At 32.1% G+C, this 144179-nt stretch overlaps 12 protein-coding genes across 19 annotated transcripts in view; 6 read left to right on the forward strand and 6 right to left on the reverse strand.

Annotated features, from left to right (window-relative positions):
* Positions 1 to 6172: 6172 nt before the first annotated feature.
* On the forward strand, positions 6173 to 9888 carry LOC107895416 (protein trichome birefringence-like 19). Its single transcript, XM_016820704.2, has 2 exons — positions 6173 to 6881; positions 8941 to 9888. The coding sequence occupies exons 1-2, from the start codon at positions 6375 to 6377 to the stop codon at positions 9760 to 9762; spliced, it is 1329 nt and encodes a 442-aa protein (XP_016676193.1). The 5' UTR covers positions 6173 to 6374; the 3' UTR covers positions 9763 to 9888.
* A 1950-nt stretch (positions 9889 to 11838) lies between these two features.
* Positions 11839 to 13724, forward strand: LOC107895406 (protein trichome birefringence-like 19). Its single transcript, XM_016820695.2, has 2 exons — positions 11839 to 12711; positions 12789 to 13724. The coding sequence occupies exons 1-2, from the start codon at positions 12169 to 12171 to the stop codon at positions 13596 to 13598; spliced, it is 1353 nt and encodes a 450-aa protein (XP_016676184.2). The 5' UTR covers positions 11839 to 12168; the 3' UTR covers positions 13599 to 13724.
* Positions 13725 to 13984: 260 nt separating this feature from the next.
* Positions 13985 to 17956, reverse strand: LOC107895392 (spindle pole body component 110). 2 transcript variants are annotated; one of them, XM_016820687.2, is made up of 6 exons: positions 17542 to 17956; positions 16828 to 16950; positions 15981 to 16172; positions 15769 to 15850; positions 14918 to 14982; positions 13985 to 14453 (listed from the first exon to the last, which is right to left on the reverse strand). In XM_016820687.2, exons 1-6 carry the CDS (start codon positions 17830 to 17832, stop codon positions 14151 to 14153), a joined length of 1056 nt encoding a protein of 351 aa, XP_016676176.2. In that variant the 5' UTR covers positions 17833 to 17956; the 3' UTR covers positions 13985 to 14150. The 2 variants fall into 2 exon arrangements, with proteins under 2 accessions (XP_016676176.2, XP_016676171.2); XM_016820682.2 differs by having other exon boundaries at positions 15960 to 16172; positions 17542 to 17949.
* A 6958-nt stretch (positions 17957 to 24914) lies between these two features.
* LOC107895373 (proline-rich receptor-like protein kinase PERK8) lies at positions 24915 to 29821 on the forward strand. Its single transcript, XM_016820673.2, has 9 exons — positions 24915 to 25209; positions 25296 to 26703; positions 26930 to 27340; positions 27648 to 27734; positions 27916 to 27986; positions 28172 to 28248; positions 28387 to 28534; positions 28787 to 28948; positions 29119 to 29821. The coding sequence occupies exons 2-9, from the start codon at positions 25698 to 25700 to the stop codon at positions 29491 to 29493; spliced, it is 2337 nt and encodes a 778-aa protein (XP_016676162.2). The 5' UTR covers positions 24915 to 25209; positions 25296 to 25697; the 3' UTR covers positions 29494 to 29821.
* Positions 29822 to 35870: 6049 nt separating this feature from the next.
* LOC107895357 (glutamine synthetase nodule isozyme) lies at positions 35871 to 38860 on the reverse strand. Its single transcript, XM_016820671.2, has 12 exons — positions 38720 to 38860; positions 38289 to 38328; positions 38102 to 38205; positions 37934 to 37982; positions 37440 to 37546; positions 37241 to 37328; positions 37031 to 37159; positions 36875 to 36949; positions 36745 to 36798; positions 36615 to 36652; positions 36383 to 36542; positions 35871 to 36292 (listed from the first exon to the last, which is right to left on the reverse strand). Exons 1-12 carry the CDS (start codon positions 38791 to 38793, stop codon positions 36140 to 36142), a joined length of 1071 nt encoding a protein of 356 aa, XP_016676160.1. The 5' UTR covers positions 38794 to 38860; the 3' UTR covers positions 35871 to 36139.
* A 26160-nt stretch (positions 38861 to 65020) lies between these two features.
* LOC107905291 (probable ribosome biogenesis protein RLP24) lies at positions 65021 to 65979 on the forward strand. The gene is made up of 3 exons (XM_016831920.2): positions 65021 to 65153; positions 65254 to 65390; positions 65483 to 65979. The coding sequence occupies exons 1-3, from the start codon at positions 65082 to 65084 to the stop codon at positions 65655 to 65657; spliced, it is 384 nt and encodes a 127-aa protein (XP_016687409.2). The 5' UTR covers positions 65021 to 65081; the 3' UTR covers positions 65658 to 65979.
* A 1232-nt stretch (positions 65980 to 67211) lies between these two features.
* LOC107905280 (monooxygenase 1) lies at positions 67212 to 71017 on the reverse strand. Of its 3 annotated transcripts, XM_041081386.1 has the most exons (6): positions 70748 to 71017; positions 68992 to 69138; positions 68740 to 68790; positions 68376 to 68541; positions 68063 to 68291; positions 67212 to 67853 (listed from the first exon to the last, which is right to left on the reverse strand). In XM_041081386.1, the coding sequence occupies exons 4-6, from the start codon at positions 68508 to 68510 to the stop codon at positions 67333 to 67335; spliced, it is 885 nt and encodes a 294-aa protein (XP_040937320.1). In that variant the 5' UTR covers positions 68511 to 68541; positions 68740 to 68790; positions 68992 to 69138; positions 70748 to 71017; the 3' UTR covers positions 67212 to 67332. The 3 variants fall into 3 exon arrangements, with proteins under 3 accessions (XP_040937320.1, XP_016687389.1, XP_016687399.1); XM_016831900.2 differs by having other exon boundaries at positions 68992 to 71017; XM_016831910.2 differs by having other exon boundaries at positions 67212 to 67850; positions 68992 to 71015.
* A 6532-nt stretch (positions 71018 to 77549) lies between these two features.
* LOC107895349 (condensin complex subunit 3) lies at positions 77550 to 83593 on the forward strand. Its single transcript, XM_016820664.2, has 12 exons — positions 77550 to 78010; positions 78094 to 78297; positions 78438 to 78583; positions 78682 to 78956; positions 79150 to 79247; positions 79919 to 80066; positions 80150 to 80577; positions 80990 to 81504; positions 81625 to 81685; positions 81805 to 82083; positions 82434 to 82695; positions 82990 to 83593. The coding sequence occupies exons 1-12, from the start codon at positions 77639 to 77641 to the stop codon at positions 83328 to 83330; spliced, it is 3129 nt and encodes a 1042-aa protein (XP_016676153.2). The 5' UTR covers positions 77550 to 77638; the 3' UTR covers positions 83331 to 83593.
* Positions 83594 to 84358: 765 nt separating this feature from the next.
* On the forward strand, positions 84359 to 91224 carry LOC107895326 (conserved oligomeric Golgi complex subunit 2). 3 transcript variants are annotated; one of them, XM_016820646.2, is made up of 14 exons: positions 84359 to 84795; positions 85010 to 85524; positions 85603 to 85803; positions 86553 to 86889; positions 87152 to 87313; positions 87437 to 87536; positions 87626 to 87841; positions 87921 to 88029; positions 88590 to 88790; positions 89363 to 89467; positions 89972 to 90097; positions 90185 to 90319; positions 90411 to 90556; positions 90947 to 91224. In XM_016820646.2, the coding sequence occupies exons 2-13, from the start codon at positions 85066 to 85068 to the stop codon at positions 90522 to 90524; spliced, it is 2265 nt and encodes a 754-aa protein (XP_016676135.1). In that variant the 5' UTR covers positions 84359 to 84795; positions 85010 to 85065; the 3' UTR covers positions 90525 to 90556; positions 90947 to 91224. The 3 variants fall into 3 exon arrangements, with proteins under 3 accessions (XP_016676135.1, XP_016676130.1, XP_016676141.1); XM_016820641.2 differs by having other exon boundaries at positions 84366 to 84795; positions 85007 to 85524; XM_016820652.2 differs by having other exon boundaries at positions 84366 to 84795; positions 85059 to 85524.
* A 13-nt stretch (positions 91225 to 91237) lies between these two features.
* Positions 91238 to 104486, reverse strand: LOC107895318 (tRNA threonylcarbamoyladenosine dehydratase). 3 transcript variants are annotated; one of them, XM_041081387.1, is made up of 13 exons: positions 104315 to 104463; positions 104117 to 104248; positions 103682 to 103725; positions 101945 to 102044; positions 101024 to 101171; positions 99966 to 100178; positions 99478 to 99612; positions 97731 to 97865; positions 97218 to 97433; positions 95537 to 95661; positions 94387 to 94444; positions 92518 to 92620; positions 91238 to 91446 (listed from the first exon to the last, which is right to left on the reverse strand). In XM_041081387.1, the coding sequence occupies exons 2-13, from the start codon at positions 104206 to 104208 to the stop codon at positions 91250 to 91252; spliced, it is 1566 nt and encodes a 521-aa protein (XP_040937321.1). In that variant the 5' UTR covers positions 104209 to 104248; positions 104315 to 104463; the 3' UTR covers positions 91238 to 91249. The 3 variants fall into 3 exon arrangements, with proteins under 3 accessions (XP_040937321.1, XP_040937323.1, XP_040937322.1); XM_041081388.1 differs by lacking the exon at positions 91238 to 91446 and having other exon boundaries at positions 92379 to 92620; positions 104117 to 104486; XM_041081389.1 differs by lacking the exons at positions 99478 to 99612; positions 99966 to 100178 and having other exon boundaries at positions 104117 to 104486.
* A 2374-nt stretch (positions 104487 to 106860) lies between these two features.
* LOC107895310 (U-box domain-containing protein 21) lies at positions 106861 to 108804 on the reverse strand. Its single transcript, XM_016820622.2, has one exon. It carries the CDS (start codon positions 108271 to 108273, stop codon positions 106951 to 106953), a length of 1323 nt encoding a protein of 440 aa, XP_016676111.1. The 5' UTR covers positions 108274 to 108804; the 3' UTR covers positions 106861 to 106950.
* Positions 108805 to 143425: 34621 nt separating this feature from the next.
* LOC107895301 (receptor protein kinase TMK1) overlaps positions 143426 to 144179 on the reverse strand; it is a 3621-nt gene continuing 2867 nt past the window's right edge. Inside the window, exon 2 of the mRNA XM_016820613.2 lies at positions 143426 to 144174. Coding sequence (XP_016676102.1) covers positions 143645 to 144174 — 530 coding nt within the window. The 3' untranslated portion in view covers positions 143426 to 143644. The remainder of the gene's footprint in view (positions 144175 to 144179) is intronic.

The following is a 144179-nucleotide window of genomic DNA, read 5'->3' on the forward strand; positions in this document are numbered from 1 at the left end:
TGCTGTTGGATCACAACACCAGATTTGCATTGTGACAGATTAAGATGCAAGCAGTTCTTGCGCAGATGGATCTGGAGGATGCCCTGCTAGGGATAGATAAGATGCCTTCGACATTAACAGATGAAGAGAAAAAGCGTAAGGATCAAAAAGCGTTAACAAAATTACATCTGCATTTGTCCAATGAAATTTTGTAGGATGTGATGAAAAAGAAGACCGTCGCTGCATTATGGAAGAGGTTAAAACAAATATGTATGTCGAAAACTCTAACAAGCAAGTTGCATATGAAGCAGCATCTTTATGCTCATCGTTTGGAGGAAGGTGTGTCTGTATATGAACACTTAACAGTGTTTAAAGAAATTCTCTCAAACTTGGAGGCCATGAAAGTTCAGTATGATAAGGAAGATCTAGGGTTGATTCAACTTTGTCCGTTGCCCCCGTCTTATTCAACCTTTAGAGACACGATTTTATATAGCCGCGAGTCTCTCACAGTTTATAAGGTTTATGGTTCTTTGACCTCGTATGATAAGATGAAACATCTTGTATTTAAACCCGACTCTCAAGGAGAGGGTCTCATTGTTCGTGGAAGACAAGATCGAAATGCTAATGATGATCGTAGAAGGACATAGGAACAGAATCCTCGTGGTAAATCTAAAGATAGATCAAAGTCTTCAAATAGAGGTAAAACTTGTAACTTCTACAAGAAGAAAGGGTACATTAAATCTGAGTGCTATAAGCTACAGAACAAGATTAAAAGGGAGGCTGCGAATCAAAAGGGAAAACAACTAGAAAATTTCGATGAAGCTGATATTATAGAAGACTATAGCGATGGTGAACTTCTAGTCACTTCAGTCAACAAGTCTAAAGTGAGCGAGGAGTGGATACTTGATTCAGGCTGCACCTTCCACATTAGACCCAATCGGGATTGGTTTACAACTTACGAAACAGTGTCTGAATGTTTTGTTTTGATGGGAAATAATGCTTCGTGTAAAATCGCAGGTGTTGGAACAATTAAAGTTAAGATGTTTGATGGAGTTGTCAGAACACTTAGTGACGTACAACATGTTCCAGAATTGAAAAGAAACTTAATTTTATTGAGTACTCTTTATTTAAAAGGATACAGATACACAGCTGAAAGTGGGGTTTTAAAGATTTCCAAAAGTTCCCTTGTTGTGATGAAAGAGCAGAGAAAGACAACTAAGTTATATGTTTTGCAGGGTTCTACTGTTACCGGTGAAGCAGCTATCGCTTCCTCTTCCTTGTCAGATGATGATATTACCAAACTTTGGCATATGCGCCTAGGGCATATGAGTGAGAATGTCATTGCAAAATTGAGCAAAAGAGGACTTTTTGATGGGTAAGGAATTTGCAAACTGAATTTCTATTAGCACTGTGTTTTTGGGAAGTAAAAGAGAGTTCGACTCACCAGAAGAACCCATAACACAAAGAGAACGTTAGAGTATATTCATTTTGATCTGTGGGGGCCATCCAGAGTGCCTTAGAGAGGTGGAGCTAATTATATGCTAACCTTTATTGATGATTTTTTCAGAAAAGTTTGGGCGTTCTTCTTGAAGCGGAAAAGCGATGTGTTTTCCACATTTAAGTCTTGAAAAATTATGATTGAAAAACAGACGAGAAAACAAATAAAATACCTCTGCACAGACAATGGCTTAGAGTTCTGTTCTAATGAGTTTAATAGATTGTGCAAGTCAGAAAGGATCGTGAGACACTTGACAGTTTGCCATACTCTACAGTAAAATGGCTTTGCAGATCGAATGAACAGAATGATCATGGAGAAGGTTCGATGTATGTTGTCAAATGCCAACTTACCAAGGTCGTTTTGGGCCGAAGCAGCCTCTACTACATGTTTTTTGATCAACCGATCCCCATCCGTTGCCATTGAAAAAAAGACTCTACAAGAGGTATGGTGTGATAATCCTGCTAATTATTCTGATTTAAAGATATTTGGGTGTCCTGCATATGCTCATGTTGATAATGGAAAATTGGAATCGAGATCAATTAAATGTGTTTTTCTTGGTTATAAAACTGGTGTAAAAGGATATAAGTTATGGTGTCCTCAAAATAGAAAAGTTGTGATTAGCAGATATGTTGTTTTTGATGAAACTGCTAAGTTACCTAACTTATCTCTTAAAGACTCTTCCAATAAAGAAAATCAAAAGCAGGTGGAGCATCATATTAATACAGAGTTGACTCCTCAAGCCAGTACAAAAATTGAGAATAGAATTGCTTCTTCATCACAATACTCTATTGCTAAAAACAGAACTAGAAGAGAAATTAAACCTCCAAAGAAGTATGCCGAGGCTGATCTAGTTGCTTATGCTTTAAATGTGGCTGAAGATATAGATACGAATCAAGAGCAATCTAATTATTCTGAGGCGGTTAGCTGTGAAGACTCAGAAAAGTTGATGTTTGCTATACAAGAGGAGATGAAATCACTCCACAAAAACAGAACATAGGATCTTGTGAAACTTCCTAAAGGTAAAAAAGCTTTTCGTTGTAAATTGGTGTTTAAAAAGAAATAAGGGACTCTAGGAGTTGAAGAACCCAGATATAAAGCAAGGCTTGTTGCAAAGGGTTACAGTCAAATTCCAAGAGTGGACTTCATAAATATGTTCTCCCCAATTGTTAAGCATAGTTCGATTCGAGCTTTGCTTGGTATTGTGGCCATGCATGATTTGAAGCTTGAGCAGTTAGATGTAAAAACTGCATTTTTGCATGGAGAAATTGAGGAAGATATTTACATGCAACAACTAAAGGGTTTTACAGTCTTAGAAAAAGAGGACTATCTTTGCTTGCTGAAAAAGTCCCTTTACGCTTTGAAACAGTCACCAAGACAGTGGTACAAGAGGTTTGATTCCTTTATGACTTCTCATGATTTCAAAAGAAGTAGTTTTGACAGTTGTGTTTACTTTAAGAAAAACAGTGATGGTTCTTTTATGTATCTACTTCTTTATGTTGATGACATATTGATAGCAGCAAAAGATAAAGGAGAGATAAGAAAGGTCAAAGCCCAACTAAGTGAAGAATTTGAGATGAAAGATTTAGGAGTAGCAAAAAAGATACTTGGTATGAAGATTCTCAGAGATAGAAAAGCAAATAAATTGTACCTAAGTCAGAAGGGGTACATTGAGAAAGTTCTTTGCAGGTTCAATATGCAGAGTGCTAAGCCTGTTAGTACTCCTTTAGCAGCCCATTTTAGACTTTCATCGGCTTTGTCTCCACAATCAGATGATGAGATTGAGTACATGTCACATGTTACATACTCTAGTGCAGTGGGATCTCTCATGTATGTATGGTTTGTTCACGTCCAGATTTATCGTATGTAGTCAGTGCAGTTAGCAGATACATGGCGAATCCCGGTAAAGAACACTGGAAAGTAGTTCAGTGGATTTTAAGATACTTACGAGGGACTCCTGATGTTTGCTTACAGTTTGGAAGAACTAGAGATGGAGTCATTGGGTATGTTGGTGCTAATTTTGCTGGAGACCTTGATAGAAGAAGATCTCTCACAATTTATGTCTTTACAATCGGAGGTTGTGCAATCAGTTGGAAAGCCACTTTGCAAACTACAGTCGCTTTGTCTACCACTAAAGCTGAGTACATGGCGATTACTGAGGCTTGTAAAGAAGCTATTTGGTTAAAGGGACTCTTTAGTGAACTCAATAAAGACCTTCAAATCAGCACGATATTTTGTGACAGTCAGAGTGCCATCTTTCTTACAAAAGATCAAATGTTTCATGAGAGAACAAAACACATTGATGTTCGGTATCATTTTGTTTGTGATATTATTACTCGTGGTGATATTGTTGTGAGCAAAATTAGTACTCATAAAAATCCTGTAGATATGATGACTAAGTCACTTCCTATAACCAAGTTTGAGCATTGCTTAGACTTGGTTGGTGTTCGTTGTTGACGTTAAACCCTTAAGGGGTTTTATGGAAGAGGTGGAGAACTTGTTCGTTAAGAGTTCGCGATGAAGAACTTGTCCATTGAGAATTCGTGTCAAGGTGGAGATTGTTAGAATTAAGTGACCCAAATCCTTATTTAAATAAAATACAGTGGTAAAATAAAATAAAAGAAGAATCCATATAGAATCACACTTCTTTTATTTTATTTTAGAATAAGGTTTTTTAAACCTTATTAAGTTCTATCTATTTGATATTGATTAGAATAAGGTGTTTCATGCTTACTAGAATATGGCTTCACAAGCCTATAAATAGACATAGTCTATTCCTCTTGTAATAATTCGAATTCGACATAGTGAATTTTCTTCCCCTCTGCTTATGATTTTTTTCCCGAAAGGGTTTTCACGTAAAAATTTGTGTTTCTTTATTTTATTTTATTTTTCACAGCTTGTAATAACCTTAGTTAATTGCTGAAGATGAAATGTCTCACATAGGCATTCGAATAGACACAATACTGCCTGTAAATTTCGTTTTAAGTCATTCATGTAAAAAAAACTTTTGCTTGAAATTAAATTTGATTATGTGAGAATATTTCTCTCTTGAGTTCTTAAGAACAAACAAACTAAACTTATCATGGCTTATTGTTTTGTGGCGTTTTTCTTTCTTTTCTATACCTTCGATTCTTTTTCCTTTCATAAACAACGGGTCGGGCTCTATTTGAATTTAATTCTTGTTTCCAATTATTTGTTGTATAGAAAACGGGTCACGTTCTATAGCATTAGTTCTTTTCTCGTACAAGTTGTTGAATCAATGATTCCTATCTTATTTTCTTTAGTAACAAGTACCTATTTAATTCATATATGTTAAAATTATAATAAAATATTGAAGAAATTTATTTTATAAGGCTTAATACCATACCTTAAGTTGATATATTGGTGATGAAGTTTTTTTATTTTAAACGAAGTTAATAATATGTAACGTGCATTGTTTATTTTAAAAATATTAATTTAAAATATGTGATAATAGTTTACCAAATAATTATTATGATTAGTATAAATAATTTGAGCATGCCACAAATTTAAATAGGTGGGCAAAGTCTCTTTCTAGCTAAATGCCTTGAGTACTGTTTCCCAAAACTCCCATCTCTCCTTCCCAAATGAAGCTACATGCAATGGAGGCTTCTCCTCGTAGAAACCATTTTCAGCCAAAAATTCAATTCGTAGAATCCTAAATTTTTATGTATAAATAATAAAAAATATAAAAAATTAAAACTAAAATACATAAATGTGTGTTATATCTCTACCCGATTTGAACACGTGGCATTATGAGAAGCTACCTAAAAATCACTCATGAATGGCCCTCCGCCTCTCATCACCTAGTTGGTCATTAGATGAATCGCCACCCGAATAGACCACTCGCTATATTACTATCCGCTTGAGGATCATTGTGGCATAACAACCTTATATTACCTCAATAAGAAGAATGTCCGAGCAATACAACGATTGACGATAATTAATGTGTAATTAACTTGCCACTTGGCCAACCACAAGGACATGGCTTCTTCTCCTCTCTACCTCCTTACACTTTTCTAGCTCGCCTGTTGTTTAGAAGAATCAACATCTATTACACCACCATCTTTTTAATTTTATTTCCTCCCCTAGTTCCCAGTATCACAATACTCAACAATATTAGAAGAAAATTATACATCCCCAATATGAGATTCATCAATCTACTTCTTAAACTTTAAATAAAAATTAGATATTAAAAAAAAAAGACTACATTCTCCTATGAAAATAATTTCCGATTTTGAGAGGCACCAAGTGGAATCTAGAATGGGTGAAAGTTGAACAAGCCAACAACTGTAAAGTTTTCTCCTCTCTTACCAACTATGCCCAATCAAGCAATGAATATTTTAATCCAATTTAATTGGGTGCCCTTTTGTATACAATAAGCTTGTAGCTAAAGGGTTCTTTTCACCATTTTCATCAAAAAAATTGACTAATAATTCAAAATTAAAGAATTAAAGAATAACGAAACCAAATTATTCCTTGCCTTCATTACGATTATAGTGCCTGCAACCTTTAATTTACTGCTTTTTGCAAATAAGCCCTCACAAGTTAATTTATATTCTGACTTATTGAGAATCGAGTTATTGTTTAATTCATACATGTTAAAATTATAATAAAATTTTGAAGAAATTTAATATCATATTTTAAGTTGATATATTGATGGAATTTTTTAATTTAAGCGGAATTAAAAAGATGTCACGTCGCATATTATTTATTTTTAAAATATTAATTTAAAATAAGTGATAAAAGTTTACCAAATAATAATTATTATTATGATTAGTATAAATAATTTGAGCATGCCACAAATTTAAATAGATGGGCAAAGTCTCTTTCTAGCTAAATGCCTTGACTGTTTCCCAAAACTCCCATCTCTCCTTCCCAAATGAAGCTACATGCAATGGAGGCTTCTGGTAGAAACCATTTTCAGCCAAAAATTGTCCTTATTATAATCTTTGTCACCTTAGTTGTTCTCACAGTAATCCCTGTGCTTTACCCTTTGATAGGGTATCCTTTATACGTCTCAAAAGCCTCATCTTCCAGGCCCTTGCCCACCACCGCATACGAGTCTCAACAATCCGAATCCCTGCCTTCGATAAAGATAACCGAAGGAGAGGACTGCGACATATTCTTGGGGGAATGGGTGCCGAACCACCCCGCGCCGTACTACACCAACACGACGTGCTGGGCCATACACGAGCACCAGAACTGCATGAAATATGGAAGGCCTGACACTGAGTTCATGAAATGGAAATGGAAACCTGATGGATGCGAGCTACCTGTGCTGAACCCAGCTCAGTTCCTGGAGATTGTTAGGGGCAAATCTTTGGCCTTTGTTGGTGACTCACTTGGTAGAAACCAAATGCAGTCCTTGATATGCCTCCTTTCAAGAGTAAGCCACTTAATTCTCTACTTTTCCATCTATACTTACTATCTTCATGCAATCCGTTCTTATTTTATGCCGATTTTATGGATTTATATTTAATATACTAAAAATAAAAACTGTTAATATTATTTATTTAAAAAAAAAACTAATAATGTGACATGATTTTAGTATACACTATCAATGCATGATTTTAAAATGGAGAAAAATTGCTAAAACTGATTAATATGTCTTTGTTGAAATTCTAGTGATTAATATTGATTTTAGAGCTGAAACTTTTCTATTTTAACAGTAAATTTGTGAAATAATTGTAAGTGGTCCCTCAACATTTTTGTCCAATCAATTATAGTTAGTAGCAACGTTAGTTTACCTAAGCCACATTAAGTAAATCAAAGATTAGGTAAAATTATGGGGTGGGAAATATGTGGAATCTTTTAGGAACATAGTTGTTCAATTATTAGTTGGCATAGTTAAAAGCATCCATTTTTTTTATGTAAAAGATATGACTTTGATTATGAGTGATCATTTCACATATTATTTTTAAAAATTATCTACTTATAATACATACGCGACAATAATTTATTCCGATCAATGGCACGAGCACATGAATTGTACTAAAATAATATATTTTTCTAAAAACATTGTAGATAAAGTCAAGTTCTCTAACATTATCAAGCTACTAACAAAAGCATAAATGCCAAAAGCTAAAAGCCAACAAGATAATAACTTAGAGAATTTATATGTTTTCAAGCCTTCTTTTTGTTAATTCATTATTTGGGTAATAATGCACAAATATAAAAGTAGTTGGTAAAATCTCATGTGATGGCTTGATGATTAATGGTGTTTACCATTCCATGTATGGCTTGAATTTAAATCGTGCTAATTGCGTGATTGTTCAGGCTTTACCCTATTATTGTAATTAAAAAAAAACATATAACATCAAGTAATTCTTTAACTGTTATTGCTAAATATTTTTAAAGTTAACCTTAATTTTGATTCTAAAAACAAAAACTTAATTATGTTTTTTACTATTTTGGAAATGCTTGGTTGTAAATTGAAGATATTCAGATAATTTGTTTTTTGACAAATTATGGCCACTGAATTGAAGAATTCCCAAACATAAATCATCACTCTTTTGGCCATGTAAATATGATGTTCTTATCTTTGGAAGAAAAATTAAAAAAAAAATTGCCTGTCTTTGTCTCTAATAATTATTAAGATGTTTGGCAACTATCTAGATGGACATTCCAACTAATACCCCAGGAATCTTTCTACAATTATGATGAATTCATCACTATATTTTCATTTAATTTTGATTTTTTTCTAAATTTTAAATAATTTGAAGTTTAGTAAAAACTATTCCTTCAAACATCTCACTGAGTTGGTGAGCCTTATTTTCTATTTATTTTATTAAACTTTTCTTTTTCGTATTTTTTTATTTTATAAAATTATATATATTAGATAAAAAAAATTCCATCTTTAAAGGAAACTAATGAAAAATTATTTTATTTAATATGATATTTATATGGGATTTTAAAAAAAAAATTTACATGAATACGCCAAATTGATATTCAATAATATCACTATAAAACGATTCCACAATGGACCACCAAGTAATAGAATTTTTTTTCAAAAGGAAAAAGCAAAACAAAGAAAATTAAAAGTTTTAATATTTATAAAAATAAAATTTTTAATTTTAATATTTTTAAAATTAATGTTAATTATTTTTTTTATAGTAAAGATAATTATTACAGGCGGCGTATTCCATACAGTTGATGGTAACGTGGGGCTCCTATGTCTGGTATAAGTTTGCTCATAGATCTTAGTTTAGTTTGTTTTGTCGCTAAAACATTGAATTGCATTATTTTGGTCTTATATTCTTTTCTATTCGATAATGTTTTGCTTTGATCCACACCAATAGATTGCTTTTCTTATCTTTTTTAATATTTATATATTTATTAATTTTTTTATTTTTTTATGTAGTACAACTTGAGTCATCTTGTTATTCATTGTTATTAAGATTTTATTAAGATTTTTTAAAAAAAATTTAAATTGATTATTATTTCAGATCGAATATCCCATAGATGTTTCGTATACATCAGACGAGAGATTTAAACGATGGAAATACACATCTTATAATTTCACCCTTGCTTACTTTTCGTCAACATATTTGGTGAAATCAAAAGAAAGAGATGATAATGGTCCGACGCACACCGGCCTTTTCAATCTCTATCTCGATGAGTTTGATGAACAATGGACAACCCAAATCGAAGGATTCGACTACGTAATCATCAACGGCGGCCATTGGTTTTATCGTCCGTCGGTTTTCTATGAAAATCATCAAATTGTTGGGTGTCATTATTGCCTAATTGATAACGTTAAGGACTTGACAAAGTTCTACGGGTACCGAAAAGCATTCAGGACTGCTTTTAGAGCTATTAACAGCTTGGAAAACTTCAAAGGCATAACGTTTTTAAGAACTTTTGCACCACCGCACTTTGAGAATGGATTGTGGAACGAGGGCGGAAACTGCGTAAGAACGAAACCGTTCCGAAGCAAAGAGATAGCATTGGATGGTGACAATTTGGAGTTTTACATGATTCAAATAGAGGAATTCAAACGTGCTCAAAAAGAAGGGAGAAAGAAGGGAAAGAAATATCGGTTAATGGATACGACTCATGCGTCACTTTTGAGACCGGATGGTCATCCGAGCAGATATGGGCATTGGCCTAATGAAAACGTGACATTGTACAACGATTGTGTGCATTGGTGCTTGCCTGGTCCGATTGATAATTGGAATGATTTCTTGCTTCAAATGTTGAAGATGGAAGGAATAAGATCACATCAAGAGAGGCTTATTTCAGGTGGAAAAAGAATGAGATTTAAGTAAAGAATCTGAGTTTTTATTTATTTATTTATTATTATTATTATTTATTTCTAATTCGTCTTTTATTAGTCCTTCTTTTGTTAATTGTACTTTTATATCTATCCATAATTAATGCAAGTTCCCATTGAATATGAGTGAGAAATAATAAAAATTTTCAAGGATGTTGCTAGATGTAGGATGAATAAAATTCGATTCGATCCAAAAAATTCTATAAAAAATTTAAATTTTGAATTACACAATTAGAATTATACGAAAATTCGAATAAGAAAATGTAAAACTATATTGTTTTGATAAATATTTACCTTTTCTAAAGTTAAAACAATTAAGTTAAAAAATAAAATTACGTCGTTGTTTATGTAGTTAAATAATCTTGTACTTCATCTACTAATTAAATAATTGATCCATGTAAACGCAATATTGAATATAAATAATAAGATTCGTTAACTCAACTCGACTTGACTCAAAAACTTTTAACTCGATTCAACAGAATACTCACCTCTAATTAAAAGCAATAAAATGTACTTAAGCATATAACAACGATATGAAGCAAGCAAGTAAAAACCTTAGCCACCCAAACTAAAATATAAAACAATTCCTTTAAAATTAGAAATATTGTAAATTAGTAAGATTAAATTTAAAATTTTCTAGTTGTCTTTTGTATGCACATGTATCTGAACTTCAACTTCAAATTTTTTTTTTTTAACAATCTCAGAATAATTTTTTATCATATATATACTCTTTTTAACACAATATTTAGAGTTATTTATAATCACTCCTCAACTCATAAATAGAAAGATAATACATTTTAGTATACTCGAATTCATATTTTTTTACATTGATAATAAGATTGATGACGACTAAACTAAAACTTAACCAACAAACTTAAAATATATGTTAAACAAAATATGGATGAAAGAAATAAAAGGCGTGTACATATAGACCACATCCCATGCGAAAATCTATCACCTTTCTTATCACCATTCATTGGCCCTCCTTATCCAAAATTTTTTTAATTATAGTGGAATAAAAATGTTAACAAGCTTTGCCATAATTTCGAAAGATATTCCATAACCACTCTCTATATTACCCCTTAATTGACACCCTAGGATTGTTTATATATTATAGGTACCAAAAAGTCTCTCAATTATTTTTCAACAAATTATAGCCCATATCTTCACATTTATTTATTTTTTTCACTTGTATTTTTTTTATAAATTAACTAAAATAATTGGGTTTTTTTTTTCATGATGAGTGAAAAGAATAAAAAACCTTTATAGAAAAAAACAAAAAACAAAAAAACAGAAAGATATTTAGGTCGTATATGAAGACTATGGCCTACTAAAGAAATGTTGATTGGCATTAAGGCTTACCCAAAAGAAAAAATGGTTGCTTGATATATATTTCTGAGCTGCACTCTAAAAATAATTCAAGAAAAGAAGAAGAAGAAGAATATGGGGTTGTTTAAGTATCAATTTGGATATAAAGTTTGCAAGGCTTTGGTGGGTCAAGAGTTTCTTCATCAAAGATTTATTGGATATGATTTGTTCAAAATCATGAATTATTATTTCATTTGTATTCCTCTAAATTAAATTATTTTTTGAGATAAAAGAAGTATGGGGCTACCCTTTTATATATCTATACATATATATATTTATTTATTTGTAATTAATAAATTAAATAAAGATGATTCTCTCGTATTTTTTACTCATTAATAAAGAAGATATTTTATTATTTAACAATTCACATCAATCTTCTCAAAATTTAAATTCACACACCACGTGTTTGTTTTATATATCATGTTGAATTTTATGACAGGATTTTAATTATATCTATTTTTTATAATATAATATCTAAAATTATTTATAGTCTCGCTTTAACTCATAAATAAGAGAATAATACTAATAATGTTCAAAGCTTAATCTGCTAGAAATTAATGTTTTATTAAGATACCATCTGAGATTTGTTTTATAAAGGTAAAGAATAAGGGTTGTGTCTACTTTATGGATGGTGGTTCACTTGACAGCTATGGACATCTCTTTCTTCTTACTATAAATATCAACAAATGTGATCTAAGAATGCGTAATAAATTTTTGTAATAATTTCTTTCTTAATTTATATCAACAAATGTGATCTAAGAATAAATAATAAAATTTTGTAATAATTTCTTTCTTAATTTAGTTTTTATTTATGATGTAAATGGTTTATTAAATATATTTCTAATTAAATTCATGAATTTAAGATATTAGCATGAATGTTGGTTTAAATTCAAGTCGAATCATTAGTGTAATGAATTTGATTTATATAATTAAAGCATAATTTGTTGATATTGTTTTTGATAAGAACAAAAAGGTAAAAAAGGAAGAGCATAGGGGAGTCGTTTCATTGTGATAAAGAACTTAATTATCATTCATGATGATGAAAACCCACTTTTCATCCATATTCTCAATCAAGTTTCCTCCCTACTTTTTTCCTTCAGGCTTCCCCCACACTATGAACTTCCAGCTCATTCAATTCTTCACAATGGAAAAAACTCTCGACAAAACAGTTTCCATTAAAGCTTTCCTTCTAACCCTTTCACTCATCTTCATCAGTTCAATCCCTCTAAGCCTTTTGAAAACTTCCCGTTCACGATTCTCATTGCCATTGCCATTCCCATTTCCCAGTAGCTCAGAGAAAAAATGTGATGTTTTTACTGGGAAATGGGTGCCTTATCCGCAAGGTCCTTATTACAGTAACGAAACGTGTCGGCTGATCGTCGACCAACAAAACTGCATCAAGTTTGGGAGACCAGACACAGAGTTCATGAAATGGAGGTGGAAACCACATGATTGTGAGCTGCCCCTGTTTGATGCTGCTCAGTTCTTGGAGATTGTCAGAGGGAAATCAATGGCTTTTGTTGGTGATTCTGTTGGAAGGAACCAAATGGAATCACTAGTGTGCCTCTTAGCTCATGTAAGTTGGACCGGACCGAACCATTTCGGGTTTTTTATTCTTACATAACTGAACTGCGCAACATGTGTATCTTTCAGGAAGCATATCCATTGGATATATCTCGCAACTCTTCAGCAGATGTAAACTATTTCAAGCGTTGGTTCTATGCTGATTACAATTTCACCTTAGCTGCATTTTGGTCACCGTTTTTGGTTAAATCCGGAGGTGCACACATTAATGGACATTCCATCAATGGCCTCATCAGTCTTTACCTCGATGAACCCGATGAAGCATGGACGAACGAGATCGAGAAATTCGACTACGTTATCGTATCGGTCGGACAATGGTTCTTCCGACCGCTGCTGTTCTACGAGGCTGGTCGGCTTCTTGGATGTCATATATGTAATCAAAACAACATTACAAGTTTTTCCAAGTACTATGCATACAAAATGGCATTCAGAACAGCTTTCAGAACTCTTTTGACCCTTAAAAACTACACCGGGGTGACGTTTTTACGGACGTTTTTGGCGTCGCATTTCGAGAACGGAGATTGGGATAAGGGAGGGAACTGTCCTAGAACAAAGCCATTTACAAGCAATGAAATGAAGTTACAAGAGTTCAATAAGGAGTTTTACTGGGTTCAAGTTGAGGAATTGAGAGAAGCAGAGGAAAAAGGGAAGAAAATTGGGTTAACATTTGAGTTGATGAACACAACTGAAATCATGTGGATGAGACCAGATGGACATCCAAATGGTTATGGACATTCCATGATTAAGAATGCCAGTGTGTATGATTGTGTTCATTGGTGTTTGCCTGGCCCCATTGATACATTGAATGAGTTTTTGCTTTATTTGATGAAGAAAGAGGTCCTCCTACAGTTGAAAGCAAAGTTGATGAGAAATGCCTGATCAAATTTACATTCAATATTATTATTCAAATATATATATATATAAAAGATTTGTGGATTTGAGATTATGTTTGAAATCATATCTGTAAAAGCTTATTGATTCATGATACCCGTTATTCTGACCCAACTCGTTTTTCAATTTTATTTATATTTAAAATTTCAATTTTACATAATTACTAAATAAATAAAAATGTATTTTTAAAAAAATCACAGAAGAAATAAAATATATACATAAACAAGTTTAAATTACTGATTTCACAAATTCGGACTTGTTTGAAAAAATTTAAGACCCATATTTGTATGGTGTTAATATCATTCATAGCACTAGCTCGATCCCAATTCGACCCATGAATATCTCTCTACCTGATCCAGTACAACAATTAATCATTAAGCCAATAACAGAGCAATTGAAACGATGCAATGTACAACATGTGTGTTCTATACACAATTTTCAGGTAAAAAAACAGTATTATATTACAATAACAAGAATACATCGTTTTCTGTATGTGGAAAAACATTACGATAACGATTAGAGTAATCCCGATGATGTTCTTTAAAATGAAATCCTGATGAAGACCAAGATGTGTAAAGCTAAAATGTAGAGCACGAAAGCCGATCTCAGTAGCATGAGCCTTTGTTGATTCTCACTCCGGCCACCAGTGTAATAAGGAAGCTTGGGATTATAATCAACAGAAAAATCCGAAGAGGACCCCCTATCGGAAGAACCTCTTCCGAATCGATTCCGGGCAGCAGTTGCCTCAGCATTACTACTTTCTAGCTTTGTCCACAAACCGCTCAACCTCTCTAGTTCTTTCTCTTTCAAATGTATTTCACCGATAAGACCCTCAGCTTGTGCCTAAAACATTTAAAATGTTCCTTTCTGAAAATGACATCATAATAGAAGCCTATGCCAACACCACAAAGACAATTTAAAACAATCTTCTTTTAGGACAATGACCAAAAAAAGAATGTTAACGTGATGGAGAATACACATTACACGGAAAGCAACAAAAAGCCAAAAATATTGTTCCAAAGCACCTCAGTTATGATCATTAATTGCGGAAAGAAGGGCATTAAAACAACTTTTCTTTTTTGCAATAATGAAGTTAATCTTAATGGAGAAGACATATTAAAAGGAAAGCTAAGCAAACCCAACATTTTTCAATTCCAATGCACCTCAGTTATGAGCATGAAGAGCAAGCAGCCTACTTGGGGTATATGATCAATGGCTGAAAGCTTATACTGACTCCCAGGCATAACCTTTTTTATACATATGATTCAATCTACTCTAAATTTTATATGATAAATTAAATAACTAACCTGCTTTGCAGCTAGTTGCTCGATTAGGCTGTGAAGTTGTTTATCTAATGCCTTCTCTCTTTGAGCTGCATAACAGAAATTGATTAGTGAAAACCTATGTCAGACGACACAGTTCAGAGCGTCAGATAAGAATATGTATCTGGCACGAGTATATTCAATTTTATCCAAGTTTCTTTCATTTATTTAGAGGGTCCTTGAAGGATTATATCCCAATGCCTACACCTGAATATGTGTCAGACATAGATTTCTTATGTATTTATTCAATTTATCTTCCGCTTTTCTTTTCTTTTTTCTTTTTTTTTTCTCTATTCAAACAATAAAAGAATTCACTTTTCATCATTCTAACAAGATTGCAATAATGATCTAAACTAATTCCCTTCAAACCTTGCCCGTGTAGGAACTACAAAATCCCATGGAAACTTCAAATCAAGAATTTAAACCAAGTTCAACCAGAGCTTAGAAAAAAGTAAAACTCTGGTATTGCTTCGGAATAATGGGTTCTTTACAGCTGATTACTTTCATTCTAGAAATGCATTAACAACACTAGGATACAAGCAAAACAAATTTTTTCCAACTTCATTTGTTACATATTCCACATAGTACATCTTTTCTGCTATATCCAATAAAACATGTGGTTTTAATTTAAGTGAGGAACATCAAAGTTTTATCCTTTAAGAACCAGAAAAGAAAAATTTAGAAGGAAAAAAACAACAAATTTAAAGGCATGCTGAAGCATGCAATGATTGAAAAAATATCATATGATACAACAAGGTAGAATATAGTCTCATTGAAATTTATGAGTTGTTGTGAGCTCATAAAGGAAGTACTAAAAGGTCTCTGATGTAAGGTACCTGGAGAAAGCTGCTTCGATGCTTTATTCTGAATACTTTCCCATTTATTCTCTAAATCTTTAACTGTCTCTTCCATTGAGATCTGAGAATATTACGGATCTTTCATCAGCAAAACAAAATGCCAAGCAGCAGCAACTTAACTAAAGTACTTATTTGAAAACAGGAAAATGAATTAATGCAGTGTGTAAAACCAGAAGAGAGATATAATGGACCAATTCGTTTTTCTTCTTCTCTAACTTGTCTAGTATCGCAGATTTTTTTGAAGCTTCGGCATTGGATTCATCTTCTGCACTCATTGTGGATTCAACCACAGAGTCAGCCGATTTTCTAGAATGGCTGGCATGAAAGTTAGTCTCAGCATCTTCTAGTTCAGCTCTCAGATTCTTCTCGATTTCATCCATCTCCTATAAAAGAAAATCCAAAGAAGATCTAAGATGTCATAAGAAGATAAACTGATGAAGGATTGATATATGCTAGTTAAGGGATAAGTAATCCAGGGTTTTATATTAATGGGTTTAATTGCAGCCTTATGTAGATTAGGCCATTTCAAAATATGTTTAGGTTATTTCCTTTCTAAGTACTAGATTTTAGGAATATGTTTAGGTTATTTCCTTTCTAAGTACTAGGTTTTAGGCTCATATTCTGGATTCTGTGTTATTTTTATCTTAGGTTTTAGGCTTATAACTTTCTTAATTATTTGCAAATTCATGGATATGCAAGATCTCTAAGACAATGTCTTGGGAATTTGAAATTCATCCGTTTAGACTCTATCAAATGCATGATTGTATCAAATCTTAGCTAGCTTTTAGATAATATTTAACTTCATTTCTCACAATTTCCATTAATGAATCAAATTTAAATCGATCATCTCAGAACTCATTTTTCTGAACAGCATATCTACTCGGTGCACTTGCTCTGTAAACTAAAGATACTTTAGCATGATTGTAAGGAATCCTACAATATTATTTACTTCTAAAAGGGTATTAAGTATAATTTGATGAATAATATAGCATTCATGAACGAAACATGAAAAACAAGTTTTGGGACCTTCGGCCTGACCTTTAACTTGGAACGAAGCATATCTGCTTCCTGCACCTTCTCGTGTATTTTACCATCACAATCTGATATAGCATTTTCATATGCAGTGTTTTCCTGTTGCAACGTCTCCTCTCGCAATTGGGCCTGGTCATAAGAAGTGCCAAATGATTAGTAGGAAAAGGAAAATATATCCATGGATCAAAACGAGCTGAGAAACAAAGAAGTAGCCTCAACATCAGTGCTAAAAACAATGGTATTGAGTCAAAGTCATTTTTTTCTTCACTCCTATAGTCCTATGTACATTATCCACTGACAGAGATAAGATCACAACCTAAGAAATGAAATTCTTAATGCAGCCTCTATTCTATATTATTCAATGTCACATCTCAGAAGCTATCATAAAGCTACAGCAAATGTCAGAAAAAGAAATGCTACAAAGCAGCAACAATTTTGCATAAATAAATTAATCAAAATTTCCGTAAGGAATGTATTGGACATAACAATTGGACAAAGTATGAGCGGAAGATACATGTACCTATCAAATATGAATTGTTTTTTCACGTATTTAGATACAATACAAAAAATAAAAATAAAAATAAAAATCAAAGAATCACAACTTAAGAAAATAATAAGTACCCAGAAAAGAATTCAAATGAAAAACGTATACCCAGATCAGAAAATGAAATTAAGAATAGAAAATAAAATCTCAATCCCCAAAAGGAAAAGGGAAAATACCTGCTCACGGGTAGAAGAGTGAGCGTTGAGTTGGAGAGCAAGGGCGGCATTGGAAGCGAGGGAGTGGGCGTGAAGATGAGGGAGGCGTTGGGAGATGTCAGGAGGAGGCAACCTGAGACGTAGATCTTGGATCAGACGGGTGAGAGAGGAAGCCTTTCGATCCAATTCTTGCACGTATTGTTGCTGCTCTGGGGAGAAAATTAATGGGATATTGTTGAAGTCATCGTCTTGGTTGCTGTTGCCGCCGTGGCCTCCGACTACGTCCGCCGCCCATGCTAACAATCCCGCCATATTTCTTTTGTTCTCGAAGTTTTTCAGGCTTTCTGGTTTAGGACTTGGGTTCGCATCGCAATCCTTTTGTGTTATGTTTCTCCTGTTTGCCCCAAAATATGACAATCAATATCAATATGGGTAAACTACACGTAAGATGAGTAAGCTATTAGTAACTTTAACTTTTACCCATTCAACTTCAAATAGTTACTGTTAGACTTGTCTTTCATTTTCTATTTGTATGGTATATATTAATTAAAGTTTTTTTTAATTAACTTCAATTTTTGATATGTTATTTTATTAGTTGATGAGTATTAATTTACTATATCGATCATCAAATCATCACTCGAAACTCATTAATCAAACTTTAAAAAAAATGACTTCAATAAAATTTAAAAATAGTTCAGTAACTTAAATAAATTTTTTTGAATAATTCAAAATTCAATAATTATTTTGTAATTTTTTTAAAGTTAAATAACCAAATCATAAACTTATTAATAATTTAGTGACCTCAAAATAAAATTTACCCAATATTATCTATATCTAAAAATTCAAATATATATCTATATATACAAAAATGAGAACGTAAAAGTTTAAAAGAAAAATACACTTTCCTTAAAAAAAAAATACACTTAACATTGCAATTTGAAGAGAATATTGGTTAGATAAATATAATTATAATTTTTTGAAAAAGATGCATTAGAGTTTTTCGATTAAGAAAATCCTCACCCTTTAAGGCTAAATAAAAAAATACATTAAAGTTTGCATTTATTTTTTTCAATTTTATGTGAAAATTATTAAATATAAAATACATTAAATTTTGGTAAAAAAGATCTTTTCAATTTCGAAAGTTAAAAGAGATTAATTTTTTTTAGAAAAGAAAATTCTCCACTATCATAACAGTATTTATTTGTTTCAATAATTTTACAAAATGATTTTTAAATTAAATAATTTAAACTACAATTTGAGGAAAATAAAATAGATGAGTGGTTGAGGTTGAATAGGAGTCGATGTGTAGATAAGGTTAAAATAATCTTTCAAATTTTTTACAAAAATTAAGTAATCTTTTCTAAGAAAAAATGTATTTATTAAGTAAATTAATTAATTGTTTCGGTTGTTCTTATTTCGTTCCTAACCATTAAATCAACTATAATGATGGTTCACATCATTAGTTTTAACGTCACATTATCACATCAATTAAAAAATATAAAAATGATAAAAAATTTATTAATGAATCAAATAAATTTAAATATCAGTTTATTTATATTCATTTTAATTGTTAATGTCTTTTATAGTTTTTTTCTATGGAAATATTACGATTCACTATATTAATATAATCACAATTGGCATAAGTTCAAGGCTCACAACATGTATGTGTTTATTTTTTTTTTGTTAAATAAAAAGTCTAAAATACTTTTGAATAATATAATTTACTTTAATTACAAAAAAAATATTTCTATAATTTTTCTAATTGAATCTCGTGACACTAACTCAATTAAGAATTTAAATAAACTCATCAACATTGCAAACGTTGAAGAAAATCCCTTTCTTTGCAAACGTTGCTTTCTTCATTCCCTTCAACATTGGGGTTACAATTTGCATATAAATAAACCACTATGTGCTTTGATTGGCAAAGACACATAATCATTTGATTAAATTTTAAACCGGTGAAGCTAAAAGTACCTTGCTCATTACCATGTATTGATGGTATGGGCCCATCGCTATTACTAATTGAGCATTTCACATTCTATTTAGGCCTTGCCTCACCATGCCTGTCCCTTTGTCTAATTTCTTGCCTACAAATCTAAGTCTCCCAGCATTAAAAGTCAACATCCTTCTTTGGTTATTCTCTTTTTCACGTATTCAATTTTTACATATTTAACTCATCAACATTATTATCTTCCTATAATTTCATCTAACCCCAAATCTTGATCTCCTACGTTATTTTTGGTTGAGTTTTCAAATTCCAAAAGTCCTTATCTCCCAAGTTGTCGTTGCACCTTACACACACTGATTGACTGCCAATCTTACGTCTTGTCCATTTTCTTCTTAGCCTTCAATATCTTTCTAGACTATCAGTGAATGACATCCTTATATAACACGACTATGACAATCACATTCTAATCAAACATTCTATAAGCCATCATATTCAACTCTTTAAAAGTTATCATCAATTTAAATTTTTTAAACAACCAGGCATTTTAAACCCACACAAATTGTCATCCTCAAAAATCTCCATCTTGTAATCTATCTTGATGACTTCTACAATTGAATCTCTTATCACTTTAAGGATACTTTGTTTATACATAACACCAAACAATCCGGCAAATGAATTCAAACAAATACATTATAGGGAAAATCTTATGACATAAAAAATAAATGAGTTCATGATTGAACATTTAAATATTGTCCATACACCACCAATACCTTTTTGGTAAAACTTTTGTGTAATATTCTAACAATTGAAACTTAACCATATAATAGTCATTTTCTATATCCATTAGTTGTTTTATTTGCAAAGGATCCCCCAACGTATATATCTTATTCAATAGTGCATTTAATAAAATTTTCATGCCCAATAACTTAGATGATCATTCACTTAAACCTGATTTTCCCCATAGTGTATAAACTTTTAAAAAAACTAGATAGACAGGATTCACTAAAAATTCTCAGTTGATCTCATCATCATCCATCCCCTTTGAAGATTTTTCCATGTTGCTCAATTTTCCCATTAACCTTATCTCTCAAAAAAATTTGTTCCCCCATAAACAGTATCCTTTTGGAGAGCCCTCCTACTTCCTCCACCTAGTATGGCAATGACGGAGACAACTTTGTTATCCATTTTATCCTTTATTTTTTTTATTTTTGTAATACTTCTCTTTCCCTCTTTTGAGAAATTTATTCTTTACATTTTGTTCAATGTTTTATTTTGAAAGACCAAAAAAATAACATAAAACTTTAGGATTTAAAGTTTTTACTATTTTAAGTTAAATATATATATATATAAAAAGAAAGGGAGCTTAAATGCTTGCATCTATTCCTCCTTATCATCGATGTCAAAATAAGGAACTTGGCCTTTTCACATCAATGTTCATATTAACCTATAAAATATTAAAAAAATATATATTTGCTTTGGTTGGTCACTGCTTAAAAAATTGTTAAAAGAAATCACGTGAACAAGTGGCAATGTATTACAATTTTGTTAAAAGACAAGAAGTTGCTAGCGATTAACATCAATTTATCCTTACTTGTAGGGTCAGTTTAGCAATATTTTTAAAGAGTATGTTTGAAATAAAAAAATATTTTTCAAGGTAAAAGGTATTTTTTAAAGAAAAAGTGTTTTTAAAAATAAAAAAATTTAACTTTTTTAGATACGTTTTTTTTTTAAATTTCAAAAATGTTTCTTAAAAATATTGCTAAACTAAGCTTTAATATTTGATATTATGTATAACCCTTTCTCGCTTTTAAACTAAGTCTTAATCAGCTCGAAAGCCTATATGGTTTAATGAAAAGGGGAAAATAATAGTCTAATTTAAAGAAAATAAAGTTACTTGGCTTGAAATTGAAGTTAGAAGCAGACCAACTTCCATCATTAGCTCAACAAACCTCTAAACCTTCCTGCTGAGTAAAAAGTTATGTATATAATTTAATAAAATATTTATTTTATTTAAAATGACAAATAATATAAAATAAATCTATTTAATAATACAAAGTTCTCATGATGTGATTTTGTTTATTGTAACACAGCATATTCATTATTCAACACAAACATGGGCGGTTGGAAGTGAGAATTGGGATCTTCAATTAGTCCATTTTTCTCAGCGCTGACTTATTACTATGTATCATTTTAATTATATCATAGTGTAAATAATTTCATGTTCTAAATTCCTTTCCTTTTCTCACGTTTAAATTTTGATGAGTATATTTCACTTAAGGAGGTAATTTTTTAAAAAAAAATTATAATTTTATTTTATCTAATACACATGATTCCATTAAAAGAGAAACACAAAAACTTTAAAATTAATTTTTATTTAATTTAATATATATTTATTTTATTAAAAATAATTAGAATTTTTTGGGTAATAAATAGTAACCATAAACGCGATTACAAAGTTAAAAAAAAACACTATTAACGGACATTAAGCAATAATTAAATTGCTAGCATTTTAAATAAAATTCTTCTATTTTTAAATTCTCTCATAACTGACATTTTGATTCAAAGATAAATTATAAATAAGATATCTAAAAAAAATTAAATAAAATTTTATGAATTTTAATTTTTAAAAATTTAAATATAATTGAAGGACAGATGCTGCTCTCTCAACCACACTTATGAAATTAAATTTTTTTATCATTAACCTGTCAAATAATTATCAATTATATATGTTTTAATTTATTTATGCTTTTTTACTCATGCTATACATGAGTTGGTTGTATGTTTAAATTTAAATATCTTACATTTTTTTTGTTAAAAATTGGGTACAAAATTTAAATATTCAAATTTAAATATGTTATTTTCTTTGTTAAAAATTGAATAGATAATTAAAATTGCAACCGTATTTAAAATTTTAAAAATGAAAAGATACTTTAAAATTTTAAAGTTAAAAAATTTCATAATTTTTCTAAAATATGTATTAAATTATGTGCTAGTTTTATTTGGAAAAATGTTTTTAATTAAATTTATACTTTTAACATTAATTTGGACATGAAACTTCAAATATTAAATACAAATGTGAAATATTGTAAAAATATTATCTACCAATTTCAAATATTTAAACAAATCTTCAAAAATTCTCAATATTTTTTAACTAATTTAATAACTTAATATTAATATTCAAATATATAAATTTAATTTAAAATTATATGTTTAAAAATATATTCTAGATTTTATAATTAAAAATGTAAAATTTAAATTCAATTAAAAATGCAATTTATGAAAATTGATTTAAAATTTAATTTTAACATGATGTTTTAAAATGTTTTAATATTAGAATAATAAAAGTATAATAATAATATTTTTGACAAAATAATAAACATTTAAATAAATTTGTGTAAAGAGTATTCGTTTTTTCAAATATTCTGAAATTTTAGTTAAAACATATGTTGGGTCAACATTAAAAAGCATATAAATAAATATATTAAAACATTAAAAAATTCATGTTAGTTAAAACATAAAAGTAAAGGGAATTACTCAAAAAAAAAAAAGCGAAACTGAAAATGAAAGGGATAAATAGGCAAAAGTTTATTTTTTAAAATAAAAATTTGGTTATTTAATTAATTATAGATAATAAAAATTTGGTTTTAAATTTTGAAGTTTAATTATTTAAATAGATCATTTTAAATATTTGATTATTCAAATTTATTTTTTTGCATAATATTATTTAAGATAATATAAATATATAATAAACATTTTTAAATTTATTTGAAATAATGATAATATCTAATTAACATATAAATTACTTAATTTAAGAAAATACTTCTTTTAAAAATGTGATAAATAAATTTTAAACTTTTTTATGTCAAAACCAAAATTTAAAATAGATAATATATAAATATTTAAGCTAAATCAAATGGATAAAATATCTAATTAACTACTATTTAATTTTTTTTAAAAAAAATTCTGATCATCTAATTAAATATTAAATATAATAATTATTTTTAAATACCATTTTAAATTTCAAAAAATCTAATAATATATTCATCATAAAACTAATTGAAACGCGGAAAAGGGAAAGCTAAATAAATGAGTGTTTATATCCCAACATGGCTTTGGAAGATACTCCTTTTTGTCTTTACATAGGTTTTTCCAACTCATAGGTAAAATTCATTCCAATAAGTTTCGTCTATATTTGATGTATAGATTCATTAGTTGAAAGTAAAATGATACATCATCATCAAAATGTCAAAAAAAATATTGAAAGATTTGAAAATAAATATAAAAATACTAAATTTGAAATTTAAAAATCGAAAACTTAAATTTAAATTTTATAACTAGAAAGAAAAAAATAATTATATTTAATATTTAATAAAGCTAATATTATTTATTTAATCTATTTTTTCAATATTTTTTATTTTACACAAATGATAATATATTATTTTATTATTAATTGATAGTACATGTGGCCTATACATCACTTATGAATTAAATATAATTATTAAAGTTGTAATATTTGAAATCTCCCAGCTTAAATTATAATATAACAATAATTAAAAAATTTACATTTTATTTATTTAAATACTTATTTTAAATTGTCAACATAAAATATTTAAAATTAATTAAAATAATATAATTTAGCCTTTGCGAAAGCTTTAAAAAAGATTTCGATATCCTTTTTTAAAATATAATTAAAAATATAATAATCAATTGGTTGGAAAAACCTGACCAATAACGAAGCTCAAACTTAAAAAAATCATTGTTAAGTATTATGAATAAAAAAACATAAATATTTGATTTCCACCAGTTGAAATTTTTAATCAAATTAAGCTATTAGACCCTATGCTTTGCATAACCTGTAAATTTAGTATTTTTATTTTAATTTGATTAATTTTAATCCTTATATTTTTTGAATTTTAAATTTTTTGTTCGGACCAAACAGTAGTAGTTAAATATGTTTGATTAAAATTTTCTATTAGTTTTGTATTATGCATAAAGTTGTAGATTTACTCTATTTAAATTATTTTTAATTGCTATATTTTTTAATTCCAAAATTTCAGTCTTTATGAAAATAGCAACTGTTAATAAAAATAGTAAGTTGACATACCATTACATATGCAATAATATATTTATCATATTAAATTTTAAAAATAAAAAAATTTAACTTCGTGAATTTAACAACTATCATTTGGTCAAGACTAAAACTTCAGAATAGTACAAGGACTGAAAATGATTAAATTAAAATATAAGAACTAAATTCATAATTTAGGTATACTAGAAGGACTAATATCAAAATTTAACCATTCCTTTTTGAAAAGGGCGATAATGGGGCCAAGAAAAGAATGGTGTAGATACAGGGTTTGATGATGGTTGAGGGCAGGGGCATTAAGCCTGAAAAGAAAAAAAGGAAAGAATATTAAGTAAACAGCTAAGAAAGAGACAGTGCTTGGGTAGGCTCTCATACATGTGATGAAAGACACGATTGACTCACTATTTCACTCCCTATTCCAAGTTGCCCCCACGTTTCCTCTGCACCATTTGTGGGCTCTCTTCTCTTCTTCTCTCCCCAAAACACGCTCTCTCTCTCCCCCTCCCTCTCTACACATTTCCTTTCAAAAAAAGAAGCAAGGGACAGCCTTTTCCTTTTTCTTTTCAACTTTTCTTTTGTTTTCTTGCTACTAATCAACACCTCCATCTCGGGAGCTTTTCAAGATTCCAATTTTCTTCACTTCTTGGAGAGCTAGGTAAGCATTTCTACTCTTTCCAGCTTCTTGGGTTTTTTCCCTCAGTGTTCATCCATATGGTAATCTTGCATTTTGCTTATTAACAGTTGCTTTTGTCGTTCTGTGGAAGTGAGAGCTCAGTCTACTGATGTGAATTTTTGAGATTGGCAATTTGGGTGTTGGCTTTTGGAGGATTTTAAACTCTGGGTTTTCCTCATTTCTTGTTTAAGTTTGGGTTTTTAGAGGTTGTTGGAGTACGGAATTGACTTGATTGGGTTTTATTTCTTTTGCCTGAGACTGACTTGTTGAGACATTTTCTATTGCCAATTTTTTGGAGTTTTATTTTTATTTTAGCTACGGAAGTTTGAATACACGTTTGAAGGCTTGAATTTTGGCATTTTGTGTTGTGGAAAAGATGAGTGATTAGTGGATTCTCCATAGGAGACTTGAATTTTATAAATGGATATGAAAGTGTAGGGAATATATTAGGCTTGATCATTTATAGAAATATGACTTCAGTTTTACCTTCTGTAATTCCACCAACTTCTAATGATATCCCACCGCCACCGTCGTCTCCTACCTTGTCCTCTAATTCCTCAACCACTTCGCCTTCCCCTACTTCATCTCAGCCTAATCAAACTACTGATCCCCCACCATCACCCTCAAATTCCTCAACTCCACCCCCTGAATCCTCTTCAGCTGTCCCTACAGCTCCTCCTCCATCACCACCTCTGTCTCCACCATCGGCATTGACCCCACCACCAGTTTTGCCTCCACCATCGACCCCAGCTTCACCTCCTCCGTCCCCTCCAGCTTCCCCACCTCCATCACTGCCGACATCTCCGCCACCTTCAGCTCCTGATGCTCCTCCGCCCTCCGATAATTCACCACCCTCTCCGGTTTTATCTCCACCAACACAATCCAGTGCTTCTCCTCCTCCACAAGCTGCACAGCCACCTCCTGTTGCAGCTTCACCTCCACCTGCTGTCATTTTAAGTTCACCACCACCCCCTGATAATGTTCCAACACCGCCTGCCTCAAAGTCTCCACCTTCACCATTAGCAACACCACCACCGGAAAGCTCTTCCTCGCCTCCTAGGCTTACACCTCCACCACCCAGTTCTAAGACTGCTCCCGCTCCTGCCACAACTTCTCCCTCAACACCCACATTATCATCCCCTCCTCCTTCAGTTCCATCTACCTCCTCACCACCTACAATTTCATCTCCGGAAACCCCAAATACTACTGGAAGTCCTAGTTCATTGCCCTCAATTCCAACCGAGAAACCAACTGCAAGGCCAACTAATGGTACCAATGGATCTGAAAATGCGGCATCCTCTGGTAAGAGTGGTTTAGGCACAGGAGGGTCTGTGGCAATCGGCATTGGTGTTGGGTTTATAGTGCTCAGTCTTCTTGTGATGGCTGTGTGGTTTGCAAAAAAACGAAAAAGGAAGAGTGCTGGAACGAAAATTGGGTATGCCATGCCTTCTCCATTTGCCTCTTCTCAAAATTCAGGTATATGGTTGAAACATTGCTTATCTACAAGAGTTTATGCATATTATGTGTAAACATGCCATGTTTTTGACAAGTGAAATAACCTTTTTTATCTTAAATTATCACTTGCCAAAGATTTAAATTCGAGATAGGATAAATTTTGTTTCCGGCTTGTGCAAATTATGTTTCAATTCCTTTTGGATATTACTTCAATTATGCCCTATAATGTACTTGCATTGCACCGCAGATTCAGCCTTTTTGAGGCCCCAGTCTCCACTTAAACTGGTGGTAGGAAGTGGTTCTAGTGGTGGTTTTTATTCACCGTCAGACCCTGGTGGGGTCAATAGTTCCAGGTCATGGTTTACATATGAAGAGCTAATCCAGGCAACAGATGGATTTTCGGAACGTAATCTTTTGGGTGAAGGTGGATTTGGTTGTGTATACAAAGGTATCCTTACAGATGGTAGAGAAGTGGCTGTAAAGCAGCTAAAAATTGGTGGTGGGCAGGGAGAGCGGGAGTTCAGAGCAGAAGTTGAGATCATTAGCCGAGTACATCATCGCCATTTGGTTTCACTCGTGGGGTACTGTATATCTGAGCATCAAAGATTGCTTGTCTATGATTATGTCCCGAACAATACCCTTCATTACCATCTCCATGGTAAGACATCTTCCATGCATTCTCTGGTTATGACGAAGTTGGATATAATTTTAAGTTCAAAGGTCAAAATAGTTTGCATGAATATTAATATGGTTCAAATTAAATTGATATCATGGATATTTATACCAACTCGGTGAGAGGATTCCTGTCTTTTAGCTTCTTTGGATTTGAACCACTTGAGCATCTGTACTTAAGTTGGGAAGCTCCATATTTTCCCGACTAACACTTTCATACACACAATCATCCCCTATACAGATTGGATTGAAGATAATGTTTTAGTTTTGTGCACTTTTATGGAATTTTGTAGGTAGAGGCAGGCCGGTTATGGATTGGGCTCTTCGAGTCAAGGTTGCTGCCGGAGCTGCTCGCGGGATAGCTTACCTCCATGAAGACTGTAATCTTTTGTTCTTTCTTCTTTTCTTTGTCGTACTTTGAAACCCTGACATATGCTGCAAACTATTTAATAATATGAAGAAAAAACAACAGTAGATTAAACACCTAAACCATTAATTTGCTATGCTATAAAAGTAATATGTACTTCAAATCCTATAAAATTGATATGTTCCTTTGATCAGGTCATCCTCGCATCATTCATAGGGACATCAAGTCATCAAATATTCTTCTTGACAGGAATTTTGAGGCTCAGGTATTCCCTTTTCTACAAATATAAAGTTTTACCAGCATCATTATTTTGATCTTGAATTGCTTCTTGACGGTGCTTATGAATAACATAACAGGTTTGTTAACTTGAGATTTATGCACTACTTTTAGAATTTACAAATTGTACTCTTCCTTAGGACCTGCATTGGGATTTTCTGTCTTGCAATTCAGGTTTCGGATTTTGGGCTTGCAAAATTAGCATTGGATTCAAATACCCATGTAACCACACGTGTGATGGGAACCTTTGGGTAAGTTAGCATTAGACATTGTTTGATAAATTGAAAAATTAATTACTGATTCTCAATCGTTAAAATCATACTATATTACTGGAAATTAAATACTGAATATTCAGGTTTTTTCTGATAAATGGATTTGTTCTTTTTTAGATATATGGCTCCAGAGTATGCAACAAGTGGCAAGTTAACTGAAAAATCCGATGTTTATTCCTTTGGTGTTGTTCTCTTGGAGTTAATTACCGGGCGCAAACCTGTTGATGATTCTCAGCCGTTAGGTGACGAGAGCCTGGTTGAATGGGTAAAAGGCTATTCCGCTATGTTTTCTTGTGTTTTCAAAAGTTTTTTCTTGTTTTAACATGCCTTTTGCTTTGGCTTTCTTCGTAAGTTTTAGCTTATTATACTGTTAGAATCTTCAAGAAATTTGATTTTCGTCTGAATAAAATCTGAGGTTGCAGTCTAATATTGTATGACCTTGATTGTCTGTTCATAACAGAATCTGTGGCAATGTTCCAATTTCAAACATATAATATGATTCAAACTTGTTACTCAGGCTCGACCTTTGCTTGCTGAAGCAATTGAACATCAAGACTTTGATATGTTGGTGGATCCGAGGCTGGAAAAGAACTACATGGGTCATGAAATGTTTCGAATGATTGAGGCAGCTGCTGCTTGTGTGCGACATTCAGCTGCTAAAAGGCCTAGAATGAGTCAGGTAAATAGATTTAAGTACTAAGGAACTATTTTGAGAATCATTAGAGGGTCATGTCTTATGTCAAAAAATATGTTGGATCATACTAGTACTCAAAACAAAATGGGGGAATCCGAGTAACAAAAGTAAGAAACTTGCGTGTTTATGTGTGTTCTTCCACATTTATTTCTTAGGTGGTGAGAGCTCTAGACTCACTGGACGAGTCATCGGATCTCACAAACGGAATGAAACCTGGCCAAAGTGAAGTCTACGATTCAGCACAACAATCTGCACAAATCAGAATGTTCCAAAGGCTAGCATTTGGCAGTCAAGACTACAGTTCGAGTTTCTTTAATCACTCTCAAAGCAGTTGGAGGAGTCGAGACGATGGTAGTCAAGGTAGCTGGAAGAGTCGAGATAATGGGAATCCAAGTGGCGGCTGGAGTCGAGAACAAAGGGATAGAGATTACAGGAATCCGAGCGGTGGCTGGAGTCGAGAACAAAGGGATAGAGAGTATGGGAATCCGAGCGGTCGCTGGGGCCAAGAGCAAAGGGATCGGATGTCTTGAATGCACCTCTAATGTAAAGCAAATCGGATGAGTTTCCAATGCTTTACCATTACATGAGAGAGTTTAAAGGGGGATGTCTTGACTCTAAATTTTGGATAAGATTCATTGATTATGATCATTGGATCAGATCATTTGATGTGTAATATTGTTAATTTTTAACCCTTTTTTTTCCCTCTTTTTCCTTCATTATTTTTTTAATGAAAAAAGCTTATATTTTTCCCTGTAAGAATGCATTTATTTTCTATGTTTTAGAACTATTCATATATAATTCTCCTTGTATTTATATTTATTAACAATTCAATATAAGTTTCTTTTATTGGAATGTAAATTTAATTAGCACATTATCCTTTGCTTTGTTTACTTGTAATATAAGATTTTATTATTTGGTCCATATAATCTTAAATATGATTTTTTTTACATAATTTGTGTTTCTTTTATTATTTTATTATTATATAATTGATAAAGTTTATTGTATTTTATTTTAACTATAAATGAATGCATTTTTGTAGTAAATTTTTTTAGGGTAAATTACACCATCAGTTACTCAACTTTTGGGTAGCTGACAAAACAGTCATCTAGGTTTCATTTTAGTTACTCAACTTTCGAAAAGTTACAAAACAGTCATGTTATGAAAAAGTGACAGCATAGTCACTGATTAACAGTTTTCGTTAAGGGGTTAACGGGACTGCTGACGTGGCAAGTTAACCAGCTGATGTGGCAAGTTAACTTGCCACGTTGGTGAAGTAGCTGAGGGGTCTTGGTTTAGGGCGGGTTTAGGGAAAAAAATTAAAGGGTTATGAGTTTAGTTTTAGGGTTAGAAATAGATTAGGATTTAAGGGATTTGGGAAAAAACGAAAATCAATTTGGGAAAATTTCGGTTGTGATTTGGGGTTTTTTTAGGGTTGAAATTGATTTGGGAATCAATTAAGAAGGGTTAGGGTTAAAAATCATTTTAATAACCGATTAAGAAGGAGACAATTGGTCTTTTTTGTTTGGGGAGAAAAGAAGACGAAACCAGAAACCATTCAGTGTTTTTGATTCTCAGCGACAATGGGCAATAGAAGAGAAGCTACCAATGTTGTTACATCCACTTTAACGGGTAAGTTGTCGCATTTAGTTTTAATTTTTTTGGATTTCAATGTTGTTATTTCGATTTAGGGTTATTTAGGGTTATTTCGATTTTAATTTTGATTTTGATTTCTATTTCGATTTTGGTTTCAATTTTGAAACACTCACTGATTCTGATTTTGATTTTATTTGTTATTAAAGTGTATGACATATAATGTGTATTGTATGCCATGTGCATGATGTTTATTATTTGTATCTGCCATTGTATGAATGCCAATATCAAATTGATGTTTGTTGTGTATATCTGCCATTGTTTGTATCCAAGCTGCTATATTGTATGTGGCAAAATCAAAATTTGAATGTCATTATCAAACTGATGTTTGCTCTGTATATCTGCCATTGTTTATATCCAAGCTGCTATATTGTATGTAGCAAAATCAAAATTTGTTATTTACCTTTTTTATTGTACTGGTTATTGTCTGTTATTGTTTGCCATGTGCATGACAAAAATGGTTGTGTTTGTATTAAGTTGTTTTTGTATTGGTTGTTGTCTGCTATGTGCATGACAGAAATGGTTGTGTTTGTATTAAATTATTAGATATTATTGGTTATTCTGACAGAAATGGTTAAAGTGTTTGCCTTTGTTGTCTACCTTTATTGATGAGTACTTTGTTTGGTAGGTTTAATTGATGACAATTTTAATGAGAATGAAGAAGACATGTCTGGTAGTGATGTGTCTGGTAGTGATGCATCTGAAAATGATGTGTCTAATAGGATAGATGTTAATTTAGATGGTTTAAACATGGATGGTATAGGAGTAGATGAATTGTGTGATAGTGATGATTCTGAAAGGTTAGATAGTACACATGAATCTGACTCAAATGGCCAAAATTAGCCTGAGTTCAACTTAGAGAATGACATGAGTAATCCTAGACTTAAGGTTGGAATGTTATTTAAGTCTAAGGACAGTCTAAAAGAAGCTGCCAAGTAGTATGGTAGGTTAAACAATTATTTTATTAAGTTTCCCAAAAATGATTTAAAAAGATTAAAGACAGTCTGCAGTGAAAAATGTCCTTGGTTCATATGGGCTTCTAGACTAAACCCTAATGACCCTACTGATTAGACTTGGCAAATTAGGAGTTCAAATCCTAACCATACTTGTTCTAAAGTATATAAAAATAAGAATGTAACCTCAACTTGGATAGGTGAACATTATAAAGAAAAATTCATTGTTGATCTTGATTATTCTCTGAAATCATTACAACAAGATGTCAAAAGAGATTTGTGTTGCATAGCCTCACTAACCAAATGTAGGAGGGCTAAACTTAAGGCATTGGAATTAATTGAATGAGCTCATAAGGCTCAATATGAGAAGATTTATGAGTATTTGTTGGACATAGGACACAAAATGAGGGAACAACAACAATCTATTATCTGGTTAATAGGTTGTTTCAAAGGATGTATGTCTATCTACAGACATGCAAAGATGGCTATAGGGCTAGTTGTAGGAGGATAGTAGGTTTAGATGGATGTTTCTTGAAGGGCTACTATGGTGGCTACTTGCTTGCAGCTGTTGGGATAGATGCAAATAATGGCATCTATCCTCTTGCATATGCTGTTTTCGAAAGTGAAAACCAAGCATCATGGCTTTGGTTCTTGGAGTTGCTTGCAATAGACTTGGAAATTGTGAGCTCTACCAAATATCTTTCATGTCTGAGAAACAAAAGGTAAAACTCTATTTATTTTTTTTTATGTTGTTTCTATTTAGGGATTGTCAATGAATTAAGCTGTTTTTTTTTCTAATTGCAGGGACTTTTAGAAGCAATATGTATGTTGTTTCCTAATGCAGAAATAAGACATTGTGTTAGACACCTACATGTCAATTTCAAGAAGGCTGGTTTCTGAACAAAAGAATTGAAAGATTTGCTTTGGAAAGCTGCCAGAGCAAGCACAACAAGGGATTTTGAGGATGCCATAGATGAACTGGGGAAAACCAATCAGCATGCTTATGATTGGTTGAAGGAAAAGAACCCTACTCACTGGTCAAGGCCATTCTGACATGTTGGTGAATAATCTTTCTGAATCATTTAACAAGGTAAGCCCCTATGTTTTATGTTTCTTACTAATCATTAGCAATTCACTAATCATTTATGTTGTTTACTGACAGATGATACTAGAAGCAAGAGGGAAACCTATTCTGACCATGATGGAAACAATAAGGACCAAGATTATGTTGCTTATTGTCAAGAAGAAAGAAGAAGCTGACAAATGGAAAGGAATATTGTGTCCAAAGATCAAGAAAAAGCTGGATGTAAATATAAAAGATGCCTTGAGGTAAAGTTACCATTTTTAATCTTTCTAATGCCTTTATTTTGACTTCATGTTGCCTTTATTCTGACTTTATGTTGCTGGTCACATGCTGTTTTAGTGAATGTTTTTTAATATGCATGCAATGATTGTTGGTGTGTTGACTATTTTTTAATATGCATGTAGTGAGTATTTTTTATAATATGCATATAGTGATTGTTTTTTAGGGGGGTGTGTGTATCATTGTTGGTAGGGCTGCTCAAAAAGTTGTTTTAGTGATTATTTTTTAACCAAGCATGCTTACTGTTTTTTAGGTGTGTTCCATTACATGCTGGTGGGGACAAGTATCAGGTTGAATGTGGTCCTAGCAGCCAGCATGTGGTGGACTTAGTTGAGAATTGCTGCTCCTGCGGGAATTAGGATTTCATCGGCATCCCTTGTATGCATGTATTGGCTGTCATTCATCTAAAAGATGAGTTCCCAGAGACCTATTTACAAACCTGGTACACCAAGCAAACCCAGCTTCAAATTTACTCCAACTTTATAAGTCCAATAAGGGGTCCTAAACAATGACCCTTTTTGTCAAACATCTGTCAATACTGCCTCCTACTCTAAGAAGACCACTTGGCAGACCTATTAAGGTGAGAAGGAAAGAACTTGATGAAACACAAACAACAGAAAGGTTGAGCAAGAGAGGGGTGGACATGAGGTGCAGTAAATGCAAAAGAATAGGCCACAATAAGAGGAGTTGCAAATGGGAAGTTGGCCAAAATATTCCAGTAAGTCATTTGCCTTAAGTTTTTGTATACTTCTGTTTATGAATTTGTTTGACAGATTTCTCTTGTTCTTGTAGGTCAAAAGACATAAAGTTGGTGTCCCAACTTAGCAACAAACTACCCCAAATCAGCAAGAGAGTACCCTAACTCAACAAGCTGCCCCAACTCAGTTACCTAGTGCCCCAACTCATCAACAAGCTCCCCTAAGAGAAAAGCTCACATTCAAGAGAAGACCAACCACTATTAGATGGATGCCTCCTACTCAAGGGTCATCCATGACAAACCATTGATGATCATGTGAACAAACCTTATTTTGTTAACTTTTTGAAAATGTGTAAATTTGCTTGCTACTGATCTATTAACTTAGGCAGATAAATTTTTTTATAAATTTGCCTATGATTGCTACTGTTGATAAACTTAGGCATATAGTCACTGGGATTTTTTTGTAAATTTCCTTACAATTCACATCTGTTCACTTGTGTTGAATTGTAGGAAAATTTGGCAATATTTTGCCCCTCATTCCTTTTTTAAACAGTTTGGCGTTTTGGCCTTAATATATGAGCATTGATCTATGCTATTTTTGTTATCTCTTATCTTCTAACATATGAGTATTGAAAAAACAAATGTGTGAGAATTGAGAAATACATATGTGTTTTTTCATCTGTTATCTTTTTCTGCATTTTGTGTATTGAGAAATACATGTGTTTTTCCATTTGTTATCTCCTCTTCTAACTATTGTAAGCAACAAAAATATTATAAAACAATTTGTAATCAACAAAAATATCTCATTTCAAGTCTTTCAAGTGTTTGTAAACAACAACATGAGCTGGTTAGCCATGTATACCAGCAGCCATGTATAACATATGTTAAACAACAATATACCAGCAGCCATGTATACCAACATAACCAACAATATACCAGCAACAATATTACAAAACATAAGCTGGTTTTCAATGCTAACAACAACAACATAAGCTGATTTTTAAGGTTTAAAAAACAACAACAAAGTTACAAATACAAGCACCAAAAACAAGGTTCTTCTCTCCCTCCTCCTTGCGTCCTCTAATGTCCTCACTTTTTCAGAAGACCCAACAATACAATTCGTGATTGGGGCATCAATGGTGGATCAAATCAGCTGAAAAATCGACATGGTTTTCAAAATCCAGAGCCAAATTTGTTACACCCAAAAAACCTCCTATCTGGGTTGTCATTGGACCAAGACGTGTTTAACTTTGCTGGGTTTCCACAATAGCACACTGGAATCACTTCAAGCATCTCCATTTTTCCTCTTCTCCTTCTCATTCTTCTTATTCTTCTTCTTCTCCTCCTCCTCTTCTCTTCTTCTTTTTCTTTTTCTCTAACCCAAAAATGGTGCTGGTAGGGCTGTTAAGTGAGAGTAACCGGCTAGCTGGACGGTTTTTTTACGCCAACGATGCCATCAACTGCCATGTCACTTTGTCGTGACGTCTGTGACGGAAAACAGTGAAAAAGACTGTTTTGTAATTTTTCGAAAGTTGAGTAACTAAGATGAAACTTAAGTGACTATTTTGTCAGCTACCCAAAAATTGGGTGACTGATGGAGAAATTTACCCATTTTTTTTATTTGAAATGATGAGTAAATAAATAGTTAGAGATCAAAGCAGCAAGAAAAAAGAAATATATATATTTTAACTTTACCCATTTTTGTACCATTGCATATTGTACATTCATAACAGCAAGAAATAAGATGGGTAAAGTTGGAAACAGGACATTCATAGCAGACGGGAATTTCAAAATTTTATTTACTGCAATTTAATTTCTTAGATCTAGAGTATTCTGTTGCTTTTTGACGTTTGTTTTCTTTTTTAGTACATTTTTTCATTTATTATTGTAAGGCTACTCATTAGTTATTTTATATGGTTTAATAAAATATCCCCAGTTTGATATCCAAAAAAATATGTTATTTGTTGCCATTAAAGGAAATTTTAATCACATTGATTTTATAAAATGATAAAATTTTCATAAAAATAATATTTCATAAAAGGTGAATATATCAAAAATTTTAAAAACTAAAAAATATGATTCATTAGTATTTAGGGATGAAATTGAAAATTTAAAAATTTTACCTTAAAATATCGGAATTATAAAAATCATATTATAATTTTAGAAAAATTTAATTTTTTTTCCGAAAATAACCATAAGATTAAAATCTCCACGAAAGGGCTGCAACATCGATAATTAAAAAACTTAAAAAACAGCTCTTAATATTATTGATAAAAGGTACATTTGAAAAGAGCATAACTTAATGGCAAGGAATCAGCAGAAGCTATAGAAAGGCCAACTAGCCATTAAATGTAGCAGCATCCATCAAAGTAAAAAGACATGATTATTTGTACCCTACCCCAAAACAAACTAGTTCTTTGGTCCGATCCGGCTCGATATAGCAAGCAAAACAAAACAAACATAGCTCTTTCCTTTGTACCACAGAGAAACAGAAGCCAAGGAATATATATGCCTCAGGGTTTCCACAGGATGGTGGTTTCTGCAATCATGGAAGTGATAACGTATGGATCCATGTTTGAAGCTGGCCTCCGGTCTTCGAAATAACCTTTTCCAGCTTTCTCTGTGTCTCGACCAACACGAATCGATGCGCCACGGTTTGCAACACCCTATTCAACCATTGCATATTGTACATTGAATAACGGAATAAGAAATTATAATTTCCCAATTGAATCAATGGAATGCGTAGCAGTGTATACCCATATGAAAGTGTTGATGTCGGCAGTCTCGTGTCGACCAGTGAGGCGACGCTCATTGCCTTCTCCATAGGCAGTAATGTGTTGAGTGTGTCTCGCCCCAAGCTTTTCAATTGCTTTCTTGATAAACTCATAGCCTCCATCACATCTCATGGACTTTGTACTGTTACATACATACATACATGACACACAATTAGTTCTTGGAATAAACTTGGAAAAATCTATTAAAATTTACCTGTAATTGGTGTGAGCACCGGCACCATTCCAGTCTCCCTGTGATCAATTGTATTAACGTTTATGAGTTAACCTTCAAGTTCATTAACATAGAGCTAAAGTAAAAGCAAAGGGAAGCAAAGGATTCAAACCTGAATAGGCTTGGGATCAAATGAGAGCACCACTCCAGCAATCTCAGTGATCCTCTGTAATTCAGAAACTAGAATATTAAGATCAAAAGAAGCGAAAGTGTTCTCAAGTGAAGGGGTAGTGCTTCATTACCTCCAAAACGTAACGCGCAACCCATAACTCATCTCCGGCAGAGATGCCAACTGTTGGGCCAACTTGAAATTCCCACTTTAAGCCATCAAGAAAAGAAGATTCAGCATAACAAACGAATATAAATATATTTGGATTTAGGCCAAAAGGTTATAGTACCTGTCCTGGCATGACTTCTTCATTGATGCCACTGATACTGATTCCAGCATATAAACAAGCTTTGTAATGAGAACCCACAATGTCACGGCCAAAGGCTTTGTCGACGCCAACACCACAATAGTAAGGTCCCTGTCATAAAAGTAAGATTATATTTATCACCCACTGCTGCTGCTTCTATAAAACAAGCAATTGGAAAAAGAAAATGATTACCTGAGGTCCAGGAAAGCCACCCACAGGCCATCCAATTGGCCATTTAACATCTTTCTGCAACAAGGTGTACTCCTGCTCTATTCCATACCTGTTTTGCTCTCATAAATCATATGCAAAATCAACACAAATATATATATGTATGTACTAAATCACACATTCTTAAATAGTTCAAAGAAAGAAAAGAACAAAGGGGAAATACCAGGGTTCTTCGGCGACAACATCAGGATGGCTAAAAATCTTAGCAGCAGCGCGTCTCTTGTTTGTGGGAATTGGATCACCAGCTGGAGTATAAGCATCGCACATAACCTAACAAAAAATCATCACAGTTTAATATGTAAGTTAGCACTAAGCGGTTTTAACATTTATCTTTTTTGGATTCCAGTGCGGATGAATGTGTCCAACATTCTTTTAAAAATTTCATAGTATTGAAAATCAAATTTTATAACAAGGAAATTTGTATTTTAATTAAAATTTTTAGAGCAAACGGTATGATCTCGATATATTTACTAAAATACAACTTTTACTTTTTATATCTATTTTTATATTATTTTAATTAAAATATTTATTTTCATATGAATTTATGAAAATTTTAATTTTTTTTATTTCAACTTCTTAATTGTTTAAGATTTTAGAAAAATTACAAGTGAAGAGCATGTATGGAATAATAAATAACATAGATGAGACACAACTTACAAGAATATTGTTGCCCCTCCTGAATGGATCTTTGAATATAGCTTGAGGACTATTCAATTTAATTGTAAATATACACACAAAAAACAAAAAGAACAAAAAAAATCCATCAATATATCTAACAAAAAGAATGAAAACATTTAAAAGAGAAAAAGGAGCAAAAAGTTATACTATAAGATGACTTCACTGTCTTCGCCAGAGGCTTGACCAGTGCTGGAACCGTCATAATTCCACTTTGGAAGCTTTGAAGGATCGCTAACAGGCCCAGAAAGTGTCTATATATGCATGTATATAAGCATATCATCCTATTACAATGTAAAGAAAAATACCTGAAAAATCAAATGTTCAAATCAATTACCCTTGCTTTGCTTCTGAGATCGATGCCTGATCCACCCACCCTGTTCAACCATGTCAAAAGGGAAAAAAAGCTTCCATTAGTAACAAAAACCAGATCAAAAGTTGCCATTCCAAACACCTTTTAACCTAATATTGTGTATTCAAAAGCAAGATGTAAAGCAGTCAGCTATGTAGTTTAGTGGAACTGTGCAAGAAGAGAAGAATAGATTTTGGATTCTTTCGAGTTATAAAGAACATTTCTAATTATATAGACCCTTTTATTTACTTAACAGAGAAACCTTGTTGAAAGCAAAAAAAATTGAACACTGTTTTGATTATGTTACCAAGCAAAAAAGAGGATTAGAACGCACACACATTTAAGAGCACACTGAGTTAGACATGTTTTGGAAGAAAGAAAGAAATTGTGGGAGGAATAGGAGAGTAGGGACCGACCATATGTATTCGGCAATGATTTTGTCAGTGCAGTCTGAGAGATTAAGGTTAACGTGATCTGTAAGAAGTGACATATTCTTCAAAAGAATAATAAAACAAGTTTTAAAACGAACAGATTGAAATTAGACACTAAGACGTGAAAACAGAGGCAGGTTGCGTTGCCTTTTATAGTGGCGATACTCGTTTGAGTTCCCAACTCTATTCTTAAAAGGGTTATAATTTTTTAGGTTGACTATGACTCCTATTAGAAATAATTTTTGAGTTAAACTTTATTTTTTAATTTTAATCAAATTCTAATTAATTTAGATTATTTTAATATTATTTGATCTATAAATTTAGACTATATATTTAATTTTTCAATTTCTTTTATTATTTTTATTTATTCGTTACTTAATCAGACCGATAGTTAATATTTTATTTTTTTTATAGAAAAAGAGAAGTTAGTACAGACTAGCCAGTTGATTTATAAAACTAGAAATTTAATCGGACGTCATCATGAAAAATAGTCCATTGAATTTCAAAAAATTAGAGGACTAAAAAAGATAAAAGTATTTATAATTTTAGAACCAATTTTGTTTATTATTATCCATTTAATAATGATTATGTTTACAGCAATAGAGTTATGGAGCAAACCGAAATTGATTATTTTAATACTTAGTATGGTTTCTGTTATACCCGTCATTGATGATATGTGGTAAAGCTTTAGAAAATTCCTAAATGATGTTTTGTAAGGAGCGGTTTACATATCATCTTCTATAAAGAATGATTCACAAGTAATTATTTGTGTCTAGTAGTTTATAAGTGACTTTTCACGAATTTTGTTTGAGTCAACCTATAGACAGTCTGCTGCGCACTTCTCGCTAGAATCATAAAGATATAAATACCTCATATAATCTCAAAGATGAAAATGTTGGAGTAAGACCACACGATATACTCCATGACGACAATTAACTTGCAATGATCTTGCACTTGGCCAGTTCGTACAATCATGTAGGACATAATATTATTGACTATATGGTATTACAAGACAAAGGATGACATCCCTATATAATCTTAAGTGCACAAGACACCAAGAGTTGGCTCATTTCCTTACCAACATTATGCAACAATCTTCTTCTCCTCCTCTCTCCTTACACAAGCTCTTCACTTACCACAAGTGAATCAGTGCTTTTTTTTCATTGTCCTCCTCTCTTTATTCGTAATTTGTATTAATAAATTTAAACTTCTTTTAAAATATATTTTGTATTAGCAAATTAAAGTTTAATACTAAATAAAATGAGATTATGAAAATTGATTAAATGAAAACTAAAATAAAAGTTATGCTTGAAATATGAATTTTATTATGAAGTGAATTAATTAAATCAAAAAAAATGTAAAGAAAATATTATAAAATGTGAGCAAATTTTCTATTTTTAATTACTTACAACTTATGATTTACTAATTATTGTATTTTGCGAACATTAATTTTAATTCGGCTTAATCGTTTTAAACGTTCCCTTTCAAAGAGAAAGATCCAACACATGCACTCATGCTTTTTTTTTTTTTTAATATTACAAAATTAAAGGAAAAAATTAGTCTGGATTCTAATTTTTGAAGTGCCACTATGCCTTTCAAAATTGAAGTAATTTTTCTTTCCAACATTAATTTTTTTCAACAAATACTTTGCATTAGGTCAGTGATGACTTAAGTAAGTTTTTTTAATATATATTAAAATTAATTTAAATTTTTTATTAAATTTCCAGTTAAAATTTATTCATTTAACTTGTAATAGTTGTTGGGTAACCCAACACAAAGGATACTTCTTTGATTAGGTTGAAAGGGCAAGGTGTTTTCAGTTTTTTAAAATGAAAGTCAAATTAATCCTTATTTGGCAGATTAAATATTGGCAATTGAATGTATAAATGTCAGAATTTTGTGATTATTTATTTACACTGCCTGCTCCTAGCGTCACATACCATGCACCTTCGTTCTTCTTTTCTGATTATTTAATTCTAAAGGAGAAGACTTTGCGACTAACTCAATCTGGAATCTCAATTAATTATAAAGCATTAATAATCGCAACAACATGATTTATAAAAAGAAGAAAGTTAATAATCACAATACTATGTGCTGATGAGTAGACGTGCTTTGGGTTCGGTTTAAAATATAGGCTTAAAAATTTGTTTAAGTCCGGCTTAAATTAAAATTGTTAAGTCCAGTCTGGCCCATATTATTTTTTTTAGTTTATTTCATTAAATAAAAAAATTAAAAATATAATAAATCAAATACATTTAAAAACATAAAAACAAATATTAAAACAAGAAACAAATAAAAAATGAGATTAAAATAATTCTTAAAACAATGCACAAATTGAAAATATAATAAAAAGTAGTTATATTAAAATTGAAAATAAAAAAGTAAATATGATTAAAAATAAAAAATTATTTAGTATACTTGAGGCCCGGCCTGTTTTCTAAACGGGCCTCGTTTTTTGTCTAAATCTATATTTCAGGGTTATATTTTTACTCGAACTCTCCTATTTTTTAGGCGAACTTTCGGGTCGGGCCGAGTAACCCAACCCATGATCACCTCTACTGATGAACTGTTAAATTATATATTATTGTTAATTTAACTTTTCTATTTTTTTTATTATTAAATGGATGTATATTTGTTATATGTGTGAATAAGTGTTGTAAATCATTTCCATTGATCTATTAAAGTACGTATTTCTTTTTATTTTTCCATTCCTTGTTATTTCCTATCTTTATTATTTATTTTACAACAAATCTCATTATATTATATTATATAGTTTGAGCTAATAATAGAGTTTGAAAAAAAAAGGCTAAGAGAAAAAAAAAACAATTATTTAACAAGTTTATTATTTCTAGGTTATTAATATTATTATATTGTAGCATTTTAGTTATTTTTTCATTAATTTGACTCTTAAATTAGAGTTAAATTATCATTTTGATATTTTTAAAAATTTTCTTAATAATAATCTAAAAAAGCATAAATTCTTAATTTATTTTTTAAAAATTATTAAAAAATTTTGAAATTATAATTATATGAATAAATTCAAAAAGTCTTAATTTTTTTAAAAAGATTGAATGATTGTTAAAAAGAATTTCATTTTTTTTCTCATATAGATGATGAGAGCATTAATCATATTTTACTATCAGGTAATGTATATTTTAGTCCTTTGAATTTGGTAATTTGTACCTGGTTGGTATCTAAACTTATTTTGGACGTAACTAATATCTAAACTTGAAAATTATTAACCAAATTGGTACTTTTCTTGGGTACATGGACACCGTTAAATTTTGTATTGGCAACTAATAAAATATTGTCATGTGTGCTCAAATTTTGCTAAAACATATTGTTGATACAAAGTACAAAAAGGTAGGAGAGTACAGAGTGGTTATTGGTGGTTTTATGAAAGTTGGTTCATCTAAAGAGGCGGAGAGCTGGAAAGAAACAAAAGGACTAATTAACTGAGGGAGAGAAAGGATTTGCTCAGAGTAACTTTAGGATTGAAAAGTTGATCTCTTTTTCATCGTTGAAAAGGTATTTATGAAAGAGGTCTTCGTGTTAACTACCTTGACATGGCAGGTTGTTATAAGGAAAGTTGCCATCATGCAAAGAGTGAAGGACGTGCATCGTGGGACCTATTCCGTCATGCACTTAATCAATATGAGGATGTTACACCTAAATGGGCACATTATTGTATTAAGCATGCGTTCACACCTAAAAGCGAGTGCCTCAAAAATGAGTGCTCATCTCATTATCTAGGAGTGAATAGGCTTGTCAGGAATGCTTATCTAGCAAAAGGCCTTGAAAACAAAACAGTATCGCTTTTTTGGCCAGGACAGATGGTCAACCAAAACATTGCCTCAAGTGGAGTCAAAGTGAAGGCCAACACCTTCTATCCTGTTGACACATGTTCAGGTGGCGAAGGGGTATAACATATATTTTAATACAATTTTTAGAATTTCAAAAAATAAAAATAAAAACCTATTTTTTTATTTCACATGCGTAATGAATTTAGAGAAATAAATATCTAGATTTAGATGAACCTCGACACCTATTTATCTAAATTCATTTTGAATGGGCATTTTTAGTATTTTAATATTATATATACATTTTATAATTTCAAAAAATAATACTATAATAAAACCTGATTTTTTTATTCACGTGTATAATGAACCTAGACAAATAGGTGTCTAGAATTAAACAAATCTTGACATCCATTTGTTCAAGTTCATTATGGATGTACATTTTCTTTTTGTAATTTTATATTTTTATAATTTCAAAAAATAATATAAAAATATTTTTTTTATTTCATGTGCATAATGAATCGAGACAAATGTATGCCCAAATTCTAATCAATCTAGACATCTTTTTTTCCGAGTTCATTCTAGACGTGTATTTTTAGTAATTTTATATTTTTATAATTTAATAAATAATAATATTAAAAACCTTGATATTTTTAGAAAAACTTTAAAATATTTTTATCTTTTTTTTTATATATATTTTTGTGCTTTAACCTTAAGAGTATGATAAATTTACTCCTAGATAATAGATAAACAAATGGCAACAATTGTGTTTTCCCCGACAAGATCTCACATTGATGTCTTAATGAAATCAACACCATCTAAAGAGGGTAAATGACGAGTGTTGAGATAAAGCATGGGCTCGTTTGTATAATGCAACACTGCAATTTTCTCTCTATTTTTATTTTAGTAAAAAATATAAAAGATAGAAAGCGTGAAAGCAAATATGTTTGAAGCACACTATAATATGCTACATTGTTCAAATTATATAGCTGAAAATATAACAGAAAATATATTTTGCTGATTTCTAGCCACATCCTAACTAACTCCTAAAATCGTGCCACAAACTAAAAAATCCCCGAAGACTTGGTCTACAAACCTATTATTCAGCAAGCCTAAGACACATCCTCAAGAGCCCTCCTTGTCTTAGTAATTGCAAAGGCCTAATTTGTTTCTTAAAACTTCAAACATAACTTTTGGAAGAGTGTTAGTTAACATATCTGCAATTTGATTTTCAACCTTTAAATGAACCAACTTGATTTCACCAATCTTCTGTTCTTCTCTCAAATGATACAACTTGATCTTGAAATGCTTTGTTCTTCCATGAAAAATAAGATCATTTGAAATTGCAATAGCAGTTTGATTATCTACATAAAACTTTGTTGGCTTTATTCGCTTCATTAATATATCTACAAGTATTTTTCTAATCCAAATTGCTTTGTTCACTATAGCATTTGCTATAACATACTCTGCCTTTGTTGTACTTTGAGCTATTACATCTTGCTTCACCTCCACGCGCCCAAAAAATAAGACATCAAACTAAGGTCTATCATCTCGAATGCTTCAAACATTTTAGCTTTAAACTCTTCCACCAAATTTTTGTTGCTTTCTATTACAAGAAGATCATCAACATAAACAGAAATTATAATTAAATTAGCATTTGTTTTCTTCACATATAGTGTAGCTTCACTTGGACTTTAAACAAATCCAAGGTTTTGAAGATATTCATCAATCTAGTTGTACTAGGCCTTAGGAGCCTGTTTAAGATCGTATAAGGTATTGTTTAACATGTAGACTTTCTTCTCATGCCCTTTGACTTGGAATCCCTCAAGCTGCTTTACATAGATTTTTTTTTCTTAAAGATAACCATTTAAAAATGCAAATTTTACATCCAACTGATAAATCTTCCACCCCATTCGTGCGGCCAAAGCAAGTAATATCCTGATTGTATCCAAGCATGCCATAGGAGCAAAAATTTCTAAAAAATCCACTCCAAACACTTGATTGTACCCCTTCACAACTGTTGAACAAAACATGTTAGCGAATAAAAATATAAATATAAATAAATAAATATTTATATATAATATAATAAAATAAATTGAATAATTTATATTTTAATTATCAAATAGGAAGAACCAATAAACAATAAAACGAAAATCAGAAATCGAAAAGAAGAATCGAGTTTTACTAGATGTTGAGGCATGTTTTACATAGTTTCCTTAAGATAGATTTGACTGCTCTTATGGTACTTGGAGAAACGTTGGTTGACTGTCTCCCAGGATATAACAACACGATGATCGAAGCAGTAGCACCTCTGCAGTGATCAATGAACAAATATTATCTTTTTTATCACCGAAATGTTGGGAAATATGGAGAGGAAAAGAATAGAATTTTTTAGAGTAAAATAAACTCAGTGTGGGAGAGTTTGATTTAAATTTTTTTGAAGAAGTCTTATACTTTTATAGGCATTCAATATGGAGGAATTTTGAAAATATCCATGAAATAAGGATAGAAAATCTACATTAAAAGGGCAATTAAATCCATTTAATTTAAATCAAATCAAATTGATTGGAATCAAATAAAATCAGGATATGTGTCCTTTTAAACAAGTTGTATGAAGGTTTTGAATTTAGAAAATATGTTTGTGCATGCCCAATATACTTGGTTAAGGTGGGATCACCCTCTAAATATAGAGGATTTGGTGACCATCGAAAAGGTTTGGAAGTACTGCCTCAAAGAAAGGAGTCCAAATGGTTTCAAGGTAGATGATGTCAGGAGAAGCATAAATGTATAAAGGTTAGTATTTTGCGAAGAAGCCTAGCCTTGAAGATGATTTGGGGTTTGGTTAAATTGTAAATTACACATACATGAATAGTAACATAGAAAAGATCTCTGTAAAGATGAGTTGGTGAGCATTAATGGTTTTAATAAAGGTGTTGACACTGTTGTTTTTGTTGGTACACGCATTGCTAAAGCTTGTGATGAAGTAATGGAAGTTAACGAACATGAGATTCCTTTTTTATCATTATAGCAAGCAACATCAACATCCCTATGATAGATTTAACTTGTTTGGATGACAATGATGTACTAGATGTAACTTCTTTGAATGTTTATTATGGTGATACTAAAGGATACCATGGACTTTAGACTAATAGTTTTGGTGTGTGCCTGTAACGCCCCCACGCCCGAGACCGTCGCCGGAGTCGAGTATGAGGTGTTACTAAGCTTAATTTAACATATTTAGAACTTTGGATTATTTATTTCTACATTCACAGCTTTTAAGCTACTTGTATCACAGTCACAATAAAAATCATATCTCGAGTTACAAAACTCGAAATCAAGATCCGTAAATATTTCCTGAATCTAGACTCATATACCTATCTACTAATTTTTTTCTAGAATTTTTGGTTGGGCCAATTAGTACAGTTTATTAGTTAAAGTTACCCCTGTTTCAGGACTTGACTGGTCTGACCTCTGTTTACTACGAACCATATTTCTCTCTGTACAAAATTCATATGACTGTGAGGTTTATTTCTCCTGAAACTAGACTTAATAAGGATTCTGAGAATATAAAATACACCATCTAATTATATCTTTACAATTTATGGTGAATTTCTAAAGTTGGAACAGGGGATTCAGAAACTGCTATGACTCTGTTTCACTAAAATTCAAATATCTTCTAACATATAATTCTTTACTTGTTTCATTTGTTTCATGTGAAACTATACATAATAAGCTTCAATTTGATATGTAGTCCATCACCAAATTCAATTTCTATGATTTTTAGTAAATTTCAAACTCGCGTCAGTGTTGCTGCAGTATCCTATTTATGGCAAATTTCATCCCTTTTATGAGTTTTTATGCACTAAGTATCTTATTAATTTTCCTTACATCAAACATAATCTAAACTAACCATTTTCATAATTTATCATTATCAAGCATTTCCTCAACCATTCCATCACCATACCATAAGATCATTTACACAAAAAAGGTATATTGCTATACATGCCATACTTAAATTTACAAGCCATTACCAAAAGTCTTCCAGATAGTGTGACTGAGCCTTCGACCTATCCCGACTCCTGAGCTGGCTTGTCCAAAACTACAATGAGTAAGAAGGAGGGAGTAAGCATAAATGCTTAGTAAGTTCATATGCAAATAATAAGCAACATAACAAACAGTCATACCAATCAACATTAGCATGCATCACTAAAACACATATCACTTTTTTAATCATTTTTCATCATCTTATTACCTTATCGTGGTTGTATCAATACTCAACCCGAGGGTTAAATACATACCTGTCCAAAATATCCATTTCATATCACTTACCAATACGTCTCTTTACATCTCGAATATTCCTCCATTTGAGTAGAACTTTACCCGTTGAACACATCGGAATATAATTCAGATACATGGATAACTTGCACATAAGTGCCATATATGCAATCAAGCAATCATGTAACCCGCCCATAAGCGAACTCGGACTCAACTCAACGAGCTCGGGCGTTCGCATCCATAAGTGAACTCGGACTCAACTCAACGAGCTCGGATGCCTAGTTACATTTCACGAACTCGGACTCAACTCAACGAGTTCGGACATTCGCATCCATAAGTGAACTCGGAATCAACTCAACGAGTTCGGATGCTCAACCATCCTAGTGACATGTCACTTGTATCCTAATCTATTCCTAAGGTTCAAACGGGCTTTTTCCTTGAACACTTATCCTTGCCGTCTTCCGTTGAATGCCGAAATCAATACTCGGTAACAATTATATTTAACAAGTAGCTCATATAATTTACATATTATTTGAAATTAACCACAAAGCATACATTTCATAATAAAATTCAGCATAACATATAATTAACATCAATAACTTAAAAATAACAATTATGCTACTTTATTTACACATGAACTTACCTTGGTACCAAAAAACAAAGATTTTGCAATTTAGTCCATAATATTTTCTTTTCCTCGATTGAGGTCGATTCCACGTCTTTCTTGATCTAAAATAACACATTTAGCTTATTTAATACTCACATTATCAAATTAATCCTTAACTCAAATTTTGGCAAAATTACAATTTTACCCCTAAACTTTTGCATATTTACATTTTTGCCCCTAGGCTCGGGATTAAATTTTATTCCTTATTCTTATGTTTTACAACATGCTGATCACTTTTCTCTTCTATGGCAACATCAAATTCTCACTCTAACATGTACTTGTGACTATTAGGTATTTTTACCGATTAAGCCCTTTTTCTCGTTTTTGCTTAAAATCGAGTAGTACAAGTTGTCTAACATAATTTAAAACTTCATATTCTATCATAAAACATCAAAATACACAAATTTCACCTATGGGTATTTTTCCAAATATAAACCCTAGGTTAAATTATTGCTAACATAAGCTTTATCGAGTTACCGGGATCTCAAAAACGTAAAAATCATTAAAAACGGGGTTTAGAATCACTTACTATGGAGCTTGGAAGCTTGAAACAAACCCTAGCTATGGAGAACCCTTGAAATTTCGGCCTAATGAAGAAGATGGACAAAAATTGGCTTTTAATTTTGTTTTTAATTCATTTTAATAACTAAATGACCAAAATACCCTTACTACTAAACTTTCCAAAAATTCCTTCCATGTCCTAAATTTGTCCATGAACTTAAAATTGGTCAAATTGCTATTTAAGACCTCCTCATTAATATTCCAAAACAATTTCATACTAAAAATTTTTAGAATGCAAATTTTGCAACTTATTCGATTTAGTCCCTACTTTCAATTTAAGCACTTTAGGCATAGAATTTCATCACGAAATTTTCACACAATCATGCAATCATATCATATTCATCAAAATAATTATAAAATAATTATTTCTATCTCGGATTTGTGGTCACAAAACCACTATTCTGATTAAGCCCTAATTCAGGATATTACAGTGCCAAGATTTGGTAGCTCACAAACCTTGTTTCATTGAACTAATTTTGTTTATATTATTATTTTGCGAGAAGTTCAAGTTCATCCCCAAGTGCATATTTGTGACCCTTGTCTGTTGGAAACCCAATGAATATTCTTTATTTGGCCAAATATGTAACCTCTCCAATTTGGCCTAGACATTAGACTCGAATTCGAGAGATTACATCGACCACTGAGATGGCCTAGTATGATTGAAGTTTATAAAATAGTCAATTTAAAAAAAATTATTTATTTTAGAAGAAAATTTAGTTTATTTTCAAAAAAGTTGGCGAGTTATAAAAAAAACGTTTTAGTTTAACTCTTCTAAGTAACAGTGACTTTTTTAAGAAAAACTTAGTTAATTTTCCATTTATTTATTACTCCCAAATTGTTTTAATCTAGCAGCAGAAAAATGATTTTTAATTGGTTTCAATAAAACTATATTTCATGCCTTAATTAAATAAAAACTCTATTTTAAAATTAAGATAAATGTTATGCATGCAAAATAAACCCAAAAATGAGTCTCATGCCACAAAATAAATAAAACAGTGCAGTTCCGACATAACAAAAAATCATAAAAATAAGCCTAATAATACTACCATAAAAATAAAGCATTTTTGAGCCCTCTGTATGTCGCATCCGCGTCCTAACCTGGTGGGTTATCTGTAAAGATGGAAACAAATGGGAGTGAGCTATGAAGCTCAGTGTGAGTTCAATCACAAGAAAACCAATGCAAACAGTAGATTAAACATACAAAATATCAATTCATAGAGTACATCACAATTAATTAATAATACAGAATATCGGTAAATCAGATCAATTCATCAACATAATATCTCAATGTTCAAAGCCATGTATATGTCTTATGAATGCAATGCAATTTTAATTAATCAGAATAGGTTCTACCCATCTCCGCTATAAAACACTGTAGGAGTTCCCTAGAACTCCTCTACTTTTAAACCATGGTGTGAATGGACGACTAATGTTGCAGATAAATTGCTAGTACGATGTGGATAAACCACTAATAATAAAAATGGTGGATAAAACCATCGGGGTTTTTGATAAAAAGTTTTTGCAGACAAGCTACTAGTAGGTTCTGGATGCGCAACACATTTGCATATTAAAGCTGCTAATACGGTGTGGATAAACCACTAATCGGTGCAGACAAGCTGCTAATACTTTCTCTGTACAAATCATCTCACCCCATGCAATGCAACAGGACATGCTATAACAGATCAAAATGGTATCAATAACATGCTTATAACAAATATATATAGTAGTAATTATCATGCTTATAACAAATTATAATAGTAGTAATAAACTTGCTTAACATGTATTTGGTTTAACAGTAGCAGTAGGCATGTACGCCATGCAATCAATAACACGGTGGTATCGAAAACATTATTAATTCATCAGAATTACAATGACAATAAACATGTTATATTTTCATATCATGCATATACACTAATAATCCAATCAATCAGATCATATTCATATTATCAAGGACTCAATTGAATGAAATAAAACACTAAAAATAATTCAGGGATTCAATTAGGGACTAACTGAACAAATCATATAATTCTGAGTCAAAACTGTAATTTGTAAAGTAGGGGACAAAACTGTAAAATCTAAAAAATAGGGGATAATTGTAAAATCTAAAAAATGTGGGAAAAATTGTAAAATCTGAAGAATAAGTGCAAAACTATAAAATCTGAAAAGTAAGGGGAAAATTGTAAAATTCTAAAAAAAATAGGAGCAAAATTGTAAATTTGTAAAACAGGGGACACACGACTGTGTGGCTGGACCGTGTGAAGGGAGTACATGGTCGTGTGGCTAGGTTGTGTAACAGACTAAGGCTGTGTGAAAATTACAAAATCAACCTATAGGGGAGGCACAACCGTGTGGAGGGTCCTAGGCCTTGTGATAATTGAAAAACATAGGGTTTTAGGGGATCATAGTCGTGTGAGGGGTCGTGTGGTCCACAAATGTGGCCTACACGCCCGTGTGGCCCTATTCCAAGGCATGATTTGCCTCGATTCTCTTGTAAAAGAACATACACATTTTACTGGAAGCTCGAACTACATCCTTGTGATTAAATCTAGTTTAAGTCACCTAAGACATGTCCTTCAAACGATATTTACACAAGAATTAATGGTTTATTTCAAGATTTATGAAAGTTTTTGGAAAAAAACCAAGAAAGATTGTTTAATCAATCGTAGGATTGTGTTAGATAGAAATTCTATAAGGATTTGATATTAAACATCAAGATTGAGTCTTACTTATCTCTTCTTGGAAAAGTTTAAAGGTATTTCAAACAGTAATTACGAATCCAGTAGAAAACATTTCAAACAGAAATCAATTTCAATTCGAGAAAATAAAAGTAATTCTAAGCAATAGAATGAAAATTTTATTGAAAATTAAAGGGGTGAAGGAGAAGGCTCAAATCTTGGTCACTTTAGGGGGCTAATGCCTTAACCATTAGGCTATTGCCCATTTCTTGTTTTTTTTTTCACTTTAAAGATTGTTTATTCTAATGTGATTTTCATCCTAAGTTGCTGAAAATAAAAAGAGAAAAAATGGGAAATGTGTGGTTTGAACCTAAGGTTTCTAAGGGATGTACAAGCTACTTAACAATCAAGCCTAAGTCTTATTTCTTGCTTATTTATTACAACTAACGCCTTATATTTTGGGGTGTGGCAAAAGAAATTTGTAGTGATAAATGGTCCAAAAGCAACGAACTTAGTAAGGATGCTAATCTAGTTGCTAAAAATATTGTTGCCAACCAGGCTTGTGACTGTGAAGAGGCTAGTTTTAAGAAGAAGGGCTCCTTACAAGAAACAAGGGAGTCTCAATAGAGTAAAAAAAAAGACTCATATGGCGAGGAAAAATCATGTCGAAAAAAATGGAAGGACCTCATTCATCAACAAAGAACCTCACGAGGACAAGGTGATTGAAATGTCCAAAGGTGCTCTATCTACTGCTAACTTTTATGCTTTTCAAGGTACTCTGGTGATCATTGACAACAATCTCCCTATCGTGCCTCGCACCTTTGGTACCGTTAGTAGTGGTCCCAATGCTGCTCCTCCACCTAAGGTTTACTTCACATTTGGTTGCTAACCCTCCTCAAAGCTTTTACGCTTAGAAGTATAAATTTCTTTTAAGTGAATTCCCATTTTCTCCTACCAATGTGATCGCTAATTGGGAGAAGAGTTTTCCTCAAGCTTCAAAAGAGGTTTTATATCCAAGCTAAGCTTTAGGAAGTGATGTTGCTCACCTTAATATAATCGAGCTGATGAGGGGTACCCAAGTTCATGCAAGGGGAGATGTAGTTAATCATGCATGGTTTAAGGAGGGCCTTCGTTGAAGAGGAAATGACCACACTCCAATTGTGAAAAGAAGTGGAGTGGTGGAAAAAAAATCTTGTAATACCAGCTAAATTAATGTTTGATTGACTTGTAACACCAATTCATTTAATAGTTTAAATAATAATACATATGCAATAATATATGAATGATAGTTGTTGGGTAACACAGATGACACTTATTTAATTATGTTGAAAAGGCAAATTGTTTTTATTTTATTCTTTAAAATGAAAGTCAAATCACAATAAGATTTTGGTTGGGAGATTAAATATTGCAAATTGAATATATACCATAAAATTAGTTTGTTGTGAAGATTTTGCTCCGTCTAATCCTGGCGTCTCATACCATGCATCTCCTATTAAATTATTATTGATTATTTTAATTAAAAAGAGAGAAGACTTTGCAAATAATAGAATCTGGAATCTCAATTAATAAAACTTTAATTATTTTATTAAAAATCCCTGCATGATGTGTCAATAAACTGTTAATATTTTTAATTTCAGTCATCAAAATTTTTGTAAAGATTTTAAATAAAAATAATGTAGCTATAAAATTATTGTTAATTCAACTTGTTTTTTTTTCCTTTAATACATATAATAGATTTATTCAATTATTGTGATTTAAAAATTAATTTTGCCGATGAGTCGATTGAGTCTTAATTCGATTGGCATAAGCATTGTTATCAATACAGGAGATTATGAGTTCGGGTGCGCTAAAGCGCGATATCTTTCTATTTATGGGTTGGGGAGGGGCTATAAACAATTCTAAATATTATGTCAAAAAAATCAGATATGATTAAAACTTACATTAAAATTGTTAAAAAAATAAATTTTCCAATAAAAATATAATTTTATATAAAAAATTCAAAGCTCAATAATCATTATAATAAAATTTCTAAGGCAAATATTTGGTCAAGTTTTATCTCAAATTTGGAACCATTGCCTATCAACATCTTGAGTGATGTAAACGGTATCTAAATTTTATATTCTTATTAAATTATACAATTAGTCACTAAATTATGAATAAGTTTTTTGTTTTGGTCATTTAATTAAAAAGTGTTACAATTTGGTCACAAACTATTTGTAAGTTCCATTTTAAGTCAATGGACTATTAAAATCGATGTTATATAGCTTTCTTTGTTCACACTACATGCACCAATCAAAGCTCTATTTCCCTTTCTCTTCTATAGTTCAATTTTTTTTCATGAAACAATTTTAAACGTCACAAATCGCGAACTAAATACAAATAACTTTTTTCTCCAATCTCCGCATTGACCGTTAGATCGACTTGGATGTAAGGTATGTTTTTCTACTCGTTAATGTGTACTAATTCACCATATCGATTGTCGAATCGTCGCTTGGAGGTTATTGGAAGAATTATAACAAAAAAATTAACAACCCATTGACGTAAATAAAAACTTTTGAATAGCTCAGTGATCAAATTATAATTTTTTTAATTAAATGACCAAAACAAAATTTTACTTTTTAATAACTAATAGTGTAATTTACCCTATATTGTTTTAGGTAGTATACTTTATATAAAGATGAATAAAAAGAAGAGTGACAATATAATAAGATTTTGAAGAAAAAAAAAGTTACACATTGATTTTTCTGTCCTAACATTTGTTAAAAGCAATAATAATAATAATAATTTTTTTTGGAAAAGGAAATTTGTTGGGAAAAAAGGTTTCTCAACGAATTCATCAAAATTTTGAAAAGTTATATATTTCTTTTTTATTTTAATATATAAAATAAATTATGTACTAATTGAACACGTCCTAATTTATTATTTTGAGGATATTTCTGTTATTTTATATATTTTATATAAATATATATAAATAATAAAATTTAAATTTTTATAATTTTTAATAAATTTAATTTATCATTCAACTAAAACCTTATTTGTTTATTAATTTTTTATAAATATATTTATTACATAATTATGTTTTTATTCTTATGGTGAGTATATTATAATCTAATTATAATTAATTAATGTTTAAATTGATTGAAGTCACCATTTAAGGTGATGACTCTCAAGTGTTATTTTATTTTTAATATTCATTTAGTCATTTCTCTTTCAATAAAATAAATTTATTTTAATCAAATTAATATTTGATTTTTTAAACTAAATTTTCTCATTTTATTTGAATTTGAGAATAGTTTATATCTATTTGTGATGGGTTATTGAAATACATATTAACAATTGAATATATAATGTTCCTCCCTTTAACAGTTTAAGTACTCTCAAATTCAGTACATAAATCTATACAAGTCTCTGAATTATATAGAGTTTATGTAACAATCCGATTTTAATCGGTGTAAAAAATGCAATTTTGAAATTAAATTCCATAAATTTAGTCAGTGAAATATGAATAAAATGATTTATATATTTAGTATAAGAATATATTATATAACTATCAAGTTATTAAATCCAGAAAGTTATTAACTATAGTGCAAGGACTAACTTATAAAAATGCAATTGCTATTAAGTTTTAATTTAAAAAAATATATGAAGACTTGAAGGAAAGGACCTAATGGTTATTTAACCATTATCACTTCTTGAATTAGTGGAATGTTATGATGAAAACCACTTATAATTATAAATATAATTTAAAAAACAGGTCACCTTTAATTAATTTACTAAAATATAATTAATTAAGTGCTTTAATCATAAAATTAATTAAGGTATATATATGGTAAGTGGGAAAGAGGAAAGATTATCTAATTCGTTTTCTTCCATCCACCACCGTTTATAACAAGAGAGAAAAGGGGTTGAGCATTCTTCCATGGCGGAAATTGAAGGTAAATCATAAGCTTTTTCTTTGAATTTTTAGTAGAATTTTCATGTACTGAACTTACTTTAACTAATCCATTAGTTAATTGTTGAGATTGATGAAGTTAATTCAAGTTACCATGAATGAATAATTTAGTGAAATTAGGCTTAATTTTGATGAGATTTTGCGTAGGACTAAATTAAAAGGGTATAGAAAAGTGTTGAAATTGATTAGAAATTCAATTAAATTGTATAGTTTATTTATGGCATTAGGGATTGAATTGAATAAATTAAAATTTATTAAGAAATTATGGTATGGATTAAAAGTATGAGGTCTCTAATGAAAGAATATGAAATCAAATTTTGATTTAATGTTAAATATCGAGATATACGAGTGATTCAGATATTTAGATTAAAAAGGGACTTATTTGTAAAGGATGTAATTTTACATGGTTGTTGACTATACCTTTGACTATACCTTTGTTAATTATTAAATTAATATCATTTTTATAATCATATTATTGTACAAAGCTAATAATAAGGTCGAATCGTCAAGGGTTAAAGGTGAAGGCAAACAATAGATAGCGAAATCGTATTGTGTTTCTATAATTCAACTTCAATAAATCGTTTGTAGTCTAAAAAGTCATTATAAATGAATGAGAAATAAATGTAATCATATCTTTCTCGAGAACTATGAGATGATGAATTTGATATTGTGACTGTTTGTTCAAGTATGAATACTTGAATTATGATTTATATATGTGTGTGTGTTTACATATATGCTTAATATAATTGTATATATTATTGAGACTTTGATACCATATTGAACTATGTTATAATGATAATAAGTATGATCATGCCTTGTTAAACAATGTTAGACGTAGGCTGAGTGTAGTTGGCATGTCGTAGGGTCAACATTATCAATGGTTTATTAGCTCCATTTCCCAGAGGGTCATGCGCAGCCTCAATTCCCAGAGTGTTGTAGATAGATACTAAAAGCCATCATTGTCGAGCAACTCAAGGTAACAGAATAAAATAGTCTCGATTCCCAGAGGGTCGTGGGCAGATATTAAAAGCCATTGTTGTCAGGCAAACCGAGGTGGCAGAATAAAATAGTCCCAATTCCCAAAGTGTCATGAATTTGTCATATAGATCTGAATATTCATTCTATTGTCTATCGTTGGTTAATAAGGGGCCAAAAGGATTAAGTATTGGAAATGATAATGAATGCAACACCCCTACACCTAACTCGACTATTAATATAGGAATGCTACATTAAATATTAGAGTATTAAACATTCAAAATTTAAGATGTAAAGTTTCATTTGGAACTTACTTTTAACTTATCGAGTCATTAATTAACCAATATCATTAATAGGGAGGAGGCTTATAAGTTTTTAAAACATTTTAGTATTTAAAATAGTGTTTAAAAGTGAAATACGATTTTTTGTGAAATATAGGGCACATGACCATATGGCCGTATGGCCAGGACATGTCTACCACATGGCCATGTAAGTCTCTGAGGCTGCGTGATTCCAAAATTAACCCAAGACTCACACGACCTTGTGGCTAGCCCGTGTGGGTAACACAACCCTATGGCTAGCCCGTGTAACTCTTTGACCCCATGTGGGCCAAAATTGAAGAAAATTTTACAATTTTTTTAAACTTTTACACCTTAGTTCCTGCATATCAAATTTCAATAGCAAACCAAAAAGTTAATAATTTAAACATTTAAAACCACCATAACACCATCTTACCATCATACTATTCATACATTTTAGATTAAGTTCTTATAATTTATAAAGTTTACATTTTAGTCATTCCTATTAAAAACACATACTAAATTACATGTCATTGTAACCCAAAATTTAGAAGTCATACTCTCTTGACCTCGAGATGTGATGGGATGAGCAGGTCTTGAACCACTTCTAGCTTCCCTTTGATCTTAACCTACACGTTAAAAGAAAAACGCGTTAAGCTAAAATAGCTTAGTAAGCACTGCAAGAACTTAATCGTAAACTACATTTTATATTGTAAATACACATGTATAATTATTCATAGTAACAATCACATTCATTAAATTACACTTTCCAATTCATATTACACTTACAAGGCCCAAAGTACAATGATTAGAATAATTAGGACATACGGAAAAGAACTGAACATCGCTATAGTGAATAACTAAACACCGCTGAAGCGGATAAACAATAAGCGCACAATATATTCCTTAATGGCATGCCATTAATATCCTAACAATTCATATCCATCTACTTGGGTTTAGTATCAATTATACCAACTTTAAATTTCTTTCAATTTAGCCTTTAATCTTATAATTTCACATATAACTTCTATTTAATTCCACATCTTTTTCACACACATACAATAATCTAAATACACTTAACTTACTTTACCACTTTAATTCTCATTCACATTCTTGTATCATAGTTTATTATCTTTATAATTTATTCCTTTATATCACTATTATACATAAATATTGTAACGGCCCGTTTTTGGTCAAATCAGAATAGTAGTTTTGAGACCACAAATTCGAGGTTGAAAAATTATTTTAATATTATTTTAAGTTTTTACAGCATGATATTATGTATGTGTGAAATTTTCATAAAGAAATTTTACTGTTTGAATGGTTAATTCAGTAAAAAGGACTAAATCGCGTAAAGCGTAAAACTTGAATTCTATTAGTTAAAGGTATTAAATAGCTATGGATCATTAAATTAGAGGTCCTTATGTTGTAATTATACCATTAATAGTATGAGTGGACATATATGGACACTTAATGGATGTTTTAAATGGTTTTTCATTAAGGTTAAAATGGTAATTAGCATAATTATTATATGTTAAATAAAACAAAAGCCAAATTAGCCTTATATTCATCTTCCTAGCCAAAAATTAGGGCTTAGAAAAGCCATAAAAATTTCTTGAAGATTCGACACACTCCTAACTTGATTAAGGTACGATATTAGCTCGGCTTTAATGATTTTTATGTTTTTGAGATTGTTGCAACTAAGTCTAGCTAGCCTAGGGACTATTTTGAAAAAAATTTAAAGATTTTGAATGATTCCATTGTTGAATACATGTGTATTTTGAAGTTTCTTGATAGATTATGAATTATTATTGATAGTTAAACAAGTTTTGTAAAGTGATTTTTAGTGAAATTGCATAATAGGGATTAAATTGAGAAATGTGTAAATTTAGTCATTAAAAGTGTGAATAAATGAAAATTATGAGCTGCTAGGGACATTATAGTAATTCGGCTAGCATGGTTTAGTCTTGAATTTCATTAATTTGTGATTTTGTGAAATAAGGACTAAATTGTAAAAAATGTGAAATTTGTGGGGCAAAAGTGTAAATGTGTTTTAAAGTTTAATTTGGACTAAATTGAATGAATAAATTATTAAATAATTTAATTTTGAATATAATTAAATCAAGAAAAGTGAAATATGGACTTGGATCGGGGAAAAGATAAAGTTATCGACTAATCGACTCGATTTGTTGTTTTAGCATCCGAAGTAAGTTCTTATGTATTAAGCATTGTAATAATTATGCTTTTAGTGCTTTGGTATTACATCAATTGTATTTACGGGACTCCAGATATGTTCGACGATAAATCGGTTATTTGTGGCACTTAGTGTGCGATACAATATAGCTTCGGCTATGTATGGCACTTAGTGTGCGATTCGACATAGCTTCGGCTATATATGACACTTAGTGTGTGACTTGAGATAGCTTCGGCTATTTACGGCAATTAGTGTGTGAGATATCGAGTATAGCACTTAACGTGCGAGATATTGAGTATTCAACGGCATTCAGTGTATGTATGAACTTGTTATGGATTGGTACAGGTATGTACATGTATATTATGAGCTTAAAATCGAAGAAGTTACAAAGTTTGTATATAAGCTTATGAATAAGCAGTTGAAAGTTTGCTAGTAATCATAAAACACATGATAATATGTCTAGATTGATGAATGTTGTATTTGTGATTAGTTAAGTTTATATCATACGAGCTTACTAAGCTATGAAGCTTACTTTGTGTTATTTTTTTATGTTTTATAGTGAATCAAGGATAGCTCGAATCTAGGGGTCGTCGGGAACATCATCACACTATCAAACGTCTAAGTTGGTACTTTTGGATTATACATTTTTGGCATATGGCATGTATAAGCTAGTTTTGGTATTTTGGTTGTGATTATAGCCATGAGATTTGGCTTGTAAATTGTATATGTTTTGGTTTGTATATATAGCCATGAGTGATGGCTTATTTTGGTATGTTTGGTATAAATGTGATTATGGTTTTATAGTTGTTCAAATGGTTAATTTATTTGTGGAGTATAAAATGCTTGAGAAATGCTTTGATGAGGTATGATTTTAGATGTTGTGTTGTTATTTATAAGGAAGTTATGTGAGTGTGAATTATGGTAAATAAACTATATAGATTGATATTGTTTTGGCGTGTATTTGGTTAAGTAAATGGTAGTGACTCGAGATTTGGAATAGATGAAATTATAATGGCATTAATTGTGTATTTGGTTGATGATTTTGGCTACCTAATTGTATGATGAAATGGTACCATTTTGGTTGTTTAGGTGAGCATGAATAAGGGTAGCAAATTGGCCTTACAAATGGCATATTTTTGTCTACACGGGTAGAGACACGGGCGTATGTCTCAGCCTTGTGTGACACACGGTCATGTTACACGGCCGTGTGTCCCCTGGTGATGAAATTGAATTGAAGTCAGTATACTCCACACGGTCTCATACACGGGCGTGTGACTTGCCGTGTGGTACAAGTCAGTATACCCCCTAATTGGCACATGACCTAGCACACGGGCGTGTGACTTGTTCGTGTTGTATAAGTCAGTATACCCTATAGTTTTGTCATGACCTAGCACATGGCCTGGTACACGGGCATGTGTGACCACTTCGAAGGGCACACGGGCTAGACACGTAGGCGTGTGGTTGGCCGTGTGTCAGTATGTATGCCCTGTTTCCACACGGCTTGAGACACAGATGTGTCTGGAGCCATGTGCCACAGGGGCATGTGACCCCTGTAAGGTTGAAAATTTTTCTAAGTTTTCGAAATTTTCATATGTTATTGGTTTAGTCTCGAATCACTTCTAAAGCATGTTTAAGGCCTCGTAGACCCTTATAAGGAACAATGTGATTGTGTTGAATGATTTATGAGAACAAATGTTTTATGTTTGATAAATGTATGCTATATGTTGTAAATTGATCGGTAATACCTCGTAGCCCTACTCTGGCGACGAATATGAGTTAGGGGTGTTACAAATCTAAAATTAAACACTTAATTTATAATTCTTACTATAAATATCTAAAGAAATATGATTAAATCCTTGTAGTACTTATGAACAAAGCTTGGTTGTAGAGTTTTCTTCTTTCTTCACTCATTGGCTACACATTTTCCTTTGTCTACAATTTGGTCCCCTTATTTCTTCTCTTTTTCTTGATTTCCATGATAAACATATAAAATTTACTTGTTAATACCATAATCATATAACATATTTATGGTCAAATAATAGAAAATAACATGAACATCATGAAAACTTTCCATCTCTTACCTTAAATCCTTGGTAATACAAACTAACCCTAAATTTCTCTTTCCTTTCAAGTAACCATCAATTCCTTTTTCATGAAACTAAAGTAACTACCTTGCTTTACTCTTGATTTGGTTGAGAAATCATGAAAGAAAAATTAAGAAACAAGCTTGAAGGACTCAAAAATGGTGAAAATGACTTAGATGGAATAAAAACAAAAGATGATGAAGGAGAGAGTAGGTGGGAGACGTTGGCTTGTTTTAGAAGGAAAATAACTTTCATATTTTCTTCCAATTTCTACAGACTTCATTAAAAATATCTCATGATTTTTAACTTAAAAATGGTTAATTTGCTACCTAGTCTTTCATCCTCTCATCTTTGTACTTTGGCCCAATCATTATTCATAAATATCTTATTTTACTAATTACCATTTTGACCTTTATCATCTTTACAATTCTTATAACAGCTCAACTGGTGAAATCTCTATATCTGGTTACTATTTATTGTGCTATGGTATTATGCGTAGTTCTGAGTAAGTAGAGTGTTAGTTGGCTAAGTATAGGATTCCGTGTATGCTCCAATTGGCGAGTTCTGTATTCTGGCGAGATCTATGGTTTGGCAGATTCTTCTGTCGAGTATACACCACCCTAGATGTTTAGGCGAATTCGTTAGATTAATAATTTATTAGATTTGTTTATTATTTTAGTAAGATAAATTAGTTTTCCAAGTGAGAAATGGTTAGAATGAAACTAAGAAACTATCGTTAATAAAACTTAAATTATTATAAGAGCACATAATCACAAGAATTAAGAGTGTTAGCGAAATAATCTTATTCTTCCACTAAACATTGTCTCTGTGCTTAAGTATATAAGGATATCAGAGTCTTCACTGATAATCTGTGTTTTTTTTTTGCATTCATCTTCCTCCCTGATTTCCTCTGCATTGTCTCTCAAAATTTAAGTCTAGAAACATTATTGAGGTTGGGTTTGCTGTATTTAGCCAACTCCTACGTTTGTTTAACTCTCTAGTAAATACTGATGAACCCTAGGTTATTTTCATAGTTATTTACGTGTTTTTAGATCTGCATATATTAGTGTCAGATTAGTATGTAAGGAAAGAAACTCCCTGAGTTTGGGTTAAGTGTTAATGTTTCTTGCATGCATGTTTGGATTCAATGTAGTAGTGATCTAATAAGTTTAATTATCCATATTTTAGCTCAAGATGCTATTGAAGGCTTGAGTAACAAAGGCAAAGGTCCTGCTATATAGACTTTGGTGTATTTTATGGTGAGTTCCTTCTTACTTCCATGTGTTGTAATATTCTTTGTATTTTTTCTAGTTCATGTAAAGTAAGTATTCATATTCTGATAAAGTGTAAAGTGTGAAAGTGATTAAGGGATTTTCTAGAGTTGTCAGTCTGGGTCTGTTATGTATGTGATAAGGTGCAAGAACCATTCTTTATGTTTAAGCCACTGCCTTATGTACCTGACAAGAATGATATGATACAGACTAATATATGGAAATGGTGTTAAGGAGATACGTTCATGGTATAGCTTTCGATGAAATGTACATCGAACTGGCAGATCGCGATACATAAAAATGATTGTGTAGCCTCTATCAAGGCAAATGAATGTTGTAAACCAGATTGGCAAATCACGGTAAAGTATATGAAACCAAATGATTATGATATGTGGAGTAAAGGGGGAGAATGTATATAAATGGAAATGAATTATTTGAATCTGACTATGAATCTGGGTATGTGACTAACATGAAGAAGGTTTGTCTGTACTGTTATGTTGGCGTATTATATTCGCCAAAGGATAAGTAAATTAGCGTATAGTTTGTCTGAGTATGGTACTCGCCATCTGGTGAATTGTGTAATTGTACTTGCAGTTATAAAAGGAACTGCTTGAAGTATCAGTAAATATTTAAATGTTTTCATCTAGAACTCTCTAAGTTCTTTTTAACTTACTTAGTTACCTTTCCTTATTAGGCTTGCTGTTGAAGAAAAGGAATTTTTGTTGGACTACACTAAAGGACATCTGCTGCTGTGAGACTTTTGTTATTTTGTACTATGCGTGACATGAGGGGGCTAATGTCTAGCTGTCTATTTTAAGAAGGAATTTTTATATAAAATGTTAGATAAACAAGCTATGTTTTTATTGAAACCTCATTGAAGTTAGAATAGTTTTAAAGTGCTATATTTTGTTTAATGAATGTGTTTCATTATATTTTGAATGTTATATGGTTTATATTCTATTTTATAAACGATAACTAGAACTACAATTTTACTAAGTCTATGTTAGATACAGTTTTTAAAGATAAATGGTTTCTAAGAAGTGACACGACATACTTGGATCCTCCTAAAGGATCGGGTTTGGCTTGTTACAATTCTCATGCATGAATCACATTTTATTTGATAAAATTTATTCCTATTCCTTCCTTGTTTTCCATCTATTCCTATGTTTCTAACTTAACTCTTTAATTTTCACTCTTTTGCCCCACTATTTTTCATTTTCCTACAATTTAGTCATTACCTTAAATCAAATTTTCCTATCCCGAAATTATTTCTAATTTCTATCAACTCTAGTTATTTTATATAATTTTACTCTAAAATTCCTATTTAATCTATTTTTGAAAATTCTCTAATTTTTCTAACCCGACACGCCACTGGACCACACCCTTTATACTTTGAGGATGTTACAATGAAAGACATGTTGGAATATTAAATACAACAATATATAAAACTATGAGACATTGAGATAAGTATTGAATAAAAAGTTGGGAAATATATGATTAATGGTTTTTGACATAAATTAAAAGTAGTGTATTTAATGTCATATTTATATATTTGCTTTAATTAGCCTTAATTTATTGATTTTGAATTATATTAACACCATTGAGTATTCAATACTTAGTGTACGGTTATGTTTTTTTTCGTGCGCATGTTTCAAATGAGAATTTCCATAGATTTAAAGTGGTCAAGCATCCAAATCAATAGCTCATCTCGAAAATCATCTTAACACCTCTTTTGTATTTATATACGTTTTGGTATATGACATGTACCTAGGATAATTTTGTGGCTTGTTAATAAGCTAAAGTTTTGGTATTTTGGTTTAAGGTCTGAAAGTTGAACTTAATCTTGTGATTTAGAAGTTATTATGCTTGATCTTATAGTCATTGAATATGCAAATTGGTTGACTATATGTTGATGCATTAGAACCTAGGCTTTGATGTTGTTGAATGTAATTTCATGTGGTGAACTGATGGCTATGCATAGATACTATGTTTGGACATTTTATAGGTACAAATTGGAATGAATTATAGGGCTTAAAATGCTCAAATTAGGTAAAGTTACTATTCAGTCTTGAGACAAAAAGAACATGTCTTGAGACCCTAAGAGTAAATTTTCCATTTTAAGGTGTTGTAGTAGGCTTAGTCTTGAGACCAGTTTAAGAGGTCTCAAGACAACTGAGATTATGTCTCGAGACAAAGTAGCCTTTGTCTTTATCTCAAGACAAGAGCATATCGAATCTAAATTAGTTTTTCCCTATTCTAGGTCTTCAGACAGGGACCTTTTATCTTGAGACAGTCAAACATTGAAACTAAAATAAAAAAAAAACAAGGGAAGCTTGTCTCGAGACATGCATTCGAATGTCTCGAGACATAGCATAGAAATTTGGAAATTGAATTTGGATTTGATTCCCAACTCCCAAATTGACTTATCTTAACTCCATAATTTGATTAATTAAATTACTAAACGCTATATATGTAAGTTTGTGATTCAAAATGGATGATTCAATTGATATAAATGATATTTGTGCATTATATATGTAAGTTTGTGATTCAAAATGGATGATTCAATTGATATAAATGATATTTGTGCATTGAATGATATGATTATGAAGTAAATTAGCCTGAGTTGCTTCAGTAACATAATGTGACATCACACATTTGAATCCAACAACCAAATCGGGTGTGGGGATTTACAGTTTATTAAGACTTGCTAGCATAATGAAGATATATTATAATCCTTACTAAACAACAGCTAAACTAGTCGAATACAATATAATAATAACAAAACAAGGTAAGTAAGGATTGCTGGCAACAATGACTTTAACGTTCCAATTCGTTCCAACTTCCTCAATCCAATGGATTATATAGACTCAATCTAATCCAATTCAATTCTCCAAATAAATTTCTTCAAATGATATGATCTTCATTGATCGGTTAATATAATCCACGATCTCAATTCAACCCAAAAATCAGGTTTAATAAATTTTCAATCATCTAAATATAGAAAGTAGCCTAGCAATGGTTAAAAGAAGTGGACACTTAAACACATCATAATCTAAAGCTTGTTCAAACTCAGTTCATTTACAACCTTATAAATTAATTAGAATGTAGTTCAATACATAATTTAAATATTCGCTGCTTTTTCTTCTGTTGATTTTGCCTTATGTTTGTGTTAAATTCTAACCACACCGATTCATATCAAAGCACGCATAATAATTTAAAACGAGTAAATTGAACTTACTCAATCCACACATTTGGTTTGATTCTATGGAGTTGGCCTTTGGTTTGTCCAGAAGTCGCCTTTCTGTCTTTCTCATCCATTTTTTAGATACTCTCGTTGCAGTATTTTTCTTTTTTGTTGCATTTTTCTATGTAGTGGCCTAAAATTTGATACTTGGTATGTGTTTATGCTTGGCAGTGTTCAGATACATGCAGTTTTCAGCAACATTTATGCTAGATTGAGGGCATCAATTAAAATAATTTATAGTACTATGTTCCCTACATGTCATTCGTGCTGTTTGCATTGATTTTAATTTCTGATGGTCCAAACATTTGCAGATTTTCCATTTCTGTAGATCGAAATGCCACAAGAACTTCAAGATGAAGAGGAATCCCCGTAAAGTAAAATGGACCAAGGCCTATAGGCGTTTGCATGGAAAGGACATGACACAGGTGATAGACCTAAGGCATTGATTTTGGACTTTTTATTGCATTATTACAATGCTTATACCAAAACACTGCATGATTTCTATTTCTTTTCTTTTTGCACCAGGATTCAACATTTGAGTTTGAGAGAAAACGTAATAGGCCGGAGAGATATGATAGAAACCTTGCAGAGAATACTCTGAAGGCCATTAAAAAGATTGATAAAATCAGATTAGACAGGGCATCTGACCACATCAAAAACAAGTTGGTTTGTGGTGCTTTCAGTTCCCATTGAAAGATATTATAACATGCACTTTAGTAAATAATAACCCTTCCATTTTTAAATCTTTTTCCAGGCTTAAGACAGGCAAAGTCCAGAGGCAGAAAGAAGCAAGGAAGCAATTGGAGCTGGGCATTCACTTGGTCAAAGCTCCGCTCGCACTTGCACAAGATTCATCTCTTTGTCTTCCAAAAATCAAAGTCACTGTGTCCCAAGCACAGACAGAAGAGAATCAGCCCATGGAAGAGTGAAATTGGTTCTGCTGTTCCTCGGCTTGGTATTTTTGTCCACCAAAATCTTATGCATGCAACTCGTGGCTTAAATTATCAAGAGGTTTTTTATGTTGTGTCTAGCGGTCTAGAATTTTGATTAGCATGTTCAAATGTTATTGTTTTGAGTAGCATATTTTGTAGTCACTAATTATGGAAAAGTCATTAAAAACGGATTATCTTTGTTTTTCCCTTTTAAATGTGGTGTTGAATATCTAGACTGATAATTTCTGGGGATAGTCTAAGAATCTTAAATTTTATAGAAAGCCAATAAAGTGCTTGCTGGACGAAATGTGGTGATTAATTGAATTGCAAGGTCATACATGCCGTTAATTTTTTAATAGCTGATAAATGAGTATGACATAGTGCTCATAAATTTTCTAAGAAGGATGTCTTTAGATGAATGGAATTGTTTGATAGCTTGAGGTTATAAATCTTTGTATTGATTTTTCTCAACAATCTGAAGCCTGTCATACTTAGCAAATTTTTCTGTGAGAATGGGTGTTTAAGAATTGTGAATTGTCTTGAAATATATGCGGTTGTGATGGTTGATATATTATCAAGCATGCAATATATATCACTGTCATGACAGGTTTTTATAGGAAATATTTGAAATCGGTACGAATTTATATTCTTGTTACATGGAAATATATATTTAGCTTTAAAGTTAAAATTTTAATAGAAATTTTAATTTAATTAATATTTTTATCCTTAAAAACAAAACAAAACATAATATAATAATTATCATACAAATAAATATTATTTAAATAAATATTTTTTCAAAAGCCATGTTTTAGCGGCGTTTGTTAAAAAGCGCCGCTAAAACTCATCTTCATTGTGGCGTTTGTTGTTTAAGCATCGCTAAAGGTTGTGGTCTTTAGCGGCGTTTTTGGGAAAAGCGTCGCTAAAGGTCAGGGTCTTTAGCGGCGTTTCTCGGAAAAGCGTCGCTAAATGTCATGGTCTTTAGCGGCGTTTTTGGGAAAAGCGCCGCTAAAGGTCATGGTCTTTAGCGGCGTTTGTGGTAAAAGCGCCGCTAAAGGTCATGACCTTTAGTGGCGTTTGTGGGAAAGCGCTGCTAAAGTTAGCGACGTTGTCATTAGCGGCGTTTTCTGCGACGCTTCTCAAAGCGCCGCAAATTCTTTTAGCGGCGCTAAAAAACGCCGCTAAATGCCTAAAAAAGCGCCGCTAAAAACCTGTTTTGGTGTAGTGTCAATTCTTAAAACATTCTAGAAAGCTTACACCTGAAGCTTGCTGACCTAGTATACAGTCCAATAACTTGTAATTTACGATGTTAATTTCAAATTTATTAGATAGAGACAATAGAGAAATTAAATTTCCTTAGAACTCTATCTTGAAGATGGATTTGCATCTAAGCCAGGTACTCAACTAGAGTAATTACTTTTAATTTTCTTACTTATTTCGTTTTAGCATTTTGGACAATTATTTGAAATTCTCAGTTTGAGTGTTGAAAGTAAATGCTTCCCCTAAAGTCATGCAACGTCTCATACAGAAGGTCAGCCAATGTAGACGGATAAATTGAAAATATTTTCTAAAAATGTTAATAAAATGATTCGAAATAATGTTTCGAGTGCATTAACATCCCGGTGACGCATAAATTCAAACATGTTGTGGGTACCACTTGTGATTTTCCAGCTACTCAAAGACGTCCACAATCATAGCTGGTGTTAGCAATTTTGTCTCTAAACAGAATAATTAGGGTAATAATGCATAAGCCTCTTACCAGCAAAGCAGAAGTATCATGCATGGTTCCCACCACAAAAGTTTCCAAAGACAACCAAAACACTCTCATTTTTCGCTCCTTTGCATATTGATCTAACGCTGCCCTTGCTGCTTTCATACCGGTTGGATCAAGGGCGATGCCCATGTTTTGCGATAAGCATCTGGCAAGCACAACCGCATCCTCTAACGATGCGGACCCACCTTGTGCGAGGAATGGAGCCATTGCATGCAACGCATCCCCGGCGAGTGTCACCGTCCCTTTACAAAATTTGGTTCGAAGCAAATCCCAAGGCGCTCGATACCTTATTTGATCAGTCAGATGTAAGGAGTCGACGTCGCTGTTGTTTATCATCTCCGTTATGTGGTTAGGGAAACCCTTTATTGCTTCCACAGTTGAATCTTTGATGAGCCTCTGGTCTTTCGAAACCATTGAATCTGCTAAATTTAAAACATTTATAGAATTTAGAAATCTGTCAAAAAATTGGACCAGAACAAGGGTTCCACTATTGGATCAGTCTAAGTCTAAAGGCTTCGAATTAAATCAAATTTAAGCTAATGCGTCAATATTATACATAAACCCGATCAACTTCGATCATGGGCTGAAAACCATGACGACATTTGATGTGATGAAAAAGTGAATAAAGTACCTGTGGAAGTTAGTTTCCGAGTTAAAAACCAATAGACGTCATTGTGATTGATGGGCAAAAGTCCAAGGCGAACACCATCTTTGTCGAAAAGATAGAAGGCGGTGCCAAATGGATGAAGTGTTTGATAATGAGTCACACCTCTAATGGCGCATGTAGAGAAATGCCTCGACGAGTTTAGTCCAACAATGCTTGCAACCACTGAGTTCACACCATCACATCCAATTATAACCTGCATGCATGCATCCACCTTTATATGACTGATCCGACAGATCGAATATCGACCCCAGAGCATATATATAAAGTATTTATATACCCTGGGCATGAGCATAGTTCCATCATGTAGATGAAGAATGGAATAAGCAGACGTGTTGGCATCTACTTTTATGGAAACCACTTTGCATCCGAAGCGGACGGTATTTGGTGGCAATTCCTCAGCTAATGTCTTCATCAAGTCACTGCGTCTACATTCACCACCATTTCTGCCATTCAAACCCAGCTACCTTAGCTTTATCTCTTTAATTAATTTAAAACCATTGATTACATTATATATAGTACATGTATTTTAGTGTGATATGGGAATCTTGGTTTTGTACAATTATAAATTAACAATAATTGCATTTTTATTTGGAAAGTGTGTTGAATAATCTAGCCAAAAAATACAAGAACGGTAAACTTACCCAACCGGCAAATCTGTGTGCTTACCATCCTTAACCGTAATGTAATGTCCCCTACACGGAACCAAAATCATAGTCAAATTAAATACTTGGTTTTTTTTTAAGCTTAAAATTTTACTTCTATTATTTGGTCAAAATATAAACAATTTGCTGGGGAAAATGAAAACCAAACATTTATTAAAGAAATCAAATAAAACCCCTGTTAAAATTAAATTTTAAAAATATATATAAGTTGAGAAAAACGAATAATCTTACGATTGTATGGGAAGAGCAGTTTGCCGAAGTTTAGAGGCAATGCCGAGTTGATTGAGAGCTCGTCACCCGTTTGGTTGCATTATAATACAAGCTCCGGTGGCTCTCAACTTCTCTGATTTTTCTAATACTATACTTTCTACGCCTTTCCTGCATTTACATTCACATTACATGATGCCAAATGCGCTGTGTGGTGTTTCATTTTGACTCAGTATATATTAACTTTTTATTTTGATTTTTAATGATAGATTCAGATGTCACATTATTTTTATTTATATAATTAAATTAAAATTAAAATTTTATATATATAATTACATTAAATCAAAGTTGACACATGACATTGTATTTTGGATGAAAATATATATAATTGTGAGAGTGACCTCAAGAAAAATAGAATAAACAAAACAAATTCGACATAAAATATTTATACCATTATTTAACCTTGACTGAGTTGATGTCATCAACTTAGTTAGAGAAATTATAAAAATATATTTCATAATTAAACTAAGTTATATTATTCAAGCGCTACTTTAGTTTTTTTATTTTAAAGGCATAATGCTTTTTTTATCCTCCAACTTTACAAAAAAAAAATTATTTTAGCCATCCATTTAAATTTTCGCCTCTTTTAGCCCTTAAACTTGTATTTTTGTCAAATCACCCCAAAATAGATAAAAAAGTTAATGTTTGTTAACTTTGTTAACGTATACACGTAGATTGTCATATGGATGACATGTTAGAATTTAATTGATTTTTTAAATTTTTTTAAAAATTAAAAAAATATAAAAATTATTTTTAAAAAATTAAGAAAACATTAAAATATTAAAGAAGTATAAATATTATAAAAATATTTTTTTAATTTTAAAAATTAATTAAATGTTGACATGTCATCCATATGGCAATCTATGTATATACTACGTTAGCAAAGTTAACAAATGTTAATTTTCCATCCATTTTGGGTTATTTTAAAATGTAAGTTCGAGGGCTAAAAGAAGTGAAAAATTAAATGGAGGGTTAAAATGATTTTTTTTTGTAAAGTTGGAGGGCAAAAAAAGTCATTATGCCTATTCTAAAAAACAAAATAAGAAATATGATATGAACTCACACCAATTGCTTTAGTAAAACCTTAATTTTATCACTTAACCGAAGAGTTTTTTTTATATTTTTTATACATTTTAATTTTATTATGCATATTTATACATATTTCATATGTTATTATTATGAATTAGCTTCAAATCACACGTTTCACTATTTTTTTATGTTGTTTTTAAACGCTCTCTATGTTCTAATTAAGGACGTAATTTACACATGCATACATGTGTGATAAAATTTCTAATATGTATAAAAGTCAATGAGACTTTGGCATTGTTGATTAAGACCAAGACCTTGGATCCTCAAGCACCTAGATTTGAGTCTCACTATGTGCAATTACAATGTGGGGCTTTCAGGCCCTATTTTGTGCACATGTTATGGATGAGTTTTGTTCGATTCTTTATCTATTATGCTTTGTATGAATTTGATTTTAAATTATAGCCGCTCAAAATATGTATTTATACTTGTATGAATTTATTTTATTCATAATAATAACACTTCAAAAAAATATTTGTATAAAAAATTAACTTAAAACATTACATAATCAATTGGTTTAAATTTAATTATAAAAATATAAAACTATATTATAAAAATTATTTTGATGTATCTGAAATTAAGTATGGAAGCAAAAGAAACTAGAAGCGAAGAAACGGTAGATAAATAGATAAACCTGTGAAGAGCAAGAGCAGTGGCAAGTCCACATATTCCTCCTCCAACAATCACGATCTTTTCTTCGTCACTCTTTTCCATTTCCACTCCACTCTTCTATGCTTCTATTCTTCCTCCAAGGAAACCCTTTTCTTTTTATTTTATGTGTATATATATATATATCACCTCTGCTAATGAATTGCCAAATTCTCTCTGTGTGTGTTTTTTTCTCAATAGCTTTAAAGCTACACTTAGATAGAAAGAAATTTGGTACCTCAAGGGTGAGACGCTCTTGTATATCTTGTTTGATTATAGCTTTAGGTTAAATTATTTTTAGGGAAAATTTATTTTTTTATTTTTAATTTTAACTAAATGACTTTTTTTTGAATTTCAAAAAGAAATAATTTTTAAATAATAAACTAACGTTCGAATGCCTTTTACTGAAGCAAGGGAAATTCTAATACGCAAAGTAATTCTTACAAATATCTTAAACATGTTGACATCTAATATATATATTCATAAAAAATATTCTTTAAAATAACTGTTGATAAAGTTGTTTAAAAATAAAAACAAAACTATTAAAGAATTATTTTCCATCAATTAGTTAGTTAATAATTAATTAGTGTAACATATAAAGATTGTGAACGCACCATAAACGACACACCTCAGCAACATCCGGAAATAGTGTCGTAGTTAATGGCCCACGCGAGACTGGTGAAACAGTGCATACATGCATAAGTTTAAAGTTTGGATAAACTACTCTAAAATAAAATTTATCATATTTTTATCACTTTAATTTTTTTAAATTTAGTTACTCTACTTAAAATAATTATTTGAACTAATCAATACTGCGTTAAAAATTCTATTAGTTAACTAACGAATTGTTGATATGATATAGCATATTAACCAATTGAATGACAAATTACTTTTTACAAAAATTTAAAGACTTCTTTATAATTATTACAAAACTTTTTTTCTTTCTTTCTCTTCTCTTTGTAAACCAGAACCGCCACCACCGTTTTCTCTTCTCTTTTGTTCACCACTGTTGCCGGCATGTGCCGAGGCAATATGTATTGCAGCATAAGGGAAAGGTTCCTTGCACATCATTAGGGGCGAAGCTAGAATTGTTGAAAAGAGGTTAGGATATTTATATGAAATGTATAAAATGTGAGGCCTACTTTTAATAAGGTAATTTTAAATTTGGGATAACTAGCAAAAAATAAAATAAGTTAAAGGTTCAATTTGTATTAGATACTATTTATATTTAGATATTACAATTGTTATATTTTATTTTACTAAATTAATATTTAAATACTAATTTGTATTAATTTATCAAATTAAACTAAAAAAATTACTAAATTTATCATTAAAAATTGTTATATAATAATAAAAAATAATATTAATTAACCATTAATTAATTGAATATAATTGAATGAATTAAAAATAATAAAACCCCATCGATAAATAAGACATAGCACGTACATTTATGTGAAGATATGCGTTTTACTTTTTTTTTTTAAAAAATACTTCAATATTATATAACTAATATTGTACACAAAAATTTTGAGTAGACTATTGACTTAAAATTTTGGTGTTAACAATTTTGAAAAGAGTTATATTTTTTTTTTGGATATTTTTTAATTATAAAGAGAATCCCTTCAAAAGGATGTAGTTTGCTTTAAGAGTTGTTGAGACTTAATATTAAAATTGAGTATGACGAGATGATTACTTGATAATTTGATTAGATTGGATTCAATGGTTTTTGAGACTTGATTTTGAATCAATAATGTTCGCTTGGTCGTCGAGACTTGATCTTGAAGTTGAGTTTATAAAAAATTTGGATCCAAGGGTTTTTGAGATTTGATGTTGGATGGTTGAGTTTGATGTTCGCTCTAAGGGTCATCAAGACTTAATCTTCAAAATGAGTTTAGACATCCTTTATCCAGTTGAATTGGATTGAAAGACGACTTCCTTTCGATTGAACTATATTAGAAGGCACTTCTCTCATGAACGAGTATGACTTTCGTCAAAATTTCTTTAAGTCCTTTAGTTTCTTTAGAGAAGTTTTGGATTTTTGAACTTGTGCGTGTAAAATGGCTTGGAGTGATCCTTTTTTAGAATGTCAATTACTTGGATAAAAGAGAATTGTTGTAGAATTTAACTTCATTAGATGGTTCTACAAGAATTTAAACTCTTTTATTTATTATTTATTATTTATTAATTTATTTAATTAAAAATAAAATAATCATTTAATATTATCACTTAATTATTTTAATTTAATTAGTGATAATTTTCACCAATGATACTTCTAACTTTACCTCAACTGATTTTAATCTCAGCGTTATAATACTCGATCTCACTACTATAATAACTCAACTCACTCCCATAACTATTTTTAATCTCATTAAAATTAAATTAATCACCCATCAAAAGCGACTTCAAGTAATCATTATCAAAAGATAAGTAAATATATATAATACTCTAAAAATTGTATTTGCACAATGTTTCAAATATGAGCACGTTGCGTATCCATATATTTTACTCTGCTTTGATGTCTCAAAAATCAATGTAAATAAATTAGTTATATTATATACACATTAAATGATAATATTATTTTGAGTTGTAAAATCAATAACTTGTATGTTATAAATTATAAGTAATATTTTTGCTTTGGTAGAGATTTCTATTTATTATTTTAATTGATATTATTAATAAAACAATTATAATTTAGTTTTTAGTCTAATCATAATATTAATAATATTTTTTCATATTTATTGAAAAGAAACATGAAAGTACAAAAGTACAAATATCGTTATACTATATACGTTATACTTCTAATATACATAATAATAAAAATATTAATATTGGTTCATAAAAATAATTAATGTGTTTATTGAAAATATGTTTTTTATTCAATGATTTTTTTTAAAAAAAAATTAATGTTATAAGTGGATTAACAATATTTTTACTGTGATAGAATTACATTTGTAATAAATATTGTTTTAATTAATATTATTATTAAGATAATTAAGGCTTTCTTGACGATAAAACTATGGCAAATTGATAATTTATTAAACCATATCTTTAAGTTGAGCTGATATTGTGGAATGAATGAATTCCATCAGATTAGATCAAGTCCTTTGAATCAAGGAAGTTAGATTAGATTGAAACGTTGAAGTCTTAAATGTTAACAATTCATGTTTACCTTGATTGTTTATATTATATGGTATTACGCTATTTTAGTTGTTGGTCAATAGGGATTGTGATGGATTTTCATTATGTTAGCAAGTCTTAAAAACTCTATATAATTGAGAGACTTGCATAAGTTATGTACAGATTATAAAGAGCATTTATCTGTTCAAATAAGGAACATTATTTTTTAGAGTACATTTGTGATTGTAAAACCTTTGTGTTGTAATTTTACAGTCTAAGTTCTCAATAGGAGAATTTAGTAACATGTGATCTAGTCTTTAAAGGTACAAAAGTTAAGAGTCACCACAATAACATGATAGATTTAGGTTATTGGTTGTAATTATTTGGAGATAGAGGATTTTTTTCACTGAATTAGGCTTTGCAGACGTAGGGAAACCAAACTGTGTAAACAAGCTTTGTTGTCTCTTGTTTTGTTTTTGTACTAGCATAACCTATATTCACAAATCACTTTTACTAATACTTTGCTTGTTACTTGGCAATTGTTTCATGTCAATAGATAATATGTTATCATATCTAAAAAAATGTGAAAGTAGAAAACTATATGTACGATTGGATTATAAGCATTATTTTTTTTAATATCCATAATAATATAGATAATGGTTTGCAGGAACGGATTTAGGATTTTACTACAAGGGGTGAAACTTTTAAATCTGAATAACTTTTTTTAACGTAAAAAAGTGTTAATTCTTCTCGGATACTTTTTTTTCTTATCAAATAAATCAAATTAATGTTTTTTAAAAAGCATGAACAATTTAACTGTAAAAAAATTAGAAGAAAAAAATCACATTATATAAAATTAAATTCTTTCCAATATGCAAAAAAGATAACTAATACTATACTAAAAATTTCATAAATATCATTATAATTCCAAAAATTAAATTAAAAAAACTTGGCCTTAATCCTATTTCTCAATACTAGGCATCCTAAATTGCACCTTCCGCTTTTTCATAAGATCGAACTCATCAATGATAGAATCTGTTAAAAATTCTCGAGCTATTTATTTTTCGATGTATGCCACCAAGTAAGTTGAAAGAAAATCATCCTCCATTCTGTTGCGAAGCCTTGTTTTCACAATTCTCATGGTTGAAAATGCTCATTCGGTTGTTGCAGTGGACGCACGAAGAGTTGGCACAAGACAAATAATTCTATCAAGAAGAGGATAAATATTTGACTTATTTGTCTTAGTTAGCACTTGACACAACTCGGCAATTGTAGAAGCTTTCTGCAACTCCGTGTTTTGATGAACATTAAGTTGAAAATGCTCCAATTGAATCTTCATGTATAGCTTTTCTTGCTCTGTAAAATCGTCGGATAAAAATCATTCATAAGCTTACAGTTATCTTTCACCTGAAAAACTTTGTAATTATTGCATGGATCCAAAGCGGAGCTGAGAACAAGTAACTCTACTACCTCATCATTAAAGCGAGAATTCATTTCTATTAGCAACGAATCGATACCAAGAAAGAATATATCAAAAAGATAGTGATGCTCAACTGTGCAATTGTGAGGTTATCTCTCTGGATGCGAGACCAACCTCGACCAGCTTTTTAAGAAGCACTTAAATTGGGGATTTCTATCTCATTATTTTTACAAAATAACTTCACTTTCTCAAACAAAGGATCTCACTCATGTTTTCTGAATTTCTAAAGAAGCGTTTTAGTTGATGACACCAGCTGCATCGCATTTAGTATATCCTACGATTTTTACAGAATGTTGAGAAACCGATTAATTATTATTGCTTTTTGACACTCTTTTCTTGAAAAAAGACTTGATCTTTTTGTTGACCATAATTTAGTCAAAAAACTTGAAGACTGTAATAATATATTAAACAACAACATATAAGGAAAAAGAAAAAATGATAAGTCACATAAAAAAAATAGTAAGTAGCCAAGTGGAAGATAATCTATATTTTTTTTACCCTGTGCTCTCAATCTCGGCATCAAACTCTTTTCTTTTTCTCTCAATAGTGTCAGCACTTTACTAGAGGAATAATTCCTTAGTAAGACGGACAAATCAAAATACAAAAAGGTCACTAAGCTAATATGTATAAATATGAGCTAAATCAATATTTGATTATTATTAAAGTTATATAATTAAAAACTGAAAAATAATTTGTTAATATAAAGTATAATCTTATAGACTTAAGAGGGCAAATTATATTAAATACAATTTGATCAAGGGGGCGAATGTTATATAATATGGACACCAAAATTAAAATACATGATAATTTATATAAAAAATTCAAAAATTTGAAAATTCTTAGGGAGTGTCCCCTCGCGCCCCTTAGATCCATCCCTTAGTTTGTAAAATATTTAATGTGAAATCCTACATTGAATTGTTTATTCAATCAACAATTTATTCAATAAATAATTTTTTTTAAGGTTTAAATAAAACATTTGACCTCAAATCGTAATGGTTTTTTCACTTAGATATTTGAAAGGTTTTGCTATTGTCAAAAATGGTACTTAAACTATAATCTTGTTACACAAATTACTCTTAACTATTTACATTGTTAAAAAAATTCTTAACTAATCCTGTTGTGCCATGTGCTAAAAATTAGTTAAACTTATTTTCTTTATTCTCTCTCTTCTTCTTCCTCCTCTAGCTCTCCTAGTAAACTTTTCTTTTTAACTCTCTCTCAAAACCTCACCCAACTTTTAAACCACTACTTTAAATAACACAAACTTGGCCGCCTTGTAGACATTCTCCATAGGCAGCAATTGCGGGTTTTGCTTTAAAGGCACTCCTACATTGTTGTGAATGTATGGGGAACTTTGCGAACTTCAACTCGATGACAAGTTACTAATAGTTTTCATATTTTTTAAGTCGTAATCATTAGTGACATGATGAGCCATTTTATCTAATAACTTCAAGAAATTGATTGATATATTTTACTTGAATAACGTGATAAGAACATTACTTGATCTGATAGGAGAGAATAATGTGACACACCACAATTCATTCTAAAAAAATTGCATATACAATATCATCATTATTTCTAAGTGCTTTTTGACATATATATATATAAGTGGCTACACGTTCAGATTGTTTGATTTCATTGACACAAATTTTTATGTTGGTTGGGAAATAGCTTATATGTAATTTTCATTATCGTTATTTTCAATGATGCCTTTGCCTAGAAATCTTCGTTCATTATTCAATTTATTTGTCACTTGCTTAAATTTTACGAGGCCCTTATCTTATCCATAATCTCACTTGCATGTTTCATTTGTTGATGGTAGTTGTGAATGATAGGAGCAAGGAATGAGAGAGCCATTTGAGATGTGATGGTTGATAGACAGTTAGGGAAAGTCGAGAGTTATGGAAAAAGAAGAAGATGATGATGAACAATGATAGGTCAAAAATAGTAAAAAATATGATGTGTCAGCGGTCATTAAAAATTTAGCTTTTGAGTGATTAGAATAAAAACATTTTCTCGCAGCGGTGATGAAATTGTAAAGTTTTTTTAAGTGACTAAAATGAAAACACTTTAAAAATTGAGTGATTAATTAAGAAGTGTTTAACATTATTTATTATTCTTTTAAAAGTGGAAAGGGCTGATAGGTTCGGCCCATAAATCAATATTAATAACAAACTCCCGCTCGATTTCCAAACCAAAAATTCAAAACGAGATCAGTTCCAGACAAAAGGAAAAAAAAAAAGAAAAGAAAAGAAGAAGAAACAGAGAAGGAAACCGATAATGAAAGAGCAAGAAATGGCAGACACACAATTGATTCGCAAAATTGCCAAAATCGTGGACGAGGCTAAAGCATCTAACGCCAGCCATCTTCGGAAGCTGAAGGAGCTCTCAGCCGTCCGTTCGAAATCCCCTTCCGTTCATCAATTCTCTGTCGCCTTCACCAAGACACTGACCCCTCTCTTTCATATTCTAAAGCGAACCGCCACCATGGAACGCGTTGTGCGCTTTGTTTCAGCATTTTCCAGCGCCCGAGATCCCAACGACACTTCTGCTAGTGATGAGTTCTTGGAGGAATTTTTGAAGTTCCTTTTGGTTGGGGCTACTGCAGCTAATAAAACCGCACGATTTAGGGCTTGCCAAATCATTTCTGAGGTCAGCTCTTTTAAATTCTGGCTTCATTTTTTAAAATCTTTTTTTAGCGTTTTGATTTTTGGTAATTATATATATCTAAACAGATAATATTACGGCTGCCCGATGACTCAGAAGTGAGCGATGAACTATGGGATGAGGTGATAGAGTTAATGAAATTTCGGGTGGTGGACAAGGTTCCGTTAATTCGTACACTTGCAGTCAGGGCGCTTTCACGATTTGTAAATGATTCTGAAAATAGCGACATTCTTGATTTATTTCTCGAAGTCCTTCCATTGGAACAGAACTCGGTCAGTTTGTAAACTTATATATTGTTTCTGTTTTCTCGATGAGTTGCGTGATTTGTTATGAATATTTTAATTTATTGGAAGGCTTATTAAACAAAATAATTGAGGTCTTTTTTTAACAATTCTGGAGATTCTGTTTATAGGAGGTTCGGAAGACCATTGTGTTATCTTTGCCTCCTTCAAATGCAACTTCCCAAGTAATCATAGATTGTACAATGGATGTAAGTGAGTCAGTCCGCAAAGCAGCATACTGTGTTATAGCTAACAAATTTCCTCTTCAAAGCCTAAGGTGAGCTGGATTTTAATCTTGTATTTGTGCTATATTGTTTGTATTTCGTTTAATGAGTTCCTAATACTTTCTTTTGCTTAATTTGCTTGGTCTGCTAGTATCAAGCATAGGACAGCAATTCTTCAGAGAGGACTTGCTGATCGTTCTTTGGCTGTTTCGAAGGAGTGTTTAAAGTTAATGACAGATCAGTGGCTTGTAAAGTGCTGCAATGGAGATCCTGTACAACTTCTCAAGTATCTCGATGTTGAAACCTATGAATCAGTTGGGGAGTCTGTTATGGAGTCCCTTCTAAAAGCCGATTTAGTGAAACTGCATAAGGTGGAAAGTATACAACAGTATATATTACGAACATCAGCAAATGAAGGAAGTGAAGGTTTGTGGAGATTTTAGATGTTTTTGCTAAATGAGTAAAGATTGTTGTCTTTTATTTTCACAGACAATTCTGCAATTTCAGTAGCCACTATAATTATGACTTTGTAAGGTATATTGTTGGTTTAACATGTCAGTTTATACAAGAAAAACAAGTTCACTTGCCTATCATCTATCTTTTCCTGATATTATAATAGGAGATTCAGCGGATTGTTCTGTTAGTGTCAGGCTAATGGAACCTGAGGTCTCTCTTTATTGGAGGATGGTGTGCAAACATTTGCAGATGGAAGCACAAGTAAGCTTGTTATTCATTCATTTGTGTATCCGTTTGTATATTTTAATATTCCCCAAAGTTACCGAACATATATTTAAGCGAGCACTTTACTAATATTAAATCAATATCCTCCTTTTTTGAGCTTATATAGCATTTTTAATACATAAGCATCTGATTTTGACTGAGAAGTCCGATTGAACAATTCAAATTATCTAGTTCTTTATTTAATTATTTTGTTATGTGTTTTACTATATTTTCTAGTCTCTAGGCTATTCTAAGGTGATATTTCCTGTTCCATGTTTTCAGTCTCTGGTTTGGTTATCACTGGTTTGCTCCCCCTTGTTCTTTTGCTCCCTTCTTTTCCTTCCCTTTCTCCTTGATTGCCTCTTTCTTCTAGTTTCTGTATTTTTTTTTGTTGATCTTCATTTCTAATGCTATATCTTGACACATCTGTCATAACATCTAGTTGTGAGACATAGTGTTTACCTATCTATGTCCCAGCCACTCATCATTAAAACTGAGTACAACACCCTAAAATATTTATTTGCGACATAACACTGCTTTTGTTTCACAGGTCTTTAATTGTTTCTTAGGTCTTTGATGATACTGACTTGTTCAAGTATTATTCTTGAATATAACAACATTTCATGCACTTTCATGATGATATAACAAAGTAACACATTGTTGGACAGGGAAAAGGTTCTGATGCTGCCGCTACAATGGGCACTGAAGCAGCTATATATGCTGCTGAAGCTTCAGACAACAATGATTTGTTAGATAGAATTCTTCCTGAAACTGTCTCTGATTATATAGATTTGGTCAAAGCTCATATTGATGCAGGTGGGTCAGGTTCTTTTGATCAACAAATGCAAAAAAAAAAACTTATTCTACTTTAATATTCTAATTTGACCATATAATTTCAGGGGTGAACTACCACTTTGCATCTCGACAGCTACTATTGCTTGGTGAGATGCTTGATTTTTCTGATGCTACAATCAGGAAGATTGCTAGCTCCTTTGTGCAGGACTTATTGCACAGGCCTCTTGAACATGAAGTGGATGATGAAGGCAACAAAGTTGCTATTGGAGATGGCATAAATCTTGGTGGTGACCGAGATTGGGCTATTGCAGTGGCAAGGTTGGCAAAGAAGGTTCACTCTGCTGCTGGTGAATTTGAAGAAGTTATTCTTGGGGTTGTGCAAGAGCTTGTACGTCCTTGCAGGGAGAGAACTGCTGACTTTATAAACTGGATGCACTGCCTTGCTGTTACTGGTCTTCTCTTGGAAAATGCAAAATCGTTCTGTTGGGCTGTTGAACCTACTGAACTGCTTCAATCATTGCTGCTTCCTGGGGTACGGACCTGGTTGCATCTTTCAGTCTATTTGCATTGCACTTTGGTATTCATAATCAAATCCTTAAGCCTAAATCTAATATCCTCAACTTTTCAAGAGTATGGCTTTCTATTTCCACATTCTAATTATTTGGAAGACAAAATGAAGAGTTTGGTTACTAGTCTATTCATATTGCCATGTGTACTTACTGAAATATGAAGTATCTATTCAAAGAGACGTAAAATTTGAGTAGAATTTGTCACAAATGATAAGTAACTTCTCTTTAGGCATTTAACTTGATAGAATTTTACATAATATGCATTCTATTTTCATGGGTCTGTACAAATTTTAGATGTCCTAAAATGCCTACTTAAAAAATAATCTAAAACCTTTTTGGAAGGATTTTATGATTGATATGGAATAACAAATGCAGGCAAAACATGTTCACTTGGATGTGCAGAGGGTATCTGTCCGATGCCTAGGGCTCTTTGGGTTGTTAGAGAATAAACCTAGTGAAGAACTAATAAAGCAGTTGAGGATATCCTATGTTAAGGGCCCTTCTCCAATTAGCACAGTTGCTTGTAAGGCATTATTTGATATTGGGATGTGGCATGGTCCTCAGGAAGTTGATAGGGCCTTGGGACTGAACCTTTTATCACAGCTTGAAGTAGATGCTATGCCATCTGATCCTGTAAACTTTTCTGAGACAGACGGAGCTTCGAATATTCAATTGGTCGATCTCTTATATGCTGGATTCACAAAAAATAATAGGGCCAGAGCTCTGGAAAATGATGAAAATGAATCTGTCCAAGCTGTTCTTGGAGAGGGGTTTGCCAAGTTTCTTCTTCTCAGTGAGAAGTATCCAAGTATTCCTGCTTCATCTCATCCTTTGCTCTTATCCAAGCTGATTGGCTTGTATTTCAGTAATGAATCAAAGGACCTCCAGAGGTGGGCGGATCTGATTCAGTCTCTACTCTTGTCTATCTTTTACTTAAAACAATTCTTCTTTTCTACTTAATACGACAGCCATTACAACATTATTTTTCTGTCCTTTTTTTTTTTTACTAGATTGAAACAGTGTTTATCTGTTTTTTTCGAGCATTATGCTTCTCTCTCAGAAAATCACAAGGTATTTAGCATTAATTTCTGGATGATATGCATCTCTTGTCAATACAGACACGGAAGTAATATGTCCAGAGTTCTAGACTTGTTTGCTGATGACAAATAAATTTGATTTTGCAATAACAGAAGTGTCTGTCTAAGGCTTTCATTCCTGTCATGCGTTCTATGTGGCCTGGAATAGATGACAATCCTGGTGGTTCTTCTTATATGGTCTCCAACATGCGTAAGCGTGCCATACAAGCTTCAAGATTCATGCTACAGATGATGCAAACTCCCCTATATGCAAAGGGGACTGAAGCAGAGGATGATAATGGTTGTAATGGATCACCAGAAATCATAGATGGCCCTTCACAGCCTTCAGTAGAATGCGGAGAAGAGGGACTTGCAATACGCATAGCCACGGAGGTAATATCTCTATTGCTTCCAACTCAATTCTTCAGTTTTCCCAATTCAAATCTTAAATGTCATAATATCAATAATCAGATCCTAATTTCAAAATCGAGTAATACCTACACCACCCAGCTTTACACAAACAGATAGATTAGAAATTCACTTAATAGCAAATCCCATCTGATAATTTATGTTTCTCCGTGGATGCAAAAAAAAGGGAAGTGTTTTATTGCTGCATTGAAAGCAATGAATTGCTTTGTGTAAGATGTTGGCCGTAATGGTTGGCATAACATTTGAGAAGAATAGTAATCTATGAACAAAATAATTTGTTACCTACTGTTTTGTTATTCTTCTATTTTCCCAAGGTGTTGAGGTTTCCAGCGAAGAAGACACCTGCAGAGAGGTCATATGTTGCCGCTCTTTGCAGAATACTTGCCTCTCTCCATTTCCATTTATCAGAACAAGGACCAGTAAAGATAATGAGGAGACTTTTAAGTCGTGTGTGTGAATCTGTTTTAAGCGAGAAAGATATTCTAAAGGAGTTGAAGCTGATGGCTGAACGTCTTGAAGGACTAGATAGAAATCCAGATCAGGATTTGTCGGAAGATGAAGTTAAGTATATTTTCGGTAAGTATCTTACACTCACAGGAAAGATCACTATTTTTTTTTTGATGTTGTGCTTTTCATGTCAAATAGAAATTTTCATTGTAAATATTATATAAAATCTGTCTGATCATATAGAAGGCATACTTTCATGTATGAAGAATGCTTTTCTGGAAACAACCTACAAAAATGTAAAATCTAATACCAATTTTGGTCTGTTATATTCGTTTTCCTTTTGGTTATTAGTATTTGTTGGGCTTGGAGAGTGTTTTTGGTCATTAACACCTAACTATGTTGTTTCCCAATATTTTTTTGCAGGAAAGTTGGAGCTGGAATTCAACTTGGATGTTGATGGTTCCACTGCAGTTCCACAAACCCCAGCGCCATGCTCAGCTAGACCTAATCGTTCAAGGAGACGAGTGAGACGTGAAGAAGTTAGTTCTGATGAAGAAAATTCACCTCCCTGTGTTAAGTCTGTGGTTCCTAGCAATGGTGGCACTATAGGTCCTCGCTCACAAAGGGCAAGCAAGACTGCAGCAATGACCAAGATAACAAGAAGTAAAGCTGTAAGGATAGAAGAAGGTTTTCATGAAGACGACGATGAAGATTCAGAAGTAACAGCTGAGGATTCTGATGAATCAGATGAGCTCACCGAATAAAATCACGTCGCTTAGTTTGCATTACCTGAATCATCGTCATATATATACTGTGGTGCATATGTTTCAAGGTTTAGGTTGAGTTAAGCTAGATACGTAGAATGCAGTACTTATATTATATTTGTTGTATCCATGTGTATGATGTCCGTAACCCGTAAGTCGTTACATATATGATGTTGTTGTAAGCATTTTGGGTTAAGCTTTGTTTTGATATTGTTGTAACACAATTTGGGAAACGTTTGCTAGTCAAAGCCTATTCTCTTGAATCTTTCATGCATTTAAAAAGTTATAAAAAAATTATAATTTTTTTATTAAAAAAATAACAATACCAACCTATTAAAATTAATTTTTTTTAAAAAAATCATGATTAAATTTTGGAAATCTTATAACCATTAGAATAGAAAGAAATCTACTACTTAGATTTTGATATCATTTGTTCATAATTAATCAGCCCACAATAAATACATCTAGTGAAATTTTAAAATTTTCAAATATCAAAACCTCATATATATTGTGTATATTGATATACATTATTATTAAATATGAATCAGAGTTTAAAATTTCAGATATCAAAATCTCATACTCACCTTGTGAGTTTGAGACTTACCAAATTTAATTCAATTTTGATTCCATATCCTAATGTATTTTATGTGGTTTAATTTTTAATTCAAAATAATAAAAAACAAATTTTAATTTTATTTAATTGATAAATATTTATGGTATAAAAATAAATATTTTATTTCAAATTAATGAAAATAGCACAAAAGGGAATTGATAGAATCCGATTGAATCGATCAATCGCATCAATTGAATCGAGTATCGACTGGTTTATCGATTGAATTATAATCTATTCTGAAATGTAATAAAAAAAATCAATTAGATTGGTGAATTGAACAAACTTACTTATTTCTTTACAGATAATAATATCAATAATATTCGAATTAACTCAGTCAATAATTTTATAATTTTTATTTTATTTTATAACTTTTTAATAATTTATTTAAACAACCAAACTAATTTAATAAAAAGCTAGGAAATCAAAACTGATAAAAAAATTTGGTTTGATTATCTTTTCCAAAACCAAAATACTGTAAAATATGGAAAATGAAATTCCAAAATAGATATGAACCGAATCGTTAGAACTGTCAGAATTTCGAGTCCAGGTTGAGCTAGATCTCGACTGACACTACACTGAAATGATCATTTATTGCAGTTCTTTGATAAAACTACGTCGTTGGGTGTCTAGATCTGCCTCTCAATTTTCTTCTTCTTCTTCTTGCTGAACCCGTCCCTCCTCTCTCCCCTCTATTGACGCCTCCTCTTTCTGCCGTACTTCTACCGGCGGTGTCCGCCTCCCTCTCTTTCATTCTTTTCAACCCCCCCGCCTTCATTTGTTTTAATCCGACGCCGTTCCAGCATCCCTCCCTCTATTTCCTTGCAGATTCCTCTCGCTCTCGACATCGTATAGGTGAGCCTATTCTTTTTCTTGCTATTAATCTATAGAATTATATTCTCTTAGAACTTTGCTTCCTGTTCCAAGTAATTCATGTTTATCATTTGGACTGGCATAATGATTCTATATGATTTCTGGTCTCCATAATTTTGATTTCAATGAAAAACAAGATCAAATCAGTTGCATATTGATACTTAATTATTTATGGCGATATGTTTGCTGGCAGTAGAGGAATTGAGATCATCGAAATCTGACTTGGACTTGGATTCCTATTAAAGGGTGAAAATGCCGGATCAAATCCCATCTCCAGCCCCTAGATCCGCCACGGATCTCTTCTCCGACCCACTCGACTCTCACCCGATGTGGTTCAAGCCCTCTCTCTTCCTTTCACCTGACTTCGACTCAGAATCCTGCATTGCGGAGCTCCGAACCTTTGTCCCATTTGACACCCTCCGATCTGAGCTCCAGGCTCATCTCTCGTCTCTCAACCATGAACTAATTGATCTCATCAACCGTGATTACGCTGACTTTGTAAACCTCTCCACCAAACTGGTTGATGTGGACTCTGCGGTGCTTCGTATGCGTGCTCCGCTTCTTGAACTCCGTGACAAGATCCAAGGCTTTAGGGGAGCTGTTGAGGGTTCGCTTACTTCTTTGAAGAATGGACTGAGCCAAAGAGCAGAGGCTGCTGCTGCCAGAGAGGTGCTGGAGTTGCTGCTGGACACTTTTCATGTTGTTTCTAAGGTAATAGCAGTAGTATTATTATTGAGTCCCTTCCATTTCCATTTCCAAGAGTATTGGTTAAACAGACTCCTTTATTAGGTTGAAAAGCTTATAAAGGAGCTTCCTAGTGTATCTTCGGATTGGTCAAATGGGGATGTCAATTCAATGCAAAAGAGTAATGCTTTGAGCTCACAACATGTTGAGAATGGAACAACAAATCTCAGAGAGACCCAAAGCATGCTTCTGGAGAGAATTGCCAGTGAGATGAATCGCCTCAACTTTTATATTGCTCATGCACAGGTACCTCTTTTTCTTTTCAGTCACAAATTTTATGCCTTAGCCACCGAGAATTCCACATCTAATTATGTAATCCCCTTTTGGATTTGTTTTCTGAATTTACTTTCATATTTAGATAATAATGGCAATTCATTGCAAAGTAATTATTCTCTGGTTTGCTGTCTTATTGCTGGAAGATGTGCTTAAGACAGTTGACCATTAACTTTAGAATAAGCTTCTAAAGAATGTTGCACGAACTTATTGGTTTAGAGTCCAACATCCTCTCCCGATTCTTACATTTAGGAATTTGTTTGTACTATGTTAGTGTGGTCAATCATATCATCAAAATCACTTATCTAGAAAATCCAAAAACTTCGTAACATCACCATTAACATCATGCCAATAGTATTGCAAAACATTTAGCTCATACCATCAGGCCTTGGTGAAGAAGGATGCATTTGCATAAGAGCAGTGTGATCCTCCTCAACTATAAACTTATGTATCAAAAGCTTTACAAGCATTGTGTCTATTATGTGCCTCATATCAGCTATAAACATAGTATTCATATCATAGTCTCATGACTTATGAGAATAGTTGACAATCAGTATAATTTTGCTTCGTGGTTACTGACAACAGGACGATTTTACTTAACTCTGTCTCATATGCATTATGGATATGTACCTTAGAGTGACATGAACAACCCCAGGTTAAAATCTTATTCTTTGGAAGTAGAAATTCATGGAATATCTGTTTTCTACATTATGCAAGTGCAGAGCCTGCCTTTTATTCAGAATATTGAAAAGAGGATTCAGAGTGCTAGCCAACTATTAAATGCAAGCTTGGGACACTGTTTTGTTGATGGGCTGGAACACAGGGATGTCAATGCAATTTATAATTGCTTACGTGCTTATGCTGCTGTTGATAACAATGGTAATGCAGAAGAAATTTTTCGCACGACCATCGTGGCTCCATTTATACAAAATGTTATCCCACATGGATCCTCTGGGGGAGTTGTTGCGGCATCTGGGGATGAACTTGAGAATGATTATCAGCAAATTAAGAAACATGTTAAGAATGATTTCAAATTCTTACTGGAAATTGCTTCTGCAGGTACATATCCCATATCAATTCTATTAATAGTGTACTTCATCTAGTTCATTGGGTCTTTACGACCAAGTTATATTGCATTTGGCGCTGGAAATAGGTTGGTTCCCTGAGAAGAATATATATGAACTTGGTGAATATAGGCTTCACAGTTCAAATTTAATGTCCAACTGGTGCATTATTTCAGTCTTGTCATGGTCTTTGCATATCAAACTTCAAATTTGCTACATGTGAAGGCTATTGAAGTTGTGTTGTTTGTTTTGTTCAGAAAATTCAGGATTACATGTATTTGACTTCCTGGCAAATTCAATTCTGAAAGAGGTCCTTGAAGCCATCCAAAAGGGAAAACCTGGTGCTTTTTCTCCAGGAAGACCTAAAGAATTCCTCAAAAACTACAAAGCAAGCCTAGATTTCTTGTTCTATCTTGAAGGTAGTAATCTGACCTTCATTTTGCATCTAAGAATTAATCTTTGTAAAGGAGACTTTGGTAAAGAATTAAAGTATCTTAACTATAGCCCATTTTATTATATTTAAAAGAAAATCTCACTGTCAGGCTATTGCCCAACTAGTGCTGCTGTTGCCCGATTTCGAGCCGCACCTTCTTATGTTGAGTTCATGAAGCAGTGGAATGTTGGTGTTTATTTCTCGTTAAGGTATTGAGTGGAATTATTTGATATTTATTGTACTAAAACAATTTTGAAATAGTACTTAGATATGACTGCTTTTATTTTCAATCTCTCAGGTTTCAAGAAATAGCTGGTGCACTGGACTCTGCACTTACAGCCGCTGGTCTTGTTCTTGTCCAGAATTCAGATTCTGGTGAAGACTATTCCCTGAACCTAACGCTTAAACAAAGTGTTACCCTCTTGGATAGCTTGAGATCCTGCTGGAATGAAGAAGTTCTTGTCCTTTCTTGTTCTGACAAGTTTCTTCGCTTGTCCCTGCAGCTGCTCTCAAGGTCATTCCTTGGATCAAATACTTTTGGGTTGTCTTGATATACTGAACATCATCATTTGACTGTATTTTGCGTGTAATAGATACTCAAATTGGTTGTCTTCTGGATTGGCTGCTCGGAAGAAGGGTAGTGCTGGCTCCAACCCTGGATGTGAGTGGGCTCTTTCAGCTGCTCCAGACGATTTTGTTTATGTATGCCCGTGCCTTTATTCTATTATGTTTCCAAGTTAAATTCACTGAGCCTTATTTAATGCACAGAGGTTTAATCAATGGCGTTCTTTATGTTTGCATTTTGAAATTTGAAGTTTAGAGAACTGAAGAACAAATAATCAGTTTTGTTTGAGTAACTAAATGGAGAGATAAATATAGAGAAATAATTAGTTATCCGCATATCCACTTGATTCTTTCTAATGTAGAAAGATCAGATGGAAATTAAAACTGGTAATAATACTTTCTTCTAACCTAAAAACATATTCCTAAGTTTCATCTTTAAAATGTAGAAAATAAGAGATGTAGTTATGCAATTGCTTTGGATCTACCATTTTCAGCCCCCCAAGGTCAATCTGCTGAGTTATGTATCATGCTGTTCACAGGACTTTAAGCATTCTATCATGTACTCTTTTTTTTTTTAATTCTACTTGCAACTTGATGTCATTCTCTAAGTTAAGCACTATTATATGTTCAATGTAGACATAATCATTGTTGATCCAGACTTTTGAGCAGCATATGTATGAATGCACTTGTGTTTGCAGGTTATTCATGACATAAAGTGTCTGGGCAAGGAAATTTCTGGTGCTTACCTGGATCATGTACTTAGAGTTCTATCTTCATGTTCCACTGAAGTCCTTGACCTTGTAAAGCAGAGCATTTTGCACTGTGGAAAATCATTGGATGATTTGTTACCCTTAGTTATCAACACAATTAAAGAGGCTTTAGTTCAGAAGTCTGTTGAGGTAAGCATTACAATGTTAAACATATTACTTATTTGCATAAGTGTTGTCAAAGCGTGTGCCTTGGGGCTTAGCTACCAAAAAACAAAAGCCCCTTAGATCCTTCTGGGTGAGGTGCATGTCTGGTGTGCTTAGGCACATTTTTTCTGTTAGGCAAAAAGAGATCATGCAACTAATTTCTCTTGCATTTGTTCTATTTCTATTTATTTTTCATTAACTGGACCTTTAATAGTAAAAAAGAGGTATAATCAGTATCCCAACTTGAGATTATAGACAAATCGTGTATATTGCCCAAAAGAAGGAAAACTACAATTTTCATATTTTGTAGGATAAATGTCTAGACTCTTTAGAATTGATTAACAAAATTATGTATCTGAAGTTCATTTTATCTACACATTGTGCCTTCTCTAAGCTGAGCACTATTTTTTTGGCATCTTGTGCCCAACAGCATTGAGTCACCTTGCGCTATGAAACTACCATGAAGTGTTTTATGGTTTCTATTGTAATTTGTTTGCTTGCACTTTTATTACACTCTTGAATTTTTTGTTCATTCTGGTTTATCATAAATTCCACAGGACTTGAGACAGCTGAAAGGAATAACTGCAACTTACAGGATGACAAACAAACCTCTTCCTGTCAGGCATTCGCCTTATGTAGCAGGGGTATTGCGCCCATTGAAGGTATGCAATGACACAGACCCTGTACCTTTTTTTGTTTCTCTTTTTATTATCGCAATTTTTGCTATCTCTTTTCTTGTAAATTTTCAACAAATGAAACCATATATATATGTTGTTCAGATACATGGATAGATGTTGCCCATGATATGTATTCAATAGGAGTGCTTTTAAATATCTTGAGTTTCCCCTTATATTTGACTTTGGAGGGTCAAAACCCTATATGCATGTCCATTTTGAGGTGTTAGATATGTTACCTGACTGCATGGATACTTGAAGAAAATTGAACAGTCCAAGAAACATAGAAATGAAATATAAAATCTGATATAAATAATATTTGTTTGCTTAGAAATATAACAACTTTAAATGCAGTCCAGATTATTTACTTGTTTGGCTTGAATTTCCATGGAGAATGTGTTTATTTTTTACCTAAAGAGTTTGTTGCCTGCTGCCCACATGGGCAACCAGTGCATGTTACTTAACTTAAGCAACAAATTTCAATGCTTTCAGACTTTCTTGGATGGTGAACAAGCTACAAAGTATTTGACCAATGATGCGAGGAATAATCTACTGCTAGGTGCTGCAACAGACATAACTATTCGCTATTATGAATTAGCTGCTGACCTCGTCAGTGTGGTTAGTATCACAAACAATTTATTTCCCTAGTTTTTTCTCTAGATATTAAATATGCTTTTAATAAAACCTCTAAATTATCTTGTCCAGGCAAGGAAGACAGAATCATCACTTCAAAGAATAAGACAAGGTGCACAAAGACGGGCTGGGGCAAGCTCAGATGTCTCGGATCATAATGTGTCTGATACTGACAAAATTTGCATGCAATTGTTTCTTGATATTCAGGTGAGAATCCCTTCCTAAGAATTTGCAATCCCTCCGTCTTTGTCATTGAATATATGGTGCAGCATTGTATTGAATTGTATACTGTTACCAGGAGTATGGGCGGAACCTTGCTGTCTTGGGAGTGGAAGCTGCTGATATTGATGCATACCGATCCTTATGGCAGTGCGTTGCACCTGCTGATAGGCAGGATGAGATCAAGTTTTAAAATCAGTATCGCATTGCATGTTCTTTCACATGGTAAACTGTTTTCCCCTAACTTTAACTTGATCTTATTGTGATTTTCTTTCCCCTCCTTTTTGTTATTAAAAAAATTAAATGGAAGTGTAAACCATTACTCTGCATATATTATTGTTGTTGCTTTGCTTACAATATAGTGAAAATTTTGTACAAAAGCCTTTTCAGCATCTCAAAGTATGTTATTATTTATCTTAGAACAAAACTGTGTATGATGAACAATGACTTTCAGTTCCTATTTTAGTCTAAAATAACGTGTTTTCTTTTTCCTCTTTTGTGGTGTATTTTAAAGATCACTTATTGTATCTCGTCACCCTTTTTTTTTCTTTAAATGGAAAAGAATTTTATTATTATTTCACCAACCCCTTATGCAACTTGGAAACTGTGATTCAGGAAACTTCTTCAAGCTTCAGAATATATTCTTCAGCAACAAGAGTTCAATTTTATTCACGGGCGAGACCAAAAGTCGTAGAAGCTTAATTCCATTAAAAGAAGTTACAGTATTTCAAGAGAAATGGAGAAATTGCAGAGCACTTGCACCTTCATTGCCCCTAATTTCCTGTCTATGTTGATTTCTTTATTATTTTTCTTGATAACAGAATATTTACTGCCAAGCGTTAAAATTGGTATCCCATTTAAGTATATGAAAATTTTGATTCTTTTTCCTTGAATAAGCGTAGTCGATCAAATGAGTTTTTATCTAATACATGATTGATTTAGTATGAACGAGCATTGATCAATAATTACGTGCAAAATTAGTAAAGATAATATGATATCATCTAATACACCACCTAGCGAAGCTTTATTGGAATCCATGGTACTATCATCCTCACCATTTGACCATTGTTTCTGAACTCTTAAAAAGTGTCTTGAAGGCACTTGATCTGACCTGACTGAGCACACAACATGAATTGCGTTAGTATCAGAATAACCATAAATGACAATTAAGTACATCTGTCCACGGCCAAGTTGCCAGGACAAACCGATAGGCTAAGGAATTTTTCATCTCAGGTCAATCTAGTCAAATCAACCTAAATAATAAAAATATATATTATATTAACAGTGAAATGAGCCATCAGACCAGGCTAAATTTATGGGCCTGGAAATTCCTTTGAGTTGAAACCAAGCCTCAGCACATAAACATACAGGCAAAGGTGAAAGTAAAAGCACAAAGGAAAACAATTTTTCTACATGATGTTTTACAAACTATTCAGTTCAATTAGTCCCCCTAAAGGAACAAGCTTAGCGAAAGATATATACTTGAACCATCACATTTAGCGATTAAAGAAACTCGAATCCGACAAATTCTGACCCGACTTGATGTGTTTGGGTTGAATTTTTTTTGAAAAATTAAGTTCAGGTCGGGTGCAATTAGAGAATTAGTTGGATTAGATCGAGGTCAAAAGTTAGATAAATCCGTCCACTATGAGATATTTATAAAAATACCCCTAATATATATTAAATTTTTAGTTTCAATAAATAAATAAAATATTAAGTTTTAAGTCTAAACTCAAAAAATTAATCTTATTTACTTCAAAATAAAATAATTAAATTAAATTCAGGTCAAAGGAAAATCACGTCTCTTATTAAATTTCGAATTCAAGCAGTATTTTTTCTTAAGAGTTGAATCAGGACGAATTGATTAAGCTTCGGGTCAAGGAGGGCAAAAAGCCACCCCGTTGCCATCCCTAAATACATTTAATATATAAAGTAAAAGTAAATGGCTTCTAACAAATTAACTAAAATGAAACTCATGCAAGATTAATGGTTTACAGCGCCCCCACCCCCCCAATTGAATTCCTATATTTCTTTCACATATTAGGCATTTAACAATGGTTCATAAGGAGGTCTATAAACAACATTATCTTAGGATAAAGAACAGTCATTCAAAAATATATTGGATAAATTAACCATTCAGCTGAAGTTAAAAACTAAAATCTTAATGATAATGCCTAGTTACAAACCAAAGTCTTGTTCAGCTCGCTTCAGCACGGATGTCACCCTGTGGAAAAATTCTGGTTCCTGTTCTTTGATATCATCAAGACTCCTCTGCTCATGTTCATCAGCCTTCAAATAACAAAACATTACTAGTGTAAAGAGCAACCAGGAAGTATGAAGTTACTATTACTTTTCTATGATAAATTGATAACCCAAACCATACAAATGGAATTAGAATTTGAAAACATGGAATCTACCAAGGGATTTTTTTTATAAAAAAATTTATGATTATCAGTAAGAAAGTTAATAACAGAAAAAAGGTCCAGTCTTCAGGTGAATCCAAAAATTTAAAATTTTAAGATTGAACAAATATCGTCATGATCGTTGATGAAAGGATGATCTACAAGAACAAAGGCAATGCAACAAAATAACATATGTACTAAAGAAAAACAAAAACGTAGGATTTCATCGGACTTCCAGGCATATGCTATAACAAGACTGCCAAAATAGCACTTGGTAAAGCAAAGCCTCGAGAAAGTAAAGAATCTTATCTTTTTAACCTTTCAATCTTTCTATTCAAAACTAAACTAGGTTTAACAGAATATCAGATTAAATAGCTCATTGCGGTCATAAAGTCCCACCAAGGTTATGATAAGGTCAAATTTTCATCTTGGAGGAAGAGATAGAACAGAAATTTAATGGAAAATTGAAAATAGAAAAAAGTTACTTAAAAGGAAATAGGGAAATCAAGAGAGAATTTGAAGAACTATGGGAGAAATCCAAAAAGAATGAACAGAGGGAGACAATCCCAACAATTAGTATCTCAAATAATCATCATAAAAAACCTAATCGTAACTGAAATAACTAGATATCTTATGGGAAAACTAAAATAACCAAAATAGGATTAAAGTCAAGTCTACCATCATACTATGACTCAACACTGAATTTTTCCAATGTGTTTCAACTTTATTTTGTTTTGCCATAATACTTTCGGACAAAAATATGGGATTGTAATATTTCATGAAATATTGTATTAAGAAATGGCAAATTTGCCATTGTAGTTCCAATTTTGTTGATTTTTTAAACAAAAAGTTGACTTTTTTTATTGCAAATGACAAATTTCCATCAATTTAGTTACTTTATGTTCAAAATCGTCAAAACTAGAATCCAGTTTAAAGATTCAATGCCAAAATTTCATTATTGACAAGTAGTACAATGGGAAATTTGGCCTTAATCCCTAACTACAGCCAAGACCCAATAAAATGCAATGCCAAATACGTAGAGAATCTTTGATTATTTGACAACATTGAATAGCTAATCTTTAGAGATCACAGCTGAATTTCAGAGACTCTAAGTAGAGATACTCTTTCCTTAATTGATTCAATGCTTCATGTATATATATCTGTACATATTTCTAAGAAATACATACTTTTGTGTAAGTTTTTCCTCAATACATTAGAGTATTCATCTCTAATTTCAACAAAATATGACCTTATATCCTAATATTTTAATAAGTAACATACTAAAGTTATATTAAATAACCTTTTCTTAAGTTGAGGGAAGCCAGAAAAAGCTTGATAGCAAAAGCTCTTATGGCTCTAATTAAATTAATGCGGAAAAGTACAGGGAAGAGGGATACAATAGCAATTTAGAGGGTAAATAAAAAAAAGACAAGCAATTCACAAGGAACCAAGGAAATTAGGGTAACATCTCAAAAATCATTATTTCAGATATTCATCATCCAAAACCAAATCGAGAATTAATATCATAGCTAAACCCAAAGCAAAATCCTGATACTTAGAAAAGTAAAATACTTGTATATAAAGAATCCATAGTACTTGGAAAAGTATAATATTGACTAAGAAAAAAAGAAAGCATCTTCATTTAGAAAATACCTCTTTAAATTTTAAAAGAACTAAATTTGATACAGATGCTGCCTTTGCCTGATCCCATCTGAAATGAATAATGGATAATGTGTTACAGGTAAGTCAAATATCACAATAAAGGTACAAGGCAAGTATGATCTCAGTTCATAAACTCGATATATTTATACCACATCTCAGGTAAATGATATTGTGCTTTAAGACAATAAAATGAAAGCGAAGATTATCAACCATTCAGTATCTATCAAAAAAAGAAAAAAACCATTCAGTAGGCTACATTTTGGCTAAAACTTGTGCCAGTGCAAGATGGCCAGAAATAGACTAGTGACATAGCAAAAGAAATGGCTCTGGTAAAGTTCATGGCAGAAATTGCCTCTGAAATAAGCTTAAACTGTTATTCATGTGCTGCTTAACAAAAAGAAAGTTTATATGTTGCATTACAAATAAAATTAGCTGTATGCTATCTTAAGCTTTTAGAAATCTGCTAGACATGAAAGTTATTTGGCCTTTCCAACGTATATTTGGAGACATGGATGCATCCATAAATTGGGTTAATGAGTGCAATTGCCCCCAGTAGGATTGAACATAATAAATGATTTATATATTAAAAGGAAAATAATAGAAAGGTACTAGCTCTGTACGAGGTGAAGTCCCCTAGTCTTTGGACAAGGTACATGTTTCCAGTTTCAACATCACTAAAAGGGGCTTTATAGGAGGGAAAATTTCACTCGTTTTGTATCTTAACTGTTGGACTAAAAAATCTCCATAGTTCAGAACTACTTAGATGAAAAATAAGAGAAGCCAAGGGAGAATGAATTCTCAATTGCACAAATCTTAGTACATGGTTGATTCCACAGGAGGCAAAGTCCTCTAGTTGTTTGGACAAAGCACCATTCTGCAATTCCACCTCCACTGGGGAGGAGCTTTATAGGAAAGTATAAAATCACTGTTGGACTAAAAAAATCACCATAATTGAAAACTACCAAAAATTGAAAAAAAGATGGGCTTTATAGGCCACTCCTAAACAATAACAAATAAATAGTATTAAGAAACATGTTACTAATATCACCAATATCAGAAAACACATGCTGATTCTATCCAATCATATCAAAAAGTTTGTGAATGCCATATGCTCCAAATTACATCATGAAACAAACCATACCTAACAAGCATCAACTCGTTAACAGATCGCCACATTCCACGCCCCACATCTTTTGGAGATGGTTCTCTTGCACTTCTCCCACGCCACAACTCTTTAACAATGTATTGCACTTCTTCAACATCAACCTGCAGGTAATGGCAAAAAAGAAACAGAAAAAACAAACTTTAAGAACAACAATATTAATCTGATATAGAGCATGAACAAAAATATTAATCTGACATGCAAATGGTTTCTGAGACAAGGGAAATAGGAATGGCAAACCATAACCAGCTGGAAGGTCTGAATATAATGGCTTACTAATAATAGATTTAGGAACAACGTGACTGCCCATAATTTCATGAGAACTATAGATTTCCTTTTTCTTTTTCTTGGACAAATGACAAAGACTTAAACTATATAATAAGATTATAAATACATATGATATTTTAAAGTTTTTAAGGGGTTATTAATCATGGCCAATTTATTACAACCCTTTTAAGAATGAGACAATCTTGGTTGACCAATTGAAAACCCATTTCAGTACCTCACTAAATGACTGAATATGGATGTGCATTATCAAAACAGAATGGTCTCTATGCTCCAGGACCATCAATGAAGAAGAATGTATACATATCACAAAACACAAAAATAGTTTTAAGTTGCTTATATTAAAAAAATGAAGTCTTGAATTGAAATAATAAAGATGAATGTAATTATTCCAAAGTATCAAGGCTATATAGCTTCAACTAAACGATAATACATTGCCTTTATTAATAAAAATAGTTTTGAGTAGCTTAAATTCTATATCACGAGGATAATAGCTTTTCCATAAGGTGGCATCCAAAGGTTTCAACCTAGTTCATGAAATGGAAGCTCACAGAATGGCTTGAAATGGCCAAGAGAAGGCAGATAAGGAACATTTGATGACCACAGATTCCAAGCAGATTCAGTCAAAAACAAATATAGTGCCTTAGAAATTCAACTCTGGGCTTTCTTTTCCTGAAACACTTGACACTGTTATTAAAACTTAAGGTTTAATAGATGATTATAATTTTCAGAATGTTATCCTCAACTTAGTTGAGCCATCTGGTATGATAGGTCATGTTCTTCCACTATTTTGTCCAAGTCTTAGCCAAATTGATCCAAAAACCACCCTTCATCGATTCAAGCACATGTCAAAAGCCTTAAACCTAATTTGTTTCTCCCTAAAATGCTCAGTGCAAGAAGCAAAGCATATATCATATATTCTTGCTACTCCATTTTCCATCAAGAAACTTTTCGCAACAAACAGAAAATATTAATATATGAATCATCAATTAAAATGCCTAAATATTCAAGGAAAAAATGCTCATTAACTTGCAATAGGTTTCAGCACAGAGAATACTGTATTGTAATACAGTATCCACAAATTTCACATTGGACAAAGAGGTTAACTGGCTTCATATCCCTAAGATTTTATTTTACTATTAGTTTACTCTATTATTTGAGCACAGTCTATATATATTTGATTTAATGAATTTACCAAATAGAAATGGGAAGTTCCAGTATCCAACCAGATGGAAGGAGAAAGGGATGAACAAATGATAAAATATTTAAATCATAAAATAACTGCATCAAGGAAATTGAAAAAAGTACTTTACATGTCAAACAAAAAGAGCAAAATAATGACTCCTCATGCAAAGGGTGTCGAGGCAAATCCTACCTGGACTTGCATGTCTGCACCATATACTGACTCCTCATGCTCAATAAGCCGTTGAAAAAGCGTCTGATAATGGTCAACATCTAGATTTACCACTGGCTCTGTTTGAACATCCAACCCTGCAAGTTGTGTAACAACATACGAGGCCATAACCTGTCCAAATATCGCAGGGATGGTACCAAGAACTGGTATGATACGGACCCTAAACCCAGGTACTATCTGACAGCAGAATAACACATTAAATTGTTGGATTAAACATGTAGATTACATACTAATGTAAATCAACATATTTTCCTTTTCCTTCTACCCTTAAATCTAGAGATAGCAAAAACCAGGGACCTAACACTAGCAAGTTCAAATATATTGCTAAAAGAAACACAGCTTTAGCTCCATCCAAATGTACTTTCAATTCTTAAATTCTGCTGCAATATATTGGATGAATTTCCCCACTGCATGATGTTATGTGATCAAACAGAGTACTTTAAAACTGCAAAAGGAAGAAGCAAGCATCCTCACTTGATAATCTGAAGGGTTGTCTTCTTCACCACTTGGTCCTTTAAAAGGAAGCAGCTTAGCTTTAGGTTTCTCTAAAGAGAAAACAACAGGAATTCCACCCTCAATCCCATGATCTTTCCTTAAACGGTGTCTCACCTAGAAGCAAAAATTTGACAAAGAGTAAAGTGAACGATAGCTGGAAATAAACCCCTAAACAATGTCTTCTTAATGCAATAGATAACAAGAGTAAAATTTGATATCCAAAATAACAAATACAAGCATAAGTTATTAAAGTTTTTCCAAACCAAATAAAATCCAATTGGACAAGGTCCCAAAGTAAACACCAATCATAAGATCAGCAACCACCAGAAAACTACAGTAGCAAGTGTAGATTCAAAAGCCACAGATGCAAAGAGCCCCCATTTTAGAATGATTGACAACTCCAAAACAACTTCACCGTATTCAGAATCAATAATATAAAATGCCAGAAGCTCAAATCACAATAACTAATAAAAATACAAAAACATAAATATTTCATAACCCAAAGCTACTGATACTAAAATAAAATAAGTATCTAGAAGCTAAACCTAACCTTCGTACATACCAAGTAGCAAAGCTGATCCTAATCCTCTATTACTGAATAAAGTAACCAAAGAATCTTAAACATCTTAAATATATATAAAAAGTACTGCCAAACCCCTAAAATATTGGAAAGAAGCAAAAACTTTAGATAATTAAATTCCTTGAGCAATTTTTTTACACCCTACATAAAACACAATGCTGGACTCAACTATAAGCACCAAATCTTCTCAGTATTTTCCATCATTCTGCCATTAAAAAAAATCCTATTATTAACCCCTCAATTTTCCTTCCATATAGTTTTGCAACCTATGTCCTATCAATATGCAGTAACCCTCTCCATCCACCCTATACTACATTGTACTTTTTAACTTGTTATTGCCTATCCAAAAGCATCAATGCCTACCCATGTCATCTTCTATAGAAGCATAATGCTCCATTCCAAATGGATAGAAAGTAGGTTTTACCTAAAATTCTGCAGCTGTAAGCTAAATCTAAAACTCTTTGTAATCTACTCAGTTTCCTTAAATTAAGAAATCTGATATGTAAGCCATAGAGACTTCGAATTGAAAGAAAATGGTTAAAATTTTTTAAACAGGAGGATTGGGGAGGATTATTTTCACTAATGCTTGATGAGAGAGAAAAATAAGGCAAAAGAAAGGATGGTCATTTTCCATCCTTATTTTTTTTAAAAAATCATTTAAATTGGAAAGATTAGATGAGAAAAAATGAGATGGGTGTGCAAGTAAAGTGATGCAAATTTACTAGATTTCCATCTTTCTACAAGCATACTGATAAAAGAAATAACATATATTCCACATTTCCAATTTTTTTCCTCCCTCAACTTCCGACTTTACATATTTCTATTCTCCCTACCAAGCAAAGCATTACAAGATGTGGAAGAAACAATGACGTTCTCAAACAAAATATAATTTGTCTACCAAAATTATATACCAATTTAGATTCACAAGAGCATATCACATATCATGGTAACAAAATCTAACAATTCCATTTCATATAGATTAGAAAGAACCAGACATTTAAAATAAATAACTAAACTAGTTAATTGGATACCATAAAACATAAGGCACAAACAAAAAGGAAAAACCAAAGCACAAACACAGAGAGGCATAGAAAAATATCTTAACAAGCTTGGGCTCTGAAAGTTGAAACAAGGCTGAGTGATTACAGATCTAGATAAAGGATCATTTGTTGACTCTCTTAAATCAGCCACGCGAATTCTTGTTGGATCAGCTCTCGCACCAGCTCCTGTCGCAGATAGTACCTTCAGACCTTTGCGTACACATGCAGCAAGAAGTGCCACCTATGACATATGATAATAGAGTCATGTTAGGTAGAACTTTTGCCATTAGGACAATCTGTGTAATTCCAGAAACAATGTTTTATGCTGACAGATTGTTAGCAATCAGCTGAAGAACTTATGTTGCTTGCTTACTCGTGCTTTAGATGGGTGCAATATCAAACAAGCATATAGAAGGATTAGCCTTGCACTAACATAATAATGAAAAAAAAAAAACATAAATTAAAGCATAACATGAACCCCATAAAGAAATTAGGAGTTCTATATATGGTGAAAAGCCAATATTTGACTGCAACGTTATGTAAAATTCTTATAGCCAGTAGGTAAAACTGAAAGTTCTTAAGTCATGATGATACCTTTGTGTCAATGTTATCAATGCAGTCCAAAACAAAATCAGGGTTGCCAGAAAGAATTTCTTCTTCAGATGACACATCATATAGCAGCACCTTTGCATCTACTTGGCACTCGGGGAAAATTGAAGAGAAATGCTTCTTGAGGCATTCAGCTTTGGGGATACCAACATCTGCTCGTGTTGCAACAGCGTGTCTATTTAATGATGAAAGAGATAACTTCTCATATAGTCAAGAGTAAGTAGAGATTTCTTAAGAAAAGAATTTAATGGTCATTTTTTTAAAGAAAAGACATGCTTTGCACCCACATCCAACTTACACTACCAGCTCCTTGAACTAGCAAAGCGAAATTAGAATGCATAAATAGAAGGTAAAATTTTATATAATATTATTATGTTGTCTCTTTGAAAGCTTCAAAAGGAGCAAGCCACAAAACAATGATGTTACTTGCAAAATGATAACCAGCATCCTAGAGTCCATTCTTTTGGCATATCCTTTGGGATAAAGATAGTAATGACAGAGCAAGTTATTTCCAGACTTTCTTCAATCCAATGGGCAAATTTCTCCAAATTTCAGAAACATGTTATAACATAAGAGTATGTCTGGATGCTGGATTCCAAGGAGGATATTTATTTCCAGAGATGACAAGTTCTTTAGTTTGCCGAAATAAAAAGTGGAATTTGGATGAGGGATTTGAACACTCAAACATCTCATTTCAAATTCAACTCTTGAGGTGTAATTTATGAAATTCTTTGGTCTTTTATATCAAATATGTATTATATTCCCCAATTTGTGAATTCACAATATCTTTCAAAGTATTTAAGTCTTCCAGAAATTTCAGAAATTCAAGAACATGACAATAAATACAAGAAATGGAGGACCTAAGGAAAATAACATATTGACATATGATTTGTGATACCAGTAATTGTAGCTTAAAACAACTTGCAACAGAGAAGCAAAATTGCAAATACAAAGTTCAGATGAATATGCAACATTATACATGCCATATACCAAGCCTAAATAAGTTAGCACTGGATTAATCATTGATGAAACATATAAGATACCTGGTCAAAGTCCACCAATAGGAGCTTGCCAACTCCTGATCTCAAAAGCATAGATGCAGCATGACTTCCAACACCTCCAAGACCAATGACCACAACATAGGACGATGTAACCTTTTGCTGAGAATCAAGGCCAAAGAACTGGATATTCCTAGCAACAAACAATGAAGACAAAGACAAATACATGTTCACTTATTCTCTCAAAATGTTAGAGAAGGATGGTTAGGTATGTCTAAACCTCACATTGGGCATATTATATGAATACTGGCCAATCCATGAGTGCACTTTAGCTCAGGACGATAGTCTAAGAAATTTAACAGTAAATCAAACATTCTCACCTATGTTCAAGCCAAGCTCAGCTATATTCAAGCTTGGTTCGTTGATTAAATGTGATTAAACTCGTCTATTTAATTAGTAACCACACATAAAGAGAAGTTAAATTGCGCTCATTCACATGTTATTCGAACAACATATTTGTTTGCTTACACCCCCAAATGTAGACGTCCTACATATCTACTGGGTTTCCACTTGTCGCAGAGTGTGTTATTTGGAAACCTCAATTATTTTGATCCAGAAGTCCTCCCAACTGTTGAAATTTTCCAAGTTGACCATCCACTTCAAAATCTTTTTCATAACAAGATTCAAATATAGCACACTTAATATCATAGAAATAAAAAAACTTCATATGTCCAGAAAGAGAGAGTAGTGTAGATGTTATATAGACACAAAAAGATCAATACTCTCAGCTTTGACTTTTCAACTTGCCTTGACATGTTAGAATATAAGATCTAGGGAAAACATGACCTGAGAATTAGAGCAATGATAAAAGAAAGAAAACCACAACTCTCCTGTAGGCTGTAGCATTTTAATTTCATAAAGGAGTAAACATGGTTCATCCATAGACCATGGGTTAAAGAGATTTACCTAGTCAGTTGCTCAGAAACTATTTCATCTGCTAGAAGGCTCAAGCCAGTCATCCCAATATTCCCATTTCCAAGACCAGTCGCACATTTGACAGTTGTATCTGATGCAATTTCAATTCCCGGAATAGCAATCAAAGAAATGGAACAATAACATTTTCACCAATATACTAGTATCTTACAAAAATTTTGACGAAAGAGAGTTCAAATTTGAACTTAAAATGACATTAAAAATTTAGAATAAACACAGAATTGATAAAGATGATTGCATCTATCAGATCTAGCATATTTAGCCTTTTGCCAGTGTTGTAGTTCAGTTAGAGCATCGAATACAAGCATTAAAATAATAGCATCTTTCATCATGTGTGAGAAGCATACCACACAATAAAACAACAATCACCACATCATGCAAGTTTTCTTAGAAGTACAACTTATAGCCAACAGAAAACACCAAAAATCTTTAACTTGGTGATACTGTCACAACAGAAATCAAGACTCAAGACAGCCATATCATTTAATCCAAACTTAATCTCCTAACTTCTAACAAGTAATCTGCCAAACTCAATCTCCTATCTTCTCACAAGAAATCGACTAATCTCCCAAACTTTATCTTCTAGCTTCTCACAAGTTTAGAACTCTTACTAAAGAAATTGTAAAATATAAAGGAAATAAGCAAACCACACCTTAAAAGTATATTCTCACACACCTTCAGGATCAAGAATCATTTTCAATATACTCATTTGAGAACATTCATCAAATTATATCATGAAAACAGTTAAGGATAGAGGATCATTCATATTAAAATGAATAACTTCAGAAATTCATTGATCAACTTCAAATATAAATCATTCCTGAAATAACATATCATACAGTTAAGGTCCCATCTTTAAAAATTACAGAAGACTCATATTCGTTAGCTACCGTCACTACCATAACCAATGTCTAGAGTCATATTGATAACCTTGTTCTCATAACCTTTACTAATTATTGTAACAGTTAGTACAGCTGTATGATAACTAATTCGATCAGTCAACGGGAACATGTGCTAACTGTTAATAACCCATTAGAAAGGGCATATGCTAACTACTATAACCCATTATTAAAGCATACCACTAATCCTATATCAATTGTCCCCTTTCTTGGGAGTCGAATTCAATATTCACAGCTTTCATAAGACATCCTTTTAGTCATAATAATAAAGTTTCATATCTCATTCAATAATCCATAATTCATCGTATTAATAAACCAAAATAATAATCATGTGTTTTAGGCTAATTCATATCCTTGAAAAAAAAAAAAAGGAATAAGACAATTAACTTATTTTTGCAAAGCCTCTTTATTAAACAGAATGATACAAAATCCTGTTAGAAACTGTTTTCTGAACAATCATGGATTCAGTATAGGTCAAATTCATAGAGATTCATCACTCAGTAAGTAAGATGATTACTAAGAGGCTTACTACTATTAATAGCCTAGATATTTGTCCAACCTAATCATATATTCATATCTACCAGAAGAATTGCAGATATTAGTTCCCATAGCAGCAATCACTTTTCAGTTAAAAGAATAACATATTGCTGATCAATTGGGTTTTTCACATTACAAGGCATGCAGCTAATAGTTAAAAGCATGTTGAGGTCCATCAAATGAGAGAATACAACAGCAAAGCCTTTCTTTCGGACAATTACCATAGAAATCGTGTATAACAAGACAATTACTGAGTAAATAAAACTGACATTACCATTCAATTTGATTGCCTTTTTATCGCACTGGTTTGAAATCCTTCTGCAAAATACACAGAAAAATCAATCATTAAAAAGCTTCTGGTAAACTGCCGAAGGAAAAAATTCATATTCTATCTTTTATGAAACCAGATTAAATGAAAGACTCGTTCAACATACTTATATTTAATCTATTTCTAGGCAACTAAAAGGCAATTTAGTACTTCGACAAAACAACTTCACGAAAGAAAGAAAGCATAGCCTAGAAATTCTATTCAAATTTAATAATTTTAGCGAACATGGATGTGGACTAACAATGACCAATAAACATTTTCATAGAAATAAAGAAAAGAAGAAGAAGAAGAAGAAAGCACGATCAACGAATCAATGGACTCAACTGAGTTTCATATAGCAATGAAAGAGAGAATGAGATGATGACGATAAAAAAAACTTACCTTGGAAGAAGCTTAAGAAGAAATAAGGTAGAAGCAGCACCGAGAAGAGCACCTCCGCCCACCAATGCCAAGCTCTTGAGCTTCTCCTCCATTTTGATTTTGCACTTCTGTTGGGTCCTTAATCTTCAATGCCTGCGGCTCAGGGTTTTAGGCGGGATATTGGCTTAGGGTTTAAGACCCGATCCGAATCCGACTAACCTGAATTGGGTAGAGCGTGAATCTGAATTCTGAAATAGCTTCCATAAAGGCTGGAATCAAAGTTATTCAAACGTGAAATGATTTGAAGTCATAAGGGTTATTACTTGTCAACTTGAATTTAATTGTTCCTAAACTAAATTGTTTTACTTCCTCCTCAATTTGAACAAAATCTTCATTGGTAGCAAACAATCACACATGGTAAAATATTAATAAAAATTTAAAAATCTTTAAATTTATAAAATTATTTGCCTTTTAAAATAATCTACACAAAATGCTTAAATATGAACCTAAACATTATTGTATCACTAGTTTTATATATTTTTAAATTTTCAAATTACTGTTTTAAAAACGAATTTTTAGAATTAGAATTCTTATTTATTTTAATTTTAAATATTTTTTTTGTAATTTTTAGAAAATTCCCCAAGCATTTTTCTAATGTTTTTTTCACTTTCCTTATTTCATCGTCAACAAACTCTTCGATTTTACTTATTTTTGCTCAGTTTTATTTTTTTTTATCCTCATTTTTTTATACACAAAATATATCATCATTTGTAGTCTAATCCACTTTATTTATGTATTCTCTTCTTTATTTTTCCTTAACTGTGTAATTTACTTGGAAATTTTTTATTTTAACATTTTGATGATTTTGACAGGAAAAAAATATTAATTTTAATCAATTATCATGACTTCTAAGAGAAATATTTAAAAAAAAAAACTTTTTAGCTCTTACTATTTATATATCATTATGTCTTTTTTTTAATTCCTTTAAAAGTATTGATATTTTAATATCTAATATTATATGAATCAATATTCATGCAATCAATTTTTTATATAAAAAATAAATTATATAAAATTATTAAAAAACATTTTTGGTATAAATTATTTTGTGATTTGAGTTTATCTGAATTTAGATAATTATTTATCCAATGAAATATTTTTTTATAAATTTATATCTTTCAAATATTTTTATTAATTTTTGTGGTTATCATGTGTCGTTGTATTGTTACCTATTAGTGTCACATTATCGCTTTTTAACTACATTGTAATATAAGTAACAAAGTATTTAAGATTAGCCAATAATTCATGTAAATATGTATTATGTATTTGTATAATTTGCACTTTCAATTTAATATATTATATATCTATATCTATATTATATATAAAAATTTTGATTAAGTTGATATCACAAGAATCAAACATAAACTCAATTGAGAAAAGTCTAAAATGCATTTTTTTACAAGTAACAAATAGGGTAAACTACATCATTAATCACTAAAGTGTGGGTAAGTTTCTATTTTGATCACTTGACTATTTGAAAGTTTTTCATTTAAGTAGTGAAATATTCAAAAGTTTTATTTAAATCACTAGGTTGTTAAGTTTTTTTTTAAGAAAAAATCCGCCAATGAACTCTAAGTGACGATTCGACAATTGGTATGATAGATTAGTACTTATCGACAGGTAGAAGAACATACCTTAGATCCAAGTCAATCTGACGATCAATGTCAAAAATCAGAGAAAAAAGTTATTTAAATTTTGGTTTGCAGATTCATGACGGCCAAAGTTGTTTCATGAAAAATATTGAATTGTAGAAGAGAAGGGGAAAAAAACTTTCGATTAGTGCAAGCATTGCAAACAGAGAAAGCCATATAGCACCGCTTCGATTTTAATAGCCTATAACTTAGACCAACCCCATCATCTCCACCCCGTAGGAACTATGAGATCACCCCAAGGACGCCTTCGGTATCCAGGGGTCGCGAACCAACCATAGAACCCTGTTCAATAAGTGGAAAGCATTAGCCATCTGCTCTCAGGTTGAGCAATAAGGGTCGGAGAACGGCAATCACTCATTCTTAAAACCAACATTCTTAAGATCAAAAAGTCGAATGGGGGAAAGCTCTCCGTCGTTCCTGGTTTTCCTGTAGCAGGATCCTCCGGAACCACAAGAATCCTTAGTTAAAATGGGATTCCAACTCAACACCTTTTGAGATTTTGAGAAGAGTTGGTCTTTAAAGAGCACAGTACGATGAAAGTTGTAAGCTACGTTCAGGGGGGAGTTATTGTCTATCGTTGACGTCTATGGTAGAATCAGTCGGGGGCCTGAGAGATGGTGGTTTACCTTGTGGCGGATGCCATTTAAATAATTTAGTGATCAATTTGTAACTTTTTTCTAATTAAGTGACTAAAATGAAAATTTATCTAATAACTAATGATGTAGTTTACCTAACGAATATTATTAGTGTCTTTTTAAGAAAATGTTATTTTATAATTTTATCTTTAAAATTATAAATATATATGTTTTTTTTAATTCACCTGGCAGTTAGTCATGAGTGAATGTAACATGATTTTGCAAAGCAATAATATTTTGAAGATATTATTTATTTGTTTTTTATAAAATTTTAAAAATATATGATAATTTTTTTATATTCTAATTTTACAATTTCAACTAATTTTATTTATTATTTATTATTAATATTGCAGCTCTTCCTTCTTTGTAAGGACAAATCGAGATTTTGGCAAATAAATAAAGACAACAAACAAGACTATAATTAACAAGAATGAAGAAATGAATGCAATTTTTGATTGAATGTTTTCTATTTGGTATAGCCTAAATATACAAACGGTATGTTGGATGTAAATCAAAATGGTTTCTTAAGATACTTGAAACCCATAGATGAATCCACGCAACAATCTACTCTATTGTTGTAAACATTGAGCAATTTTAACAATTCCTTAACCTTCTCCTTCGTACCCTCGCCACACCCAACCTGTAAAATCACTAGCAACTTCTTAAATGTCCCCACTTGAATCGCTTCTATTCTAACACTTTCTTCATCGCAAAGCTTCCACAAAATCGACACCGAAAGCTCCGTCGCCCATTCCGAAACTCTCAAAACTTTCTTCACTAACACCGCCATAATCAAAGCATTGTTGCAGGCTTCTTCTTTCCCTTTTTCAGTATTGCAAATTTCATCCAATACACCCAAAGCTTTTTCACAAACACTTTTATCGGCCTCAACAATGGCTTCTACGATCACACCAACCAAACCCATTTCTAAAAATCTAGAGGTAATCATGTCGTTCTTCGTGGTTGAAGAAATCATGCAGTAAATAGCCATTAACGAAGCTTTTGTAGCAGTAGGGGAAATTGGTTCCTTGATCAAGAAAAACAGTGCTTCGACAACTCCTTCAATCGCCCGCAAGGTGTTCGTAATTATTCGTCTATCATCCGAATGAAGAATCTCCTTGAGTACCAAAACTGCGGACTGTCTACCAGAAAGATCTCCATTCCTCAAAAGCCAAATGATGCAACGTAAAGAAGACTCGGTTCCCAGCTTGGATCGGCCATCTTTGCCTAAAGGAGACATCCAAGACAGTACCAATAGAATTTCCACCAACAAATTTATGTGTTTCTCGAATGAATCACGGGCGAAAGACTCGAAAGAAGCTGATAAAATACAACCTGTTCCGTTCTCCATAATGCAAAGCTTGTTACGTTCGCTTTCTTTGCCCCAATTCTTGATCTTCCTAACCAACTCCCCACACTTTTTTCCATCTCCACGTCGAGTAGCACCGACGATCCTCGAACAAACCTCCGAGACTTCACATTGGGACACAGGGATTCGTGGGGTAGGGATCCGTTCGACGCCGAGAGAACGGTTCTGAACGCACCAGTCTTGGATCATCCTTCGCAGTATGTGATTCGGGATCAAATCAAAAGTTTCCAAGACCTGTTTGGTGAATGGGCAAGTTTCATTTCCGGCTTCAATCCATCTCTCGATGTTCTCCCGATCATAAGTGATCCCAGTGCATAACGTGACGGGATCTTTCATCAAATCAAGAGAAATAGGACATCGGAAATGTGTCGGAACATTGATTTCCGCATCCAAATCTTCGCACAAGCGATTGTTGTTCTTCATTTTGTTGTTATGGGCTCTGCGATTTCTCCAAGATACAATCATTGCGGAGTATTTAAAGAAACAAATGCAGGCGAATTCGGTTGTGAATTTGGAGCGTTAAGGTTTGGGGGTATTTATACGAGGAATGTAAAATTATAGGCGGGTCAAAGCTAGGTAACGTTAGGGAAAAAGGTTTGGAGGTTTGACCGTTGAATGTTTGAAGATGGAAGGTAAATCAAATCAAATGAAATCAGTAGGTAAAATATTGAGATTGGAATTCAGAGTCGGCTAAGTAAGACCAGCTGACTGAGTCATCGAGTCAAAAAGTCAGTACACTGATTGGCGGCCGGCGACGGCGCGTGAGTGGCTGCTTCCTTGGTCATTTTAACGTCAGGCGGTTTTGAAGATTTTGTGCATCCGATCCAACGCAATCGGGGATGATGCACTTCCGAATTTTTTGTAGATATTTGATTCTTTTTATGGATTCAAATAATATTATGGATATTATTATTAGAAGGATATTTTATTAAAAGAAAAAGAAAGATTTTTACAAGGCAAGGTTGTTTACAGAGAGAATACTGAAAGTAAAAGAAAAGATTTTTAAACTTTTTTCGATGCACTGTTTAGGCTCTTTACATTGCTATTTATAGTAAAATTTCTAAACTCTATTTGATTTTTCTTCAATCCCGCACAGTGTTTCTGATAAGGATGAATTTATTGTTGCCTCCACGTATGTTGTCAGTTGTCTTTGTCATATCTTTGATCGTACATGGATGCCTTGAATTTTTGTTTACCGCCAATCTTGAAAATCAACTTGAAAGTCTTGTTGACTTTCCACGTGGTCTTTGTTTTGTCTTTATCCTTCTTGAATGTTGTCCAGGTTCCATGTTTCTATTTCATCTAGGTGTAAAGATTCTGGTGATAGTCTTGGTGAATTTCAAGTTTCCTACGTGCTATTGATTTTTTCAATTATTTCTGAAGGGAAATCGTCTATTTCCATATCTGTTATTTTCTTTAGCAGTTGTATGGATTCTTCATCTCTTGATTTTTGAATCATGTTGTTTTTATCAGCTACTATTCTTCTTCCATCGGTAGATAGTTTGTATGTTTGATCTTGAAGTACATGTCGAGCTGTTGACATTAAATCAATTCCGGCTTGGATTTGAAAATATTTTGGATTATTGTAACACTTGTCAATGGTTTTGGTCAAGTGTTTTTTATCTTCTTTGGCTGCTGATAAATAAGGACTATCAAACATTTGTTGAATAATCCATATTTGATATGGTTGATAGAATCGCTCTTTTTCAGCAATTCCAATAAAACTACTTATTTGGATATAAAAATAGTAATAAAAATCATCTTGATATACTAAAAGTGACAATATTGTTTTTATAATAGCAGGAAAATCTTTTAATAAGTGAAAAGAAAAGTTTTGTACTACAATTTCTCTAACGAAACCCCATTCAATACTGTTTATATCAAATGGTTCATGATTTAATCTGAATTTTATAGTAGGAATTTCTTCCCCTATATCATTTAGATAAACATATGATTGTAAAAAGTATTCAGAAAAGACTTTTTTATATTGAGTCTGCTGGTTGCAGATAATTTTATTGATTTTTTCAAAAATTTCTGCTGGTAGTATTTTCCTAGCTTTATTATATAAACATATTCTAAACATTTTATTCATAATGGGACTTTTTGTTCCTTTATGAATAAAGTATTGAAATATATCAATAAGATTATTTATCTCATTGATATTTGTATATTCTATTTCGAGTTCTTGCCAATCTCTGTATAAAACAGTTTTTAATAATAATTCATGTGCTTCATTTTCTTTGGTTGTTTTTTCAACTAGAAATTGTGAAAACTTTGTAAGAGCTCATCTAAAATTTGCTCTTTGTTCTAAAATATGGGTTTTCCATATTTCATTAATATATTTATAAATTTCACTTGGTAATCCTGGATTATAAAAATCTTTTATTTCTAGAATTTGTTGTTGTTTCAACAAATTTTTTACTCCTTTTATAACTTCAGAATAATTGGCTTGATATGCTGAATTTGGATCTTGAGACCAAGGAGATTGAATTATTCTTTTTGAAGGGTATTCGTTTACCATTCTTGATGCATATGATGAAGAAGATTCAGTTGGTTGTCTTACCATTGGATAAGGAACATAATATCCTTGATTAGGATAGAATCCTGTTAATATAGGAGTAAATCCCTGATTGGGAGTCAATCCTTGATTGGGAGTAAATCCTTGATTAGGATTTATCTGCTTTCCTTTGTTGGGTTTTTTATGGACAGTAGTTCATTCCCCGATTTGTTCTAGAGGTTTTTTACCTCTTTCCATAAGGCCTGCTAAGATAATCAGCAATAATATTATTAGTACCTTTGACATATAAAACTTTAAAATTGAAACTACATAAATCATTGTATCATCTAATTCTTCTTGGTACACTTTCTAGACTATTATTAGTCAGAAATTGTTTGACTGCCTGGTTGTCAGTTTTTATAATAAAATTTTCAGATGCTAAATATATGAGAAAGGTTTTTATTGCCTTTTTAATAGCTAATAATTTTTTTTCATATATAGCATAATTAACTTCATTTGATTTAAATTTTCCAGAACTATATCCACATATTAGTTCTTCGTTTTTTGCTGTTTTAGCTTTTAAAATACATCCCCAATAATTTTCTTATGCATCGGTTTTTAAAATTAATCTATCACCTTGTTTTGGTAAATAGACTTTTGGGGTATAATTTATTTCTGATTTTATATTTTTAATAATTTCTGAGTCTTCTTTAGACCAGCTAAAAGTTTTATCCTTTTTTAGTTTTTCATATAAATCACCTATTTTTTGAGATAAATTAGGAAAGCAGTTTCTTCCATAATTAACTATTCCTAAAAATTGTTGAAGTTGTTTTTGGTTTTTAATTTCTTCTGGAAATTCTTTTATTTTTACTATAATATGATCTTGTAGTTTAAGACCATCAGCAGATAGATTTAAACCTAAAAATTCTATTTCTGTTTTTTCTAATTCTATTTTCTTAGGGCTTAAAATAATTCCATGTTTTATGAATTCTTGAGAGATAATATTTAAATGTTTTTTTTATGTTTTTCCAGTGTTTCTGAAAATATTAATATATCGTCTATATAAACTACACAAAATTTTTTTATATTTATTAAATATAGAATCCATCCATCTTTGGAAGATTTGAGGTGCATTACATAACCCAAATGGCATTACTCTCAATTGATAATGACCATTAGGTGCACTAAAGGCTGTTAATGGTTTAGATTCATCAGTTAGCATTATTTGCCAAAATCCTGATTTACAATCGAATTTACTGAAGTATTTTGCATGTTTAGCTTGATTAATCAAAACATCTTTTCGTGGAATAAAATATCCATCAAAAATAGTGTTTTGGTTTAGTCTTTTATAATTAATTACCATCCTAGCTTTTCCTCTTTTTATTTCAGCATGGTTTCTTACCATAAAGGCTGGACTTGAGTGTGGACTATTAGTTTTTTCTATTAATCATTTTTCCAATAATTCTTTGATTTGTATATCAAATTCATCTATATCTTGTTTAGTATAGATCATAGGTTTGATTCTAATTATTTTATTAGGATTCTTTAATTTTATTTCACAATATCTTGGACTATTTTCCCATAATTTTAATGGTTCTTCACTAAAATTATTTTCTAGAATTTTAAACAACCAATGATCTGTTTCTAGTTGTTTAATTTGTTCTTTTCTTATTGGTCTAAATCCTTTATCACATACAAATTTATGGTTTTCTATTAAAGGTATTTCTATAGAAGTTTTTTCTGTTGATAATATTACTAAATTTCTATCTATAGAAAACGGTAGATGATGATATATAAAATTATTTCCTAATAATATGTCTCCATGCATTTCAGGAAAACACAATATTTTAGGAATTACAAATCTTACATTATTTATGTAATTTGGTATATTTCTAGCTTTAAATTGAATTATGGTTTCTTTACCATCAATTCCTATAGCTCTGATTGGGTTTTTCATTAATTCCCATTTTTCTACAGGAATGTCATTTTCTCTACAACTACTTGTGGTAGCTCCAGTATCTAATAAAGCATGCAAAGAATATGTTTTATAGTCTCTAAATTGAAGTGTAATTTCTATATATGTATAATATTTCCTAGGTTGGAAATTTGAAAACGTAATAATATCATTTTTTCCTATTTTCATTTGTTGAATAATAGTAGTAGATTGTATTTCTTCCATTCTAGTATTTCTAGAATTTCTAATAGGTTCAGTAAGGAAAATAGGTATTTGAACTGTTTTCATACGTATTGGTGTTGTCGAATTTGTACTAATATTATCTTCTTCTTCCTCTATTTGAGAATTAGAAGGTAAAACTAAATTATCATTTGTATTTGTTATAGCATTATTTTTAAAATATAGTCTATCTCCAGATGACATATATTCTATAGTACTTACAGGTTTTGAAGTACTAGTACCACTTATTCTATCAATCATCCAATATTTTGGTATTGACAGATCTTTTAGATGTAGTAATTTTGGTTGTATCTCTGTAGTAAATTTATTGGGTTCAAATAACTCAATTATTTTATTATTGATTTCTTTAATTTCTACTTCTGCCGTGTTGGTATATTCATTAATAGAAGTCCAACTTATTGCTAGATCTTCTGCTAAATCACTTATTTCAGAATTTTTTGTCTGAATTCTTAAACATAAACAATCTTCTATTAGAGGGTCTGTAATAGATATAAAATAGTTTGATTTAACCTTAAATCCTATTACACCAGTATGTAAATTAGACTGTATTCCTCCAATAAGTGCTTTTATCGGGTTTTCAAATCTTTTATCTAATAAAACTGCTATGATAGGTATATCATGTCCTTTTCTAAATAAAGCTCTAATTGTTGTCATAATTATACCTAAATGTATATATCTAACTTGAGGGTATTTCTTTTTAATCCTCTTAATTTTTTCTTTAGTAAATAATGGAATTTCTGTTAATCCTCCTCTAGTATCCTTAGCGACTGTGTTACTACTAATCTTTTCTATATGTCTTTGACTCCATATTTTAAACTTAGATATTTTATATATTTCTTCTTTAGAAATGTGGTTTTTATTTATTTTTTCTATCATTTCATCAGAAAAGTCTTTTTCTTCTCCAAGCAAATTTCCTAATTTTATGTCTTGTTGTTCAGACTTAGGAATTTCTTCTAATTGATTTTTAGAACTACTTCCTACATTAAACATAAATATATATTCTTCTTCATCTGAATCAGAATCTGTTTCTGATATTAACTCATATAATATTTCTTCAGGATTTATTTCCTCTTCATAACAAATTTCTAAATCTTGTTCTTCAAGACTTTTAATCATCTTTTTAGCACTTTTTCCTTTATTAGGACAGTTTGGTGCTATATGGCCTTCTTCATCACAAATAAAACATTTACATATCTGTTTTTTAGATTTTTTAGAAGTTTTTTTTCTAACAATTTTTTTCTTTTTCTTATTATTACCAGTATATTTTTTATTTCCTGGTTTCCACCTAATAAATTTATATTTTCTAATTTTCTTTTTATGTTTTTTATAAGTATTAGGACGTGTTGTTTTACATCCAAATTCCCATTCATTTTCTAGAATTTTTGTACAATGACTATAAGTTAATTTATTTTTTACTTGTTTAGCCGCTTTAGTTTATAGACAATGTAGAGTTATTCTTTCTCTTGCAAAATTAATTCTATTTCCTATAGAATCTATATTTTCTTTTGCTATTCCTGATTCTTTACTATGTTTATCTAAATAAGACACATATTTTTTTATACATATCTCATCCCATGGCGGGGGTAGTTTATGAAAATATTCGTTTTTCCAAAATTCTATATTTTCATTTTTTAATTTTTGATATTCATGAAGAAATTTTTTAGAAAATTCTTCTAGATATCTAATATCACATAATTTAATTTTTGACAAGGTATAACTAGCTATACTATCTTGATCTTTTTTATCAAAATAACCACAAAATTCTGTTTTTAGAATATTTGTTAATCCTTTTAAAAGATCTTTAGGAGTACCTATTTAATTAATTAGTTGTCCTTTTTGGACTTTTCCTACTTCTGATTCTTCCCAACGTCTTAAAAATTGTAAAACGTCTCCTTGAAAAGTTCCTACAAAATAATTTAAAATTTTTTCTTTTGACCAAGAACCGTTGTTGTTTACAACTATTGTCATTGACTGTGCCCAATCATCTATGGTTTTTTCATAGTCTGATATTGAAATATTAGTCAAATCTAAATATATTCCACCTTGAGCCACATTTCTTTTATTTAAATCATCTATCCTATGTGGTATAGGTATAGTTTGACTTGGTTGTTGACTAGAAGATTCACCTGTATATTCAATTTTAACTTCATTAGTAGCTATATTTTCAGTTTGATTACCAAAAATTCTTGTTGTATTTTCAACTGTCTCAAAATCTTTATTTAAAGCTCTTAGATAATCATCTTTTTGAATATCTAATTCTAATTTTCTTTTACCATAAGGATCTGTTTGATCAGTATCCTGAATATTGCAACGGATTTCAATTTAATGCAAATAATATATTCAGGCATTTTAATTCATTATATGAATCAACTATATTACTACAGTAAATAATGAATTTAAAATTCAGATATTTTAATCGATTGAGTAGTATGAGTATTATTGCCAATACATAGGGATATCGGTTCAAGTGTGTTGAAGTGTATTATCCTCTTTTTTATGGATTGGGACGGGTTACGGGTAGTTCTAGACATTATAAAAAAGAACAGATATGATCAAAAACTATAATGAAATTATTTTAAAAAATAGATATTTTAATATTCAATTTACCTTTTAAAAATGGTCAATTTATTAAATTTGAATATGTATAAATATAAGCAATTATACCTAAATTTAAATATTGGGTAGCTTTTTAAATGCGTCATTAGTTAATTTGGATCTGAATTTAATATTTTTTATCTTATTTTACACCTATGCTTTTTTTTTCAATTTAATACCTTAATTTGATATCTTTTTCGCTAATATAGTATTTAAGTTGTTTTCATCCAAACACTTTTTTTCCTTGGTATTTAAATTTTTTTGTCCCATTTGATCCCTATACAAATTGCTCCAATAATAATAATAATGTTATTTTTGTATAAGGTAGAAAAGATAATCAATCTATAACCAACATGTAACAAATGACATTAATTATTTTCTTTTATTTTAAAAGTTCAATTACTTTTAGTTTTTTTTTAATTTAGCTAATAATTTTCTTTTAGGATGAGTATTTAGTAAAATGGTAATGTACGTTTTTATTTCACAAGTGGTCTTAAAAATTGACATTTATTTTTTAAAATACTTATTTTTATAATATTTTATTATTCCCCTGTAGGACACTTGTTAACTCTCTAACCCTGCTTGAGTTTAAAAACTTCACTTGCAGTATACCAAATAAATAAAAAGTAGTTACACTTCAATGTACCAAATACTAACACTTCTTTTATTTTTAATTTTTAATATTGTTATTTTCTTCTTTAATATTCATTCATTAAATACGGCTCAAATCACAATTTTTTAACATGAATTTCCTCTAACCCATATGATATTTTTGTGGAATAGAGAGCATTAACAATCAAAGTAATCTTAACCACTATAAAAAGTAAATTTGAACATATTATGTAGCAAAATAAAGGAAACTCCAAATAAATGTAATCATTACTGAGAAAGGATTGTATGAAACAGTGACGCCACATCATCTGTATCCCTTTCCAATAGTTTTATGCCACATCAGTATTCTTATCCTGAATTTCAAGATTTTATCCTGAAAAAAATCAAATCCAAATTAAAATACTGAAATTCAGGATAAAATCTTGAAATTCAGGATAATCCCTTTCCAATAGTTGTATGCCACATCAGTATTCTTATCCTGAAAAAAATCAAATCCAAATTAAAATACTGAAATTCAGGATAAAATCCTGAAATTCAGGATAAGAATATTGATGTGGCATAAAACTATTGGAAAGGGATACAGATGATGTGGCGTCACTGTTTCATACAATCCTTTCCCATCATTACTATCATTAAATTTCATGTTACCTGTCACATGTCGATCATGCATAAGTTATTTTTCATCCCCTTGTAAAACCTAACATTGTTCTGAATTTTTTTTGTGAAAAAATACAACTCAAAAGTTAAACATTAAAGTGAGTCAATCTGAATAGGATCTTCCATCAGCCGTAAGACAGTTTTTCTGTTTCGTACCATCTTGACAATTCTGTCTACAAGTTTTTGATCTTCTCGAGAAACATGTTGAAGGATCCAATGACTTAGAAGCTTCAATAATATAAGAATTTTTCTTACTAAGCGGAATTAGAACCCCCAAGTATTCCATCCTGGATGATATTAACAACTTCGATGCTATCGGTCAGAATTAAGACTCTCTTAAACCCCTGATCAAGCACAAGTTTCACCCCATTGAAAATATCACAAAGTTTATAATCCAATATTGTGCAGTTACCTAAATACCTACTGAAGCCAATAATCCACTCCCCATTTTGATCATGCAAAAGCCCTTCAGCTGCAGCGAGCTCATCTTCTGATCTAACCAAACCATTTGTATTCAAGCGAACCCAACTGTTCGCCAAAGCAGGGACAACGATCGATCTAGAACGATTTAGAATGCATGAATTTGAAACATAAGCATACTACATACTACTTTGCCCAACTTAAAGAAACTTTGATTATTATATCAGAGTTCCAAGATAGTCCTTGAAAAATGAAGAGGTTTTGATTCTTCCAGATACGCCAGATTAAAATTACGGACAGGCAATACCAATTGACTCCCCCTCCATTGAATGGCTAGTTTGTCAATTGCTAAGATTATGCTCCATCTATTCTTGTAAAGATCCAGAATAAAAAGTAGATACATGTTGGAATTAATTGATTCCAAATATCTTTTGTTGTAGCGCAATTCTTAAGAACACACATTTTCATAATCATGGCCACAAATTCCATAAGCAATACTCATTCTAATTCCTCTTCTCATCCTTTCTGCATTTGTGACCAACTGTTCTTTAAGGGCTAGCCATATGAAAAATCTAACCCTTTATAGACCTTGAAATTTCCACGAAAGCTACCAAATTGATTCTTTTGAATTCTATAGCCCTTCCCATAACTTCTCATATGCACTTCTAATGGAAAAAGAACCAGACGTGGTACCTCCCCAAATTATTCTATCTGCACCAAAATTCATCTCAGGTGGTGGAACACCCACAATCTATTCAATGATCTCATCAGAAACCCAAAGTTGAAAAAAATATGAATTCCAATAACCATTTTCTGTAACCATATCACAGAGTGTACAATCCATATTGAATTAGAAATAAGAAATATCTTTTTACACAAAGGGCAATGTTTGGGACCCAAGGATCTCGCCAATAGTTAATACTTCTACTATCTCCAACAAATCAAAGAAGATTTTCACGAATAAGAGGCTATATCTTTAAGAGCAATCTCTATAAAAAGAACTTCGTCCCCTAGATAAGGTATCTTGCAAGCCACTTTGAACCCCATACTTCGTTCGAAGAACCCTAACCCAAAAAGCAAAAGAATTGGTCACAATATTGAATCTCAGCTTCACCATAAATAAAAAAAGGTATTTTGATCTAACAAAGACCTTATACTAAGTCCATCATGTACTTTGGGCTAACAAACCGAGTCCCAACTAACCAATGCCATCTTTTTTGTTCCTTTAGAAGACCCCAAAATTAACTGTCTTACCATTTGCTCAATCTCATCACATAAGCCTTTTGGGATCATCATTGATTGCATAAAGTAGCTCAAAATTGATAGCAAAACTGATTGGGCCAAAGTTATTCTACCAACTAAAGATAGTTGTCTAGCATCCTAGCTAAAAATTTTGCTTCGCACCTTGTCGACAACAAAAATGTAAGGTGTTATTTGTAACTTTTTCATAAAATAGAGGAATCCCTAAATACGAGCCGAGATTCTGCACCACTTGAAAACCAAACAACCTACTTATGCCCCTTCCAAGATCTTCCTCAACATCTCTAGAAAAAAATGCTCGATTTTTTCAAATTAACATTATAGCCCGAGCATTTACAAAATGAATCTAAAAATTTTTTAATAACTCTCATATGTTTTCTATTTGTGTGACCAAAGAGCATCAAATCATCTGCAAAAAAATAAATGTGAAAGAGGTGGACTTGTTCTCGATAAACAGATATGAGACCATCGACTAGTATCTATGGCTGTGAGAATACCATGCCCCAACCACTCCATGCACAAAATAAAAAGGTAAGGTGATAGTGAGTATCATTGGCGAACAATCCTTATCGGTCAAAATTTCTATGTTGGGGTTCCGTTACATAGGACCTGCATAGTAGAACAAGAAATAGTAGACACAATAACATTACGAAGTAAATCAAGAATACATGCAGCTTGGAGAGATGGATCTATGAAATCCCATCAAACGCGATCATATACTTTCCCAAGATTTATTTTAATGGTCATCTACCTTTTATTTTTCTACTTACTCTTTATGGAATGTATAACTTCAAGGGAAATAATGATGTTATCGTTGATATTCCTCATTGCAACAAAGCCAGCCTGTTCAAGACCAATAATCTTCGAAAACACAAGCTTAAATCTGTTAGCGATGATTTTCATAATTAGCTTATAAAACACTGAGCAAATGCTTATTGGGCGAAAGTGCGAAAAACTTTCTGGATTTTGGACCTTGAAAATAAGAACAGTAAAAGAATTGTTAAAATTTGGATCGATAGATTTACCAGAGAATATCCTTTTAACCCAATTGCAAACAAATGGACCAACGTGCTCCCACTGACTTTGATAAAATAGAGTATGAAAACCATCACTACTTGGAGCCTTTAAAGGTGTCATATCAAAGAGTGTCGTCTTAATCTTCTCATCAGAAATCGGTTTACCAAGGAACTGGATCTCTTACTGATCAAGAGAAGGAAATGAACTAGAATGTAAATTGCTTATCCTTCTAGGATCCTCACCATACAAATTCCTATAAAAGTTCACCTTTTGTTTCAACTCATCATTATCTAAAATCCATTCACCTAAATCATTCATAAAAAAATCAATTCGATTATGCTTTCTCCTCTGCAATGTCCGTCTATAAAAGAATTTTGTATTTTGGTTTTCGAAAATTAGTCAATTACACCTCCATTTTTTATGCCATAAAAGTTCCTCATGATGTAATATAGCTTCCAATTCCTCTTTGACATCAAATTCAGCCTAATTCAGAAAAACCAAATTCTCATGATCAAACGTTTTTTGGATGTTCTCAAGTTTCTGAATCAACTGGTTCTTATGAAAATTAATGTGACCATACACCTTCTTGTTCCATGCTTAACATCCCTAGTGAAAGTAGAATGCGTTATCAACATGTTCCTAGAGAAAGTCCAATTATCCTTAACAAAGCCAGAAAAGGTCGGATGTTCAACCTAACCTACTAAGAAACGAATTGAAAAGTTGGCGTAAGAAATAATATTAGAGGTCTATGATTCGATTTAAGCATTGAAAAATGAGTCACCCTAGAGTAAGGAAATATGATATTCCAAGCATCATTGCAGATTGCCCTGTCTAGTCTTTCAAAAACTCCTCCTCTGTGCCAAGTGAAATTCAGACTACTGAAACCCAAATCATACAGAGCTATGGAATCCATAATCTCACCGAAAAGGGAACATCTTGTCCCAGAGACCCATCCATTTTTCTTATTACAAGAAGAAATGATAGCATTAAAGTCTCTAATAGCCAACCACGGAGTCCCGTCTAACGAAATTACACATTTCAGGGCTTCCCATAAATACTTCTGTTTTTATCTGCCTGGGTTTCCATAAGCAAAGGTAATAAGAAAAGGTCGTCTATATGGAGTTCTAGAAACTCCAAGTAAAATGAACTGGTGATAAAGGATGAGATGGATGAACGTAGAAGCAGATTGTAAAGTTTGTCAAAGTCGCAGATTTGACTTAGGGCTCTAGACGTTCAGAAAGAAACTTAGATTTTGACACAAGCCTAAAACGAAATTGAATGTAAGTTAAATAAAATAATTAAAATAAATAAAATAAAATAATAAATCAAATATTAGAATAATAAGGAAGCGAATAAAGAAGAAAAATGGAAAGATAGAACGTGGCGTGTAGAAGTCCTAAGAAGCCCTGAAAATACGAAAAATCCACAACCCTCTTCAAGCAGCTCTAATTTCCCTTCCAAGATAGAAACCTTGGCAAGAAAAAGTTTGAAGATGACCCCCACAATCTAAAAAGATTGTTAAAACTCTTTTAAAAGAAACTTAAGAGAAATTTTTAAAAAGAAAAACCCAGATAGAATTTATTAAGAAATTCTTAAAAAGAAAAACCCAGATAGAATTTATTAACTCAAAATAGAAATAGAATAATAATGAATTGTGTACAATGCAAAGGCCTATATATAGGCTAGCTAAATAAATCTAAATAAAACTCTTAGTTATACTAGAACTCTAATTTAATCTAAACGAGAAGTAGTTTTAAACTAAACTTTCTTGTTAACATAAAACCCCTAAATAACTTAGAATATTTAATAATTAAAAAAATGGAATAAAATAATAATAATAAAATAATAAGATTTGATAAATACAACATTGGGCTTATATATAATAAAAATTAAGCCTAAAACCCAAACCTAATATGATTTGAACTCGAATTAAAAGCCCGAAATTTGTAATTCCCGTCAAAATCTCATTCAGAAATTCTGTTCGCACAGTCTTTACTAAAACGGTCATAACTCAAGCTATCAAACTCAAAATTGAGTGATTCAAAATGCGTTTCGAAGCTAAGAGATAAATCTCCAAACGCTATGATGACATATCAACCCAGAAATGCTAGGATCCCATCCAAAATGTCATCACAAATCTACTGATTTCCCAAGCCTGAAAATTGGTAGCTTTGGTAATTGGAATTTAATAAATTTCACCCGATCCATGCATGTACCATTCTCCCTTTCCTCAAAAAGATTCGTCCTCAAATCTTTTCTTTGATCAAATCCTGATTTGATTTGCTTAGCCTTTGACATTATTGTTGGGTCTTGAGGTAATGTGAACCCATCACATTCATGGGTTTGAAATTGAGCATTGAAGCTCGCATCAATTGGGGATGATTTTTTAGAATTTCTACAGAAATCGAATCCCTCCACCCAATCCAAATGCCACCAGAGAAACCCATCACCTCCACACGATGCGAAAAATGAAAATCAAGGTTAACAATAATTAAATCAGCTTTGAAACCACTTACCCTTGTTTTTAAAAGGCCAAACATATCTGACTTATGTTCCTTATTGTACTCTCAAAAAATACAAGGAAACTTCAAACTATAACAACCTTGACAATTCCAACAAAAAATGTTGAATTTCATAGACATAAAAAGAGGAAACAAACAACCGTTAATACGCGGCAGGGGGATCACCACCACCATTTCGTCCCTTGATATTTCAAACGTCAACTTCAACTCCAAACTCAATATGAGAATTAAAAAGAATTGTCATAGAACTCTTGGCCTCTGGTAGAGGAATTCAAGAGGCACCAATGTTCTTGAAACGACCTCCCTTTTTCTAGATGATACGGTTGAGAGATAATCCAACACAACCACTTTCATTTTACCATCCGAGACACGCCCTTCAGAACCGAGATTTGTTTTAGTAACACCAACCACATTACTTTTTCTAGAGTTTTTAGGGCAATTCGAATCACTGTGACCTTTGAATAAAATAGCCGAATGGGGCTTGGGATCTAATGACCCGACATCTAAATTAAACCAATTCAAGAGGACCATCAAACATAGATTATTGTGCACAAAATTATTACCCATGGCCTCAAAAGAAACATTATTAGTAATTAATTTATCATGTATTGGAATAGAAATAAGAGCTACCTCATTATTTTTATATTTGGATGAACCTCTATTATTGAACTTCTCCAATACTTGATCCAAAACATTGGGAGAAGGGGAATCAAGAGCGCAAGAAATAGACGGACCAGAATCCAAATCCCACTACCCAGTGGACTTTCTTGAGGCTAACCTGCCAATTCTATACTTTTCCCTATTATCCTTTAAGCCCGAAATAACCTTAAGATCATGCAACCCCACATTTTAATGCCTCAGTCCAACTCCCTTACCTTTTAAATTCCTTAAAAATTCCTCCTATTGAAACCCAAAACATGAATTGTAATAACCCAAATTCAGTGGCATCAGAAATAATGGTTTCGAGACCCAGACTCTGACAAGTGAGTTATTATTTTAATATTTATTTAATTTTTATATGGTTAATTTAAGGTAGTATTAAATTTTCGTTAAGAAATTTAAAGGTTTGGATAGTTAATTAGTTAAAAAGAACCAATTTAAAAAGGTGCAAAAGTTGAGTTCTATTAGTTAAGTTGAGTAAATAGCTTTAAAAAGGTAAATCTATGGACTTGGATAGCAATTATGCCATAATTGAATTGGTGGATGATATTGGATTGGTTTTGGTGTAATTAAGTGGTTTTTAAGAGGTTATATAAGTAAATAAATTAAGAGAAAATTTAAACAAAAGAAAGAAAATCAAAGTGATCATCTTCAACTTTTATTTTTTTCTTGTTTCAACCGAAAACCATAGCAAAGGAAAAGCTAGGTTTGGCCAAACTAATTTGCTAGTGCATGGTATGTGTTTGAGCTCCATTTTTAACGATTTTTATATTTTTGAATTCGTTTTAGCTTAAACTACTTAACCCAAGGGTTAAATTTGCAAAACTATTAAAGGTTAAGGGATATCTTATGAATGAAATTGGTGAAATTGTGAAGTTAATTAATAGATAATTAAAGTTAGTTATGAAATGAACATGTTTTGTTAAGTGATTTTTTATGATTTTAAGGTTTAGGGATTAATTTGTTTAAGTGGCAAATTCCATGTATATCTTGTGAAATTGGGGAAAATGTTAATTGATATAGATAAGAGAAAGAATTGGTTAGCACATGTTTTCTAAGAAAATAGTGAATTTGCAAGTTATGATTATAAGAACTAAGTTGTGAAAAAGTTATAATAAGAGGGGTAATTTTGTAATTTCATGATAATATGAATTATAGATTGAATTAAATACTTGAGGTTATTTGAAGTACTTAGTTGAACGAGGTTATCTATTTAGATCAAGATAAACAACAACCAAACTTGAATCGGGGGAAAGGCAAAAGCTGTAGAGTAATCTCCAACTCTACTTTTGCGACTATAGTTGTCGAGGTAAGTTCGTATGAATTATAATCTTATTAATGATAGTTTGATTGATTATCTGTTAAATTATATTAGTATAACCTGACTTGAATATATAAATATATTGACGTTTTCAATAATTGACGGATAAGTAATCCCGTTTGAACCTTAAGAATTCTTAGGATACGAATGACATATCATTAGGGATTTCATGTTTTGGGTGTTGGTCTTGAATGTCCTACTGATGGCTGAGGTCCTGTATTTGTTGCAGATTTTCCACAGCTCTTGTAAGCACTATTGAAAAGGAAATGTTACAGTTATATAGAAAGGTACACTATGTGTGAGCATTCCCGAGTATCCAATGAAATTCTAGATGGTTCAACGGGTAAGTTAAGGTTAACGGCAAGGCATGTATGAAATTGTATAATTGTCCATGATATTATGAAAAGATAATTTTTATGAATGTAAATGAATTGAATAGGACAAAATAAGTATTTGATGAATGATATGTTCATGAAGATTCATTTGTGAAATGGTTGATTTTCTATATATATTATACATGAGTTTACTAATTTGTGAGTTTGGTGGTGCTTATAGGATTGTATTAAGCTTATGAGTATGGTAATGATGTTATGCATATTTCATAAAAATGAGTTTAAGAAGGGTAAGTTTATGTTTGAATTTATACGAACTTACTAAGCACTAGTTACTTACGTAGTTATTTTCCTTTGTTTTGTAGATTATCGGAAGCTCGATCGGTTAGAAGCTTGTCAACGTTCTATCACACTATCCAAAAATCACTTTGGTAGTTTTTGTGTTATTTTGGCCAAGGTTATAAATGGCATGTATAAGACTTTATATAATGGTTGTTTTTTAATATACCTTTGGAGTATATATTTTGTTTGTTGGACTTATAGTGCTTTGGCAAGTTTATGTCATTTGGTCAATTTTAAGTACTTGGTAATATGTGGTCTTTATTTATTTATGAAAATTAAATGGTTATAATTGATGTCACTAGGTAGCTAATGTAGTATCCCGAATTAGGGCCTAATCAGAATAGTAGTTTCGTGACCACAAATCCGAGATAGAAATAATTATTTTATAATTATTTTGATGTTTATGATATGATTGCATGATTGTGTGAAAATTTCGTGATGAAATCCTATGCCTCAAGTGCTTAAATTGAAATAAGGGACTAAATCGAATAATTTGCAAAACTTGCATTATAGGAGTTTTTAGTATGAAATTGTTTTGGAATATTATGAGGAGGTCTTAAATAGCAATTTGACCAATTTCTAAGTCTATGGACAAAAATTGGACATGGATGGAATTTTTGGAAAGTTTAGTAGTAAGGGCATTTTGGTCATTTAGTTATTAAAATGAATTAAAAACAAAATTAAAAGCCAATTTTTGTCCATCTTCTTCATTAGGCCGAAATTTCAAGGGTTCTCCATAGTTAGGGTATGTTTCAAGCTTCCAAGCTCCATAGTAAGTGATTCCAAGCCCCGTTTTTAATGTTCTTTACGTTTTTGAAATCCCGGTAGCTCGATTAAGCTTATGCTAGCAATAATTCAACCTAGGGTTCATATTTGGAAAAATAATAATAGGTGAAATTTGTGTATTTTGGTGTTTTATGATAGAATATGAGGTTTTAAATTATGTTAGACAACTTGTACTACTCGGTTTTAAGCAAAAACGAGTAAAAGGGCTTAATCGGTAAAAATACCTAATAGTCATAAGTACATGTTAGAGTGTGAATTTGATATTTCCATAGAAGGGAAAAATGATCAGCATGTCATAAAACATAAGAATAAGGGATGAAGTTTAATTCCCGAGCCTAGGGGCAAAAGTGTAATTATGCAAAAGTTTAGGGGCAAAAATTCAATTTTGCCAAATTTCATATTAAATGTTGTTTTGATGAATGTATGTATTAAATAAGATTAATTTGGCATTATAGATCAAGAGAAACGAGATTCAAGTCGCGATCGAGGGAAAAACAAAGTTTACGAAGAATAGGCTCGATTGCTAATAATTTTGTACCGAGGTAAGTTCATGTGTAAATGTAGTAACATAATTGTCATTTTAAGCAATTTAATGTTGTTTATATGATATGATTCTGATTATTATCATGAAATATTATGCTTTGTGGTTATTGTTGAATAATATGTAATTATGTGAATTACTTGATGAGTATGAACTATCACCGAAGTATCGATTTCGATATTCTGTGGAAGACGAAAAAGATGTGTGATCGAGGAAAACTCCCATTTGAACCTTGGGAATAGATTAGAATACAAGTGACATGTCACTAGGATATTTGAGTTCCGAACTTGTTGAGTTGAGTCCGAGTTCGTGAGATGTAACTGGGCGTCCGAGCTCGTTGAGTTGAATCCGAGTTCACTTATGGATGCGAACGCCCGAGCTCATTGAGTTGAGTCCGAGTTCACTTATGGGCGGGTTACATGGTAGCTTGGCTACATAAGTTCCGCAGGCTATTGAGTTTGTCTAGCTGCGGGTATGGCTCTTATGTTCATGAGATCCGCGTATTCGAATTATATTCCGATGTGTTCAACGGGTAAATCTTAAGTGAATAAGAAGAAGACCTAAAACGAAGGTGACATGTTGGTAAGTGTGGTAATTGAGAAAATTTGACAGGTATGTGCTTAAACCCTCGGGTTGAAAACTTGGTATGATGAAATTGTAGAAAGATATTAAATGTAAATGAAACATGAATGTCTTGGTGTTGTTTATGCAAATGATGTTTTATGTGAGATTGTGTGATTATGTTACTTGCTATTTGCATGTGAACTTACTAAGCATTTGTGCTTACTCCCTCATTTTCTTTCATTGTAGTTTTGACAAGCTGGCTTGAGAATCGGGATAGGTCGAAGACTCGTTCACACTATCCGAAGGCTTAAATTGGTAAAATGGCTTGTGTATTTTGAATGTGGCATGTATGGCAAAACACTCACTTTGTGTAATTAATCTTATGATATGACTATGGTTTGGTAATAAAAGAGTTTGTAAATGATTAGCCATTGGAATGGCCAATCTAAGTCATATTTGATGTTATGTATGTTTAAAATGCTATTTAGTCCATGAAAATCCTTAGTAAAGTGAAATTTGCCATAAAAAAGAATCTGACAGCAGCAGTGATGTAAATTTGAAAAATCACTAAAAATAGTAGAAATGGAATTAAATGATGAGTAAGCTATGAAATTGAAGCTTAATTAGTCTATTTTCATATGGATTGAACCAAATACGTATTTAAATTATATTTTATGAGATATTTGAATTTTTGTGAAATAGGGCCAAAGTGATTTCTGGATCCCCTATTCTGACTTTAACAATTCATCATAAATTGTATAAAAATAATTATAAGTCATGCTTTATATTTAAAGATTCCTTATTGAGTCTAGGTTTAATAGAAACAAACTTCATAATCATTGAAATTCTGTACAGAGAGATATATGATTCGTAATATACAGAGGTTAGAGCAGTCGAACCCTGAAACAGGGGAGACTTTAACTAATAAATTGTACTAATTGTCTTGACCAAAACTTCTAAAAAAAATTAGTAAATAGATATATGAGTCTAGTTTCAGAGAAAATTTACGGAATTGGATTTTGAGTTTTGAAACTTGAGATATGAATTTTTAAGCGACTGTGACGCAGATTGCTAGCTTGACTGGAAATTTTAAAAATAAATTGTTTGAGTTGTTTAAGTAATGAATTAAGTCTGTTAACACATCGTGTTCAAATCCGACGACGGTCTCGGGTACGGGGCATTACATTTGGTGGTATCAGAGCAGGTTTAGTCGGTTCTCGGACTAATGTGTTGTATATATGGGTTTTGCTATACATGCCATATATATTGTGATAGTGTGACGACTTCTGACCTTTTAAATGATTTTTTTTATAGTAAATGGATCCCGATCCAGTTGCGGCTGATGATGTAGAGAGTAATGCACCAGCTCCGGCTGAAGGGGCGGTGCCAACTGAAAATCCACCTCTACTGTTGGTCAAAGAGGAAGAGAAGGGGCTCGGGAAGCCTTTCTCCAGATGATGAGTGCCTGGTATACTGAGTTTGTTCGTACGAACCCGAATGCACAACCTCCCCCACCTCCCCCGATTCCTCAACCTGTACCCCCGATGCCTCAGGTTGTAGATCTGATGAAATTTCACAGAACTCCAGTTGAAAGAACCCGTAAACAAGGGGTCGAAGAATTCAGGGCAAATATTGATGATGATATCGAGAAAGCAGAGTTTTGGCTCGAGAATTCTATTCGAGTATTTGATGAATTGTCTTGTACACTTGAGGAATGCTTGAAATGTGCTATATCATTGTTGAGGGATTCAGCTTATCATTGGTGGAAGACATTGATTTCAGTAGTAACGAAAGAGAAAGTAACTTGGGAGTTCTTTCAAGAAGAATTTTGGAAGAAATATATCAGTGAAAGATTTATTGATCAGAAGCGTAAAGAGTTTCTTGAATTAAAGCAGGGGAACATGACAGTTACTGAATACGAAAGGGAGTTTGTCAGGTTGAGTAAGTATGCTAGAGAATATATTCCTACAGAAGTTAAAATGTGCAGACGATTTAAAGATGGACTCAATGAAGACATCAAAGTATTTGTTGGGATTCTTGAATTAAAAGAAATGGTAGTACTGGTTGATCGAGCTTGCAAGGCTGACGAACTACTTAAAGAGAAGAAAAAGGTAGAGGCTGAGACTAGAAATTGGAAGAAAAGACCGACGAGTAGTTCATTCTCACAGCAATCCAGAAAATCTAGAAATATGAATCCTCGTTCACAGGTTTCGGCTGGAAAATCATATGGAAATTCTAAGAAGCAAAATGTGGGTCCTAAATCTCAGACTACTTCTACGGCTAGTGTGGGAAATACGAGATTTGTTAAGCTTGAGTGCCAACGGTGTGGCAGAAATCATTTTAGCCCATGTAGAGCGAATGAATGTTTTCGGTGTGGTTCTCCGAATCATTTTATTAGAGACTGCCTAGAGAGAGCTGAGAAAGAAAAATTTCAGAATGTAAAAGCTAGTGGTGCAGACTCGAGGGGAAGATATTCAAGAAAAGCTGAAAATGAAGCAAGCAGCAAAAATGTAGCCAGAGATTCAGCAGCTAAATCTGAAGCAAGGGCTCCAGCTAGAACTTATGCTATAAAGGGACGTGAAGATGCTTCATCACCCGATATGATTACTGGTATATTTTCTCTTTATGATGTTAATATTATTGCTTTGATTGATCCCGGTTCTACTCATTCATATGTATGCATGAAACTGGTGTCTAGTATGAATATACCTATTGAGAGCATAGAATTTATGATTAGAGTGTCGAATCCGTTAGGCAAATGTGTGATAGTTGATAAAGTATGCAATAAATGCCCTTTAATGATTCGGGGTTATTACTTTCTGGCCGATTTGATGTTGTTGCCATTTGATGAATTTGATGTTATTTTGGGTATGGATTGGTTGACATTGCATGATGCTATAATAAATTGCAAAGAAAAGGTTATAGAATTAAAGTGTGAAAGTGGTGAAATTCTGCGGGTTGAACCAGACAAAGGCATTATCGAGTATGATTTCTTCGATGTCGGCTCAGAGATATTTAAGAAAGGGTTATGAAGCTTATTTGGCATATGTAATTAATACAAAAGAAGTTGAAAAGAAAGTTGAATCAGTGCCGGTTGTGTGTGAATTTGCGGACATATTTCCAGAAGAATTGCCGGGTTTGCTTCCAGTTAGGGAAGTAGAATTTGGTATTGATTTGATACCGGGAATAGCTCCGATCTCGATTTCTCCATATAGAATGGCACCAGCAGAGTTGAAAGAAATTATCCGACTCATGATTTGGAATTGGCTGCTATAGTGTTTGCTTTGAAGATTTGGCGACATTATTTGTATAGTGAAAAGTGCCGAGTATATACCGACCACAAAAGTCTTAAGTACTTGATGTCACAAAAAAACTTGAATTTGAGAAGCGAAGATGGTTAGAGCTATTGAAAGATTACGAGCTTGTTATTGATTACCATCCGGGAAAAGCGAATGTGGTTGCCGATGCTTTAAGCAGAAAATTGCTATTTACTTTGAGAACTATGAACACTCGGTTAAAGATATCAAATGATGGTTCGATTCTAGCAGAGTTAAGAGCAAGACCGATGTTTTTACAAGAGATTTCTGAAGCTCAGAAAAATGATCAAGATTTGCAAGCCAAGAGAAAGCAATGTGAAGCTGATACGGGATCAGATTTCAGAATCGGTTCTGATGGTTGCTTGATGTTTAAAAATCGGATTTGTGTACCAAAAAATGATGAGTTGATTCAAATGATTTTGCATGAAGCACATAATGGTTGTTTGGCGGTTCATCCGGGCAGTACGAAAATGTATAATGACTTGAAGAAATTGTACTGGTGGAATGGAATGAAAAGAGATATTTCCGAGTTTGTATCAAAGTGCTTAGTTTGTCAACAAGTGAAAGCTGAACACCAAGTACCTTCGGGATTACTCCAGCCTATCATGGTTCCTGAATGGAAATGGGATCGGATTACTATGGATTTTATATCAGGGTTGCCGTTAACTTCGGGGAAGAAAAATGCCATCTGGGTAATAGTTGACAGACTGACTAAATTGGCTCATTTTATTCCGGTATGTACGGATTATTCTCTTAATAATTTGGCTGAATTGTATATCCGTAAGATTGTTAGACTTCATGGAATACCTTTGTCAATCATTTCGGATAGAGATCCGAGATTTACTTCACGGAATTGGCAAAAGTTGCAAGAGGCACTAGGTACAAAGTTAAATTTCAGCACTGCCTTTCATCCACAAACTGATGGATAATCAGAGAGAGTAATTCAGATTCTTGAAGACATGCTCAGATGTTGCGTATTGGAATTTCAAGGTACTTGGGAAAGGTACTTACCGTTGGTAGAATTTGCTTATAATAATAGTTATCAGACGAGTTTGAAGATGGCACCTTATGAAGCATTGTATGGTCGTAAATGTCGGACGCCATTATATTGGACTGAACTCAAGGAAAATCAGATTTATGGAGTTGATCTAATAAAAGAAACCGAAGAAAAGGTGAAAGTGATTCGAGATTGTTTGAAAGCTGCTTCAGATAGACAGAAATCTTATGCGGATTTGAAACGAAGGGAAATCGAGTTTCAAGTTGGTGATAAGGTATTTTTGAAAGTGTCTCCATGGAAGAAAGTCCTTAGATTTGGACGGAAGGGCAAGTTAAGTCCGCGTTTTATTGGACCATATGAAATAATTGAAAAAGTTGAACCGGTAGCATATCGGCTAGCATTACCACCTGAATTAGAGAAGATTCATGATGTGTTCCACGTATCTATGTTACGTCGGTATCATTCGGATCCTTCACATATAATTTCACCGACAGAAATTGAACTATGACAGGATATGACTTACGAAGAATAACCAATTAAGATTTTAGCTCAAGAAGTCAAACAACTAAGAAATAAAAGTGTCGCTCTCGTGAAAGTATTGTGGCAAAAGCATAGGGTAGAAGAGACTACATTGGAACCTGAAGAAACTATGAGAACACCAATACTCACACCTGTTTACCGGTAAGATTTTCGAGGATGAAAATCCTTAAAGGGGGAAGAGTTGTAATATCTCGAATTAGGGCCTAATCGAAATAGTAGTTTCGTGACCACAAATCCGAGATAGAAATAATTATTTTATAATTATTTTGATGTTTATGATATGATTGCATGATTGTGTGAAAATTTCGTGATGAAATCCTATGCCTAAAGTGCTTAAATTGAAATTAGGGACTAAATCGAATAATTTGCAAAACTTGCATTCTAGGAGTTTTTAGTATGAAATTGTTTTGGAACATTAATGAGGAGGTATTAAATAGAAATTTTACCAATTTCTAAGTCTATGGACAAAAATTGGACATGGATGGAATTTTTGGAAAGTTTAGTAGTAAGGGCATTTTGGTCATTTAGTTATTAAAATGAATTAAAAACAAAATTAAAAGCCAATTTTTGTCCATCTTCTTCATTAGGCCGAAATTTCAAGGGTTCTCCATAGTTAGGGTTTGTTTCAAGCTTCCAACTCCATAGTAAGTGATTCCAAGCCCCGTTTTTAATGTTCTTTACGTTTTTGGAATCCCAGTAGCTCGATTAAGCTTATGCTAGCAATAATTCAACCTAGGGTTCATATTTGGAAAAATAACCATAGGTGAAATTTGTGTATTTTGGTGTTTTATGATAGAATATGAGATTTTAAATTATGTTAGACAACTTGTACTACTCGGTTTTAAGCGAAAACGAGTAAAAGGGCTTAATCGGTAAAAATACCTAATAGTCATAAGTACATGTTAGAGTGTGAATTTGATGTTTCCATAGAAGGAAAAAATTATCAACATGTCATAAAACATAAGAATAAAGGATGAAGTTTAATTCCCGAGCCTAGGGGCAAAAGTGTAATTATGCAAAAGTTTAGGGGCAAAAATTCAATTTTGCCAAATTTCATATTAAATGTTGTTTTGATGAATGTATGTATTAAATAAGATTAATTTGGCATTATAGATCAAGAGAAACGAGATTCAAGTCGCGATCGAGGGAAAAACAAAATTTACGAAGAATAGGCTCGATTGCTAATAATTTTGTACCGAGGTAAGTTCATGTGTAAATGTAGTAACATAATTGTCATTTTAAGCAATTTAATGTTGTTTATATGATATGATGCTGATTATTATCATGAAATATTATGCTTTGTGGTTATTGTTGAATAATATGTAATTATGTGAATTACTTGATGAGTATGAACTATCACCGAAGTATCAATTTCGATATTCCGTGGAAGACGGAAAAGATGTGTGATCGAGGAAAACGCCCGTTTGAACCTTGGGAATAGATTAGAATACAAGTGACATGTCACTAGGATATTTGAGTTCCGAACTCGTTAAGTTGAGTCCGAGTTCGTAAGATGTAACTGGGCATCCGAGCTCGTTGAGTTTAGTCTAGTTCACTTATGGATGTGAACGCCCGAGCTCGTTGAGTTGAGTCTGAGTTCACTTATGGGCGGGTTACATGGTAGCTTGGCTACATAAGTTCCGCAGGCTATTGAGTTTGTCTAGCTGCGGGTATGGCTCTTATGTTCATGAGATCCGCGTATTCGAATTATATTCCGATGTGTTCAACGGGTGAATCTTAAGTGAATAAGAAGAAGGCCTAAAACGAAGGTGACATGTTGGTAAGTGTGGTAAATGAAAAAATTTGACAGGTATGTGCTTAAACCCTCGGGTTGAAAACTTGGTATGATGAAATTGTAGAAAGATATTAAATGTAAATGAAACATGAATGTCTTGGTGTTGTTTATGCAAATGATGTTTTATGTGAGATTGTGTGATTATGTTACTTGCTATTTGCATGTGAACTTACTAAGCATTTGTGCTTACTCCCTCCTTTTCTTTCATTGTAGTTTTGTCAAGCCGGCTTGAGAATCGGGATAGGTCGAAGACTCGTTCACACTATCCGAAGGCTTAAATTGGTAAAATGGCTTGTGTATTTTGAATGTGGCATGTATGGCAAAACACTCACTTTGTGTAATTGATCTTACGATATGGCTATGGTTTGGTAAGAAAAGGGTTTGTAAATGATTAGCCATTGGAATGGCCAATCTAAGTCATATTTGATGTTATGTATGTTTAAAATGCTATTTAGTCCATGAAAATCCTTAGTAAAGTGAAATTTGCCATAAAACAGAATCTGACAGCAGCAGTTATGTAACTTTGAAAAATCACTAAAAATAGTAGAAATGGAATTAAATGATGAGTAAGTTATGAAATTTAAGCTTAATAAGTCTATTTTCATATGGATTGAACGAAACAGGTATATAAATTATATTTTATGAGATATTTGAATTTTTGTGAAATAGGGCCAGAGTGATTTCTGGATCCCCTGTTCTGACTTTAAAAATTCATCATAAATTGTAAAAAAATAATTAGAAGTCATGATTTATATGTAAAGATTTCTTATTGAGTCTAGTTTTAAGAGAAACAAACTTCATAGTCATTGAAATTCTGTATAGAGAGATATCTGATTTTTAATATACAGAGTTCAGAGTAGTCGAACCCTGAAATAGGGGAGACTTTAACTAATAAAATGTACTAATTTTCTTGACCAAAAATTCTAGAAAAAAATTAGTAAATATATATATGAGTCTAGTTTCAGGGAAAATTTACGGAATTAGATTTCGAGTTTCGGAACTCGAGATATGAATTTTTAAGAGACTGTGACGCAGATTGCTAGCTAGACTGGAAATTTTAAAAATAAATTGTTTGAGTTGTTTAAGTAATGAATTAAGTCTGTTAACACCTCGTGTTCGACTCCGGCGACGGTCTCGGGTACGGGGCGTTACAGCTAAATTGACTAAGTTTTGTACTTGAGATGTGGCAATATAGCTTTGTTTTGGTTGAAGTTGTTTTGGTATTAATGAGGTGCCTTTGAATGGCATATTGGTTAAGAGAAATATATTGATTGAATTGGTATGTTTATATGTGTTTGAAAGGTGTTTAGGTCTATTGAATGTATGCACAAATGGAGTGGATGATTGGGCAAGTTTTGGATTTAAAATGGCTTGTTTATAGGGTCAAATTATAGAACACAAGGCATGGGACACAGGTTGTCACACAACTGTGTGACACTTTTTATTTTAGGTGTGAGTATCACACGGCCTAAGACAAAGCTATGTGTATCAAGTCAGTGAGTTACATGGTCTAGCACACAGTCGTGTGACACAAGTCAAAGAGTTACACGGTCCGGCACACGGTCTACAACATGGTCATGTGACCCAAGTTAATAAGTTGCACAATTTAAAACACGGGCTGGGACACGGCCTTGTGTCCCATTGTTTGAATACTACATGATCTAGCTATGTCACACGGCCTAGCCCTACGGCCGTGTGACCCCTATTTTCAAATTTTTCAAAATTTTCTCAAATTTTTCAAATTGTTTTAAATTAGTCCCAAATTGATTTCGAACTATTTTTAGGGCCTCGATTTTAGGCCCAAATGTATATGTTTAGTAGGTTTGTAATGAGTTTTAAGTAATTATTATTAAATGACATTATTGATCTGTTTTAAAGTTAATTACTCTATTTTGTATGGTAATGTTCTATAACCTTAATTCGATGACAGATATGGGTTAGGGGTGTTACATGAATCCTCCAATTGCACTATATCATCCAAAAACTTTCCATAATCCAGCCAAGACAAAGGACCAAATCTTGACCCTAATGTATTTTTGGACATAGAATTCACCTTTTTTCCACTAGCCCCTGGATCTTCATTTAACAATCATTCAATGGCTAAAGGGATTTTCTACCATTGCCGTGTCAGCATTTTTTGTCGATGGGATAAGGTCATTTTCCTTACCACTAGGGAGATCCGAGTTCACCATTTTCAAAGGGCATGAGCCTTTAAGGTGACCGTATCGGTTGCAGGCGAAACAAATCACTGGTAAGGCTTCAAACTCTACCATTTGAAATCTCTAGTCTACCAAAACCTGCGATATGAGCGGTTTGTCTAGGTTCACATGCACAAGCATCTTTGCAAATCTGCCTATTATTTTGCTATCTGTTTTCAGATCTAACTGAGCCACCTTACCAATGAGACTTCTAATCTCTTCTAAGACCCTTCGCTTATATAAGAAGCCTGACAATATTGGGAATCGAATCTATGCCAACACCAAACTTGGGAAGGATTTTGACGAGTTAAAGTCCACCGTCCATGGCTGGATAGGGAGATAATGCCCAAAACACCCAATGGACCTGGGTCAACGCCATATCAAAATCCCTCTTTATTTTGAAATTGAAAAAAAAAACCCATTATCCACGTCCATTAGATGGAACGGTTGAAAGGGTTCCAAAGAACAAAAATCCAATTAAGAAGTGTAGAATAGCCGATATTTCTCCCTAGTAATTTCACAACCACAAAGGTATACATATCCTTAACCAAAAGGTGTTGAATTCGTTCGGAGAAGTTAATGGTCAGAATACCATTGACGTTGGACCTCACGACGTCTCCTTCTGTAAACTCAAAATCATCTCCATCCAAAATCTATGAGTTCGAAGAAAGAGTCATCAATCCAAAGGAATATCCTTTTAACAACATATTCTTCCAAGAAAACCCAGGTACTAAGGTCGAATCTACAACCATATCTCCATCAAGATTCTCTCCCATCTTTTGAATCTGACTTTCTTGTATTTGGTCATCATTAACACTATCACCACCACCTCCCGCATCTGACAAAACCAAAGCTTTCATAAAAAAAAAACAAATACCAACAATATTACTTATGACAATAACATTATTCTTATTTGAAATTATTTTATAATATTTTACTATACTTCTATAGAACATTTGTCAACCCCTTAACCTTACTTATGAAGTCTAAAAGCTCTTATGACATGGCAGTGTACCAAAACCTTTCCCATAAAAAATTTTAAAAAAACTTTTAAACCAAAAACAAAAATATTTTTTTTACTTTTAAAACCAATGTCAACGTCTTGTATAAATAAATATATTTTTAAATTACTCACATACGTTTAAAAGGGTTAAAAATAAATTATAAATATTCAGGGGTCAAAATAAAAAATTACCATTGAACTAATTATGTTTTTTAAATTTCTAAAAGGGCACTAATTATCTGATGGATTTCGATTTGAAATGTGATTCTAATGGCTTTGGAATACGACTCAAATTGTCACACATGTGCACACCATAAATAAGCTATTGTTGAACTCAAATCTATTATATTGGAGTTATGTTACTAATTTTATTTGTTTTTTTTTAATCAACAAGAGTTTCATTTTGTTTTCAATTTTTAGACTTTTTATTATTTTTCACATTATTGGAAACATAGTTAAAATTCTTAAATATTTACTAACATGACTATAAGAAATTTTAATGAAATTATTTTAAAATTCTTTGCAGATGACTTGATTCTATTTGGTCATGCGAAAAAGTATCAAGCGAGGATCATTAAAGGAGTCCTGGATGATTTTTGTGATTTCTCAGGCCACGGGATTAATATGCAAAAAACCAACATCTTCTTTTCAAAAGGTGTGGATAGTAACTTAGGGAGATCTATAAGCAATATTTTCGGTTATCATGAGGTGCAAAACTTAGGGTCTTATCTAAAAGTGTCTTTCTTCCATGACAAGGTAACAAACAATACCCTGCATTTCGTCGTTGATAGGATGCGTAGTAAACTTTCAAGTTGGGATGCTAAGAAACTCTTTCTAGCTGGTAGGGTCACTTTGGCCCAATTAGTGTTGCTTATAATCCCAAGTTACTTCATGTAGTCTATGATGGTCCCTAAGGGCTTATGTGATGAGATTGAACAGATGGTCAAGCAATTCATATGGGGATCTTATAATGAGGTTAAAAAGATGACTTTGGTGAGTTGGGATTCGGTATGTCAACCTAGGGTACATGGTGGTCTTGGGCTAAGGCATTCGATAGAGCATAATACTTCTTTCATGATGAAGGTAGGATTTAATATTGTGACAAACTCCAATGCTCTTTGGGTTCGGATTCTTAGATCAAAGTACGAAGTGTAAAGTGGTTTACTAGAGTCCCTTTCGAGAGGGCATGGCTCTTTCTTATGACGTTCTCTCGTTAAGGTATGACCTCTTATTCGTGAGAACCTGCTTTGGTCTGTTGGTAATGGAAAAGATTGTAACACCTCCTACCCGTATTCATTGCCGAAATAGGGTACGAGACATTACCAGAGTTTACTAAACATTTTCAGATAATTTTGAGTCATTTATTATTCATATTTTGAAATAATCATAACGTCTCTCTATTGGGCCCTCGAAGCCCAAAACATACATTAGAAACCAACTGGAATAAAATCGAGATCATAAAAAAAATTTCGCAAAATCTTAAATTATATTTTCATCTAAGTACTTACCATTTCAATGCTCCTTATAATTAAACATGTTACCATTCAATCAATAGCTTGGCACTTGTCTAAGCGTCAAACAACAACATTGTTAGTATACTTGCACATATTTCATATAAATTCAACATTGATATACATATTTTTTCAACATATCACACTTGAGTTTAATAATAGTCTCAACTTACATAATTTCCTTGTATCAACATATCAAAGATAATTATATATGTACATGTCACAAAATATATTATTCTCTTACTGTTTCTTCATAAGCATATATCATTCATTTCGTTATATCAATATTTCATGCACCATCATTTCCTTATATCTTGTATATATTTATTTCGGTAATAGTTCGTATTAAACTTAACATAAATTAAATTCCATGTACCTATACTTATTTCATTTATCTATCTTCTTAATTATTTCATACAAGTATTTTGTACATATATTTCTATATGACCAGTTCCTGTAAACATTTCACACAACCATTTTATATAACCATTCCATCTGATACATATTACCTGAATATCGATTGTTCAATAGATATCTTGGCGTTTCTCTTCCTCGATCTTATTTATCTTCGACATGATGTCATAGTATCTTTCAACTATGGTTTTACTCGTTTTCTGTCATGTTGCCATGGTATCTTTCAACCATAGTTTTATTCATTTTCCCGTCATGTTGCCATGGTATCTTTCAACCATTTTCTTACTCATTTCATGTCAAGTTGCCATGGCATCTTTCAACCATGGTCTTATTCATTTCATTTCACGTTGCCATGGTATCTTTCAACCATGGTCTTACACATTTCATATCACGTTGCCATGGTATCTTTCAACCATGGTCTTACACATTTCATATCAGGTTGCCATGGTATCTTTCAACCATGGTCTTACACATTCCATATAAGAGAGCACACTCCCGCGAACCTCATCCTTACAGTGGGATTACCAGTCCAGGCTAAATCCCCTATAATATAAACTCATAGAGTATTGTCGGGATTACCAGTCCAGGCTAAATCCCCTGCAACGACAATTACTCTAATGAGCTTGGATCTGAATTACCAGTCCAGGCTAAATTCAGACCCTAATTCGGACTACCTGTCCGGGCTAAATCCATTTTCCACATATTCTTCGGGAGGGCTATATCAGGATAGGATCACCCGTCCGGGCTAGATCCTTTTTACCATCAATTCCTTTTCAGAGATCCATCGAATTTTCCTTCCATTCAACCGGGATTTTTTTTCCTTTTTTTTTTCAAATATATCAATGTTTCATAAATTTCCATATAATGAACATTCAAATCATATTCATATAAAAAAACATGCATTTCAAGCATTTAAGAATATAATTCAAGTTACACGAACTTACTTGGCGAAATTGTAGAAATATCAAGATTAAGGGGCATTTTGGTAATTTACCATTTTCCCAATTTTCACCCGATCTTAAATTGAAAATTTCATTCAATTTATTAATTTAGATAATAATAAAAATTCATTCCCTTCAATTTGGTCATTGTTGACATTTTTACAAAATTACCCCCTAAAGTTTTACTTTTATTCAATTCAGTCCTTAAGCCTAAAACATGCAAATTAGCCATGCTAGCTGGATATTCATATATATTTTCCTCCTCCTCCTCTCCATTCCACATCCTTAATGTATATAACACACTTGTAAGTAACATTATTTATAATCTTTATTATTTACTTTTATGAATATTCAAGCTGTCCATCTGTGTCATAGTCACTAAATTATTTATATCTGGAGCTATATAACTCCAAATTAAGATCCAATAATTATCACTGAAACTAGACTCATATATAATCTTACCATAAAATTTTCAGAATTTTTGGTTTAGCCAATAAGTACAGTTTATTCTTTAAAGTTACCCCTATTCTGCTGTCTAACAGTTCCAACTCTTCTTCACTAAAAATTGATTATATCCTCGTACAAGATTCAAATGGTGTTGTAATTTGTTTCTATGGAAAATAGGCTCATTAAGGATTCTAAACATATAAATTTAAGCCCATAATTATTTTTCTCCAATTTTTTATGATTTTCCAAAGTCAAAATAGGGGAACCCGAAATCATTCTGACCTTGTCTCATAAAATTTAATCTATCTCATTATTCACAATTCCATTGCTTACATAGTTTCTTTTATAAGAAACTAGGCTCAATAAGCTTTAATTTCATATTTTATTCATCCTCTAATTCGATTTATAAAATTTTTGGTGAATTTTCAAAGTTACACTACTGCTGCTGCCCAAAACAGTTTTAGTGAAAAATGTTAATTTCCATTTTGCCCCAAATTTCACAGTTTATACAATTCAGTCCTTGCTCAATTAACCCCTCAATTGAGCTAATTTTTCTCAATTAATACTTTAGTCTATCATTTTAAACTTCTTCATAACCCCTAAAAATCAGAACTTTAGCATTAGACATTAATTCCAAACTCTTCCTTAATTAGGTCCTAAAATGAATTTCCATCAATTTTACTTGATAAAATCATCATATACCAAAAGTAAAGCTTCAATTATATGATTATTCATCATATTATTTCAGCACTCATCCATAAAAACTTTAAAAATTAGCCATGGAATCAAAAACTAATGAAATAGTAAGTTGGACCCAATTGTAAAATTCCAAAAACATAGAAATTTCAAGGAGAAAGCAAGAATTAAACTTACATGAAGCTAGAGCATGAAAACCAGCTTGAACCCCCTTCCATGGCTGTTTTTCAGCTGATGAATATGAAGAGAAATGAAGAGAATTCTAGATATTCCAATTTAGTCCCATTTTTATTTAGCTAATTTTGGCAATTTTCTAATTTTGCCCTTATTTCACCCATTTCCTGATTTTTCTCAACTATTGCAGCCCAAAATATCTCCTTTGGGCTTATTTTCACTTTAGGTCCTTCCTCATTTGAAAATTGAGCTATTTAATCCTTTTAGCAACTTTTACACATTTTCCAATTTAATCCTTTTTATTTAATTGACCACCCAAACGTCAAAATTTTCTAACGAAATTTTAATACTACCTTATTGACATTTCGTAAATATTTATAAAAATATTTATGGCTCGTTTTATAACATCGAGATCTCGATACCTCTTTTTCTCAATTTCTTGACCAAATAAATTTTTATAAAACACAATTTACTATTCCAAAAATCTTTTAAAAACTACATTTGGCTCGTAAATATTAAATAATATAATCTACGAGTTCATTTTTCAGATTTGATGGTCTCAAACCACTATTTTCGACATCGTTGAAATTCAAGCTATTACAAAGATATTAATTGCTGGAGTGATCCTTGGATTCCAAAGATAGGACCCTTAGTTAAGCAAGTTCTATCTATTTCAAAGATTGACATGGATTGCTCTTCTAGTGACATGGTTACATGTGATGGTTTTTGGAATCTTAACTTCTTTCGTTTTTAGCGTACTGAGGAAATCATCTCTAAGATTGTAGGAATTCCACCACCTCATCCATCTGCCGGACCGGATAGGATCATTTGGGGGAGTTCTTCGACGGGTTCTTTCTCATTGAAAAGAGCGTACGATAAGCTTTGGAAGGGAGTATTGAATTTGAAAAAGCCTATTTGGCATCTTCCTTGAAAGTTTCTAGAACCCCAATGAGTTAGATTCTTCATTTGGCTTGTTCTAAAACACCGATTACTCACGAATATGGAAAGGGTAATGAGAGGAATAGGGAATGACAACTCTTGTAAATTTTGTAGGCATGGTTTTGAAGAGCTGCTGCATGTCCTTAGAGATTGTCCTGTGGCTAGGGATATTTGGAATAAACTTATTCCAATTGGAAGGCAAACTCGTTTTTACTCCAGATCCTTTCATGAATGGATGACGAAGAACCTCCAAAATAAGCTTTTTGTTGGTTCAAGTGGGATCGGCTGGCCTTGCCATTTTGGGATGATTTCTTGGCGTATCTGGAAAAAATTGGAACAATTTTGTTTTTCAGGACATCACTTGGAGTATGGAGAAAATTATCAGTGTCTCCTACAGTTAGGCCAGACAGTACGTTTCCACATCGAAGCTGCCTTCACACAAGTCACGAAGTCTTCTTGCTAATCCACATTTGGCTCGAAATTGGATTCGCTTGAATATTGATGGATCGATTAAAATTGAAGATGATTTTGCAGCAGATGAGGGCCTTATACGAGACTACAATAGAGAATGGATTTTTGGGTTCTGCAGATACCTGAGTTATTGTACTGTGTTGGATGTCGAACTGCGGGGCATCTTGGATGGGTTGAATTTTACGCTAAATCAGGGTTTCGAGTGCATTTTAATTAAAACGAATAGTTTTGAAGTTGTTAACGCCATTCAGGAAGAAACTTTAGGAGGATTCAAGTCAACTTTGATTAGGAGAATTTATCAATTATTGTCAAAAATCTATCATTGAAGTATTCAAAGATGAGAACAAAATCATAGATAATTTGATTAAAATGATTCGTGATAAAAGATCAGGACAATGCATTTTAAAGGATCCCGCTTGAGGGTTAATTTAATTTCTTTTGAAAAAAAAATGTTAAATCAACAAGAGTCATTGCTCTTTTTTTCTTTTTTTTTTGTATTAGTTATCACATTATCTGTTATATCATCATTTAATAGATCATAAGAGATTTTAATGAAATTATTTGATTGAAGAGTTTGACTGAGTGAAAATTTGAGCTAAACGTGTAATTGATGCTTTCACGTATGTTCTGCTTAAATTTTCAAATTTATTGATTTTCTTTCAATTTTTTTCGGCATTTAATAAAAGTACATAAATTATAATAAATTAAAATAATGAATGTCCAATCATTTATAAAAATAAAATAAATACGAATATTTAAAATATATTAAACTATTATTAATTAGGTTCACTAGTAACATAATTTAAATGATATTTTTATTTTTAAATGTAACTAGAAAAATATTTGTATTATCAAAGTTAAAAAAAAATAGAAATTGGTTTAAAAATTCATGTATTGAGACCATTATGGTTTTGATATAAATCAGAGTTAAAAGGCAAGAATTTTACATTAAAACTCGAGATTAATTAAGATTAAATAATATTTTTCTTTGAAAAATTAAATAAAATTTTAAACATAAAAAAACCAAAATTAAAAGAGAGAGAGAGAGGCTGTCCCATCATTACGTCCCTGATATAAAATGAAGATTTACAGGGAGGCTGACTCACGGAAATAGTTGATGAACATGTTTGGGTTGGTCCAAACATGAGGTAACCTCCTTATTCCTCCCTAACTCGTATCCACAAACACACGAAAATAATACTAATCGATGTTAGATTAAGTGAAAAGGAATAACGTATTTTTTAAATGCTAGATCCGAACTTATTTGACTAAATGTTGGGAGCTCAATATGATTATAATTTTTCGTTATGAATATAATTGGTGTGGGAGAAAAAATGGAAACGGAAGTAACGATGGCGGGAGAGTGATAGGCAGAGGGGACATATGCCTTGAAAGCAGCGAGCAGAACGTGAGCCATGTGTAGGGAACCTACACCTCATCACCAACACCCGCAGGTCCCCGCATATTACTTTATTACTACAGACATCTCAAGACAGCAACGTCACCCCCCACCACCCCATCTGTCTGTTTCTTCATTCCACGGCTTTGAGCTGTTTCACTTCTGCTTTTTTCTTCTTTTTTTTCCTGTTTTTATTTGCAGAATGTCCCAACATCACATGAACTTTGTGACTTTTCAGTTTTGCCCAACTTGGCATCATCTTCAGAGCTTGTCCAAAGTTACCATTAACACTACTGAATTGCCCAACTTTTTTTTATCTATATACGTCCAATACGAATATTACATTTACAAGTATCTAAATCTTTTCAGGTTATATTCATGTGACAGATACGAGTTGAACACAATTAGTGATCAGAGTTTCTAAAATGCCAGGATTAAGCGCTGACACATTTGCATGAATGAAATGAAACATTAATTATTTGGCTTTTGACAGCATTTAGTTTACCTTAAGCTACTCTCCGGAGTTTCCAAACCGAAGAACATCGCAATCATATTCCAAGCAAAATACAATATCGTTCAAGAAAATAATTAGGCTACACAAGTTCTACTAAGAAGGAAGAAGCAATAAGAATGAACATACAAGAGCCACTGATTCAATAATATACAACTGCTGCTTATCTCCCATCTGCGGATGTAAATGACTCAGCAAATCCGTACGGTCGCGTCGGAATGCTGGTTTGAGTGTTGTCTAAGCTGGGAAGAAGTGAAGATGATGAAGATTCCAAATTGCTTCGGCCTTCATAAGCTTGCCACTTCTTTAGTGCTTGTGGCAATGACATTTCAAGGTCAATGCCATATATGTCTTCAGAACATTGATCGGTTGGTTTCCAGAGCTCCACTAGAGAAGATAACACATTTACAGCATGACCCATATCAGGCCTCTGATATGGTTCCCTTGCACAGCAATGACCAGCCAACTCAGCAACTGTGCTGATGCTGGCTAGCGTTTCCTCATTGAGGTCGATTGTGGGGTCGATGGCTTTGCGGAACGAGTCCTTGTTGATGTGCATTCTCTTGAACCATGTCACTAGGTGTATGCTTTCCTCTGGTTGGCTCTCATCAAGTGCTTTTCTACCAGTGATTAGCTCCATCAGTATCACCCCAAAACTAAATACATCAACTTTCGTTGTAACTCGTCCAGTAACTGCA

This window comes from Gossypium hirsutum, chromosome A11, assembly GCF_007990345.1.
Source record: "Gossypium hirsutum isolate 1008001.06 chromosome A11, Gossypium_hirsutum_v2.1, whole genome shotgun sequence".
Classification (NCBI taxonomy): domain Eukaryota; kingdom Viridiplantae; phylum Streptophyta; class Magnoliopsida; order Malvales; family Malvaceae; genus Gossypium; species Gossypium hirsutum.

Coding starts and splice junctions, on each gene's coding strand:
- LOC107895416 (XM_016820704.2), top strand. CDS start 6,375: ATGAAGCTACATGCAATGGAGGCTTCTGGTAGAAACCATTTTCAGCCA. Junction 6,882..8,940: donor TGATATGCCTCCTTTCAAGA/GTAAGCCACTTA, acceptor TTATTATTTCAG/ATCGAATATCCCATAGATGT.
- LOC107895406 (XM_016820695.2), top strand. CDS start 12,169: ATGATGATGAAAACCCACTTTTCATCCATATTCTCAATCAAGTTTCCT. Junction 12,712..12,788: donor TAGTGTGCCTCTTAGCTCAT/GTAAGTTGGACC, acceptor TGTATCTTTCAG/GAAGCATATCCATTGGATAT.
- LOC107895392 (XM_016820682.2), bottom strand. CDS start 17,832: ATGGCGGGATTGTTAGCATGGGCGGCGGACGTAGTCGGAGGCCACGGC. Junction 16,173..16,827: donor TGCTTCGTTCCAAGTTAAAG/GTCAGGCCGAAG, acceptor TTTCTTTTATAG/GAGATGGATGAAATCGAGAA. Junction 14,454..14,917: donor AGCAACTAGCTGCAAAGCAG/GTTAGTTATTTA, acceptor TAAATGTTTTAG/GCACAAGCTGAGGGTCTTAT.
- LOC107895373 (XM_016820673.2), top strand. CDS start 25,698: ATGACTTCAGTTTTACCTTCTGTAATTCCACCAACTTCTAATGATATC. Junction 28,249..28,386: donor CGTGTGATGGGAACCTTTGG/GTAAGTTAGCAT, acceptor GTTCTTTTTTAG/ATATATGGCTCCAGAGTATG. Junction 28,949..29,118: donor AAAGGCCTAGAATGAGTCAG/GTAAATAGATTT, acceptor TTTATTTCTTAG/GTGGTGAGAGCTCTAGACTC.
- LOC107895357 (XM_016820671.2), bottom strand. CDS start 38,793: ATGTCACTTCTTACAGATCACGTTAACCTTAATCTCTCAGACTGCACT. Junction 37,983..38,101: donor GACAGTGAAGTCATCTTATA/GTATAACTTTTT, acceptor TAAATTGAATAG/TCCTCAAGCTATATTCAAAG. Junction 36,543..36,614: donor GGTGCTCACACCAATTACAG/GTAAATTTTAAT, acceptor TGTATGTAACAG/TACAAAGTCCATGAGATGTG.
- LOC107905291 (XM_016831920.2), top strand. CDS start 65,082: ATGAAGAGGAATCCCCGTAAAGTAAAATGGACCAAGGCCTATAGGCGT. Junction 65,154..65,253: donor ATGGAAAGGACATGACACAG/GTGATAGACCTA, acceptor TTTTTGCACCAG/GATTCAACATTTGAGTTTGA. Junction 65,391..65,482: donor TCTGACCACATCAAAAACAA/GTTGGTTTGTGG, acceptor ATCTTTTTCCAG/GCTTAAGACAGGCAAAGTCC.
- LOC107905280 (XM_041081386.1), bottom strand. CDS start 68,510: ATGAAGACATTAGCTGAGGAATTGCCACCAAATACCGTCCGCTTCGGA. Junction 68,292..68,375: donor GAACTATGCTCATGCCCAGG/GTATATAAATAC, acceptor GCATGCATGCAG/GTTATAATTGGATGTGATGG. Junction 67,854..68,062: donor TCGGAAACTAACTTCCACAG/GTACTTTATTCA, acceptor TTTTAAATTTAG/CAGATTCAATGGTTTCGAAA.
- LOC107895349 (XM_016820664.2), top strand. CDS start 77,639: ATGAAAGAGCAAGAAATGGCAGACACACAATTGATTCGCAAAATTGCC. Junction 82,084..82,433: donor CAATACGCATAGCCACGGAG/GTAATATCTCTA, acceptor TATTTTCCCAAG/GTGTTGAGGTTTCCAGCGAA. Junction 82,696..82,989: donor TGAAGTTAAGTATATTTTCG/GTAAGTATCTTA, acceptor ATTTTTTTGCAG/GAAAGTTGGAGCTGGAATTC.
- LOC107895326 (XM_016820646.2), top strand. CDS start 85,066: ATGCCGGATCAAATCCCATCTCCAGCCCCTAGATCCGCCACGGATCTC. Junction 86,890..87,151: donor ACTGGAAATTGCTTCTGCAG/GTACATATCCCA, acceptor TGTTTTGTTCAG/AAAATTCAGGATTACATGTA. Junction 87,842..87,920: donor TCCCTGCAGCTGCTCTCAAG/GTCATTCCTTGG, acceptor TGCGTGTAATAG/ATACTCAAATTGGTTGTCTT.
- LOC107895318 (XM_041081387.1), bottom strand. CDS start 104,208: ATGGAGGAGAAGCTCAAGAGCTTGGCATTGGTGGGCGGAGGTGCTCTT. Junction 97,434..97,730: donor ACAACCCTTCAGATTATCAA/GTGAGGATGCTT, acceptor TTCTGCTGTCAG/ATAGTACCTGGGTTTAGGGT. Junction 92,621..94,386: donor TTCTTTTAAAATTTAAAGAG/GTATTTTCTAAA, acceptor TGTTATTTGAAG/GCTGATGAACATGAGCAGAG.
- LOC107895310 (XM_016820622.2), bottom strand. CDS start 108,273: ATGATTGTATCTTGGAGAAATCGCAGAGCCCATAACAACAAAATGAAG.